The sequence below is a fragment of the Urocitellus parryii genome, chromosome 11, assembly GCF_045843805.1.
Source record: "Urocitellus parryii isolate mUroPar1 chromosome 11, mUroPar1.hap1, whole genome shotgun sequence".
Lineage (NCBI taxonomy): Eukaryota > Metazoa > Chordata > Mammalia > Rodentia > Sciuridae > Urocitellus > Urocitellus parryii.
The window spans coordinates 107,976,783-108,120,961 of record NC_135541.1 but is presented as its reverse complement, the minus strand read 5'-3'; the positions used below and the strand labels follow the sequence as shown (position 1 = coordinate 108,120,961).

The window sequence follows — 144,179 nt, the reverse complement described above, 5'->3', positions numbered from 1 at the left end:
TAAGTGGCAAAATAACTTGAATCCGTTATAAAGCATATAAATTCAGGGCAATGGGGTTGTACAAGGCACAGGCATTATGTACTGAAATACACTGGTGATTTGTAAGTGTTTACATCCTAGCCCAGTGCACTGCCACACTGCTAAATGTATTCACATGTTAAGATGGGAAAGAATAAGGTGCAATAATCTACACATGTAGCATGTCATATTTAAGTTGAATGAATGAGTGGATGAAGAGAAAAACAAACACTATCAGGAAAGAAGAATTGTTTCATATAGTGGTCCCCGACTACTTAAATTCTGTTCCTAGTTCCACCAATGATTTATTCTATTTTAAGATGTATTTTAAAATTCATCTATTGATGTTTGATTCATAGCAAGATATCTCTCAAAAATATCAATATGCTTAATCAAACCTTGTTGAAATGTCTTTCAAAATGCAAATACTCTTTAATAAATATTAATTGCATATCTGAATATTTCATGTTAATTGTAGTATCTTATATAACATATATTTCCACATGTTGGGCACAAATATTTCTCTAAACATGAAGAAAAGATGCTGGGTTTATAATATGCCAGAGAATTTTTTTCCATAGTCAGGATATTTTTAATTGCACTTACCTACTGCACTGATAATCTGAAAATAAGAAATACCCTGATTATGGCTAGAGACTCTGTTTAAAGGCTACGGTTTCTATCATGGACTGCTTTCAACTGTTATATTTTATGGCACAGATTCAGTGGGAATCTGATCTGCTAAAATATTTGGGCTGTGAAAACTCCCACACTGTGACAGATGTCAAGTCCAATTAAGTGACTCATGTCCAGGTTTCTGTCCAATAGGATTTCCCATTAAATATCAATTTAGGGGGAAAAAAATTCCATCCCCCTTCTTAAGCCTTTATCTCTTCCACCATCTCCAGGCTGAGTCAATTGGTACCAGGAGAGCCAAGAAGCCACACATGCATCTCTGCCTCTTTGCTCTGGCTCTCCACCCTCTTCCTGTCTTTCTCTGCTTCTCTGTCACTGTTACTCCAGGAGACGTTCACTTTTCACCAACCTTTCTCCAAGCATCTCCAAGCCACTGACTATATATATTTTGCTACAAGGTAAAGAGAGGAGGGGGTGGGGCGGTGGGTGTAACCAAGCTTTGAAAGACTTTGAAACTGGAAAATAGGTGCCTTTTTATAAAACATACAAGTAAATGAGGGACGAGGAAGAGGCAACCTTAGCTCTGAGTTACAGTATTGTGTTCCTGGGAAATGGGGAGACATCAGCTGAACAAAGCCTTATCTAGAAAAAAAAAAAATCACTTCTGAGCAAGATCTCAGCTCTGCCCTGCACTTCCCAGTTTCTGCTCAGCCCTATTAAGGGAAGGAAAGGATCCTTCAGGGGCAGAATCTTATCTTAACCATCTTTCTTATTGATTATTCCGCTATTAGAAAGTGGAGGAATCAACACTTTGATGTGATTGTGTTTATCTCTGCATCTCTTTTGTTATTTATAGAGCCCTAGAAGAGGAGAAAAGCAGGAGACTTTTCAACACATCGTTTAAAAAAAATCAACAACGAGTTTTTCAAAATGTTTGAGAACAATTAAAAGGAAAAGGCATTTTTGATCTGTCAACTAAGTGAACAATCATTCATGTCACCCACATTCTGAGATACCGTTCCTCGATGTGGGCACCGGCGAGGTGGCAACTGCTCCTGCATTTTTGAATGTAATAAACATTTGCTGCTTTTAATATTTTCCGGAAATCCCCCCTCGCTATTCCCTGGAATTTTAACTCTAAAAGATTGGAGAAAAGATTATCGAAAGGGCTTTTGCAAGGTAAGACTCCTTTACATTTTTTTTTCCAGCTTAAAACTAAGTTCATTCATATTGCATTTATTTCAGTCTGGAGTCAAAGAAATAAAATGCATACACGACATAATATTTATGAATATTTAAAATATGCCTGGAGGAGAATTTAACATGTTTTGAGGGGAACCCAGGAACTTTTTATGCGAACTACAACTATGTCGTGGCTTATTGTGATTTTCTATTGCTCGCCAGATACATTTTTGCCCTTTCAAGCCGACTGTGTAAATGCAAGTTATTTTACTTATAAAGGTAGCCTAGAAAAACCCATAGGGACTCAAATGTAGTTCACCTGGAACATTTGTTTTTATTTCGCCTTAGAGGATCTGTTTTCCTTGCACGGAAACGAAAGCTGTTTTGGAGCGGGATTCGCTCAGAGGCAAGCGCGGTGCTGGGAGCAGATCCTACATCCCCCGCTTTGTTTCTCTAGGAGCAAGCCCTCCTACATCTTGCATTCGCGGTTTCCTTGCGCGTGGAGAGTCTCTTGGGAGGCACACGCGGGGACCAAGTGTTCGCAGCCGGGTTGCCCCTCCGGTCACCTGCGGGCTGTGCACGCAGCTGGTGCGGGAACCTTTCCTTTCCAGCTGGCCCCTTTCTTGAAGTCCAAATTTCCCCGAAGCCCAGCGGTTCAGAGCGGGCCCCCTCCCAGAAGACGCGCAGGCCGGGGTCTTTCTCCAGTGTCCGGGCTGGGTGGCTTTTCAGGGAGGCCATCATCAGAAGACCGCTAAACACAGACTCTGGGCCTTGGCCAGGCCTCCCGTGGACAGTTGCGCGTCGGGGATCACCGGTCCCAGGAGCGCCCAACTTTACCGCGTAGATGCCCTTGGCGCCCGGGCATCACTCAACGCCCCGGCTCCATCCGCCCGCCCCGCCACAGTCCCCGGCTTTCCCCATCCCTCTCCAGCCTCTCCTCCTAAAGCGACGGGACCGCCAGCATTTTCCCCGTGAGGTGGTCGGCAGACTGCCGGGCATTGTGTTATCTCACATCGCTGCGTCCCTAGGTCCCCTATGTGTGTGGCTGTCTGCGTGACAGATGGTGCGCCCGGAGCGTGCGAGGGCTTAGGAGTCAATTTTCTTTTGAAAAGAGCCTACACGTTTTTCTTTAGTATTTCGGAGAAGGGTGAGGGTTACCAGGAAGCCCCGGGCAGCTTGCTATCAGCCTGAGCTCAGGGATGGGGGTCCCATGCAGCCTGTACCCCAGAGCAGTGCGCCCCCCGTGCAGCACCAGGCCCTCCGGCGCGGCGGCTTTGCAGCTGCTCTGCTCCAGACCCTCGGGACGAGAAGCAACCACGTTTCCCCGTGCCATTAAAACCTAGGTGTATTCATCGTTTCGAATCATTCGTTTGTCTGGAAAGGGGACGAAGCGAGGGAGGCGATGTAGCGCAGTTGATGGTAGGCCAGAGGAGGCACAAAACCCCAGCGCGCTCAAGGCCTGAGGTCATTCCACAGCCCCAGGGCCACAGGCCAGTCTTGGCCTCTTGTGGGCAGAAGTATCCTTTCGGGATGTGGCCTAGGCCACGCAGAGACCTCGCCAGCTCCTGCGCCTCCGACCCGCTACCCTGCGCTTCCGCGCGTCCTCCCTCTTGCGCGTGGGCCTGCTGTGGGGAGGGGGCCCGGGATGTGCGACCGCCTGGAGGGCCGGTATGGCAGGCATCCGTCTTCCATCCTTTATAGCAAAAGAAGATCCCGATTCCCTTTATTGACTGATTTTCTAACTCCCCTTCAGCCTCCAAAATGATGCTGAGTCCGGACCAAGCCGCCGACTCGGACCACCCCAGCTCGGCGCACTCGGACCCGGAGTCGCTGGGAGGCGCGGACGCCAAGGTGCTGGGCAGCGTGTCGGACCTGGAACCGGTGGAGGAGGCCGAGGGCGATGTCAAAGGCGGCAGCCGTGCCGCACTCTACCCGCACCCGCAGCAGCTGAGCCGGGAGGAGAAGCGCCGCCGCAGGCGGGCCACGGCCAAGTACCGTTCGGCCCACGCCACCCGCGAGCGCATCCGCGTGGAAGCCTTCAACCTGGCCTTCGCCGAGCTCCGCAAACTGCTGCCCACGCTGCCCCCGGACAAGAAGCTGTCCAAGATCGAGATCCTGCGTCTGGCCATCTGCTACATCTCCTATCTCAACCACGTCCTGGACGTGTAGGGCAGGGGGCGCCGCGGGAGGCCGCCTGTCCCAGCGTTCGCGAAAGGCGACCGATCCAGGCGGCCGCCACTGGCACGGCAAAGGTGGCGACGGCCCAGCGGGACGGCCTCCGGGAGACACTTGGACCGGGGAAGAAGCTCACAGCCTGTTCTCTCTGGTCAGTGGGACAACAGGGGAAGGTTTCCTTCGCTGGGAGGTGGGGTTGGCTGGAGAGCCCTGGGGCTCACAAAGGGTATTTTCCAGGCCAGAAGAACCTTCTGGAGGCACCCAAGATGAGCCGCCCTGGGGCCTTCCCTCCGTGTAGTAGGCTCCCCTTATTGCTTTAACCCACTGGAGACTTTGAGTTCTCCTCTATTTATCTCCTACACATCTTCATGTTTTGAAAGAAGGAGGGCAGAAGCTCAATTTTTCTAATTGACAAATCACCAAATGCTGGCAAGAAAGAGAGGAGGGAACTTATTCCATACAGAGATTAAGGCACAGGAAGGTGGGACAGCAAACTTTCTGCTTGGTCGTCAAAAGACAAATTATATTAGAATTCAAATAAAACAAACCCTGAATATTTGGTAAGGTTAAAAAGACACATGGAGAACAAATACACTGTGGAAGGATTTGAGCTTGGTGAGATTTTAACCCCAAGATAGACCACTAAAGTAGACAGGATAAACCATATTTAAATGGAAAATTTAATATCTGATTGCTTTTTCAGGCCAAGTGCCCCTTTATATATCCAAAAACATCTATTTGTGACCTTAAATATGTGGACCCATAGGTGCAGTTAGAAAAAGACAACCTATTTTTATTTATGTTAGAAGGAGTAGAGTATTTTTTTCAAGACATTTATTTTTCAGAGTGGTGATAATTTTACTTTGGATACTCTGTGCCAATTTATTTATAGTCAAGTGTTTACACTTTTTCCTGTGGAATAATTATGTCTAACTTTTTATGTGTATGTTGAGATTATACTGTGGTCTTTCTTTTGCTCTAATTATATTGCACTTGTATAAGAAGTTTCCCACTTCTCCCTGTTTCTAAACATATTTTATATATTAAGATGTTTGTTCTTGAAAGGTTCTTTTGTTGTGAGATCAGCAACACTAGCACTTCACTATTATAGTTTTTTAAAAAAGTAAGTGTTGTTTTTCTTATCCGTATTTATGTCTGAAAAGTACTTTACAAACTGTTTATAAGGAGAGTAGCTTCTTTGTGCGTGTGTGTGTGTGTGTGTGTGTGTATGTGTGATGTTTGTGCGTGGGATGGTTTTAGGAAATTAAGTTATTTTCCTAAAAAAATAAAATCAGAACTACTTTCCTCTGTGACAACCAAAAAGAAAAGTCTATAACCTGACAATGTTTCATGTTCTCAGCTGTGAAACTCTTAAAGTGAGGAGTGTATTTTAGAGACAAGGAAAAAAAAACACATCTGCTATCCAAAGATTTTAGTCTTTTTCAGGGTTTTTTTGTGTCTCTGTTGCTTTATATAATGCAATATTTTGTAGTGAAAATAGATATAATCTGGTTTCTATCTGACGAGTTTTTCATATCTCATGAATGGTGCGCTGTTTTGCATATAAATAAAGGTATCAAATAAAGTCCTCTCTTTTATTTTAAGCATCTGTCTAAAACTAATGAACATGCTGGCTAAGCATGAAATATCTTAATGGATTCAATTCCTTAGAAAGGAACAAGTCAAACAAAAACAAATCCTTAATGTAGACATATTCATATACTGAGATTTGTGTATTTGATGCTTTTCTAAAATTGGGCATGGATTACTCTATAAGTGCATACCCCACATACAGAGATGACATAGATCATGCTACCCCCAGTGAGGAAAAGCAGGATAATGTTTATGTAAAATATTACTTGAATCACAGATTCTTTTGCTTTAAAGAAAAAAAAAGTAACTATCTTATTAAGCAATCTTATGAAGTAATCAACCCCTTCGAGGCAGAGTTGGGAAACTCAGGTTCTAGAAATGACCTGCATTAAATCACATAGCTACTTAAATGGCGGTGAGAAAAACTGCTATTACACTGTTAGGCAGTGACAACTCTCCCTCATGGCCCTTATTAAAAACAGGGGTATATATATATATATATATATTACTCTTGTAATACTCAAACATTTAATCAGTATACAGATTCAGGACATAACACCTGCAAACAAGGAAAGAAAACAAGACCAAAACCTGGACCAATCTTGAGACAGGAAGAATGTCATTTACAAAAGCCTAGAGCTCGTATAAAAATGTGAAATAGTCATCTACAAGTAGCATACGTAAGTATCTTAAAAACTAGATGTCTGTAGGTGCACACACATATATAGAACAACATGAACTGAGTCTATATCACACCAAACCCCTGGTTTTGGTATACAAAATTCAATTATGGAGATGCTTGGTTTATGTACCCAGCATCTGCAGGATTATGAACATTTTTCACTTTTCTCCCAGGTTTCTGGTAGTCATACTTACAGTTCCCAAAACGTGGCACTTCATTTGGTTCTTTTAATGGAGTTGCTCAGTAGGAAAGCACTTCCTACCCAGGACACGGAGGAGAGCAGCACCAGACTTTGCCTGGAATCTAGACAAGGTTTTGGCACCACAGTATGACTGGCCACTGTCTGACCTACAAAGAACATGCCGTCTAGGACACTGAGTAGCTGTAGGTGTACTCACGTCTAGGCAGACAACTACTCTCAGTCCTCATAGCACCTCTACTAAGTAACATAAAATGTGTCACTGTTCTTATGCCAGCGAAGTAAGGTCAACGTCTAACCTCTGGAAGCCTTCCGAGAGCCATCTTTTGCTGAGTGATGTGCCTCATTTTTGACCGACCAACACAGTCCTCCCATTCACATCTAAGAGGGACCGGTTAACTCACCTGCCCTTACCTTTGGAGTTGGGTGGAGGGCAGCCTCCCTTCCCAGCTACACAATCCATGGGGATTCCAGGAGAAGATCTTTGCAATGTCATTTCAAATGCAAAGCCGCTGAGCACCCTCCAGAGAGAAATGAGGCCCTGTGACACTCTGCTGGAGCAGAGGGTGACCAGTTTATCCCTTGAAGGTAGCATGGACTCAGTGATTGGACAACCTTATGTGAGAGAGCCACAATTCTCTGGAATAATGGTGATGGTACATCAGTTACTCTTAAGTCGAAACATTATTTATTGACAATCTACTGTGGGCCAGGTGATGTTCTAGATACTAAAAGTAGAAAAACTGTATTGTTCTGGAGAACACTCCATTTTGACGACGTACAAATAAACCATTTAATTTTAGATAATGCTAAATGCTATGGAGAGAAATGAAGCACTGAAAGGCGGGACAGCAGGAGGTGCTGGGTGGGGAGTACTTTAGACAGGGCTGTCAGGGAGGCCTCTCCAAGGTGACAAGCTCTGCCTAAAATTTCCATCTGCCTGGCCAACTTCCAAAATAGCTGCCACTTGAATTGCCTTTTCTTCTCATGGTCTGTTAACATGTCCCGAGTGCTTATGAGCATAGAAACAGCCCGTGTGGACCACCACCTTTCCCCAGCTGGCCCCGGCCTTGTCCTTCACCAAATTTGGTCTTTCCCTACACCGACCTGGAACCACCTGGAACAACAGTTCCTCCTGCTACTCCTCACACCTCTCTGCCCCCCACCCAGTGCTCAACAACTTGCCCAAACATTGCTGCTCCTCAGAAATCTTAGCCCCATCTAACCCAGTGGCAAGGCCAGGTGTGCTGAGTATCTCTCTGCCTAGATGACATTTTCCCTGCTTCTACCACGGACCAGAGACTTCCAGAGAACAAGGAACAAAAAAAAAAAAAAAAAAAAAAGAAAAGAAAAAGAAAAAGAAAAAGAAAGGAAGAAAAAGAAAAAAGTCATTTCCCCCCCCCCCCAGAGAGGGCAGAGGGGTGTGGCAGTGGGGAGATCATGGGATCATGGGTGGCAGGATGGAGTGGGAAAGAAAGGAAGAGCAGACTGAGGAGAGAGGCAGTGGGGATGGAGAGGAGCCAAGCTGAATGGGAATGGGAGACTTGTGGGGGAACACCTGCTTCCCACAGGAACCCTGTTGGGGGGCTACCTCCAGTGGCTCTGCTCCACAAACACATGCCACCAAACTGTGTGATGAGGTAAGTAGACAGAACCTATGATTTAGGTAGTTCACATCACAGCTGTCTGTCCCTGGATACCAGTTTCTTCCCACTTAAGAACCAACCTTGAGAACATACAGCCAGCGCCATTTTCCAGGTGCAGATGGGCTCTCTCATTATTATTAGTAGCAGAAATACTAATCGTTAACATGTGTTAAGTTTGTAGGATGCTCTCGCTGAGACAAGTGTATGGATGCATTAGCTCATAGAATTCTCACAACTCAGTGGGAGAGACACTTTAATCATTTCCATTTAACATAGGAAGAAACTGAGTGTTCAAGAAATTAAATAACTTGTCCAGAGTCATGAAGCCACATTTGTTGGTGTATCAAAGTGTCTGTGCCTACTCATCAGATTCTATAGGTGTCCCTTGATATTGGGTGGCCATGCCACACCCACCCTCCTTGTGACCCCCAATACTGCCTTAGCCATTTGTGTGCATAGGGGAAGCCTCAGCTCTGGGCACACCTAAAGTGTACAGGGACAGCAGTGAACAAGGCCACTTCACCCAGAAGATGGATGAGCAGAAGCCAAACTTGAGGCTCTGCTCTGTTTGCTAAGTAAAGTGTGCACCCTGAAGTGGCTCTAAGGAGGAAAGGAGGCCTTTTGCTATTTTGCAAGAAGACCCTGCAGGCTGGGCCAGCAACCCTGGGCCAGCAACCCTGGGCCAGCACCCCTGAAGGTGAGTCTGCAACCAACCTGGCGCTGTCCGTGGCCTTACTATGCACCAGCACATGGGTAGGTCTGACTCTTTAGTGTCCCCTACCTATACTCCTCACTGTCTCCTAGTCTTTAGAAACATCTTCAAAAATCATTCTCCTGCCTGAAAACTTACCTATTTTGAAACAAATGGAATTCAAGTTCTTTTCCTGAACAAAGCAATCTTTTAGTCTTGATCCAGACGCTCACTAGCAGCCATCTTCGGCCACTCTCCCCAAGGATGAATGTTGCTGCCAAATCCAAATTTCTCATGTCCTCAGACAAGTCAGGCCCCCTTTTTTGGCAGGGGAGGTACCAGGGATTGAACTCAGGGGCACTTGACCATTGAGCCATATCCCCAGCCCCCCCCCCCTTTTTTTCCTGTATTTTATTTAGAGACAGGATCTCACTGAGATGCTTAGCACCTGGTTGTTGCTGAGTCTGACTTTGAACTCTCTCTGGATCCTCCTGTCTCAGCCTCCAGAGCCTAGCTGCTAGATTACAGACTACAGGCATGTGCCAGGCCCTTTTTAACCCGAGCCTTAGCACTTTTTCTCTGCTGCTGATCATTTCCTCCAATCTTATTTTCCACATAGAAAATTCCAATTATTGCAGAGTGACCCAATTCAAACATAACCACTCTGCAATGCTTTCTTGGGCTTCTTTGATAGCATTAGCTGCTGTGTTCTTTAAGTCCCACAAACACACATCCTTATGCTAGAATTTATTGTTTCTCTCATTCCTGATTCTGGAAGCCAGGTTCATACACTGGCTCTGACTTATCCTAAATGTATGACACTGAGTATGTCAGAATCCCTTAAGTCTCTGATTTTGAGTATGTAGCATGGGACAATATATGTTCCAATCTCAAATGGTTGCTATAAGGTTTCCATGGGATAATGTATAGTTTTCAGAATAGGAAAACGAAGTAAATGGTCAACATATGCAAGCCATTTCCTAATGTCTTTGTATTTATACTATTCATAAGAAGTTAATTAGAAGCTAAAATCAGTTTCAATTTATGAATGTCTTAAAGATTTCTGGTCTCCACCAAGTATATGTATCTGCACATTACTAGCTCTACAAAGAAATCAGAAATTATCTCTGTCCTCTAAGAGAGAAAACATAAGTAAGTTAATAGTGAACTGTGGAATATGCCTCAAATGCACTTGTTTATAAAGTTATGTACATGTCTAAAAGTGACACTTTTGGACATGTTAGAGGCTTGGCCTTTGAATTTTCTGTTATCACCTTGGTTTTTAGCAGTGCCAAAGGCTGTGATAGACACTACAGCAGAATGGTCAGGAGCAGATGTGAACAAAGTATGTTTGTGTAAAAATCCCAGCTCTCCTACTAACTGGCTGTGACCTTGAACAGATTATTAATTCTATGCCTCATTTTTTCATCTGTGAAATGGGGGGGTGGATACAGTACCTAGCAGTAGTATTTTGGGGATGACTGAATTAAGTCACATAAAACACCTAGAATATGTCTAGTGCCAGAGATTCAATAGAATTAACTGTATTAGCTCTTAAGTTAGGTGAACTTTTCAAAAATAGAATTGAATAGTTCGACTGTTCTTGAGGTTATGGACAGAGAAATTGTTGGGGTTTTCTGGTCAATTTTGTTAAATATTTCCAGGTTGGGAGGGAAGACGTTTCTCATCTCCTTGCTGATTATTCCAGAAAGCTATCAGGAAAAGGGTAAAATTCAGGAACTTCTTGAGTCATGAGAAAGGTGGTATGATTGATAAGATGTGGGGAGGGAGTCCTCTTAGGATCTTCCGGAGTCAAGATGGACTAACTAGAAGAAAAGATCACTGAGGTCAGTCTCCTAGAGAGGAGCCAGGGTTTCACCAAATAAAGAGATGGAGATGAAAGAAACACCTCCAGAGGTACATAAATAGAAAGTACCCAGGGCTGGAGATGGTCCTAGGAGTGGAAGGAGGTGAGTTGTTCCAGAGGGTGGAGCTCTGTGATGAGGGGGAGGTTGCCTTAGATCAGGTGTTAATCCTTTGGGGCTTGGGTAAGTAACAATCAATTGGCATGAATTTTGCACCCAACTGCATTTTACAAAACACTTTTATGGAATAATTCAAAACATCTACAAAAGCCAAGAGAATGGTACAATGGATTCTAATATACCCAACATCTACATTCAATAAATATATCTCATTTTTACCCTTATCCTCTCTCCCACTATTCCTTTTAATTTTTAATGTTTATAATTATTAAAAGATAATATAAATAATATGAATACATAAGTATTGAATTAATAAATGTGAGTCACCTGGTGTTTTTTTAAATCGTGACTAAATCACAAACATGTTGATCAGTTTTAGAAAAAAAAATAGGCTTGTAATAGTTATGAAAGTAAATTTTAATAATAACTTAAAGCAAAACTTTTCAATATCATCAGTGGCTGTTTCTTTTAGGGTTAAACCAAAAAAACCAAAACAAAGCAAAAAAAAAATCATCATCATTTCTGTCTTCATATTTTAATATGTCCATGCATTCTAAATGATTAACAGAATGAAAGCAGTTCACATGGGAAATTTCAATCTGAAGATAATTTTTTAAAAAATCACAATAAATGATCATATGTGTGATCATTTTTAAATTGGGACCCAAACAATTCTAAATTCAAAAACAACAACAACAACAACAACAACAATAACAACAACAAAACCCCACCCAAACCAAACCCAACAAATGTGCATTCAGTGCATATAAGTGAAATGTAAATTTCCAAAATAACATACATGCCCATTTATATCAGATTCAGCTGTCACAATAAATTCACTGTAACAGACAGTAATATGCCTCTAAGTCCCTTCCCCTTGAAAGTCATAATATTTCTGGGAACTCATTCATTTCTGGTTAGAATGTGTTCATCCAAGGGGGAAAAAATGTTGAAGGTGTGGGTCTGTATGCCCTAGAAATTCTGTTCAACTTTTTTTTTTTATATATAAGTTATAAGGTATTAGTAATTATATGTTAAAACAACCATTTGCTTTTTGAAGCAAATCCCAAATATGGCATCTTTTCACCCATGAAAACACTGGTCAGTCTCTGAAAGAACAGGAACGCTTTTTTTTTTTTTTAAACTTAACAAAAATACCATTATTGCAGTAAAACATATAAACAGCATTTCCTGAATATCATCTATGAGCACTTGTATTTCTAAAGAATTTCACAGCAGGTCTAATCTACCTTTCCCTGATTATCCTCTGCCTACACCTAGTTTGATAATCTTGTTGGTCATCCTCTGTCTACTTTGAAAATTTGCCTCCTGTCCCATTTACTTTGGTACTTGTTCTAATGCAAACGTTTAATATGAGCCCCTTTCCCCCTGCCCGCTGCCTGTCATGGGTGCCATGCCTCAGAACTGGTGTCCTAGCACAGAGGGCCACACCACAGTCCAAAGCTGCCCTGCAGGGTGTGCAGGGGCAGCTGGCACTTGGCGGCTATCTAATGACAACAGAGTCGAAGAAAAAGTTTTAAGGGACCAATAGAACATGTTAGAGCAAACACATTGCTGGAACCCACTTTAGGCAGTTTTCAGTATTAAAAAAAAAAAAAATCAATGCCAAATTTTCTTAGGCATTAATCAGGATAGGGGTTAGGAGGTGACCTGGTGTAGGAAGCTCTGTGCAGACTTAGGAGAGTGGGCCTGCCAGCCCTCCCTGACAGCAGCAGCCTCGGGAGGCCTGAGTGTCACTAACAACAGTTCCTTGTGTGCGCCTTTCAGTGTAGCGCACTCCTCTGCCACTTACTAACTGTGTGAGTCTCTCAAGCCTGTATTCAGAGGAAATCACTGATACTAAATGGTTTTGTGACTCACCTACAGTCTCACACTGCAGGGCAGAGCCACCTAGAAGTCTTTGGATGCCAGTCCTGTGCTCATTCCACATGTAGGCCCCACATTCTCTACCCTGGGCTGTGCTGCGGCCTGGGGATTAACAATAATATCAGCAAAAAATAATTACACAGGCGTAGCATCTACCCTGTGCCAGGCACTTTTCATTGTTAGCACACTTGATTCTCTAAAAACTCAGTGAGGTAGGTGGTATTATTTTCTAAATTATAGATGAGAATACTCAGAGATAGAGAAGATACATAGGTTACATGGCTAATAAGAATTTGAATGGAAAACGAACCCAAAGAGCAATACAATTCAAAGGCACTTTAATAAAATGAAAAAAAAAATAGTTTCTTTTTCTTGGTGGGGAAAAAAAAGAAACAAAAACTATAGTAACTGAAAGTTAGAACAAATGTTCTCAGAGACAGCTCCAGTCCTGGTCTAGATTTTGGTCCATTCTTTAGGCTTGTGGACTCCAGCCACAGAGACAGGGTTCAGCATCACAAAGGGTGGATCCTGGCAGAAGGGCTAATGCTGGGCGTGTAGCTTTGCAAGGTCCCCTGCTGACCTTACTGCTCAGGATCAGGCTTGGGGAGGATGTCAAATAAGCCATTCTGGCAGGATGATCCCAACAACTCCGGCTTCAGAAAACACGCAGAGAGGCTTAATGGTCAGTGCCCTGTACATTTCTCCTAAAATGCAAAAAGAAATGAGTGCCTTTATTAGAGAAGACTCAGTGTGAGTCGAGGGAAATGTTGATGACGACCATCGTAGCTCATTTAATCAATTTTTTTTTTGAAAGTGAAAACCTGAAAATCAAAGTTTGCGGTCGCGTTTTGGTGTTGGAACTTGAGGAGTTGCGAGCTGCCCCGGGTCTGCGGCAGGCTCGGGCGAGGCTGGCGGGTGGCGAGTGCTGGCGGGCCCGTGTGTCTGCGTCCTGGGCGTATTTGCATGTGGGCCCGGATTTGTCTTTGGCTTCTGGTAGGGTTTGGGATGAGACCCTCGAGTCCCAGGGGAGGGGGGCAGGTGTTACTCCAGTCGAGCGAATGGAACCAAATTACAGGCCCGTCTGTCACCTCCTCTGGGAGAAGGTGGAGGGAGGGAGGGGGACTGGAGCCCAGGAAGGGAAGAGGGGGAGGGGAGAGGCCAGTGGGGACGGGAACCCAGAGCCCCGCTGCCCGCTCGGGCTGGCCAATGAGCGCCTCCCTCGCCCGAGGATGTTCCCGGAGTCAGCCACCCGACACCAGGACCCCGCGCCACAGGGGACAGAGCCGCAGAGCGGCGACCCGCCCGCGACCCTCCGCTGTCCCTGCCCCGCCGCGTCCACGCGGCGCCGGCGAAGGCGTCACACTGGAATTGGCTTTCACTAAATTGACTGATATATATTTTCTGACTGCACTGACTTCGGGGCCGTGTGTCTCTATTCCGCTGAAAACAGAAACATCTAATGGATCCATTTACCTTTTAGTCTAGAGGAGCGTTTTGCTCTTTGTCACAGACACACCTTGAGCCCCCCTAGTTGGCACGCGTGGACGCAGAGTGCACTGCGGAGTGTCAGCCGGGGTGGGCGCAGCCCCTGCACCTCGGGCGGCGATCTGTCCTTCAGCAAAGCGAATGAGCGCTGGTACCACCCTGGTGCTGTCGTGAAGCTTCATGAACATGTGGAAGTTACTTTGAAGCTACCACGTATTCGGAGAGAGAAGGATGAACACTTTGCTGTCGGGAGGTCCCCAGAGATCTTCCTCCTACGGAAGGTGGAAGGTCCCAGGAGGGCAGGACAATGTTATTCTAAGCTACCCAGGAAAAACACAAACAGCTAATGTGAGTCCTCTGTGCAAAACAGAGAACAGGAATCAAAAAATTGCCATCCTTTAGCTTTCTCTTGTAGATGGAGTGGTACCAAGCACAGAGGAGAGATTGGGGCGGGGGGGGGTGGGGGAACAAGATCTCAAATCAGAGAGCAGTTCTAATAAGAGACAAGTTCTTGTCACATTCTCTGGACCTGCATGGAGAAAACCGTGTTTTTAGTGCCTATTCTTTCTCCCTGCCTCTGGGGTAGGAAAGGTTAAAGAAATTGTCAGTTTCTAGTAGCACTTTCAGGGAGAAAAGAACTGAGGCATAGAGTGATGATGTACTGCAGGGCCAAGAAGAGACAAATTTCTTCTCCTTTTCTTTGACAATAAAATGATTGACAGAGATAATTCCCCATGTGAGAGGGGAAAAAAAAAGAATCCCTTGCAGATAATGGGCTCTGCTTAGATTGTGGCTGATAAGACTCTGTCCATCTGATGTCAAGTGATGACTGAGAAGTGAAAAATTAATTCCACTATCCAGCTGTTATTGCTTCGAGGTTCCCAAATACCCAGATGTTTAGAAACATCCAAACATCTGGGTATTCGACAGCATGTTTTTACTGGGCATCCAGATGTTTGGTGTTGTGTAGACAAAGACCAAACATAGACATGGAAAAGAAAAAATCACTAACTGGGAAGAGGGATGCCAAGAGTTTGTTGTAGAAGGACAACTAAAAAGGAATTGAGTAGGGATGAGGGAAGGATAGGGGAATTAAAGAGAGGTAAAATAAATAAAAATGGGGGCTGGGGTTGTGGCTCAGTGGTAGAGCACTTGCCTGGCACATGTGAGGCACTGGGTTCAATCCTCAACACCACACAAAAATAAATAAAAATAAAACAAAGGTATTGTATCCATCTACAACTAATAAAATTTTTTTAAAGTAACACGTTGCTTTAAAAAAAATAAAAGCAAGTACATTTTCAAAAAGAGAACAACTTTCTATTCATTAATAGCCTAGACCTTGGTTGCATTCTTACCAGGCTCCATGATAAGCATTTTTGCTTTTCCATGTCTGGGTGACAGGGGAGAGGTCAAGATAGCCATACCCAGAGAAATATCCTTGGCCCAGGCATTAAGTTTCACCAGAGAGAACAGCTATCTGTCTTCTAAGAGGTGAGACCACACAGTGGAAAAGTGATTAATATACTCGGGGAGAGGAATAGTTACCACACACAGGAACGAAAAGTCAGAATTCCAGTCAAGGGTATCCAGATTAAGTAAAGCATTCAAATGTCTCAATTAGTCAACTTTGCTTTTAGTTATCCATCAGGATATTGAGCTTAGTGGAGACAGAGCCAATGATGGTGTAACAGAAGGAAGAGGGTAATTGAGTGGGGGAAGGTTGTGCAGTTTGGTGACAGATTTAGGGGAGGGGACATGATGTGATGGAGGTGACGGTGGGAGTAAGTGTGGTGGGAGTAAGTGTTAGGCTTTCAGAACAGCTCACAAAGGCTCCTGTAATTCCCAAGCTGTCTGTTATCTATGAAATGCAAATCAGGAGGGGAGTGACATCATGTCGGATTATGGCCACAGGGAGTAATTATTTAGACATTAAAGGCTATTGAAGGGAGTGGTTGACAATATTAATGATGTCCAGATGGACAGAGTGTGATGCTAAAATTATTTTCTAGTACAAAGAACAAGGGAATTTTTATCAGATTTATCCTTCTGTTGGACAGTCTATCTCTTGGAGGTCTGCTTCTCAAAGAGAAGGTGACACTGAGAGATGACCTCTGGAATCAAAGCATCGTGAGGTTTGCAGAAAGAGCCACTTTCTCCAGCTCCTCCAAGGAAAGGCACAATCCATATGCAAAACATTCACATAATAATTATGACAGTAAAAAAGAGGAAATTATCTCAGGAAGCCTTACATAACCAGCTGGTGATTGGAAGCCCTTCTCTCCTAATAGTGCCATCATCCCATTCTGCCTTTCTTACCCCAATACAGAAGCACACAGCAACCGGTGGATTTTTATGGATCTCTCCCCCACCCCCCATAAATACTAGTGCAGACACCCTGGTACTTGATGCTGGTATCAGCTGCATTACCACAAGCACCACCAGCCCAAGCCACTGGAACATGGGGTGTACGCAAGAAGAAATGAAACCCGAAGACCAAAGGAGGGAGGAAGCCACATCCTAGGATCCAAACTGGGAAAGATTCACAGGCAACGGAAGGCAAAAGGAAACCAGCTTCAGGAAGAAGATCCGGAGGCCCAGTAGACCGATGTGGACTGTGCACCTGCTCTCATCACAGAGCAGCTACCCAAGATTTGGATGGGGACTCACTGGGGCTCCAAACCTGCAGCTCATCTCTCTGACTTATGTGAGAATGAATGAATGATACAACCAGGGGAAACTAAAATGTCTCTTTGATATATATGGGTTTCCTGCATGAAGTGAAAGGATCGGGACACAGGTAATGCTTTAGCTCTTTATATTTGAAAATCATTAAGTTGTTAAAGAAAGGATGATCTGGAAAGCGAATAGGTAACTCCAAAGGTGTTCTCAAAGACTTCTGTCACCTCCAGTCTCCTGAGGTTGTGGTTTACATTACTAAGAACATAAGGCTCTTGGTGGTAGATTATATGGATTGTGATTCCCCGAATCCAGGAGCCTTCTAAAATGCTCCCATGTCCCTTGTACCAGCTTCTATCATAGCACTGGTACCATTGTCCCATATTGGTGTATTTATGTTTCTGCCTTTTCTCCTAGGTTACAGGCTTCCTGAAGGTGGGCATTCTAACTTATAGCCATGGACTCATCAGTGAGTATGATGTGTCAGGTGTATAATAAGCCCTCAATTAATATTCCCATAATGAACTGGAAGGATGTCACAGCTCACTTTACAAACTGTTCAAGAGGGTTTAATGTGTAAACCTGATCGTGAGGAAGACAGGTGTTTGATGGAAATATTAAATCTATTATTATGAAGGATAATAACCAATGACATAAAGAACAATAGCATCAGAAAAGATACTTGTAATTATTAAGCCAAAATGGTTAGAAAGAGAATCAGGAATGAAATGTGTTGCCGGGTCCAGATGCCAGTCTTCAATTTGGTTATTTGAATTCAATTTAACAGCTATTTACTGAGTGCCTAGCGTCATGCACAAAATGAGTAATTATAAAAGAAACATACAATTTTAAGACAACTCAGTAAATATTTTATAGAAAGTACTAAAACTTTTGGTGTTTAGAAACATGAGTGGAAATTGTCAGTAGTTCACATATAAATCAGTACAGTATTTCAGTTTAGATAAAAGTTAATAATACTCATGATGTGAATTGAAAATCACATAAAATTCAAATTTCGTTGTACATAAAGTTTTATTGGAACACAGCTACACCCATTTGTTTTTGTTTGTCCCCGAGGTAGAGCGGCAGAGTTGAGCATTTTTTCAACAGAGGCGTTATGTCCACCAAACTTAAAGTTGTTACTATCTGACTCCTTATGCAGAGGATGCCGGACCCTGATTGAGAATATAGAATCAGAATGTTTATTTTCAAATCCTGGTGTTACTGCTACTTGCTTTCTGTGAAACTTTGAGGAAGTTATTTGACTTTTTTTGTGCCTTGATTTTATCATCTATAAAATGGGCCTAATTCTTTAATGAATTTTGAAAGAAATGAAATGTCTAGAATACTTTTTAGAAAGTGTCTAGTATACAGGGTCCTCAAAACTCAACAATAAGATACTACAAAATCCAATTTAAAACCAGGCAAAAGATTTAAACAGCCATTTCACCAAAGAGATATAGATAGCAAACAGCACATGCAGAGCAGCTCAGTACTGTCACTTATAGGGAAATGGCAATTAAATTCATGATGAGATACTGATGCACAACCATTAGATAACTATGACACACTTAAAAAAAAAAGTATGTTACCAAGTGTTGGCAAGGATGGAATTCTACACACTGCTGGTAGGGAAGTCAAATGGTATGGCCACTTTGGAAAACAATTTGGAAGAGTCCTTCCCAACCTGTTCAGTGTGTCTTTTCTTATTTCTATGTTCCATTTAAAAGCTAAGACCACTCACCTGATTCCTTTTAGGTCTTATGACAGTAATTTTGTGCATGGATAATTGTTCAAATTGACATTCCTGTGAAGGGATGAACCCCAGGAAGTTCTATTTGACTCTCCTGCTCATGTCCCTCTCAAAATAAGTAAAGCTGACATTAGAATTAAGAAAGATAACTCTCCCAGAAAGCTATTAAAATAACTCTGTGTAATATTCTTGAGAGATTATATTAATAAAGATATTATTTTCACTAAAAGATCAAGACAAGACAAAAAGGAAAATTGGATAGCAACATAACTTTATGGAGTAAAACAATGTAATTTGTGAAGGACAAATAAATAGAAGGATTAGAATATAAAGACGGGGAAACTTTTCACAACATTTTCCAAAAACATGGATTTCATAAAAGTCAAGTCATATGGAGATTCGTACCAGGAGATCAAAAATAGTGATTCTAGGAAGATAAAATGAAATAAATAGAGGGGATAAAATTATAAAGAAGTAATAGAATCAAATTTTTCATAGATAAAAGACTTCATAATCATTCATTTTGAAAGGGCATTGATACATATCCTTTCTCTGCTTCAGTTTCTTCATCTGTAAAATGAGGGAAAGAATTGCCTCACACAGTTGTTGTATATGATAATATGTATAAAGTACTTCAAACAACATTTAATATCTTAAGTGCTTAGTTCATGATATTGCATTGTTGTTATTTGCTACTAAGAACAACATGAATGCAGAGACACCCACACACAAGCACATTCCTAGGAAAGTTTAGGTCTTCAAAGATAAACCAAAATTTAAGGTTCCAGGGGGAAACCTATAAAAGAACATAACTTGCATTGATATTAGCATCTCATATTATGCAAAAATAAAATGAAGCAATATCTTCAAAGGCTTCAGTGAAAAATGATTTTGAAATTGGAGTTTTATATCCATCCAAATTATCAATCAAGTACAAAAACAAAATGAAACCTTTTTAAGACCGTAGGAAGTTTGCCTCCCACTTACTCTTTTCAGAACATATTTGAATATATACTGCAGGAAAAATTAGGGCTTAAACAAAAGAGGTGCCAACATAATATGAAAGTCAAACGAGTTTTTCCTGTTTAGGAGAGCAGAGAAACAAAGATCCAGAATGATAATGTTACAGCCAAACTCAAAAGCAAATAGTCCAGTATGGAGGAAAAATATAGAAGTTATCAAGATGGAGATCCCTGAGGGATTTAAATACTCGAGATCTGGGAAAAAAATAAACATGAGGTATGATAAAGCAATTTGAAAGGTCATTATAAATATCAGTAAAAATGCAAAACTTCGAAGAAAAGTCTAAGTTCAAATATGAGACAGCTAGTCCAAATATAATCAAGAAGTTAGTGGATTCAAGAAGAAAGTGAATCTGTTCCGAAAGGTGAAGTGTGTCATAAAGGGGTAGTTGAGATACGAAATGCTAAAATGTAACAAAAGATTTCACAATTATTTTGTTGCAAGAAATGAGTGTCTATTTAGCTTTGCTGTTAGAAACGTTCCTTTGAAATGGAAGAAATTTCAGAGATTGAGACTTTGCAAACATAGTATACTATTCAACTTTATAGTAAGTAGTATTTGCTTAGTCATAAAATATAAGTGTTATTCGTAGTTTGTTCTCACTTTCTCTTTTGAAAAATTTGGAGCACATACAAAAGTATTTTATGTTATAATAAACCGCTACGTACATTAGCCAACCCCAACCATGAATTATCTCATGGCCGATTTTGTTTCATTTATACTTCCCATTTACTTCATCTCCCCACCTCCTGGGTTATTTGGAAATATATCCAAGTCCATCCTATCATTATGTCCACAAATAGTTAAGTATTTGGCTCTAAATGATAGTCAAATAAACTCTCTACACAGGTCACCACAGGTCCAAAGCAATGGTGCCAAGTCATCATGGATTGGGATTTTGAAACCACCAGCCTCCTTTTAAATTGCACTATCTGAGGTATTTGGCCACAGACACACAGAACTGCCTAACACAATGTGCCTGCCCTTTAAGTATCTTTTAATCTGTAAAGATCTCCCTCCACCCCTTGCTTGCTTACTTATTTATTTAGAAACCAAATTATTTTTCTTATTGAGTTTCTGATAGTCTGGTTTTTTTTTAATTATTATTATTTTCTAGTTAACTCTCCTCTGTCCTTTGCATTTTTTATAATTGGTAAGTAGATTTGGAAGCTTGCTCGGGTTCCAGTTTGAATTTTTGGCAAGTCAGCTTTTATACTTCTCATCATGTAGAGGTAGTTCTCTTTTATAGATATAGAAGCCATTGATGATCATTACACAGTTTCGTTAATCCATTAGTGAATTTAAGTTTTTTTTCCTCCCCTAATTCTCTCATTCCTTCTTCGTTTATTTTTTTGGGGACACTTCTAAAAAGATAAACTTTTTGTCACCAACCATTGGGTTCACCAGAGGGACAGGTCAAATAGGGAAGACAGGATAAATTGTTGCTTCTTTTCTTTCTTTGTCAGTTTTCATTAATGAGTTTATTCTCTAGCACTCTCTGAAGGTGACTTAAAGATTTTTAATGTGTTTCTGTGTGTTATAAAATAGTGTATTTAAAGTAATTGCATTTCCATTAATCACAGGTATTATTTTTATTAATGCTCAAATTCTGCCATCGTTGGCCAGCAAGAGCCTTTTAAAGTTGGCTTCTATAGCCCCTTGATAAAATCCAAGAAATGTTTGCACATATTCTTGCTTTTGATATAATAAGATGTTCTCAGGTCATCTTGTTCGATTCCTTTCCCAGATCCAAACTTAGCCATTTTTCTAAGGTACTCTAGTTCTTTAGGGCACAGTGATGCTTAGAGACCACAACTTAAGTAGGGGGTCTTCTTTGCTACGGCTTGTCATTGCTGCTAAACTTTTTCAGTGTGGAGTCAGGAAACACTTTTGTTTATTTTGCTTTAGGTTAAATCATTACTTCCAATTCAAATTCAAGACTTGGGATTGGCTTATTTCACTTAGCATGGTAATCTCCAGATCAATTAAAAAAATTACAAAATTTTTTAAAAAAGAATAAACTCAAGACTTAGGGCTTTTAATTGCTCCCTTTTGACTGTACACTTCCATTTCCTTTCTTCCATGCTGAATATGCCACTTCTCAATGACACCAGTATAATTACATATTTATTTGCCTCATCCTACATAAAAACACAACACGATCTTAAAATTGAATAGAACCAAAATTACTGTGAACGATATGATAATTGAAAGAGTCTGAGCTTTTTTTTTTTCTTTTCCCTAGCAGTTATTTCTAGGGATATGCAGTCATATTTATTGTATTTTAAGTTTACTTGAAATAGCTTCCTTCTAAGGAGTAATGCAGCCAACTGGATTTTGAGTTAGGATCATATGTTTCATTTTGTTTTCAGTTTTTCAGAATTGCTTTTTTGAGATTTAACTTGAAATGAAGAAGGCTCTACATATTAAAAAGCTGTATCTACAGAGTTACTTGAAGGACTTACTTTTCTTTCTTTTTTTTTATTGGTTGTTTAAAACATTACAAAGCTCTTGACATATCATCTTTCATACATTTGATTCAAGTGGGTTATGAACTCTCATTTTTACCCCAAATACAAGTTGCAGAATCACATGGGTTACACATCCACAATTTTACATACTGCCATACTAGTGACTGTTGTATTCTGCTACCTTTCCTATCCTCTACTATCCCCCCTCCCCTCCCCTCTCATCTTCTCTCTCTACCCCATCTACTGTAATTCATTTCCCTCCCTTGTTTTTTTCCCCTTTCCCCTCACAACCTCTTATATGTAATTTTGTATAACAATGAGGGTCTCCCTCCATTTCCATGCAATTTCCCTTTTCTCTCCCTTTCCCTCCCACTTCTCATCTCTGTTTAATGTTAATCTTTTCCTCATGCTCTTCCTCCCTGCTCTGTTCTTATTTGCTCTCCTTATATCAAAGAAGACATTTGGCATTTGTTTTTTAGGGATTGGCTAGCTTCACTTAGCATAATCTGCTCTAAAGCCATCCATTTCCCTGCAAATTCCATGATTTTGTCATTTTTTAGCGCTGAGTAATACTCCACTGTGTAAAAATGCCACATTTTTTTTAACCATTCATCTATTGAAGGGCATCTAGGTTGGTTCCACAGTCTTGCTATTGTGAATTGTGCTGCTATGAACATCGATGTAGCAGTATCCCTATAGTACGCTTTTTTAAGGTCTTCAGGGAATAGTCCGAGAAGAGCGATAGCTGGGTCAAATGGTGGTTCCATTCCCAGCTTTCCCAGGAATCTCCATACTGCTTTCCAAATTGGCCGCACCAATTTGCAGTCCCACCAGCAATGTACAAGAGTACCCTTTTCCCCACTTCCTCGCCAGCACTTGTTATTGTTTGACTTCATAATGGCTGCCAATCTTACTGGAGTGAGATGGTATCTTAGGGTGGTTTTGATTTGCATTTCTCTGACTGCTAGAGATGGTGAGCATTTTTTCATGTACTTGTTGATTGATTGTATGTCCTCCTCTGAGAAGTGTCTGTTCAGGTCCTTGGCCCATTTGTTGATTGGGTTATTTGTTATCTTATTGTCTAATTTTTTGAGTTCTTTGTATACTCTGGATATTAGGGCTCTATCTGAAGTGTGAGGAGTAAAAATTTGTTCCCAGGTGTAGGCTCCCTATTTACCTCTCTTATTGTTTCTCTTGCTGAGAAAAAAACTTTTTAGTTTAAGTAAGTCCCATTTGTTGATTCTTGTTATTAACTCTTGTGCTATGGGTGTCCTATTAAGGAATTTGGAGCCCGACCCCACAATATGTAGATCAGAGCCAACTTTTTCTTCTATCAGACTCAGAGTCTCTGATTTGATATCAAGCTCTTTGATCCATTTTGAGTTAACTTTTGTGCATGGAGAGAGAAAGGGGTTCAGTTTCATTTTGTTGCATATGGATTTCCAGTTTTCCCAGCACCATTTGTTGAAGATGCTATCCTTGCTCCATTGCATGCTTTTAGCCCCTTTATCAAAATAAGAAAGTTGTAATTTTGTGGATTGGTCTCTGTGTCCTCTATTCTGTACCATTGGTCCACCTGCCTGTTTTGGTACCAGTACCATGCTGTTTTTGTTACTATTGCTCTGTAGTATAGTTTGAAATCTGGTATCGCTATACCACCAGATTCACACTTCCTGCTTAGAATTGCTTTTGCTATTCTGGGTCTTTTGTTTTAAGGACTTACTTTTCATTCTGGTAACTGCTTCCCTTCTATTCTCTCCCTCTTCCTGTAGACATTTGTTTTTATAGTTTGTCCTTCGTTTCCTTATACCATCAATTTTATGTGTGTGTACATATGTGTACATATAGGTATTAATGCACTTCACAAATATAGTGTTTTTTACAAATTGAAGCTTTGTGGCGACCTTGTGTTGAGCAAATGTATAACACCACTTTTTCCCAACAGCACAGGTGATCGTTAACATTTTTTAGAAATAAAGTATTTAGAAATAGCATCAGAAAAGGGGCTAGTAAGCAGAGAAATCATCTATTTGTGTTACCGTATGACCATATGTGTATTCACATCTCTCACATTCTTAGATAAATGGTGGCATACAATATGTATTCCTCTTCACACAGTGTTTTCATTTAATAATATCCTGGAAACCATTTCTTAAACTCATGTAGAAATATTCAAATTCCTCTTAAAAATATCTTTACTCACATCTAATGAAGATAAATTGAGAAACAATAATCAACTGAAAATATTTAAAGTATATAATTTGATTAATTTTGTTACATATGTGTAGACCATAACCAACAGAACAAGAATTTGTATTACTGCCAGAAATTGTTTTATGCCTTTTTGTACTTCATCCCTGTCCCCAGACAATCTTTGGTCCTTTCTGACACTATAGGTCAAATTTCATTTTCTAGAATTTTATGCAACATACCCTTTTCTCCCTGCCCTTTTCCACTTGCACAGATTTTAAGATTCCTTCACGTATTAGTAGTTTGCACCTTTTTATTGCTGAGTAGTATTCTGTTGAATGGCTATGGCACAATTTCTTGGGTATTTGGGCTGACTCTGGTTTGGAGCTCTTACACATAAAACTTCTGTGAACATCTATGTGTCAGTATTTGTAAATGTATCTTGTCAGTTTCTTCAAAGATGAATGTACACTTACTACGAGACTCAATTGATCCACTCCTAGATGGTCTCCTTTTGTACCAGCATAGTACTCTGTTGTGCAGTTATACCACATTACACAGGACAAGTTACCTAAGGGTGAACATTGAGACTATCACTACTCTTCTATTCTAATTAGCACTGTAATACATAATCCTGTGCGTATATCTTGGTTATTTTTGGTTTTGTATATTTAAGGCAGATTCTTATTTGTTGGACTTCTCACCTATGTTCTCCTGAGGAAATAGCATCAGAAAAGGGGCTGGTAAGCAAAGAAATCATCTATTTCTGTGCTATATGGTCAGCTTCTCCTTACTACAGTGAAATGCCTGAGATAGGTTACTTATGAAGACAAAAAAGTTTACTTACATCACGGTTTTGGAGATTCAAGTCCAAAACTGAGCACTCCCAAGGGTGATACAATCATAGCAAGAGCAGGTGTCAAAACAAGTACTCACATGAATCAGGGAGCAGAGAGAGTGGGAGACAGCAGCCCAATGAACTAAGGACCTCCTTCTAGTCTCTGCCTCTTAAAGGTATATAGCACTTCCAAATACTGCCATCCTGGGAATCAAGCCTTTTTATGTGGAATTTTGAGGAATCAGTCTCCAAACCGCAGCACGTGCCTTCTCAGAGTGATTGGAATTGAATGCAAAAGTGAATCAAAATTATCTGAAGTTATAGTCAATTTCCTCTTACCCCAAATAATAACAAGATCCAAGGGAGATACATTTTACTGTGGTTTTGATGTGATTTGTCCCTGGAAAGTTCATGTATTGGAAGCCTCATCTCTGAGTGTTGATGCAGAGGTGGTAGAAACTGTAAGAGGTGGGACCTAGTAAAAAGTGGTCAGGACACTGATGACATTGTCCTCAGAAGGGAATAATGTAGTTCTCAAGGGACCCCAGTTGGTTCCTGCAAAAGTGAGTTTATAAAGAGCTAGAATGGCCCTTGAAAGTCCTTCTGACTTCTTGTCTTGTCATGTGATCTCTCCCTTTTCACACACTCCCACTGAGATGCTGTCAATCACATTGTGATGTAGCCAGAATGCTCTCAGCAGAGCCCAGCAAATGCTCGTGTTATGCTCTTCAGTCTCCAAAACTGAGTGAAATAAACCTCTTTTCTTTATAAAATATTGAACCTCAAGCGTTTCTTATAGCAACTGAAAAATGAGTTAAGACATGTCACAGCTAGACATATCAAGAATATATAGCAATTTAAATTTCCATATGCAATTGAGTATTGCTGGGTTTTTCCAAAATTTTACTCCATTATTCACAGGTAAATACTATTCTATTTTTTATTATGGCTCAGAAGGGCTTTGTTCTGGTAGTCTAGGCTCTCGATTTTGTCCCACTACTCTTAGGACTTTTCTAACTGTCCTTGTTTTTCTCTCAAAATGGACTTTATAACCAATTTGTCTGGATACATTGAAAAGAGCTATTGATATTTTATTCTATCATGTTGTCTATAAACTTAGGAAGAGAAGATGTTGCATCTTGCTACTCAAGAAAATATATTTTCCCCTGCAATTCCAGAGGCTCAGAAAGCTGAAATAGGAAGATCACAGATCCACAGGTTCAAGGTCTGCCAAAGCAATTTAATGAAACTCTGCCTCAAAAAAAAAAAAAAAAAGGATTGAGGATATAGTTCGGTGGTCAAGTGCCCTGGGTTTAATACCCAGCACAGAAAACAAACAAACAAACAAACAAACTCACATACATATGCATACACATATGTGCATGTATAAACACATATCTGTACATATGTGTGTAGATAATTTTTCATTTATTCAGCTCTATTTTGTTTATTGGTTTTTAACTTTAGAATAAAGCTATAGATACATAACAGACTTAGTAATAGTTAGAAAGCAGAATACGCTCAACCTTGGTAATATTTAAAAAGAGAGAGAGAGAGAGAAAGGAAAGCTAATTGCAATGGAGGGATAAAAGAAAAGGAGGAGGGGTTGAAAGAGGTGTAGCAAGACAAAGGTTCTGAGTCAGGTCATTGACGTCGGGCCAATCAGTACCTGGAGACTCAAGCCTATTTTGGAATTTTCCCCACCCCACGAATAGCAGATATCTAAAGTTGTAAACCAACTCAGGTGCAACAATTCCCAACCCTACAGACAGCTCGCCGTACCCGGGCAGGGAAGGCAAGAACTGGATGATGGGTGTCTTTTCACCTTCTCCATCTGTGATGGTCAGCTTTTCATGGCTGTGACCAAAGTATCTGACAAGAACAACGTAGAGAGGGAGGGGATTATTTCAGCTCACATTTGACAAGGGTTAGTCCATGGTCAGCAGCCTCCATTGCTCAGGAGATAAGGCACAACATCACGGTGGAAGCATGTGGCAGAGGAGCACTGCTCAGAACACATCGGCCTGGGAGTCGTGGGGGATGGGCTGCAGGGAGGATGCACCCTTCCAGGGCATGCCCCCAGCCACCCACCTCCTCCAGCCACCCACCACCACCCAGTCAGTCCATTCAGACTCAGATGGACTGATGAGGTGACGGTTTTCATTATCTGATCATTTTACTTCTGAATACTCCCACGTTAACACAGGTGCTTTAGGGGGACACCTCATACCTAAGACATAACACCATCTTCTTCCTGTACCCCAAAGGGGGCTTCTTTCCTTTTAACTAAATTGCAGGAATTAATTTGATCATTTATACTCATGAGGGAAAAGTAAGTAGGTTATAAATTACTGAGATGAATTTACTGAATTCAATCTATAATCATAGGCAGTGATTCGGGAAAGCAGAAGGTGAGGTCCAAGACTCATCACACCACCCGTCCCTAAATCTGTCCAGGACCCCTCAGCAAAGCCTTTCCTAAAGCCTTCATTCCCAAGTCCTATGTGCTGGGAATCACCTCCCCCAACTTGACTTGCCAGATATTTGTCACTGGGAAAGACCCACATACTTATTCCAGGAAAATGAATTATGTTTGTAAACATGAGACTGGAATAAGGAAGCTATTGGTCTCAGCTTTGAAGCAGTTATAAAGGTGACCTAAGGTGACCCAGATGGGGGAGGGAAAGAAGAAAAGGATGGAAATTAATAAGAATAACATGGGGAGAGTCCTGCAGAGATGAAGGAAAGGCTGGGGAGTTTTGTGTCTGAGATGGAACTATGACAAAATGTGAGTTGGGGGGCAAGTTTGCCTACCCCCAAGGTCTACCTGCACCTGCTGTTCATTGGCCAAAGTACCAGACTACCCTCAGAGCCACCTGCAGGTGGAATCTCATCCCTTCCACACTAGGTGACTGGTTAGAGGGCTGACCCCTAAGCCTTTTTTTCTCCTCAGATCAGTGCAGAGTTCTGGAGCCCATGCCCAGCTCTGTGAACTACAGGTGAAGGAGGAGGAAGCACAAATATAAACAGCTTCCACTTCCTTTTTCTTTGGGTACTGGGGAGATTGAACCCATGGGGACTTTACCATCAAGCCATATCCCCAGTCCTTTTTAATATTTTATTTACAGACAGGGTTTCACTAAATTACTTAGAGCCTCCCTAAATTGCTGAGGCTGGCTTTGAACTTGAGATCCTCCTGCCTTGGCCTCCTGAGCCTCTGGGATTACAGGCGTGCACCACCATACCTGGAGGCTTCCACTCTCTTGTGTCCCTGAGGCAGCATGGCTCATAAAGTGGAGCCAGCAAATCTTAGACCAGTCTCTACTCAAATGAAGTCCACATCCTCTCTGAAGGGCAGACAACCTCTCCGAACTACTAACAGAAATCTCTGGCCCTTAGAAACTTGAGCTTGGTCCCCCTGATGCTGATAAGCTTCTCTTTGCCATAGTGCCACATGCACTCTCTAATTGTACTCCTATTGCCTTTCTTGAAACTCTGAACTTGCAGGCTTGGCCTGTCCCACCCACATATTTTCAATTGCTGATGGCCAACATCTCTGTACCAGCAATTCAGCCAATGTTTGTTTGCCCTGTGGGGTTATTCTCTATTTGGAGGGAGGTAACAGAATTAACTCATACAAACATAGGCTAAAAAGCAGGAAGAATGAAAATATAAATTAAACCCTATGGGAATCCCAGAGAAAAGGTGATTAATTATAACTAAGTGAATCAGAAAATGCTTCATGGAAATTGTATTTGCACTTGGCCTCCGTGGGCAGGTTTCAACAGGCAGAGTGGGGAAGAGGCATTCCAAATGGAAGCGGGATGTCAGACCAAGACAGGGCTGGGGGAGTTCAGGACAGGTAGAATTCTGATCATCGGGGTCCTTGAAAGCCGCACTCAGGAATTTGAACTTTGCTGTAATAGTGGCAGACCTGGGAAAATGTCTAAGCTGAGGAATGATATTGGATCTGACAGTGATGGCTACTTATTGAGTACTCACTACAACGTGGCCATCAAGCTAAACCCTTCACAGTCCTTCTCTTACTTCGCCTTCACGCCGACCCCATGAGCAGGGTGAACTTGGACAGCAGTGTGAGACTGGACCACAGGCCATGACTTCCAAGGTTTAGAGTCTACTAGAAACAGTAATGAGAACTGGAGTTAGAATTCCAAGGAGGTAGAATTAGAGGACATGGGGACATGGTGGCCAATTAGCTCCTGAAAGCCAATGGAGGCAAGTGACAGGTGATCTAGAAAGAAAGACTCCAGGTAAACCATGCCAGCAGACCCCAGTCCTGGGGACTTAGTTCCTCTGCTCCCACCCAAATTCCAGTCTTAGGAGAAGAGATCATTTTGCTACCAACTAAATGTGAGTTTTGCATACTCAGGAGAGCTAGAGCAAAGAGGGTTTTACTACACATGACCCAGGTAGGAGACCAGAGAGGATGTTGAAGGGAATTAACAAAGACCAATAAAAGCATTCTCCTATGTGAGGCACCCACAATGTGGCATATATTGAGCTGGGCACTTCGTAGACCTTATCTTAATATTAACAATGATCCTATGCTGTGCTCCCTGTGTTACTCAGAGAAAACTCACATTCAGAGGGATTTGGTGACTAGCCTGAGCTTGCACAGCTACTTAGCAGCAGAACTGAGGCCCACACCCAGATTCCCTGCTTTTCTGACAGGGGCCAGAGACTACCCCAAGAAGAGGAGAGAATTCTCAAAATGCAGACAAGTCAAGTCTGGCTCCAGATGGGTTCACTCTCATATCTAGTCATGAAATTTTCATGCACTGATACATTCATGCACCAAGAAATTACTGAGCACCTATGATGTAGTGGAAACTTTGGTAAGCATTTAGGACAAAAAAAAAAAGTTAATGTCATCATCTGTCCTCAGTGAGATTATTCTAGAAGTGGAGATAGACAAGTCAACAGATCATTATCATGCTTAGAGGAGGACAGCTGACCTGGCTTGTGGAGGTGAGGAGGGAGATGGAGACTCTCTGGGGTAACATGTGAGCTTGGTTAGGAAAGAGTTGAGGGTGAAGAGGTAATGTTCAGGATGGAGGGCTGGTGCCAAGGCACAGGACAGACAAGAAATAATGACCTCTGACCAGAGAACTGCAAGCGCCTCGGGTTGCCAAGGACAAGGATGAGAAGCAGAAGACACCGAGGCTGAAGTGGGGGTGAGAGAATGTTCCATTCTAAGTCATGGAATTTGGGTTTCTTCCTGTAGGCCGTGGAGAGCCACTGAGGGGCCCTGAAGAGGGGAAGAGACAGGCGCCCAGGAGGCTGCTGCAGTGGTACAGGCGAGGGACCGTGCTGACTCAATGCAGAGGAGCAGATTTGGGAAATGTGTCCCAGATCTTAGTTAGCCCTTAGTGAGTGATCCTGGAAAGAGGCAAAGGGCTGGGGTCCCCCTGAGGAACTCCTGACCTCGGCTGCCTCTAGCAGGTTCTTCACTCTCAGCAGCTCTGCACAGGCACTTTGGACATGGACCAATCAGTGGGCCTGGTGCAGAGGCCTGACTGAATGCCTGTGGTTATAAGGCGCTGAGTTCTATGGGGTGAGACTTCAGTCCTTGGGCCACTGACCAGGAAGAGTGCTCCCAACCCTTCCCTCCTTGCAGGGAAGAAAAGGGTTAGCTCAAGGGTCTGAGTTTCTCAAACCTGCACATTCCCAAGGAATGCCTGACTTTAGGAATAGCCCTTGGCCAGTTCCTGGGAGAAGGAGCTCTGAGCCTCTGGAATGTTTTGCCTGACAAAAGGCCTTTTCTATGCCTGAAGCCCTGGGCCACATGGTACCAGTTCTATCAGATAGCTTATGTTAACATTGTGATTTGTGGTTGAGCCCTGGCTTTCGCTCTGGGGGGGGGGTGGGTTGCGGGGGGAGCAGAGTCTGAGTAGCTGAAGTCACACAAGCACAGGATGTCTACAGGACAGAGCCCAGCAAAAAACCCTGGACACTGAGGCAGCAATTTGCATGTGCTCCTCTCACACACAGCTGCTGGGAGAATTAAACGCATCCCAAGCAACTTTGTTGGAAGGGGACACCTGGAAGCTTGCCCTCGATTCTCCTGGACTTTGCCTCAGTGCCTTTTCCTGCCCCTTATTTGAATCAGTCTCCTTTTGCTGTAACCATGAGTGCAGAAGCTTTTCTGCACGTGGTCTTGGGCAATTTGACACACACTTGACCCTGGGGTGACAAAGGAGAGGACCACTGGGAAAGCATGCAAACCAGAACCCAGCATTTTGTCCCTGGAGTAGGTCTTGCACAAGTGACATAAGTGGAGTACTCTGGTGGGCTGTGATGAACCTTCTGGAGAACACGGGAGGACATCTGCTTATCCAGGGTCCAAGGCCATTCTGTTTCTCTCCCAGTGGTCCTGGGAGTTTTATTTTGGTCCTTATCTTATAATCCAAAAGAGCATTTCACTTTTACATTTTCATTTTTACAAAAATTTTAATTGCCCTCCTTCTACCCCTCCAGTTTGTTTTTTATGCCAGATAATTGTGTCAAAACTGGACCTGTAACTGTAGGAAATTTCCAATATGGTAAAGCAGAATTTACCCTGAACAACAGATGTGCGAATCTACAGTATGCCCCAGGAATGTCATACATCACTGTGCTAGAAATTTATAGGTTATTCAAATAACATGCTGTGATACAACAGGGCAATTAAACTTCTCAGCAATGGGTATAATCCACAGCCAGAAAGCCTAAGGTTTGGTTTGATGTCAACACAGGCTTTCTGTGCACAGCCCCACTGCTTATTTTTATCACTTCACCACCTTATTTATAGCACACGAGATATACTTAATAAGCGGTACCTTCCTCCTCTCAGGTTTATCTAAAAAGACTTAGGTTAACAGATATTTCTGTGGATTATGCAATCTAAGCCCATTCTTGTTTTCAACCCCAAGTCTAGGCACGAGGAACCTTTTACAGTATTTCAGTTAAGCCGAAGACTTTTACGGGTACATCCTTGAATATACTTGTAAAGCCTTTCTGGGGTCTCCATCAACCGAGGCTAACTAACAACAGACAGCCCTCCCCTGGTCCTGACACAGCCTGGCTTAGTTTCCTCTCCATCATCTCCCACTCTCTGCTAGCTTTGGAGCTCCCAATTCTGCACCTTTATTAATGGTGAGTAAGACAGGGGATTCTTCATTGTTTGATTAACTTATATGAAGCAGGGTTCAATGCAGGAAATAGGAATCTGTTCATTTTAAACAGAAAGGGATTTAATGCAGGAAATGAGGTAATGCAAAATACTGGAAGAGGTGGAGGAATGGATTCTAGGCTCGGTCTCCAGAAAGCTGCCACCAAAAATGTTGAGCTCAGGTTCATACTGGCCTGCTGATCCAGCATCTGCACCCTTGGTTGCCTTCATCTTGACTACCTTTTGACACCAAGAAGTTAAGGACTGACATTATTGCAGGACATGCTGTGTCCTTGTCCTTGCTCATCAAAAACAACAGCCCATAGAACAAGAAAATGGCCCCTCCCTGACTTCCAATATTCAAATCTCATTCATGCATATAAATGACAGAACTTAAATTGCATGCAAGACCCTGGTTATAAGCAAAGCTTGGGAAATGAAACATTGAACTTCCCAGCATCTGCAGTACCAGAAACACACTGGGAGGTGAGGATAGAATTTGAGTCAGGTGATTTGCTGCATCTAATGTAGGTCATTAACGTCCCTTCTAGATCTGACATCCCAGGCATGACGAGGATCCTGAATAGGAAAATGCAGCAATTTCAAAAGAAGGATACAGAGGAAGGTAGCATGCCTTCAGTGACCATTGCCTTAGGAGGAGATGATATCCAGGTTATGTGCTGGGGTGAGTAGAAACTCAAGAAACTTGAACCTGGATTCTGACTAAAGCTTTCTCCTAATAGTCCAGAGGCCTTCACAGAAAGGATACAATATCTTCTGAAACTATGATTTCAAAGTTGTAAGGAGTTTCAATTCTCACAAGGAATAGAGATGGAACACACACATCAATTTTAGTCTTGGAAATGTCCTAGAATAAACATTTAAAAATATAAATGAGAATCGGGTCCTATAATTAGGCAGTGAGATACTTGAGACACCTTAACTAAAAGGAGAGATGTGAAAAATAGAAAAATGTTTTCTAAATTTGGGGCAGAATTACTTCTCTGCAGATCCTGCTTATTTAAAAAAATGCTTATTTTCTAAAAAGAGATTTGGACTTTGCTGTTTACTTATTTAAATGAGCCTGTGTGTGTGTGTGTGTGTGTGTGTGTGTGTGTGTGTTGGTCAATTAGCTGCATCAGAAGCAGGCATTGCTTTCATGAAGGCAAAACTTTGAGGGCAGCGGCATACAGAGTTCAGGAAAGGATATTTCTCTATTTACCATGAACCTCGGCTCAGATTAAAACTTTAAGGACTGGTGATGACGGAGAATGTATGGAGTGGATCTTGGCTCCTTAGAGGAAGGGAGGAGGATGCAGTTTAAAGTAGCAATGTTGCCTCTCCTTCTAGAGTCTTCCTAATTAGTAGCCATCAATTAGAGGGGGAGTACAAGAGAAAAGCGATGACAGATGTCACAGAGTGATCACAGAGGGCAGTTTGGTTTTTGAGCACATGCAGGGCACCTCTTTGGTGACTATTCAAAATACAAGAATGGGGAATGGCAGGACTTGAAGGAGTGGAGGGCAGTGGTGCAGACAAGCAAAATCTTCCCTAATTGAGAACCGTTCTTAAGCTATAGGCTTTGGCCTCAGTTGTGCAGACTCATGTTGGCAGTGCAAGTCGGGAAGAGAATGAGGTTGCAAACACCTGGAATCTGGAAAGTCAGTCAATCGCTTTTCATCTTGCATATTTTTTAAGGATGTCTTCAGGACCTGAGCAAATACCTCCTCCTAGCATTTCCTCTTTGGTCCAGCACACCCCAGACATTATCACTGAAAAGGGCTCCCCCTAGTGGGCATGCTGTTCTCAACCCTTCATTTTTCAAAAGCTTCCATCTTGCTGCTTAAACTCAGCTGTTCCAGCACACCCATGCCTACCCTCTTTCTACCCTGTCGTTAATGTACTGAAGAAGTTCAAAGGTCCTCTACCATCCCGTGAGTGAGCTTGAGTGACCCTCCTACTCTGAAATGGGATTTCAGGGTCTCCTTAGTCAATGACTGTTCAAAACCTGTTTGGCTGGAGTGCCTCTTCATTGGTCCCAAAGCAAGCACATATCTATGCACACACGGGACTCTATCTGACCAGGATATATCTCTTCAGTAAAAGATTAGAAAAGTTTCTATAAAGATATCTCTGTTATTTCCTCTGTGGTACCATGGGACTTGCCAGCTCCAGCCATGGCTGAAATAACTGTCCCTGAAGCCTGCACTGAGTCCAACCAGGGCAGAATTCCTAAGAGAAATGCCCTTAATATCAAAAAGGGGGCTAGGGTGGTGGCTCAGTGGTAGAGTACTCGTCTAGCATGCATGAGGCACTGGGTTTGATCCTCAGCACCACATAAATGTAAAATAAAGATATTGTGTCTACCTAAAACTTAAGAGTAAATATTTTTAAAAAAATATCAAAAAGGCTTCAAAGTCCCTACTATCCCTAGATAGAATGCAATCTAGGATTCCTACAGCAGGCATCTGAGCTCAGGAGTTGTTGGGTGCAGAATTCATTCATTCTATAACTTTTGAGTACCAACTGTATGCCAGGTACTGGGCTAAGTGCACAGGAAAGAGAGAGACATGATCCTGCCTTGAGGGGATTCACCATCAAGCAGAGAAAGTTTGAGGAATAAAGGGTTGAAATAGGGAAGGAGAGGTGCTACAGGAACACTTTCAAGGGTGCAAGCGAGGATTATCAATGACATCTAAACTGTTGAATGGAAGGGCAATGGGACACTTTATAATAGTTGATTCAGTTCAAATCATCTGGACCCAGCGATGAATCCTGGCATCTCTAAAAATAAAACTAACGTCATTATGTTCCTCCCAATGTGATGGCGTAGGAAGCACACAGTACCATTTACAAAGTATTCTTGCAAAAAGCAAAAGCAAAAAAAAGACTGAGTCTAATGAAGTCTCTGGATTCAAATACCCAATTATAGAAAATACAAGGGATAAAGGAACATGTTAAATGACACAATGAGGAGGCAATTAGGCAAACTCAGAATAAGGGAAACCCCACAGGACAAGTAACATAGTTTCTTCAGCAAATAAATTGAATGACACAGAAAAGAGGTGGGGAGAAGAAACTATTAGAGATTAAAAGAGAATATTAAAGAGTCTAACCAGTTGAATGCATTGTGTAGATATGGTTTAGATTTCAAACAAATCAGGCACAAAAAGAGTTTTGGGGTGCAATTACGGAAATTGAACATGGATTAGGATATTAGATGAATTATTATTAACTTTGTGGGGAAAAATGATGAGTATTTTAAAGATGGATGAGGATTATATATGATTATATGATTTTTGCAGTTGGCTAAAATATTCTACTTGTATGCTACTACTAAAAATACTACTTGTATACTTAAAAGTTAAGTGAAAAGAGAAAGAAAAAATAAAGTGTAAGGACAAGATCTTTCCTATTTACAGCACAAATTATCATTGAATCTAATCTAAGAAGCTGGAGTAGAAGACAGGTCTAAAGAAGCCAGGCTCCAATGCCATAGATTACAATAGGTAAGGTCTTCTGGAGCAGACACAGAACCAGGTGGGATGTATTCTATGACCTTGCATCAAAGAGTTGTCCATGGACCAGCAGCATTGGCATCTCTTAAATTATTGTAAGTGCAGGATTTCAGGTCCACCCCAGATCCACTAAATCCAAAACTGTGTATGATCCCTGGGTGATTTATATACACATGAAAATTTGAGAAACATCACTCTCAGATGCACGCACGTCTTTTAATAAATTTGCTTCATTTTCCACTTCTGAAAGCTTCCAGAGACCAAATCTCAGGTTTTATGCAGGTCCCCTGAGAGTAAAGATTTGTGTATTAATCTATTGCAACACCTATACCAGTTTCTTTACTAATGCCTGATCCACCATCTATTCCTGGCCCCCAGCCACACAACATCCTCCCTGCCATGCTTCCTAATTGGTAATCTGCCACCCATGACCTTGGCCAGATGGTGTACTGCCTTGGGACCCCTGGCCTCATCAGCTGATTCCACACTCAGGCAGAGCCACATTACAAAGGGAGGCTAGTGCATGGAGCATCCATAGAGATGGATGGGCCCCCAAAGATTGTGGCATGCAATTAAAGGGAAAGAACTCTATTAAGTATTTTTATGAGAGGCCAACACCCTTTACAGATAGGGGTCACCAGACCTGCCATTAATCTAGTCTTGCTCTGTCCTCCAAATAGAAAATACTTTACATATGAAGAGATATGAGGAGCGAATAGGGACAGCTGTAAAGTACTTCAAATCCATTTGGTAAGTGACTTTTCTTCCACCCTCTCTCTTCCCAAGACAAGAAGGAAGGTCTCTCTCTGTGAGTATTATCCTTTCTTTTGCACAGAACCAATTTGGGAGCAGCATCTATGTCTTCTTTGTGATTAACTTTTGTTCATGCGTGTGGCTGTTTAATGAATATTGATTCCAGTGATTGCTTTGATTAATAGGGTCTGAGGAATTTCACACTTAATATCTGAGTTGAGATGAGGCAGGTGGCATCATTTCAATTCTCAGGGAACTCACAACCACATTACAGCCTTTTATGAAGTGTCTCAGAAGAAACCTTTTTGATGTTTAAAGAGTATTTGCCATCAGGCATGCCCAAACTGACTTTTAGGATCAATTAGAAAGGGTGAAGTATTGGGAATAGGTTGGGTAGTGGTTTAGGATATGGGCTATAGAGCCAAATTGGTAGGGTTCAAATCCCAATTTTACCAGCTGTGTAACATTGAAATAACTCCTCCTTGCCTCAGTTTTTGGTACATAAAATGGGGATGATAATGATATCTAATAGTTTTGTTGTGAGGATTAGGCAATGCATGTTAAGATACAGAGCGCCAGGTACAGAGTGGGTGCTTATTAATATTATTTATTATGACCTGTGAAAATACTTCCTGTGTTCTGAACAGCTAGTCTCCAAGTCAACAAGGTGTCTTGTAATGCCATTCGGACACTCCCCACGATATAAGGTCAAAGTCCTTCAATTCTGACAGCACCTGAAGTTAGCATCCCACAAGACAGAGGGCAATGTCCCCAATAAGGCTGCCCTTACTTCAAACGCCAGCCGCACGTGGTATCCCCAGGAAACCTATGCTTCTGCCTGATATGGCTGTACCTTTGTGGGGAGGTCCACATGATCCTATTCAGAGTCCATTATTCTCTAGAATGACATAGAATTCACTGAAAGAACTTTGCTTACAACCAACGTTCTAGTATGTCAGACAAAAATTTCAGGAAGCCATTGTCTTAGGCTGAGCTTCTGTACTAGGTCAAAACGAAGTCATCCATGCTGAAGTTCCACCTTGTCACCAGGCTGAAACTATCCTGTTCATCTGGCCTCTGGGAGGTATCAGGATGAGAAAGCACGTCCATCTCTTTACCAACCAGCAGGCTCCCCTCAACCTTGGTGTCCAGCATTTTTATCCAGGCTCCCATTACAGAGGCAAGATCAATTCAACCAATGGCCACAGGATGGAACTCAATCTCCAGCTGTCCCTTTCTCCTTGGAGGTCTGGAGGGGGCCTGGAGATTCCAGCCTCTAATCACATACTTGGTGCTTCTGGTGTCCCTGGTCCCTCTCTTGAATTAATCTAAGGCCCCATCTTGAGTTTCTCAACAGCATAAACTCAGGTATGATCAAAAGAGAGTCTTATGAAAATAAAGGCACTCCTGTCACCTAGGAATCACCATGTGATTTCGAACTCTGCGCCAGGAACCAGGGGCAAAGACCAACTATATTCTAAGTACTCATCCTAAGCCAAGTGCGATGCTAAACAGAAGAATATATTTTCAATAGTTTTCCTTAAATCCTCTAAAGATCATCATCCCTGAGGGGATCCTTGTCCTACAGATAGGAGGAAGAAATGCTACACGGACCAGCCTTGTTGGCTTTTCCCGCTACTCTGTTCCCACTAAGGTGAACTCCTTTCATCCTGCTATGTTTTGGATCTGGAATGTTCTCTCCAAAAGCTCATGTGTTGAAGAAGACTTGGTCCCCAATACAGCAGTATCCACAGTAAGACTTTGAGGAAGTGTTTAGGTCATAAAGTCTCTTGCCTTATTAGTGGATTAAACCACTTGGTAGATTAGTAGTTTGAATGGACTACTGGGAGGAGGTAGAAACTATAGGTAGTGGGGCACGGTTGAAGGAAGTAGGTCAATGGGGGCATATCACTGGGGACCATGTCTTGCCTCCACACCCCGCTGTGCTTCCCAGCTTCCATGAGCTGAGCTGCTTTCCACCACCACAGGATGTACTGTCTTGTCTCAAGCCAAGAGCATTGGAGCCAGCTGACCATGGTCTGAGACCTTTAAAACCACAAGCCAAACAAAGTTTTCCTCATCCTCTAAATTGTTTGTGTCAGGTAAGTGGGTCCCAGCAATAAAGAGCTAACGCAAATCACATTTCTACTCCACTGTTCATTTTTTTTTTTTTTTAGAATCTAACCATAAAAACAGTTTCCCCAGAATCTTCAAGTCTTCAATCTGAAGATTCTGGAATCCCATAAAACTATGATCAAATACATTTGCTGTGCTTTTCTCTTGTTAACCTGTCTTTTGTTATAGGTGTATTGTTCATGACCCTTATGATGACAAGGTATAGCACCTTTCTGCCCCTTCATTATGATCTTTAGAGCTTTGCTATTCTTTAAGTGAGGTTACCCCTCAGAGCAAGACTTTTCACATGGTATGCAGCTAGAGTTTTAGGCTGAGCATCTCACAGCAAAACCTAGTTCTGCTCACCAAAAAAATTTTGGGAGCCAACCCTTTAAGAACCCATATTTTCTGTAAAGATGGTGCATTTACATTCCTATTTTCCTTCAGAGATCAAGGAGGGAAACACAGGAGGCAAATGCATGCAGGGTACCAGTTATTAATGTTGTGGATTCTACTCCCTGTGGATTGTCGGGAGTGTGTGTTTCATTCTGGGTCAACACTGACCGGTGTACCAGGGGAATAAAACTCATTTTAAAATTAGCCCAAGTAAAAGTAAATAATGAGGAAAGAAAATGCTTTGTGAACAAAGAGAAGAAGGAGGAGGAGGAGGAGGAGGAAAAGGAGGAGAAGGAGAAGGAGAGAAAGAGGAAGAACATAACACAGATGAAAACCAGATAATGCAGCTTTGCTAATCACCACTTTGGGCTACCCTCTCTGCTTTTCCCATGGACAGCTGAATGCTCACAATACAAAGAAAATGAGCATTTATGACAATATATTCTATCAAGATGGTCAAGAGGCACTGGACTTGTGCCTTACTGAACTTCAAGGCCCCATCCCCTAATTCAGAATATTTCTCTCTATTTTGAAAGCCATACCTCCTAGGCATAAGCGTTGGTTTGCCTTCAGTGGGCAGCTGAGGGACCCTCGGTCAAAGGAGCCACACTTCCTACCTCAATGGGTCTTGGGTATTCATTCCATCAGTATTTCCTTTGGAATTTCCTTGGATTTTCCCAATTCCCAAGAGATCCTAAGATGACACTTCTTTCTCCACAGCCCTCTTTTTTTCCAGTTTTTGGAAAATATTTTAAAGACATGGCTGTTTGTTTATTAATATATAACGATCTAAACATCTTAGCTCCTCAGCTGCATTGGTAGACCTTATCTTCCCTTTCTTATCTGTTTTATCATAGGTGTGATAGCATCGGAATGAAGAGGAGAGAGTAGAATTCATTTCAGACACTTCCCCCCCCCCAAAAAAAAAATGATAAGGCTGTTTGTAAAAGGAAGGCAACACAGTGACTGTGAGGACTGACTGAAAATAGAAGTTTTGTAATACAGATAAAAGAAAATTGATGGCTTGTTGGCAAATTCGCTTTCCCAGCTATGATAAGAATATCTGATAGCTCCAACTTAAATTTAGTGGAGCCATAACCAGGAAACCTTCCCTCTCCTGTCTGGATGAATAGCAGCATCTATCAGAGCACTGGCCAGCCTTGTGGGGGGTGGGGGAAAGAAAACAACCCTGAGGCTGTCCACTGGGACTCCAGAGCCATCTCTAGGAGCCAGTGGACATCAATGAACTAACTGCTCTGGAGAGTTATTCCGACTCTCCCGAGTAGCTGGCCAAGCTTCCACGCATAAGCCAATGACCTAAAGGTCAGAAGGCAACTGGTTTCTTGCCCACTCCTGGAAATTACAATCGTTTCATGGACTGTCTTTAGGAAGTGAGGGAAGTACCTTCTTTTACTCCTTTTATTCTAACACTGATTACTTGCATTTTTGAATTTCATACAAAATAAGTGAAATTAGGCTTCCACAGCTGCCCACGCAGGTGGGTTACTCAGCATATTTCGCTAGAATCAAATTGCTTTTTTCCTTTTCCTTTTATATTTTTCATTTTTCAATCTAGGCTGACAAATGTAGTCATTGGGGAAAAAGAAAAAACAACGAAGCCCTTGGGCCTAATGTATTTTTTTTTTAATAATTTTAAAAATAAATGGAAACTGCATTGGCCTGACTTCCTTTTGTCTGAATAAAAGCTTAAGCACAGTATAAAAGGGTTGCATGTGCTGAAATGTCGCCCAAGGATATGTGTTATTATTCCTCCCCCCTTGACCAGCAGGGTCTCGGTTCTGCTTCCCTTTCAGCCTTTTGTTTGAACAGATGGGATTGGGGAAGCTGGGGGAAGAAAGCCATTCTGTTCTCATTAACTCTCCCCATACACAAACACAACCTGGGCTTCAGGGACTCGGAAACTGGACAGCTCCCACTTCTTCGCCATTGAGACCTGTGTGCCAGACATAAAGGAAGCCAGGCTGAGCGCCCACGTCGCCACATCAACGAGACTGCTCACCAGTGCAATGACATTTATAAAGAATTTTAGAGATACATTCACAAAACACACGCCTATACAACAGGCAGCAACAGTAAATCATATGTGTGTCAAATGAATCAGTTATACGGACTCTATTTAAAAGATCTTGTTTTTAGAAATTCTTCATCATGGACAATGATATCTTAAGAGTGCAAATAGAGTATTTGTCACTGAAGATATTATTTGAACTAGCCAATCCTTTTCACTCATATGAACTCTTTTCTGTATACGATGGAATAAAGAAAAATATCGAGGAGGGTAGGGTTCTTATTTCAAGTTCTTGTTTTAGTCGTGATGTAGAAATTGGGATTGAAGTTTCCCGTGTGGGCGATCTGGTGTGTTCCAGCGTCCCTGAGCGGGAAAAATGTCACAAATATTTTAAAACACATAGACTAAATATTGAAATCTCTTTCTTTACAATCCTTCTGAAAGGGGGTAACCCTTTGGATATTTTGAGAAAGGTCTTACAAATGAGATGGGGGTGAGCTCATTCTGGGATTGCTCTCTCTTTTGTGTGGGATGTGGACGAGAAAGTGTCCTGTCCTATTTTATTTTAGATCGGATTTGCTTTTAAATCTCTGTCTGTCTTCATTACCATGACGAGGGGACTGAGGCAAAGACAAACCAAGCCTAAAAAGATGCCTTCTCGTGGCCAGATGCACCTGAGCTTTTGATACCGTGGGCCTGTGTCTTAGGAGGGAAAGGGAGGAAAGAGAATCCAGTCCAGGAGGAGCAGGTGCGTTTATATTTCATAACACAGCCATACATTGGGAATGCAAGCCCCGGGGAGCAGGAAGCTCCTCTTCTCCCAAGGTTTCCAGAGAGTGGAAGAGACCCATAAAAATAAAGTGGATCTGCTTGGCTTCTCTTGCATTGGGGTCCCAAGTAGGGGGAGTGTTTGTGTCAAAGGACAAAGCAGTTCTAAATAATAGGGAATAAATAATTCTTTGTGGTCCTATTAAAAAATGTCTTGGATCACTGTACTTAGATCAGAAGACATTGAGCCACAGAATGCCCCGGATCTGAGTTTGTGATTATGTGTTGTTATGTGTTCCGGTCCCTGAAATCAGACTGATTGGCTTCAAAAGAGACGGAGCAACATATTTTCTCCTTATCAGCGTTTGTTAAGTTGTGAACACACGATGCCAAAGAACCTGTTGAAAAACGGAACATTCAGTCAAACTCTCCCCATCACCTCAAGTTACATTCATACATACTTCATGTGGTGCAATTCGGTTTTTTAACCAGATTTCCTCCTGCCGAATAGAAAAAGACCTAGATGTGGACTTCCACTGGAAAGCTAGGGATGGCTCTCCACATTTTTACTTTCACAATCTGTTCAGGCTGCCTCATTGAGGACAGGGGTAGATGACTATAAATTGGACAAACAACTGCAAGAAAAAAGGCCCGTGATAAAAGGCAGCCTATCCCAAGGGGGGCTGTCTAGCAGGGTGCAGCAGGGGTCAGTACTGGGTTTAGTCCTGTTTCAGATTTTTATTACCAATCTGAAGGGGGAGGGGAAGCCGCATAAAAATGAATCTGCAGATGGCTATTCATTACAGAGGATTTGCAGACCCCAGGAAGAGCAGGAATGGAAATCTGAGGTTCGTTTGGAAAGGTAGTCAGGAAAGAACAAAGAAAATACAGACTGGAAAGCCTTGAGATGGGGAATCCGAGCGCAGTGCCTTCAGGAATTCTGAAACACATGAAGTTTCACCTGTCTTTGTTGAGAAACATGCACATCCATCCTTCTAAGGGACTGGACCAAAAAAACGAGAAAGGCATTTTCCACCTACCATCATGAGATTGTCTTTAGAATGCTGGCTTCAGTGACATGGTGACAAAGGGAATTTAAGTTAGAATCTCTTCTTCATGGTGGCATGTGTTTCGGCTGAGGGTAAATAACAGAGAAGACTGCAAAAGCCAGTTTGCAGCCAGGGCCTGTGACGTGGGGACCCACAGAAGGCTGTTTGTTGAGATACATAGTCAGGACCCTGTCCTCAGGGCCTGCCACTCTATGCAGCGTGCCCGCTTCAATGTACAGTTAGCATCAAGCTTTTCTTTGGGAGACACAACCTGCCATCCCGGCCTCCCTGGGTCTCATTGCCCAGTGCCCCATGTCTGACATTGTTCCAAGTGCTGCCCTTGAAATTTCTGCAAGTATTTCTTCTATTTTCCTTATTTGCTCAGAAAAGAAATTGTCCACCAACAGATCAGATCTCATGTCTGCTCGGAATCTTCCGGAGTTCCTCAGTACCTGCAAAGAAATTGGCATTCCTTAATTTAGAATTCTGTCTTCCAAATTGCATAGAGGTTACTTCACAGTCCCTGGAATCAGACCGATCGGCTTCAAATAAACCACACACCAAATGCCCAGGACTTTAGATACTTTCTTCAGTTACCAAATGTGAGTAATAAAAGTAATATCTGCCTCTACTATTGCTCTAGGGGCTAAGTGAGGCAAATGTACATCAAGTGCTTCCTCAGTGTCTGGCACACAGCAATCATTCAATGGGTGAGATCCTCTTACAATCATCTTACAAAAGGATCTTTTAAAAGTAATCTCCCTGGGCTTACTTATGATATATGTCTTATCTTATAAGAAAAATATTTAATCTAGCACATAAAAATGGGATTTTTCCCATGGAAACTCCATGACCTGATCCATGATCCAACAGGTGCTGCTATTTGTACCTAGTTTGTAACTCTACTTTGCAATTGTGGCCAAGACCTTATTAGTTTGTGAGTTAAGGGATAAAACGTGCTACAGAGAGGAAGGAAAACCTCACAATGGATTTGCTTGTCATATAACATCCTTTACCCTCTGATCTCCACCCAACTCTGGAGCCTCATCTTCCACTCTTCCCCTTCCCGAGGCCTTCACATTGTCTTTCAGGCATATCTGATTACTCACGATTCTCCAATCCACCATGGACTCCCTTACCTTACCCACCTTGGACTTGCACGCCTCTGTGTGTTACACAGTTACATGTAACAGTAAATCCCAGTTATTCTCTTTAAGTCTCAAACAAGATGGCACCTCTTCTGTGATGCCTTCCAGAACTACTCCCCTCCTCCCTTTCTCTGAGAAAACTGTTCTCTTTTCTGAGTTTTCACTGTTAGAACTCCCAACTCTGTACATACGACACGTCTCTCTCTACCTAATCTGAGAGCTCCTGGGGTCAGAACTGTGTCTTACTCAATTCACCTCCAAAATTTCTGACACAGAAACCTTCAGTAAGTTTTTGCCAAGTGTTTTGGCTAAACTTATTAAATTTATGAATGGAAGCTGTCTTTCTAGAGAAAAGGGGTAAAACCACCAAGAAATCCAAGGATTGCCTATGCAAGGGGCAGATCTAAAGTCTGGAAAGAGACAGAGCCTGGTCTATGCACTAGGACCCCCTGCTGGAGAATAAAAGGGTGCGCGAGGAGCTTTGAAGCCAGCCGTGGTCCTGGGAGCTGGTTCCCCGCGGGAATTGCATCTGGATCAGCCACAGAGAGGTGCTGGACATAGACTCCAGCACGCAGTCGCACACTTGGAGCAGTCTTCTCCTCCGGCGCAGCAGCCCACATCTGTCCTGGGACAGGCAGACTGTGTAATCAGGCTCAGCTGGTAATCAGGGAACTGCCAAACAGACGCAGGACTAAATTATCTCCCTGTCCCAGACAAAGTGGCCTTCTAGATGAGGGTTAAAACCAGGGATGGTAGAAAAAACAAAGGAAGGGAAGTGGCAGCTGCTACTGAACACCTGGCCAGTGGAAGGCTCCCAAGCTGTCCCTATTCACTCACAGAACCTCCAAAGCCAAGGTTGCTTAACAAGGAATGGGAGTTTCAGATCGATGGCATTTGGTGCCAAAGTCATCGTTAGAGGAGGAAAACAATTTGTGCCCACAGTGACAACAGAAGAGGGCAGAACTAATTTCCTGTCAACAGCTCTAACACTTGCCAACTGCCAGCTGAGTAAACCTGGGTGACAATGTGCCTCAGTCTCCCCCTTTGTTAATGAAGGGGGATGTGCCCTCACGTCCAACGTGTAGACAGTAAGATCTTTATTTAGAGAGAAGACTCCGTTTCTATTCATACATCTGTGACCTTGAAGTCCCCCAAAGGGACTTCACAATGGTGGCCAGGACCTTATTAGTTTGTGACTTATGGGATAAAAAGTGCTACAAAGAGGAAGAAAAACCCAGAAAAACCCACATGATTATTTAGGGAAAGGGCAGGTCTGAGGCTGGGTGAGAGACACAACTCTATTTGATTCCATAGATACCTATGAAGAGCTCTGTGTGCCAGGCACAGTGCTGGACGCTGAGCACACAGCGCCGAGCACAATCAACCTGAAGTGTTTCCTTACCCACATGAAGCCCACCATCGATGGGACACATGGACATTGAACAAGTATTCCCAAGAGTAAGTGTCAAATCATACCTCGAAGTTCTGTAAGGAAATAAACAGGGGAGTGGCTGGGGAGAGCTTGATCCGGTTAGGGAAGACCAGTGGGAAAGTGGTAAGAGAGATAAGTGGAGCTGATTCTGCAGAGCAGGAAAGGATCAGCCCTGAGCTGCTGGAAGAGCACCGGCAGATGGGGGCAAATCGGGTTTTGTTCTTCACTCTGTTCATTATTATCTGGTTCAGATCTATATTGAATGAAGCCATACCATACCATACCATATACCATATACCATCCTATTAAACTATGGATAGCAAGGTTGCTTTCCACTCTAGGATGGAGTGATGAAGCAGGGTTGGTTGGTTAATGTTTTGTTTCTAAGTAGGATTTTCTCCTTCAGCAGGGGGCTGGAGGCAGGTCCTCTGCTTCGCTCAGCTCTCTGGCCAGCAGAAACAAAGTCCCGTTGTTCTGATATAGTACCTGAGCAACAGGCAGGAAGACAGGTAGGACAAGGAAGGGATTTTAGACAGGACCAATAACCGTGTCATCTGTATTCATCAGCTATGAGGAACCAGTTGTCCCAGCACCCAGGGGTTACCGCATGCTCATGCCATGCTTGTGGCCTGCAGGTTTTCTGTCGTTGAGCTCATCTAGGATGGGCTGGCTGCCTGGGGGGCTGAGTTGCAGGCTGTGGACCAGCTAGTGGCCATCTTGGTTTCAGGTTGGGTTTCCCTCTGTGGCGTCCAGGTGGAAAGGGAAGTGGTACCCAAAGCACGTTCTTCTCACGGCACATCACTGGAATACAGAAGTCAAGCCCCATAAATAAATGCATTCAAGGCCTCTGTTCATATCATGTCCATTAACATTCCATTAGACGAAGAAAATCACAGGGCCTGGCTCCACACCAACGGGACGAGAAGGTACAATCCACACGAGCAGTGAGTGGGAAGGGGTGGGGAATGGATATTTGCCGAACAATAATCCAAATTATCTCACCATCCTTAAGACCAGCGGATGTCTGGTTACCTTAGGATCAGAAACCAGGGCCCTGGAAACTCACTATTTGTACCGTCTGCTATTATTTCCTTTTTGTTCTTCCCTAGTATTTGGTTAAATTCTTTTTGAAAATGTCAGGTTGTCTCAGCTGTGCTTTGAAGAACCAAGGGAAACAGTTTTGCCCACTGTTGAGCCTGAGTTTTAAGTGGAAGCTGATGTACCCTTGGGCTGAAAATCCCAAGTGAGAGAAGAAACTCAGGGAACTCTGAATTCTTGTTCAGAAGCCCCTCTTCTTTGGGGAGGACTCTCCTTCTAGCATTCTTCTCTGCTGGTTCCACGATGGTTTCTGGGGTTTTATTGTATAAGGAAACAGTTTCCTTGTAGGGTGCGTGAAATGTCAGACAACAGCATAAATAAGCACAAGGTTGTCACACACTCTGCCCAGAGGATTCCCGTGCCCTGAGATCTACGGCAGGGGCATCAGGAGTTCCCTGGAGGCCCCTTAGCACTCCTGTGGAAGCCTCCAGCTCCAGGAAATTCAGTTTGCACACCACAACACACTCTGGGCCCAGACGACTTCAAAGATCCCTCTTGTTTCAAGGACCAAGGGCATCACCCCATCAGTAAGAGTGTCCCCTACATCTAGGTGAAAGTCTGGAACTAAAGACTTACAAACCTCATGCAAAAGGCTGGGGTTGCTTCCCTTCTGCTCTTTCACACAGTCAGGCTTTCAGGGATAATGAGTACCATTCACAAATCTTTGGTGGAAAGGGGCGGAAGAGGATTGATCAAGCTTAAGCAAGAAAGTGGAAAAAGAGTCATTTGTTTACTCACACCTTCAGCCTGGGGAAAGACAGGTGTGGCTGATCTGAAGACAATGAAAACCAAAGACTCTCTTTTCCTTCTCTTATCTCTGCATCTAGTATGTGTGAATTCTGTCGCCTCTCCATGAAGTGGGCTAGAGACAGCTCTGAACTGTCATCCTTCAAGTTTAATAATTAGAAAAGGGGGAACCGGTCCTCTGTCATACCGTATCTAGTTGAAAGCCTGAAAGGGAGGGCTCTGCTTGGGCCATCCTAGGCTGTGGATGGACCTGTCACTATGGACAGAGGGTGGTGTAGGCTCTGTGGTGGGCAGAGTCCCCTGGAGCAACATGGACAGAGGTGGAAGGCTATTATGAGAAGAAAGAGTGAGAAAGGAAAGAAAAAACAAGCAGCTAACCATTACATCTGTCATTCAAAGCTCCCCTCTGTCTGGGTCCAATATATGTTCCCGTCATTATCGTCCATGCTGCTGCCCACAGCTCTCCCTCCAGCCAGGCTGTCCCTTATTTTTGCTTTCCTTGCCTGGCCTGGCCACTTCTTTCTTCTCTGCCAGTCTCAATTCCATCTTCAAGGGCCAGTTCAGTGCATATCTATAATCTCGGTGACACTGGAGGCTCAGGCAGGAGGATCACAATTTCAAGGTTAGCCTCAGCAACTTAGCAAGGCCCAAGCAACTTAGTGTGCTAGTAGGGTTGCTGGTATAATCAAATTTATTGCACTGTCTGTGAGTAGTATAAAAGTATAGCACACACAAGCATGATCATAAGTGACTATGCTACTGGTTTAGCTATTTACTACAGTAGACTTTTCATTGTTATATTAGAGTATATTTCTTCTACTTATATACAAAAAGGTCACAGTAACACAGCATGCTGTTACACTAGCAGCAGCCTCACACACCTAGTGTTGACTGTGTGTCTTGACTGTACCAAGAGGACATGTCAAGGGACTGACATACACCATCCAGGTTTGCGTAAGTGTACTCCATGATGTTCAACACAAGGATAAAATCTCCTAAGGATGCATTTCTCAGAACATAAACCAGTCACTAAACAATGCATGATGATAATTGCATTTTTACATATGGTTATTTCCCATTTTATGTAAGAACCCTATGACAGCAAACTCCCTCTCTCTGGTCTGTCCTCTGTTCTACTACTATCATTGCAATTTATTTTTATTTATGCCACATGCATCACAATACATCACAATATGTATTTTTCTCTAAACAGTCACACATAGCATATTCTTCTGAAGTACCATATTCTTCTGAAGCTACCAACACCTTTGTCGAATTTCAAATTTCCTTCTGGTATCATTTCCCTTCTGGCTGGAAAATTTCATTTAACATGTCTTATAGCACAGGTTATGGATCATGAATTTGTCATCTTTTATTTATCTGAAAAAGTTTTAATTTTTCCTTTTTATCGATAATTTTTAGAATTACTGATGCAATTTTAGAATTAATTTTAGAATTAATTTTAGGATTACTGATGCAAAATTAACCTAAATTATAGTAAACAAAATATGATTGCCTGTGCATATGTGCATTTCCACTAACAAAATCAAGATACTGAACATTTCAACTTCACAATGTCTTCCTACTCCTTTTTAGTCCATTTCCCTTCTGACAGATATTTTTTTTTCTTAGCAAGAAATTCTAGGATAACAGGGATTTTTTCTTTTATCATTTTTCTTCCGTTTTTTTTAAATCTTACAGTTTCTAGCAAGAAAGATTCTCATATTTTTTCCTTTGTACTTAAGTGTCTTCTCTGGCTGGTTTTAATATGTATTTTTATCATCTTTTCCAGATACTTGACTATTTGTCTTTCATGTTTCCTTTTTAACCTTTCTCTGGTGGGGTTTGTTGCTCTTCTTAGATGTGTGTGTTTATAGTTTTCATCAAATTGTTTTATAGTTTTCATCAAATTTGGAAATCGTTTCATTGTTTATTTCTTCAGAATTTTTTTCTTATCTTCCTCTTTCTCTCCTCTTTCAGAGGCTACTTGATATTGTCTCATTAGAGCTCTCAATTCATCCCATCATCTTTTTTTGGTCTGTATTTTATTTTAGAAAGTTTTAAATTGCTATTTCTTTTGGTTTACTGGTCTGTTGTTCTGCAGTGTCTCATCTGCTTTTGATTCCAGATATTTTAGTTTTCATGACTAGAAGCTCCATTTTGGCTTGTTATTGGGGACATATCCTTGTGACTTAGACACTTAGAGAATTTGACTAGACTTCCCTAGTACTTGGTAAGGTCCAGAAACTTCTTGGAAATAACCTGGCAAAGGATAAGGAATTCAAAAATATGTAGACATGGACCATCTCCAGTGTGAGTTGTGTCACCTCAGGAAAATCATTTAACTTCTCTGTGTTTGAGAAGTCTTGCGTGTGGAATTGGAGGGAATGATAAAAAGATGAACTGTGTAGGGATTTGTTGGAGCAGGAAACAGGTGGAACAGGATTTGGGGCCCCTCCCTCAGGCTCTGGAGCCTCACCCCTTTGGAAGCTATCTTGGGTTATGAGTCAGAGACAGGATTAGCAGTTCCAGTGCCCTCAGAAGGAGGGGGAAAGGGTCGTTTCTGGATGTGAAGAGCCCAGACCACACGTTGCAAGACACCGTGGCTATTCCTGGAGCATGGCTGAGATGATGGTGTCGAGGCTATCGCTCCTGCTTGCCACAGTCCACAGGTGTCAGGGGGACGCTGCACCCACACCAGAAGGACCCACCCGCTGCCTTGCTTTGGTCATGTGTCCATGCATTCCTAAGCACTTGAGAAACCTGCCCAGAGGACAGAGTCTCCCAGAAGCATGAGCCTCTCAACTCCACCAAGTAGGTTTGTGTGCTGCAGATAATCATCAGGGAATTTCGATAATGGGTGGCTGTGACTACAAGGATCTAGCCAAGAGGACAGGCAGAAATAGAAGCAGTGAACTGTATGGAACCCTAACTGAGGGCAGATAAAGAACCAGGCATGCTTTGAATAACTTGCCTTGGAACAGTTAAGGATAGAGTGCTCTTCCCAGTCTAAACTTATCCCATAGCTCATGAGGGCTAGGAGCCCGAGCCATGAAGAGCAACAAGCCCCACAGCTGGAGCTTGAGACACCAGCTCGTGCGCCAAACAAGGAATGAAATGTGCCACCTATTCTTCAGGGTCAGGATTACTGCTACTCAGGTCACAAGGATTTACCAAGGCCCTGGGTAATCTCCACCGAGAGGGAATCTCAGTGAATACATATGAGTTCTAACTTAGTTCAGCCCAGAATCTTTCAACCTGAGCTCTAGTGACATTTTGGTGTTGGACAATTCCTTTCCATGGGGACGTTTTGTACACTGTAAAACGTTCAGTGCACCACAGGCCTCTATCCATTAGGGACCAGTAACACCCCCAAACAACTCCCCCTGGGTTTTGATCACCAAAAATATTTCCAGACATTGCTCAGTGTCTTCTGAGGGGCAAAATTACCTCGGATTCAGAACCACTGATCTAGCCTCAGAAGTGATAGCATTTGCAATAATATTTCCGGAGGCTAGCGCTTGGTGTGAAATCTAGACACCTGTGCTAAAATTCTGACATTTGCATTGATTTATTTATATCTGTGAAGCCACAAGTCATTGTTTATATAAGAATTTTTTTTCCCTCAGCACTTAACAGAGGTATGAAATACATGGTTAATTATACATAATTTGCAGCCAGAATCGCAGCTGCGGAGATCCCAGCTTTACCCCTGACTATGTGCAACATGGGGCAAGGGAATTCTGTGTTTTGTGCATCATCTCAGTTTCTTTCTCTATAAATTAGATAATGGCAGTGACACCTCACAGGGCATCTGTGAGGATATATATTCATTTGCTGCCTGTGGAGTGTTCAGCACAGCACTTGGCACATGGTGAGCCCTGAAAATGATCTCTTCCAGCACTTCTCAGCCGGGTACTTGGGACTATATTCCAAGTGTTCATGATGGTAATAGCACTGAGGTCTATTTTTTTTTTATTTTATTTTTTAATAAATACCTAAACTATGAACTTAAATGTCCTGCCACTTAAAAAAAATAAAACTGATGAGAGCTTTCAATTATTAACCCTTTGCATGGCAGAGGGGCCAGCTCCTAACTCAGGCTTTCACTCAGACTAACTGAGACGTGCACTCAGCTGTCATGGTGGTTTTAATGACTGTAGAACTTTCAGTTACCTTTACTTTTTGTCATTACGTTGTCTCCTTTGTGCCTGTAAAACACTCCTGTACACAGACAAGAACCACAAGGAACGTTGGTGCTGAGATATAGAGACACAGTTAAGTGGAAGCATTCTAATGCTATTTGTTTTGCAGATTCATCTGGAGATAATCTTTATAACCCTGTTAGTTTAACTTATCTGACACAAATCCCAATTTACACATCCAGATGTCTCTAAAATATCCAAAGTCAGAGTCTAAAAGAACCATCACAATTATAATAAATCTGGCTTTCCGTTTATTAGGAATGAAGAGATCACTGCTGTGTTGTGCTATTTGTCCCCCCAAAGTGTTTACAAGTAGCACAATGCCTGTCCAAGAGGACACTGTCATGGCTTCCTCACATTGCTCTGACTTTTCTTGTTAAATTTTTTATTGGTGCATTATAATTGTATTTAATAGTGGGGTTCATTAAGCTATATTTGTACATGCACATAACAGTTTGCTCAGTCTCATTCCCCAGTACCTTCCTTTTCCCTCCCCTCCACCTTCCCCCTGTTTGGCTTGCTCTACTCTACTGATTTCCCCTCAGTTAATATTATTACTATTTTTAAATTAGTGCATGATAGTTATATGTATGTGTGTGTGTGTGTGTGTGATTCATTGTGGTATATTTGTACATGGACAATAGGATAATTTGGTAGACTTCATTCCTCAGTACCTCCCTTCCTTTCTCCTTCTTGACTCCCTTCTTGTATTCTATTAGTCTCCTTTTATTTTTGTGAGATCCCCTCTTTTATTTCTTTTTCTTTCTCTCTCTCTCCCTAGCTTCTAAATATGAGAGAAAACATTTGGCCTTTGACTTTCTAAGTCTGGCTTATTTTGCTTCTCACAGTGTTATCCAGTTTCATCCATTTGACAGTGACCTGAGTATTCTTTGGTCCTAATATTTTTGGGTACCCAAGGACTTTCTGGGGAGTTGACCCTCCTCAGAATCTGAATGAATCCATATGAGCATATTGCTTGGACTTTATTTTTCAGAGGTGGACACAGATGATTTTATTTTATGAGATTGGAGAAGATAGTTGTTACTGGTTTCTGGGGGGAAAAAATCTCCACGCTCTCTTTTTGGAAGCAAAAGAGAAAGCCCATGAATTGTCTGCAGCTATCTTTCAACAACCAAGCACAGTCAATAATATGATGAGAGTTTAAGAAAAGAGAAGGCAGGAAACTTGTTGAGAAGATGAATCATGCCAACCAACAGCCTTCCCACCTCCAGTTACACAAGCTAAGCTAACTTGCACTGTGGTGTGGTTACTTGCATCTTAACACAATCTCACTGACATATCTATAATTTATAGTTACTTGAATAATTTCTAGTTAGTTAGAAATAGACAAAAATTATAAAAGCTAAACTACTCAGATAAGAATGCAAAAATGACTGACATCAGCTCATAAAAAGCTGTTGCCTATTTTTTCTTGTATAATCCGTAGCTCAATGTTATAAACTGAATATTTATATCCATACACCCCTAAATGCATATGCTGAAATCCCAACCTCCAATTTGATGGTATTAGGAGGTGGGGTTTGGGGAGATGATTAGCCATGAAGGTGGAGGCTTCGTGAATGGGATTATTGCCCTTATGAAAGGGATCCCAGAAAGGCCCCTCAACCCCTCCACCATGTGAGGTTACAGCAGAAGGCACAATCCATGAAATAGGAAGTGGGCCCTCAACAAACACTAAATCTACTGGCACTTTTCATCTTGGAATTCCAGGACTGTGAAAAATAAATTTCTGTTGTTTATATGCCACCTTGTCTATGGAATTCTGTTATGATAGTCAGAAAAGACAAAGCAACAAAATTTCTGTTTTCTAGTATTTCTATTTCTAGCCAAACTGCAATAAAAGGGACAAATTTACTCTCCATCTGAAACCATCAGAAAATAAGAAATAAGTAACAAAATAGTAAAATACTGGAAACAACCATTTTTAAGACACTGCACATCAGGCAATGAAAGAACGTGATCCTTGAGAGGTACAAATGAGTGATGTATATACAAGTGGCCCTGCAGAGTGCCTGAAGAGCTTCTGGTAGCTGCAGTGTGAGCAAGGTGGGGTCCCTGTGTGGAGGAAGTGGAGAGAAGGGTCTAAGGATACAAAGAGGCTAAAGTTCACTGGCCAGAGCATCGAAGAGGAGAACCATCCAGAGAGACAAACTTGCAGGGTCATCCTCGAGGACTGAGCACAGTTATCAATGCCAGAGGACAGGTATTTTAAGGAAATTATGTGAGGCTGAACAAAAGAACAATTGAAAAGTTCAGAAGAGAGGGAATATCACCCACTGCTCCCACAGAGCAGTAATAGGTCCAGCTTCCTCCAACTAGGCTGGAAAATCATGTGACTCACAGGACACCAAGTAACTTTTTGCCTCAATAATGGAGAGTAATTATTCTTGGGCTAGTTGCTGCTCTGATCCTTAAAAACAAAATAAAATCTTAACATAAGACCTGGAAACAACCATTTTTAAGACACTGCACATTAAGCAATGAAAGAATCAAACTTTTTCCAAATACCTTCACTACATTGCAGAACAATGGTCAACAAGACTTACGTTAAAAAAAAAATACTGAACCCAATGAGGTAAAATTCACAAGGAGGACTAGCATCCAATCTAATATTATCAGGCATTTTAAAAATTCAGGAAAATATGATTCATAATGATGAGAATAAGAATTGAAACTGACCCAGAACTGAGAGAAAATTAGAATTAACAAAGATGTTAAAAGTTATTATAATTACATTCCATATGCTGACAAACTCAAGGCCAGAAAGTATAGAAAAAACCAAATCAGACTTCTAGAGATGAAAACTATCATGACCAAGATAAAAATACACTAGATGATATTAACAAAAGATTCACCTTTGAAGAAAAATGATTAACGAACTCAAAGACATAAAATAGAAACTACCCAAAATGAAATAAAGGAAAAGATAGTTTTAGAGACTGAAAAGTACACTAACGGAGTCCAACCCACAGAGTCCTTAAGAGCAGGGAAATGGGGATTTTTTTTTTTTTTTGCTTGTATAAGAAATATGTCTTTGTTATTTGAGATTCTGGAGTTGTTTACAATGGTGAATAATCTGAGGCTGAAGTCTCCTCTTCTCCATACAGCAGTTCATGCATTTGTTTGAGGAAATGAGATGGGAGGCGGCAGACTAGTTAGGAGATGATTGTGGTTTTGCAAGAGAAAAACAAAGAAGAGAAAAATAACAGGATTAGAGGAAGACTGACTTGATAACTCATTATATTCTTTCTTCGAATAAACAGTACTTGCCAACTGTTTCTATGCTGAGACTGAGAGAGAAGACCTAAAGATGTATAAGAAAACTCGTAACAGAGGGAGTTGACAAACAATGGCATCCCTTCCGCTGGAAAGCAAAGTATGGTATTGAAGAGTAGAATACCTCCGTACAAATCAGACACGTGCAACACTCCTGGGCGTAGACACTGATAGAGTTTTTGATCACATAAAGTCAACTCTTAATAGAAATCATCACTATACAGTGACAAAAATCATAGAAAATCAAGGAGACACACTCAGGCAAGGTTCCTACCAAACAGCAGAGAGAGAATGTACTCCCCCAGGTAGCCAAGTGACAGGATGGTGATCCACCATGATGCATTGATGGAAAACAAAGGAGGTATGGCGTGGTTAAGAGAGTTGCCTGCTACTTAGAAACCAAAGGGTAAAAGGACTGAGGGAAGGCAAGTGGAGTTAGGAATCTTCCTTTTGACTTTCATCTTGTGTTTAAATGCAAATCCTTTTGATACATGTGGATAATTGGAGGAGAAAAAAAAAAGATGAGGGCTTCTAAAAGAATATAGAGTGAAGGACTTGGAGGCTTAAATTGTTTTTCTCAATAGAATAGTCACTTGAGTGATATTTACAAGGATAGAGCAAAATAAAGACACAATGAAGGTGTGCACATTATTGTGGGGTTTGAGAAGGAGGAAGGGAGGAAGGAAGAAAGGAAGGGAAGGAAGGAAGGAATGAAGGAAGGAAGGAAGTGAAGGAAGGAGGGAGGATCTTTAGTTACTATGGAGCAGAGAGAGGAGAGGGAGGAAGGTCTAGTGCACAATTGCCAGTTCCATATGTCCTCCCAACAAGCCCACTAATTTGAATTTGAGTAAGTGCAAACTTAATGATCAGTGTGATAGTATGAAGAGGTAGGGTTTTTATGAAATGATGATGTCATCTGAGATCCCAGATTAGAGACCTTATCAAGGAAGTTTGAAGGAACCCCTAGACCCTTTCTCCTTTCTGCCATGTCAGCCATCAGAGGAGCCATCTTGGAGGGAGAGACTGAGCCCTCAGCAGTCACTGAACCTGCTAGCCCCTTGATCTTGGGTGTCCCAGTCTCCAGATCTATGAGAATTAAATCTCTATTACGTATAAATTGAACAGTTTGTGGTATTTTGTTACAACATCAGGAATGGGCTAAGACAGAGGATTATGTTAATTTTTCATTCTTAATAATAGACTCTGGCATGAAAGTTAAGTATTGAAAGAATTTCCCCTCTCGTCTTTTCTCAGTAATGATGATAATGAGGAGGACAGAAAGAGGAGAAAGCTGTGTTATGGTTTGAATGTGAGGCGTCCCCCAAAAGCGCATGTAGGAGACAATGCAAGAAGGTTCAGAAGAGAAATGATTGAATGGCAAGAGTCCTAATCCAATCAGTGAATTGATCCCTGATGGGATTAACTGAACCTTAACTAGATGCAGGTGGGGTGTGGCTGGAGGAAGTGGTTAATTGGGGGCAGGGAAGATATTTGAGTAGTAGTGACCAAACATTTCACACATCTGATGAAAACTTTGAGCCCACATCCCCAAGGCGTTCACAATTCCCAAGCACAACAAGCATGAAGAAAATTGAACATCTAAAGCAAGGCAGGTCACAAACAAATTGCTTAATACCACAAATTAAAAAACAAAAATTTTAAAAATAGTCAGAAAGTTACATAGAGTGGAACAAATATAAGGATGACAACAATTGTTTGTATGAAGCAAATGCAAACAAGATAGTGGAGCAACAGCTTTAAAGGACTGAAAGAAAACAACAACCACAACTGCTCGCCTGAGACTTTCATTGGCGTACCCAGGAATGATACCTTTCAAAAACTAAAGCAAAATAAATCATTTTCAAGCCAATAAAACTCAAGGAATCGACAATAACAGACATGAAGAATGTTCAAGGAAATCCTCTGACAGATAGAAAATGGCGGCATATATACACAATGGAATTTCACTCAGCAATAAAAGAGAATAAAATCATGGCATTTGCAGGTAAATGGATGGCGTTGGAGAAGATAATGCTAAGTGAAGTTAGCCAATCCCCAAAAAACAAATGACGAATGTTTTCTCTGATATAAGGAGGCTGACTGATCGTGGGGTAGGGAGGGGGAACATGGGAGGAATAGATGAATTCTAGATAGGGAAGAGGGGAGGGAGGGAAAGGCTGGAGGCAGGGGATTAGCAAGGATGGTGGAATGTGATGGACATCATTATCCAAAGTACATGTATGAAGACAAAAATTGGGTGTCAACCTACTTTATATAAAATCAGAGATATGAAATGTTGTGGTATGTATGTGCAATAAGAATTGTAATGCATTCCACTGTCGTGTATTTTTAAAAAAATAAAATCAATTTTAAAAAATGGTACCTATTGCGTGGCAATGGGTCGTCTACACAAAACACAACATGGATGGCTACACAAAGCGTGACAGGCCAGTACCCTTCATGAACAAAGTTGAGAAACTTTGGTAAATGGGATCACAGAATTTATAAAAAGGATAATACATCATGACCAAACAGAGTTTATCTGAGAACTCTAAAGTTGATTTAACTCTCAAAGAATGGTTGATTTGATAACTTACCAAATCAATAAAGAAAAACCATGAGTCATCCCAATAATTGTAGAAAAAGTATCTGACTAAATTCAACAGCCATTCCTGATTGACTCTCAGCCAACTGGGCAAAAAGTGAACCTCCTTAACCTAACAAAGGGCATCTACAAAAGTTCTACAGCTATCACTATACTCAACAGTGAAGAGATTCACCCCTTTTCTCCTGAGATTGGGACAAGGCAAGGAGGTCTACTCTCTGACTCTCACCGTGTCTATTCAATTTTGTAAGGGAAATTCTAGTCAGTGCAATAAGGTAAGCAAGAAACAAAAAGGATCAGAATTTCACATGAAAAAAATGTAAAGCTATTCTTTGAGGGCAACATGACTATGTAGAAAATCTAACTGAATTTACAAAAATCTCCTGGAACTAGGGGGTTTGGCAAGTTCACAGGTTACTACCAACAAGCAAATGGTAATCAAAATTTTATAAATTCATGATATTTAATAGCATCAAAAACATAAAATACAGATAAATCTGGCAAAAGATGGAAAAGACCTGTATAGTCAAATGACACAACATTGCTGAAAGAAATTTTAAGAAGACTTAAATCTATGGAAAGAGACACCTTGTTCATGTTTGAGGACATCCAATATTGTGAAGATATTATTTCTCCCTAAATTGATTTATAGAGTCAACACAATCCCAATCAAAATCCCAATGGACATTTCTTTAGAACTTGATGAGATGAATTCTAAAGTTCACATGGAAAAATAAAGGACTTACAGTAGCCAAAACAACGTGAAAAAGAACACCAAAGTCTGAGTGCTGACACTGCCTGATTTCAAGACTTTCAAAGGCACAGTCCTCAAGACTATGTGGTATCCACATTTAAAAAGATAAACAGATCAAAGGAACAAAATAGACAGCCCAGGAATAGAAATACACATATATACAGATAACCCAATTTTGATGAAGTTGCATAGGCAATGCACTGGAGATACATGGTCATTTCAAGAAATTATTAAAAAAAACACAATTGGATATCCTTATGCAAATAATAATGTTAATTATAATAATTGGATCCTTATTTTATATAAAATCATGTAAACTAAAATGAATCTCAGGCCTAAACTTAATGTTCTTAACTGCTTTATGTGTGAAAACAACCCAAATTTCCACCAATGGGGAATGGGTAAACACATAGTGTATACTGACAATTTTAGGGAGCAATAAAAATGAGGGACTAGTAATATATGGAATATGTTATTGAATCTTAAAATAATTATGCCATTCTAGAAAATGAAAACTAACCTGTAGTGATAAAAAGAAAAAGAAAAAGAGAGAGACTTCCTAGGGACTGAAGGGAGGGGAAGAGATTAGAAGAAAAAGATAGGTGGATTACAAAAGGACTCAAGAAATTTGTGGGCATAGATATATTCAGGATCTTGATGGTAGTGATGGTTTCATAGGTGTCTGCTTATGTCAAGACATCAGGTTTTGTATTTTAAAAGTGCTATTTAATTTAAAAAAGTAAATTTAAAGGATAAAACGTTCTAATCTTTATTTCTTACATACATATGTGTTTCTCAAACTAATAAGCTACTTAAAACATTTATTGGCAACCTTTCTCTTGCATAATTATTTTAATTAATTTAAGCAGAATGAATAATTTATAAACTTGCAAATTGAAATTCATCCTTATTCTGTATATCATCATTATGGTTGGGAATGATATTGTTTTAGCCAGCTTTTTTTGCTGCTGGGAACAAAAGACCTGACAAGAATAATTATAGGCGGGGAAGTTTGTTTTGGTGCTTTGTTTATTTTGGTTTCAGAGGTGTCAGTGTCTGGATGGCCAACTTCATTCCTCAGGACCCGAGATGAAGCAGGTGGAAGAATATGGCAGAGGAAGCTCTCAAGACATGGAACCAGGAAGCAGAGAGAGAGAGCTCCCACCAGGTACAAAATATATACCCCAAAGGCATGTCTGCAGGGACTCACCTCCTCCAGCCATATCCTCCCTGCCTACAATTACCACCCATTAATCCCTATCAGGGGGCTAATGCACTGATTGGTTTAAGGCTCTCATAAGCCAATTATTTCACTCTGAACTTTCTTGCATTGTCTCACGCACATGAGCTTTTGGGGGGTCACCTCATCTCTAACCCATAACAGATATGATACTAGAGACTGGAATCATATACCAGTCTACACATGTTTGTAAATAATTATTTTTGAAATATATTATGTGAAAATGACAACTTTTTTTTTTTTTGCTTTAATTCCTGAGAAGAAATGTGGAGAGATGTGTATTACTAGAAAACAGCCTAGAAGATGGGGAGTGTTGATCTCCCCTCCTTTAGGGAGCCAGAGGGGTGAGAAGTGAGTGACCCAGAGACACTGTCCCAGCTCCCTCAGAAGTGAGGAGCCAAGGCCCCATAAGGGCAAAAGGGCCTGATTGATTCCCTGTGCTGATCTGTTCTCTCATCTCTTTGGTGCTGACAATAGGGCTAGGTGAGGAGGTGAGGATGCCATTACAGGTAAAGCAGCTGAGGCGTGGCACAGGCTGCTGTCCTTCACTTTAGGATTCAGTTTCCATGTCTTACACTGTGTATCAGTTCCCTACTGCTGCTGTAACAACCTAGCCACAGTAGTGAAAACAAGACCCGTGTGTGATGGTACAGTTACGGTGGCTCAAAGTCAATGGGCCAGCGAGCTGCATTCCTTCTGGAGGATCTTGGGGAGTCCTTGATTTGCCTTTTCTACCACTTGGAGGCTGCCCATGTTCTTTGGCTGGTGGCTTGGCATCATTCCAACCTCTGCTTCCATGCTCACAACTCCTTCTCTCATTTGGACCCTCCTGGCTCTTTCACAAGGACCCTTGAGATGACTGGGCCATGGAGACAATCCAGACCAATCTCCCTATCTCAAGAGCTTTAACTTAATCATATCTGTAAAGTCTCTTGCCATGTACGATAGCATATTCTCAGGATCCCAGGATGCGCACCTGGACATTTTAGGGGGAGAGGAGCAGTGTTCTACCGACCCTCTGTTTGGACACTTTGATAGGGCCTCTGTCTAAAGTTTTTCCCTGTTCTTTTACTACCACCCCTGAGAAGTCTTCATTTGCTCTCTAGGTCCAGGACAACCTAACCCTTATCTTTCCATTTGTCCTAGTGTCTGTCTCTCTCTCTCTCTCTCTCTCTCTTCCCTTGTGGTGCTGGGAATTCTAAGGAAGGCTTTGCACATGCTAAGTAAGTACTCTACCTACCATCAACTCACACCCTGGCCTTTTAAATTTTGAGACAGGGTTGTCTAGGCTGGCCTTGAACCTGACAGTCTTCTGTTCCATCTCCCTGAGTAGCTACAGGTGGCCCCTGTGTCTGGTTTCTCTTTTCCTCTGAACCTCAATCCTATGTTCCTTCATTTCCTCCTTCCCTCTCTTCTTTCTTTGCTCCCTCCCTCTCTCTCACCATCCTTCCAGCTCTTCTTATTGAAATATCTGGTTTCCAGCAGGAACAGGGCCACACACTTATAATCCCAGGAATTGGGGAGGATGAGGTAGGAGGATTACAAGTTCAAGGCCAGCTTTAGCAACTTAGTGAGACACTGTCTCAAAAAGGGCTGGGGATGTGGCTCCGTGGTAAAGGACCCCTGGGTTCAATTCCTAGTACCAAAAAACAAAACAAAACAAGCAAATCTGGGTTTCTTTTATTTTCTTGTCCTGGTAATTCTATGTAATCTGATTTTCCATTTATATTTTCCTCTGAAGGGGACAACACAGGCTGCCCTCCTTAAGCACAGCAGTCTAGGATTATAACAAGCCAGACCAACACCAGTCCAAATCCAGTCTCTGATGCTTAGCAGTTTTGTGGCTTGGACAGCTATTTTGACCTTGCTAAGCAGCCTCAGTTTCCTCATCTGTGAAATGGAAGAAATAATACCCAGTGTGATGAAATGAGATGATGTGGAAAGTGTAATGAGCCAGTGACTGACCCATAGCAAACGCTGAAAGCATCAGCTTCTTTCTCTCTCCCTTCCACAGACACAGAAGGAAGGTGATTTGGTTCAGGACCAGAAACCAGGACCTCTCCCTGATGAAGCAGTCCCCCATTGTGGGTGGCCACCTATGATTGCACAGTAATTCCTGGCTTACCTACATGACATGAGGTCCCTGAGAGCCTTTGAGCTGGTGGTGACTACAAATCACTAGGGAATAGACACAGTAGCACATCTGCTGTGGCCAAATCCCAGCTCTGCCAATACTGGCCATATGACTCTGGATAACATCCTTAACTTCTCTGTGCCTCAGTTTGCCCATCTGTTAAATGGAAATACTAAAATCACCAACCTCGGCGGGTGGTCAGGAGGAATACATGAATTAAATCTGTAAGTACTTTTAAAAAGGCCTAGCACAGGGCTGGGGCTGTGGCTCAGTGGTGGAGCGCATGCCTAGCACGTGTGAAGCACTGGGTTTGATCCTCAGCACCACATAAAAAAAAGTAAATAAAATAAAAGTATTGTGTTCTTTTTTTTTTTTTAAAGGCCCAGCACAAATAACGCTACACATTTATTTAATAAATACTTGCTGAATACTCCCCTTGGTCCCAGGGTGGTTATGAGGAATGCTATGAATAGATGCTGCCTCTGTTCCAATAGGTTAAGTAACCTCAAGCCTCACTTCTTAACCTCAGCCTCACTTCTTCTCTCTGTAGGCTTTTGTCTCCCCGGTACCCTCCTTATTGTCCAGCATCTTTCTTCTCAGGCCTAGCTGAGAGGAAAAGCACTCCCCATGGGAGGAATGTATCTGAGGACAAGCACAGTGTGTAGAGGAAGTGAATGGCCGTCCATGGTCTACACGGAGGGCGTCCCTGAGGAATTGACATGGGTCAAAACATGGGATCCTGTTGGAAGAACTTTGGGCTCATCTTTAGCCTGGCGTCAACCCTTTCTGCTTGGTTGCTGGTGCTGGGAGGTGGAAGACTCCTGGGACGACAGTGTTAGGGAGAAAGGAGGGCTTTGGGGTTGCTGCCACACCTGTGCTGAGCTGACCAGAGGAGCACAAGGCCAGCCGGGTGCACTAGGCTCTGGACACAAGCATTTCTGTGCTCTCCTCACCAGCCCCAAAGCTGCCCTGCCTCAGCAGCCGCCCAGCAAAAAGGAGGAAGGAAAGGAATCCAACAAAGAAAGATGCTGTGTTCTGAGTTACCCACTGGGGGGAGTATTTTAACCAGAGAAGGCCCAGAGGAGACACTCAGTGAGGACATTTGTGCAGTGGAGACAGGCAAGCTAGGACTTGTCCAGAGTCACGCCCATAAGGACCCTCCTGGCAGGGGACCTTGTCACCCTTCCTGGAGTACAACCCCGTGCTGTGCTTAAAAGGGAATCTCAAAACAAACTTCCACATGAAAGAGCCAGAAAGGGGCCAGACATCAAGAGTCTGATCCTGTTTTTAACACTGAGAAATGTGAGAGCTGAGGAGGGAGGAGGGCTGACCTAGGCCAGGTGGGTGGACCAGGGCCAGGTCTCCTGACTTCTTGGCCTTGGCTCTTAGTTGCTCAGATAGACACCTTGCACTTAGGCGTGACCTGGGAATGTAGGTATGAACACGTGTGTTTTATTACAAAATAAAATAGTTCGCAGGAGAAAACTAATGTTGGCCTAGGGAAAGGAAGAAGTATACAGAGGCTCTACTCCTAGAGCTGGTGGGAGGCCTTGGGGCTTAGTGGGGGAGGCACCCTGCCCGCACCCTGGAGCCAACGTCCTAGGCAGCTTACCCTTGGCCTCACTCCTTGCCCTCTGTCAGCTTTCTGCTCCCAAACCTCCTTAGGGATGCTTTCCCCCAGCACCAGGCCACCAGTCACTAACTGGACCTCTGCCTCCCTCAGCTGTTCTTCATATAACTCTACTTGATACCATATTGTGCATGCCCTTACATACATTTTGTTTTTGTTTACCATTGTCTCTCCTCTAGGATATAAACTCATGAATTCAGGTTTACAATGTATCTATCCCCTGTACACAGAAGAGTGTCTGTGACTTAGAAGATGCTCCATAAAATTTGTTTAATTGACAAGTGAACCAAAGGCCGTGGCTTTAAATCCCCATTCGCTCGGAAAATGCAGTTATCATGAAAATCAAATAATAGATACAAACTGGCTTTGCCACCTGTCGAGAATAAACAAATGAAAGGGACTATGTTAGATGAAGGGATTCTTGATGGTGCCCATGTAGAAACTGTTAGAAAAACCGGGACCCATGTCATATGTTGTGACAACAATTAAGTACTAACGGCACATAAAAATATACACATCTCAGCAGACACACAGAAACTCGGAGTGCGTGCCATCCTGGCTAAGACTGGAAGGAAATAGCTGATTTGCAGAAATGCAAGATTGACCTAGAAATGAATGAAGCTTTCATTGTTTACCAAAGTTGGCGAGCAATAATACAAAGAAAAAACAAAAATATCGGAAAATAAAGGGCAGGCAGAAAAGAAGGCTGGTACATAAATTGTAAACCCTGAAAACCTGCATCTTCCTAAGGGTGGGACATGAATACAGACCCTTCTACCTACCCATGATGGATGCACAGGGAAACCTGATCCCCTGTTCCAGCATGGCAGGGCTAGCAGTCTCAGGGTTGGGCTGCAAGCCCCAAACAGACCATGATTTAGGGACGAGAACTTTCCACAAGGGGGCTTTCAATCAGAAGCCAGACTCCAATTCTAAATTAACATTTAAAAATTTTTCCCTCTGCCTTGTAGTTTAGTCAATTGTAAGTCAATAGGAAATTCAATGAATCTGACTTTCAATGTATCCCGATTTTTCAGCCACAGAAGAAACACACACACACACACACACACACACACACACACACACAAAGAAAAGTGAAGCAAATTCTAAATAAAGGCAACCCAATGAGATTGAGACAACTGGGACCCATTTTGGGAAGCTGACCTCAAAAAGACAAGACATACGGTGTTTCACTCAGGAGTCTTTACCCCCTTATAAAGAAAGCAGAGATCTCACATGCTTGCCAATGATCTGGAAAGCTAAGCGTGCCTTGGAATGGTTATGAGCCTTGGCTCGGTCTTGAGAAAGTGTAGAGGCCACACTATTGGCAATCACTGAATGCTCTCAAGGCGATCAAGGACGGGTTTCCAAGGCCCTGGCTTCCTGGTCCATACATTCCCTCCTCTGCCGGAACCAGCATTGGGCTCCTGCCTGTAGTAGAGGGCCCTGCCCGATGGGGAGAGGCCGTTGGGCTTTTACTTTCCTTCCAGCCTCTGCAAAGGATACAGTGACTGATTTTCCAACCCAAGGAAGACAAAAACTTGGCCAGAATTGTAAGGGTCAGGCTCCTCCAAGGAGTGAGAGGATATGACTGGACCACGATTAGACCTAAAGAGATTGTCAAGAAGTCACTTAAGACAAGAGGTGCCTGCAGGGGGTTGGCCTAAGAGAGAGAGGTGAAGCAACAGGAGCCCCAAACTTTGAGGAAGAGTTGAATTCTCAGGCTGGTTGTGGAGTTTTGCAATCTCGGACAAGCTGCTGATCCCTCTGGAGCTCCATCAGTTCATCTGTAAGATGAGCATGAGTCACCTCTGCCCCCAACCACTTGCTGAATTTAAGGAAAGAGTGGGCAGGAAAGAGTCCAGAAACAGTTAACATTGGAGACTGACAAATAGTCATAATAAGGAGTGTTCTACCCCCTGCAGTGAGAATGCAGTATAACAGCTGCTATTTTTGAGTCTGTACTTGGTGCCATGTTTTTCCATCTATGTGTTCCAAACCTTCTAGTTAAAATTCTCCCCACTTTCCACAGGGGGATCTGAGAAGATCCTCCAAAGTCCATCAACTATTAAAAGGCAAAGCAGAGATTTGAACTCTGATGTGTCCAGCTCTGAGAACCTCTAGACCAGCCTGTCTGTAATGAAGAGGAAAGGGGCAACATGGTGCATGAAGAGTTAACATAAAAAAACAAAAGGAGTTGATAGCAGAAAATTAAGAGGGTTTCTAAGGGAGACTGCTAAAGCTTGGTTTTATTTAATTTTGAAATGAGGAAGGTTATCCTGGCATTGGCAGGACTCAGCATTAGGGGAGGGTAGTAGGGAAGGAGCTGAGGCCCCAAACAGGTGCGGAGCCTCTGGAGCCCTGTGCGTGCAGGGCTGGTGGGAAAGGGTGTCCCTATGTCCCTGGCCTAGGGCCTGAGAAGGCCAAGTGAGCACGGTCAGGGCTGGATTTCCAAGAAGAGTTGCAAAAACAGGTATGGAATGTGATTCCACCTCTGGGCTCTGCTGGGTTCCCGTGTTACAGTGAGAGTTGTAGCGCAGCCAGGAAAGGACAGGCTGCATCCTCCTCCAGGGGAACTCAGCAAGGCGATGACGTGAGTGGCATTTTCATTTTGCATATCCATTTTCTTATTGGCACCATCATCGCTTATTTCTTTCTCTCTCTTATTATTTTAAATTCCTCCCTCTCTAGTTTCTCTCTCTCTTCTTGGGCTTTTCAAGCCTCCTTATTTCACACGTGCAATTCCTTCCTTCTCTCCTGCCCTGCTGCCTCTCCACTATGCTGACACACTGTATCAGTGAATCCCTCAACTGTGTCCTATCTAACTAACTTTTTTATTCATTGCATGATTTATTTTTAGCTTGAAACAACTGCATCCTAAAAATGGAGCTCCTAATGAGACAAGGGGTGGGCAGAGCTATGTAAGGTATCTGGCTGGGGCTTGGCCTCCCAGCCTCCCTGCCTGGCTCTTACTTTATGCGCATGTGTGCAAGAGTCTTGGCTCTTTGTCCTGAGCCCAAGATTACACAGCTCCTGGGACCCAAGGAGGTCAGGAGAGATCACCTTCTCTCTGCTCCCTACTTGGCTCACCAAAGCCTTCAAGAGTTTTCCATCCTTTCTCCGGCACACAATATTTTGGGGAAGCAGAAACAAAACTCTTCCCAATGAAGAGAACTCACCTGCTTGTTGTGGGGGTCTATCTACTGTCCTCCTGCAGGGCAGAAGAGGGGCTTAACTTCCCCACCTATGATGGCAAGGACCGGGTGGTGAGCCTTTCTGAGAAGAACTTCAAGCAGATTTTGAAGAAATACGACCTGCTCTGCCTCTACTACCATGAGCCAGTGTCTTCAGATAAAGTGGCACAGAAACAGTTCCAACTGAAGGAGATTGTGCTGGAGGTGAGTCAACAGGGTGGGCGGAACACCCTGATGTAAACTGGGTGGGGGCGTCTATCCAGGGCTTGGGATGTGGGAAGGAGGGTACAGGGAACGGATACTGAAATCTATTGCTTTTTTTTTTGTATCCTATAAAGTGAAGATGTCCTTGCTGCAAAGCAGGGCAGGGGCGGGGGTGTGAACAAGGAGGGATGGGTCTAAACTCTCAAAGTGGAGGGGACTGAGCCTGTGGCACCACACTGGTCTGATCTAAAGTTTTCACATCGTGGTTCTCTTATTCTTGTTATCTCATCCACTGTTCTTCCAAAAGAATGTTCAAACTATTATTAAAACTGTTGGCTGAAAAATTGGGGGGCTGCTGGTAGGTTTCATTCGGCGTGCCAATCCCCCACTCTTTGCTCCCTCAAGTCTCCCCTAGATCCTGCAGAAAGAAGACTCATTCGACCTTGCCTGTCTTCCCGGGTCAGATGGAGAATGTCACTAAATAGTTTTTCTCTCTGATTCGTTTTTAGGCAGCACTACAGAGTGTGGATGTGTGAGCCTCATGTTCATTAATGGGGACTTGTTTCTTTCTCAGAAAGTTCTTGGTGTGAGCTTAAGGCAGATGCTGAAGTCACTTCTTATTTTATCTGCATGACGTGGCCTGCTGGTAACCTGGCGCTGGGGCCGCTTCCAATCCTTTGCCAGGACCCTAACAACTGTCCTGCAGCACCCCTGCAGAGCTAAAGACTTTCACCCTTTAAGAGCTCCCAGGCTGTCAGGCATCCTAGAAGACACCAAGTGTCCCCCCCCAGTCCCCAGTCTGTTGAAAGAGCTATTTGATAATTCTGCAGTTGATTAGCCAGTGCAGTCAGAGAGCTCAGATTAATCAAATATCTTGATTAACAGAATTAGCACAGAGAACCCATGTGGGCTTAAATTCTCAAAACAAAAAAAAAAGTTACTGACTATAATAAAATTCAGCAAAACTACCCTAAATGCATCCAAATAACTTGGAAGATTTATAAAGCCCTTCAGAATTCTAAGTGTCTCCTGGTCATCAGAGAGCGCTGGTGTTTTAAAAATATCACCACTACCATCACTACCATTGCATTTTCCCTCAGGCTCCACCCCCGGGGGCTGAATGTGCAAGTTCAGTTCTCTCTTTGGTTTGCAAGGGAAGAGGAAGCAGGGCTGGTGATTAGGTTCTTTGTACTACAGAAACGGGAAAATCACAGGCTGGAAAAGAACAGGACAGGGATGGTGGCTGCTGCAGAGCCCAGGAAATCAGCACTTACACTGTCATCTCCACCTCCAACTGCCATGCTCAATTACTGAGAGGCAAGCCATAAGGATTCTACTGTATATGCTCATCACTGTCCAGTTAGCCTAGACCTAGAAACGAATACCTTTAGGTGGCCACACAAGCCATGGCATGCCTTTCTGATTCCCTATCATATTAAATTGCATGCGTGTACATATACATGTGTGTATGACTATATGTGTGATTCCCTATCATGTTAAATTAAACATATGTATGTGTGTGTGTATATATGTGTGTGTGTGTGTGTGTGTGTATACCCCAAGTATGTACCTCCCCAACGAGTTAAGTTCTGGGCCCCCATCCAAAATCACGAGAAGGGGCTTTCTCTGGGCTCCCCATCCTTCCAGACACCTTTGATCCAAAAGTACATCTTCCTGCACAGGTGCCAGGCCTGGGAGAGACAGATGAAGGGGTGTTCAGCACAGGAGCTAGCCTGAGATTTCTTAGGCTCCTAGAGCAGTAATAGGGCATGATTAGGGGAACTTGCTGCCAGAGCTCTGGATTTAAGTTCTGGCTTTGCCTCTGTTAGGCACACGACGTAGGGAAGGTTCCTTAATTTCTTGGAGCCTCATTTTCTTACGGGTAAATATGGAAAAAAGAATAACTCTTATACAGGCCTTGGGAAGGTTAATAATAATTAACATTCATGGACTGCTTGCTGTGTGTAGGGATGTTCAAAGCACTTTGTATGCATTAACTGATTTAATCTTACAATAAAGGTATGAAATGAACACAGTTACTGTCCCCTTCTGCGGATAGGAAAATGGAGGCACAGCTTCCATTTTCCAATTGCCCAATGTCACCCAGCTAGTGCACATAAAGGTAGGCTTAACCCCTACACGGCACAACTCCAGGAGTCCATGAGACAAAGTGCAAGCAGCTGCTGGACACCCCCGCAGCCATCTGCCTTAAACAGAGTTGCTCAGCTCGCCCGCATCATCGCCTTTAGAAGCACGTAGCCCTGATCCCCAGTTCATGCAAAAGCCCAAAGCAGGCAGGTGGCCCTACTCCCTTGCAATGGTGTGGGGAGGACATGCCTTCCTGGAGGTACCTGTCAGTTCTCAGTTCTGGTTTTCAGAATCTAGGACAAAAATGGCTCCAGAAATCCCATGGGTGAAATGATAGGGTGGATATGAATGAGGCTTTAAGTTTTCTTCTTGGTCAAAGCAACTCTTTTGTCTTCTTAATTCTCTAAACCCCAGATTTACACTATGCAAGATATTCTTCCAGCTCCAGAGTGGGGTCTGTTCAACATGTGGAGGGCCAAGAGGAGGCCTCAGCTCCCTGACCACAAGGCAGTGTGATGTAGGCTGTGGCATGGCCACCAAAGAACAGAGGGGGACTCATTTCCTCCCAGTGGTGTAGGAAGGTCGCGTCCCATGATGTTATTGTAACCTGGTGTGACTTAGTACATCACACACACACACACACACACACACACACACACACACCTGAAACCTGAGTTTCATGGGACAATACTTATCCTTACTTGGGGCATCCTTGAATTTTTAAAAAATTCTTTTAGATTTTTAGTCTGTTCTATTTTACTTAAAAAAAATATTAACCCCAACCTATTAAATTGGGTTCATTCTGCCATCTCCAGTTTGAAACAACTGAGTAATGTTTAGGGATTGAAATATAGGGATTAGATGTTCATAACTAATCATGGAAAGGCCATCTGGTTCTGGTAAAAATCCAAAGCTACTATGGTCAGACATATATGATTTGTCCACTGCTCTAAAGCATCACACCAAGGAAAAGACCAGAAACAGTTCCACCCCCAGAGGAGGGGATCACTGCCTAGGGAGGGGCCCTTGAAATGCTGCGTTATTTGTGCATCTGCAGGTTCTCTATGCTGGGCCCTGGGGTAGATGCTGTGGACACAGGGGAAAACAACTCAATGGGCTCACAGTCTAATACAGAAGAAGACATGCAAACAAAAGGCCGCAGTGTTGTAGGTCACCAGAACAACAGAGCAATTTCGAGCAGTCCCCCCTTACTGGTGAGGATACATTCCAAAGACCCCCAGTGGATGCCTAAAATTGCAGACGGTACCTAGACTTACATAGACTATGTTTTTTTTCCATAGCTCTCTGGATACCTATGATAAAGTTTAATTTGTAGATCAGGCACATTAAAAGATTAACAACAACGACTAATAATAAAATAGAACAGTTATGGCAATACCCCATAATAAAAGTTATGTGAATGTGGCCTGTCTTTCTTTCTCAAAATATCTTATTGTACTGTACTTACTCTTTTTTTTTCTTTTCTAATTAACTAAAGAACTTTCACCTTTTTATTTAAAGGAAGCAGTTTATGGCAGTTGTTTGATATATCAAAATTGTCAGCATCACTAATCTTGCACCTTGGGGGCATTATTAAGTGAGATAAGGATTACTTGAACACAAGCACTGTGATATTGCTACCACAACAGTCGACCTGATAACTAAAAAGGCTACCAAGTAACTAATGGGCAGGTAAGCCATACAACATGGATACACTGAACAAAGGATTGAGTCTCACATCCTGGATAGAATGGAGCAGAATGACACGAGATTTCATCACTGTACTCAGAATGGCACACAATTTAAAACTTATCTGCTGTTTGTTCATGGATTTTTTTTTTAAATTTAATATTCTGGGTTCTCAGTGGAGGGCCAGGAGTAACTGAATCCAGGGGTAAGTGAAATCGTGGAACTGGAAAACATAGATAAGAGGGACCTATTGAGTAAGGTTTTCCAGGAGTGCAGAGGAAAGAGGAAGAGCCCCAGTCTTTTTTAGGGGAGAGATACGTACAGGAGGCATGATAGGGAAGAACTGGTTTTGTGAAATAAGAATTTATTGGGCAGGGGAGAGGACAGAGAGAGCAAAGATTCCAACAACTCTCAACTGCTTTCCCACCTGCTAGCTTTTTCCTTCTCTGAGATAAGATTTCTAGCCCTACCTGTCAAGTCCTTCTGGGAGAGGCGGCCCTTTAGGATGTTAGCAATCACGTACACCTCCCTAGGACTGAATCTGAATTCTGTCCTGAAGACAAGGTCTGACAAGAAGAGAGGAAGGGAGAGACTATATCGTCATTAAAAGCTTAGCAGGAAAAGGGCAAGTTAAATGTCACCAGGAGGCACCAAACTCAAACTTTGCCTTCAGATCTGGCCAGGGTCAAGTGTTTGAGGTCCCAGGGTTGGTACATGATATATAGTTCTATATACAGGTGTGTTACACCTGCTTGTTGAGTGAGTGCATGAAAAGTCAGAACTCAAAAGAAACTTTGGAATCATTTTTGGATTGTTTTGAACCCCCAACTTCCTAGATATGGCCTTGACTTTCACACCTGGCAAGCCAAATTTCTGGTTGGGCCTGCTTCATCGAAAAAATGGCATATGATCTTTAGAAATTTCAGAAAAAGAAGAATAGTAGAGATAGTAGAAAAGTAGAATAGTAGAAAAGAATAAAGGAAGTCATAGGAGAACTAAAAGTAACGTTCTGATAGATTTCTTTCTGGTATTTTTCAAGAATAAATATACATTTTTGAACTAGGATTATATCAGTTTTATTTTCCACATTTAAAATTTCCCTGTATTGGGACTATGTCATTAGTTTTTTGATCTTTGTACACATAATGTTAATGCTAATATAGTATGCCAGCATATCACTATGCATACTTTTAAAAAATTTTATTTTTATTTTTTCTGGTACTGGAGATTGAACCCAGGGGTGCTTTACCTCTGAGCTGCATCCCCAGCCCTTTTTTATTTTTTATTTTTTTTATTTTGAGACAGGGTCTCACTGAGTTGCTGAGACTGGTCTTGAACTTGCGATTCTCCTGCGTCAGTCACCAGAGTCACTGGGATTACCCGGCTACCATGCACACTTTAAATGTCACTTCCCTGTTTTTGGATCCTGACACAATTTTCAGGGTTTCAGAAATCTTTATCTTTTTAGATTTTCATTATTGTTTTCATGAACATTTCTTTGATTTCTAGCTAGCCTGATTTTGTAAGATCATTATTTGCCATTTTTGTATTTAATTCATTTTTCTATGCCTTTTCCCTGTTTTTCTATTGGGGCATCAATAATACTCAGAAAGGGAGTTTCTAATTGTTTTCAACGCTGTCTCCTGCAGCCTTAGCCAGGGTAGTAAGTTTATTCACACTACAGCAACCAACTCCTGGTAGCATTAAGAGGCTCAGAGACTCAGGAGCCAGAAATGAGCAGTGAACGGGCGTCCTCCTTTTTGCTTTGTTTTCTGCTTCTTCTTTCTCCTTGAAACTGCTGTGCAAGCTGCTGCTCCTATCATGTCCTATAAACACCTCCAGAGAAAGTCCCCCAACATCACCAGTCTTCTCTCAGGTTGAAACGCTTGAGAGATGGTGCATTCCAACCTGGGCTTCTAAATCAGACAGGCCTGGGTTCCGTGCCCAAGAAAGAAGCCTCAGCATTCAGATCATCTATAAAGTGGAGATAATCCTGTTGATGTGAGGGCTGAGTGGGGTTGCATGGCAAGAGCACAGCTTCTGCCACACAGAAGGGACTTAAGAAATACTGGCTCATTTCAGTCAGGATTTGAAACACAACCCAGCCTAACTCCATCAAGTTGAGATGGGCACGAGTCGCCATTTTGCTTACACAGCAGCCAGCTAAGCCCCAGAGAGGAGGAATGCCCTGTGCCTGATCACGGACCCTTGAAGATCCCCGTGTTCAGTATCCCTTCTGATCTCCACGGCTTTGCTGAGCCTGGGTCAGATGCCTGTGGCAACCTTGTCAACACTCTTTATTACATTAGCCCTTCTACACTTTCAGCCATGGTTTCATCTCCCTCCCTTTGAGATGTAATTCCACTTGACTGCTCACTTCTCTTCTAAGTCCGTCTAACTTACTCCTTCTCCCCCTGGAGACACATGTGAAGATTTCTCCCTCCAGATTGTCAGCCTCCTGAGAGCAACCTCAACTCATAAGCAATTCAATAGTAAGGGAAGCAAAACAGCATCAACCCCCCAAACCTAATCAAGTTCACAAGGAGGATCAAGGAAATGCCTGAGAAGCAGAAGTACAATGGAGTGAATGAACTGGTTATGTGAAACAGTCAGGAGTCCCAGCTGGCTGTGTTTAAGCAACATGGCGCCCACAGGCTGAGTTTCCAAGAGTTCCTGAAATGGGAACACCATCTGCCAATGACCTAAACCAGCAATGGGGAATTGTTTACTTCTTTTTCTCCCCCTCCCTTCACATAGATCTTATCCTTGATTCCAAAGCCCATATCTTTTCTCTCCATCACTCTTCTGCTAGGAAAAAAGAAAGGAAAAAGAAAAAAAAAAAAAGCTTTTCTGGCAGGTTTCCCACTTATATAGAAAAAAAAAATTATGACCATTTTATATATACGTTCTCTAGAAGGAAAGGAGAAAGGAGATCTGAGAGCTCAGTTTTAGATAATTTGGGTGCTTTCTGTTTTGAACTCACATAGATTAAATTTAAAGTTGATGCTGTTAACTGAGTGTATGTATTTGGAGTGGATGTGGCAGGTGGGGAATAACTAAATAGACCAACTGGTAACGTTTATTGGACTGAGGCAAGTCCTGGGTTTTTTTCCCTCAGTCAAGTTAGTGCTTTGGAACATGAAAATACATACTATGAATCCTGAATAGAAATATTCATTCATTCATCAAATATTCATTGCCCTCAGCAGATACACAACAATCTTAGCATGATACAATGAATGAAAGAGTGAACCTATGGATGATAAACCAGCAACACTTTCTATATTGTGAATATTCAAAGCTTATTTGTTTGGGGTGAGCAAGGTGCATTGGACTGACAGGCCTGGGGCTTGGCACAAAGAGAGCTATGTCATCTTGATAGTCAGACAAAAGGTCGACCAGCTTCTCGATGGGCTGCAGTTAGAGTTTGAGGTCTGGAGCTACCTTTCAGTGTCCCCTCTGTGGGGACACCTATTCTTCCTGTTTAAGAAGGTCCCACTTTAGCTCACCATAGAGAAGCTATGGGGACTCTGCCGTCATCCAGTCAGAACGTTCACAGATTCACTCTACTACAGCCTCTTGGGTGTTGATGGCAGGAAACAACTTATCCATAGCAAGAATTACCATTAGGACTAATTTCCCCGTGCTGGGATGCAGGGTACTTTCTAATAATTTTTAGCACAGATGATTCATTAGGCCCTATAGGAAGGATGAAGCTGGTTCCATCATCCACAGCAGAATCCAGAATCAGAATCTCATGCAGTGTAGACCTCTGGGTTCTGCAGCTATTAGATGAGTCTCCTGATACCTCTGCTCTCAGGCTATGAGGGTCCCTAACAGCTAAGCTCCCTTCTTTGTGCAAATCTCAGTCCCTAACTGATCTGTATATCTGTGCAAACCAATCTTTCGCTGGGAGTGACTATGGCCTTTTCACAATCTGCAATGAGCCCAGCATCATTGACAGGACTCTCTAGAGTACTTGAACATGGTTGTCATTGTGTGTCCAACCTCAACTCAGGTAGCTGTGATTGGGAAAAGCAGACAAATGGACGTCAGAGGACCTGAATTATCTCCCATTTACTTGATATGCAGCAAGCCAAAAAGACTGACCTCATATTCCTGCATAAAATCAACCATATCATTTATGTCAATGATTTAAGAAAATTCAATGAAAGCCAAGGAATAAGAATGTCATTTAAAACTATAAGAAGCTGTACAAGAGTTAGGCATTCCTATTTTTTTTGTGTGTGTCAATTGCTATTGAGGAAATTCATCTATGTAGAATGCCTGAGTACTTGAAATATAGCTGGTGTTTATCAAATATGGTTTTCCTTTATCTGTCATTGAACTTTCAAACATGTTCGTGGCCAATTTCAGAAGTTCTCAACTTTGCATACTGGGATCACCTAAAGAGTTTTTAAAAATACTGATTCCTGGACCTTATTCCCCCCTAGACGCTGCTTTAACTGCACAAGGAGTGATGCCAGACACTATAATTTTAAAACTCCCTGGGTGATTCTAATGTATGGCCAAGTTTAAGGACCACTTGAGCCTCGGTGCTGAAAATATAGTCCTCAGGCCAATCGTAGTGACATTGCCTGAGAACATGCTAAAAATGAAGAACCCCAGGTCTCATCCCAGAATCAGCATTACATTTAAATGGGTTCCCTAGATGACGAGGTCCATTCCAATTTGCAAAGCACTATATAGATCTACAGGGTTGGAAAGACTTTTTTCAGATGACTGGATCATGTTGCACCTGTTGGACCTTTGGTCTTTTGACTCTCCTGAGTGATATTAAGACCTGTCATCATTCCTCTGATTTAAAGGAAGGCTGAGATAATAAATGGGGTCTGAGATTACAGGGATTCAGCTTTATTCTGGGACTCGGCCAGACCTCCCAGGGTTCTCCCACTGATTCTACAGTCACACAGTTAGAACTTTGTATGTTGAGCCTGCTTAAAAGGAAATGATCTGGGTACTTGAGAAATCTTTTGCTCTTTGAGAGCTTTCCTATTGAATTTCCTGGTTTTTCTAAGACCAAATCAGAAAGTGCCCTTCTAAGTCTCAGTGAGTCCAGGATTTACCTTAGAAAAGGGAAGACAAACATCTATTGGATTGCTGAGTCCCATTATCCCTTTTCACAAAAGAGATGGAAACTGAAAATCTTGGAGGCATATGGATGTGGGATATGAAGATGTTTAATGGGAACCTACAGGAAGGTTTCTCAGAACAAACTGGTGAGTGTTCTATAATGTGAAGCTAAGACCTGTGGAAGCCCAAATGGAAATATTCATGTTTGCCTTTATTCATCAAATATTCATCTTACTTTGAAAGATGCAGATGGCATGTGCCCAATATCTAAGATGGTCCTCTTTTATTGACGATAAGATGTCACTTCCTTTAGGTCTATGCTTAAATGTCAGCTTATCAAAGAGGTTATCTCCCTGACCACCTATATAAATTACACTCTCCAAGACTCGGTTTTCCTCCTCTATCCTGCTTTATCTGTCTCCATAGTACTTGGGTGACATATTGCACATTGTCTGACATGCCCCGTAGAATGTAAAAAATCCACAAAGGTAAGGACTTTGTTCTAATTGTTGTTGTACCCAAGCACCTAGATCAGGGTCTGACTCAGTGGGTATTGAATAGTATTTTTGATCCAATGTTGAATGAACTGAAGGGGAAGAAGGAGAAGGGAGGGAGCACCTATCATTCACTTATCATAAACCAGGCCCAAGCTGGTACTTACATATTTTACTTCTTTCTTATAACATATTACAGAGAAATGAACAAGAGAATTGAATAAAAATTGCCCCAAATTGCAAATTTACAAAATAGCAGAACATGAATCAGGATTTTAACATATACCTCTTTGGTTCTAAATAGCATGTGCCTTCTGCTACAGCAAGGCACAAGCTGATAGGAATACCTTCATGTTCATAAGCAGTAACAACTTAGGAAAGGGCAAGTATCTTTATACTCTGGATTTTCACCCACACTTAGCAAGGTTAAATTGTACAACTTCATTAACTCTGTGTGGAGCCTAAATGACTAGCGAGATTAAATGGACAAATACTTAGCACTTGCTTGGAATTTAATAAATGTTGCCTAGATAAATGCTAGGAGAGAGAAGGAAAGGCAAGGAATTATAAATACATCACCTAAACTGGAAATATATGTTTCCTGATCTTTTTTTAAGAGAGAGAGAGAGAGAATTTTTTAAAAATATTTTTTAGTTTTTTCAGTGGACACAATATCTTTATTTTATTTTTATGTGTTGCTGAGAATCGAACCCAGTGCCCTGCGCATTCCAGGTGAGCGCACTATCACTTGAGCCACATCCCCAGCCCTCCTGATCTCTTTTTAAAATTGTTACATAAAATTTTTTAAAAGTATTGAGTACAATAATGAGGAGTTTGAATTTATCAGATCCAGGGACCTGTGTGAAACACTTGCTTAAGCTTAATGAAATATGGGTGTGTTAGACATTATTTTGTTGCTATGACAAAATACCTGAGAAAATTAACTTAAAAGGAGGAAATGTTTATTTTGGCTCATAGTTTCAAAGATTTCAGTCCATGGCTACTTGGACCCATCACTTTAAGCCTGTGGTGAGAAAGAACACCCTAGTCAAGAGTGCATGGTGGAGCAAAGCTGTTGGTCTCATGGTGATCAGAAAGCAAAAAGATAGAAGAAGGGGACAGGAGTACCAATATCCCCTTCAAGGTCATGCCACAATGACCTTGACCACAATGACTAAATTCTTTCTACTAGGCTTCACTTCCTCTGTTTCTACCACATCCTAATAGTATCACAGGCTTGCAACCAACCCTTTAACTCATGAAACTTTGGGAGACATTATAGAACCAAATTGTAACAGTGGGTAAAACAGAATTTTGTCAACTAGGGAATACACACACACACACACACACACACACACACACACACACACACACCACAGATATATGCATATTCATTCACACACACACATATACATATATAGACATAAATACACATGGGCAGAAACTTCTAGGCTCTGTAGGGCTGACCTGTATTCTGAACCTATTTAGCACTGGCAAATGTCCCAGTGATTGCTTTTCCAAACCTCAAGGCAAAACAAAGTTGCTGGAGTCAAGTAGATCTACAGATGGAGAGATGTGGGAATACTGGGCAGAGAATAGCAACACACACAGGATTTGGATATTTTTTCCAACTGCTCACTGCCCCCAAAGATGGCACTCTTGAAACTCACACCTGCTCCACTCTGAAAAATCAGATGAGGTCAGGCTTATTTTGGTTTGGCTTTGAGAACGAATCCTCATGTGGAGCCCATGCTGTCCCAGGAGAGACTCACTTTTAAACTGCAGTTCGTGGTAAAGTCCCAGAGCTGTGGAGCTATTAGAGGAGCATTTTGCTGGACACTGTGAAGTAAGGCAACTAATGTTTGGAGTGAGATGGTGAACCAACAAGAAGTGCTGTTATAAGGGCATGGATTGAGTTGACTGTAGTTAAGTTCTTCCTCCTAGGTATAGAATTAATAAGGAATAAAGATTCTACAAAATAGAAGACACACTGTTGATGCATTAAGTGTTTAGACCACTGGAACATTCTCATTACTCCACCCTGGGAAATGCCCATTACTACTCAAGACCAAAGAGGGTAACTAGTCATCATATTTCTGAGGTAGACCTCTGCCAGAGTTACCCATTTTTAGATGGGGACACAAGGTCTCAAGAAAGTCATCATCATGGAGATAACGGTAAGTTTTATTTTGTAATATAAAGTACTCCCATCAAAAGTAAGGTAGAAATCAGTTTTAGAATCACAAGAGTTTTCTTTAAACCAACTGGCCTCCTCTCTTGCTGTCTGTGCTGTATAGGCTAGTGAGGAGTGTAAATGACTTAGTGCTTATCTAAAAATGACTTGTTCCACCTAGAAAGCCATCCCCCTGAAGTATTGAGCATGTCTAAAGTAGCCTCTGAGACTTCCCTAGTTTATGAATTGAAAGCAGTAGGCCAGAATTACCCAGATAGCAGTTTCTGTTTGGACAGCCACATGGGAAGATGGCCAGTGTGCCATCTTGCAGTGCTGTGGGTAGGGAAGCCAGGGCCGCTTCTGTGTGCCCGAGGTGCCTGGTTCCAGGAGCTCCCTCCTGCTGCCGAGTACCCCAAGCCAGGCAGGCCTCTCCTCCCCATCTGCTGTGTGCTGGGTGGGCCAAGGGAGCCAACAGGTCGGCCCTTACACGCTCACCTGCCTCTGCCTCACACTGACACACACACACACACTCTGGCTCAGGATATCAAACCATCGGTGAGCGTGACCAAAACCCCCCCAATTTCTCTATGAAGGAAATGAGATCTTTCCCTGAATTCAGGAAAAAGTGATTACAACACATAAATCAACAACCACTGACAGCACCAAGCAGTGTAGGAAGCCCAGGCTTGAAGGTTCAGACCCTCCTTGGTTTGAGTCTTTGTGCTGGCTGTGTGGCTGCAGGCAGGTCACGTAACTCCCCGAGACTGTGTTTGTTCTTGTTTGGTTTGTTTTGCAAAATATAAACCACAATATGTTCCTTCCTCCTAGGACATCTTATGATGATAAGAGGTGTTTGGCATGTGTAAAGTGACGTCACAGGCTTGGGGCTCAGTGGAGGGCTGATCTTGAACTCATCATGGATGTTTGAGCCCCTGAATCCTACAGCTCTCTGTGCACGTTAGTTATCCATGATGTCTGCTGGCGTTAGCAGATGCTATCAAAATGAACACCAGCAGACATTTTGTAAAATTCAGCCAAGCAGTAACAGGCCCCTCGTCTGCTTTATTAATGTGCACAATGGGAGAGAAAAGTCAAGGTTTCCTTCATCTGGCCATTATTTTAACATTTAGGCGATCTCTCCATAAAGAATCCACCCCACCTCCCTTTTAACAAAGACACCAACTATGAAAGCTTAATCTAAAAAGGGATGAGTTCTCTCTGCCTCCAGAAAGTTACTAAATCCTGCGTGGGAGAGGGCATTTCCTGGGCATGTTGGGATTCAAGCTGCAGGACTTCATTTTAAAAGGCTTTTGAGCATAGACCTCTGCTGAGAAAAATTGGAAAAGGACATGGACTAGCCCCATGTCTGTCAAATCAATCTTTAAATTTTATTTATTTTATGTCTTTGCAGTACTGAGGATGGATCCCAGGGCCTTGCTCATGATAGGCAAATGCTCTATCACCGGGCTATACCCCCAGTCCTAAGATAAAATATTATCTTAGGTGTTTTGTGGTTTCATTTTTGATAGTCTTGGGGATCAGATTAATTTTTTTTTAAATCCCATGCAACAGTATTGTTAGTATAAAATTAAAAACCCAAACAAAACCCCTGGTCCCAGGGACAGTCTGTCCATTTGGACATCACAAACTGCTACACAATCAAAGGTTATGATTGCATGTTGAGACAGTAGAGCCGAGGTTCTTCGCCTATGTTCCCAGGGCCAGGTGCATCCAATACCTGGGACCTGGTCAGAAATGCATTCAACTTGGGTTTTGTCCAAGACCTGCTGGATCAGACCTCCGGGGTAGACCACTCCGGGTTGTTATCAGCCTTCCTTCCTGGAAATGCTGATGTGCACTCACTTGTGTTTGAGAACCATAGGCTTAGCAAAATGGGATCGGCCCTGTAATGAATTTATAGGGAATAAACGTTCATTAAACACTGGCATACGTGTTACTCCTGCAAGCATTAGATTTCTTTCTTTCTTTCTTTCTTTCTTTCTTTCTTTCTTTCTTTCTTTCTTTCTTTCTTTCTTTCTTTCTTTCTTTCTTCTTTCTCTCTTTCTTTCTCTCTTTTTTCTTTCTCTCTTTCTCTCTCCCTCCCTCCCTCCCTCCCTCCCTTTCTTTCTTTCTTTCTCTTTCTTTCTCTCTTTTTTCTTTCTCTCTTCCTCCCTCCCTCCCTCCCTCCCTCCCTCCCTCCCTTCCTTCCTTCCTTCCTTCCTTCCTTCCTTCCTTCCTTCCTTCCTTCCTTCCTTCCTCTCTTTCTCTCTCTCTCTTTCTTTCTTTCTTTCTTTTTAGAAAATTGAAGGCCAGAGAAGTTGTAACCTTTTCAGTCTCACAGCTGATACACAGGAGAGGCAGGGTTTGGGTCAGGTGCCTTGGAGGACCTCACACAGAGTAGATGTCACAGTCAAAAGCCTGGGCTCTGGGGCTAGTGTCCAGGTTGAAATCCCAGGGTGGGTGAGGGCTCTGTGGGTCTGGAGCATGTTGATTAAGCTCTGTGCCTCTATTTCCTCAACTGCAAACCTCTACCACAGGAGAATTTTGTGAAACTTCAAAAAGATAATTCATGGAAGGTAGTCAGGGCAGTTGCTGGCACAGTGAACACCTAACAAATTCTATTTTCATTGTGGCTGTTTTACTGCCTCTCAGTCTGGTGGGTGCCATAAGCACACAGCATAAGCACTCGGGTCCCTCCCTAGGTGTAGGTCAAGGTGATGGTCCCAAAAGTGCTAATAAAAACAAGCCACATCCTCCCCCTCCCCAAAAGCTCTTTGAGGGACCACTTATTCCATCCCTGAGAAACCTCTATAGTCTTGATTCTCATAAAATAGCTGCTGTCTTCCCTCAACCAGACTCCTTCTGGACCCATCACGTGCCAACTGCCCAGCCAGCTATACATAGCCCAGGTCCAATGTGAGGGCAGCCGCCAGTGACAGGAGATTACCGGAGATAAACGTCAGCTCTCTGGTTTCAGAGGAGGGCACACAGTTGTTGAAAAGTTTGACATGTTGCCAGATGGTATCAGGGACAGTGGGTAAAAACAGCCATTTGGCTCTTGGCTTCCGTGGAAAGAGCAGGATGGCAGCCAGAGTATTTTTAATGACTGGCCTGGGGGACATTCACTTGGAGCAGAGATCTGTGATATTTCCCCCTCAGGCATCTCAGTTCTTGATTTTTTATTTTTATTTTCAGATTCTTGCCTCTATAGAAAGTAATCCCCACCCACCTGCCTGGAGTAAGGGACGTCCTCCTCTTTCTTTGCAGCTCCATCCCTCTCTCACCTCCCCTCTAATCAGGAGGGAAATTAGTCTTTTCTACAAAGGCCAATCTTGGCAAGTGGTACAAATGTCACTTTCTTCCTCCCTGGATTCATTCTCCCTCTCCCCGGATTAGGGCTGATAAATTCCATGAAGGGACTGGACTTGGAAGACATGGGCATATTGGATGTGCTGTCCTCTGAGGTCCAGGGGACAGTCGGGCAGCACAGGGAGCCATGTGTGTTCCCCCCTCCCTTCCTGGGCAGACTTCTTGAACAAGTGACCCACACCTGCTCTAGCCTGTCCTTGCCACCCACTTGACTGCTTAGCTCCCTGTGCTTTGGCTTTGGTCCCAGCCCTTCTCTACAAGGTCACCCATGACTTACCAGTCCTGAAAGGAGTCACCTCATGGGGGGTCCCATGCCTCCTGGTCGGCCTGACATGTGACACGACTACTGGCTCCTTCGTGACGTTGGAGTCATGGGGGCACAGTGATCCCTGCCTCCTCCAGCTTCCCCAAAGCTCCTCTCTTGCTCCCGGGCAGGCTCTTCTTCGTGTGTGTTGGCCTTCAAGATGGCAGGCCCTCGATCCTGTGGCTTTCTCATGCACTTGCCTTCCAAAGACGTCGCCGGCCTCATGCCTCCAGCTCTGACTTCCACAGATCTGTTTGGGGCCTCCCTCCCTTCCTAGCTGACACCCCCAGCTCTTGGCTGGACCTCTGTGACCACGAACTCACTGCATCCGAATTGTCACTGTTTGTCCTTGACTCCATTCCCTGGTTAGAGGCCCTGACATCATCTTGCCTTCTCCTCCCCTTGGTTCTAGATCCCTTTCTCTCTCCAAAGCCAAGGCGGAGCCATCAGGTCTGACCGACAGCGTCACCTGCTCCAGTTACTTCTCCTCATGCCTCTGCCTTCGTCTGAGACCAGGGCCGTCTCCTGGTCAGATCATCGCATCCTCCTCCCAACTGACCACCTTCCTTCCCTCTCCCCTTTCTCTCTGTCTGGTCTGTGCCCTCAGATTCACCTTCAAATGAGTTATATGGTTCTTTCAATCAGACAACTCCCCAATCAGAATTCCCAGTCCTTAATATTCAGGGTCCTCATGCTTTTTTCCAATATGTCTTAAACACAGGACTCCTTTCAGTTCCCCCAAATATATTCTGCTAAAGTTGAGTTGCTCCACCTGAGTCAATCAGCCTGATCTCCTACAGCCCCCTGCACAGTCCCATCTCCAAACCTTTGCTTATGTCCTTTCTTCTTCCTGGGATGCCTGTGCTGCTCTCCTCTGCCCAGCCACCCATTCTTCTCTCAAGATCTTACTGGCCTCAGCCCTTCCATGAAACTTCCCCTTTCATTCATTCATTCATTCATTCATTCATGACTATTTGTTTTTTTAATGTGCTCCATTCCAATACTATCCTAAGTGCTAGAGAGAGCATGGAGAGAAAGACAGACACAGATATACAGCTCACTAGGCTTCAACATGGACAGTTGATAGGCCATCACGGCAATGAACGAATGGGTACTTACAAACTGAGAAAGAGCTGCAGGGGGAAAGGCCAGAGTGACACCGTTAGGGCTAAAAAGAGCACCCGATTGAAGATGGGAGTCAGGGAATGCCTTTTGGGGAACTGAGGCTTATCTGTGGATTTCAAGGATGGCTGGAATTGAAGAAATGGCGGGGCCCGGGTGGTAGTGCAGAAGTCCTCTAGATAAGAGCGAAGGGCGTATGTTAAAGCAGAGTGTGTTTTTGTGACTTAATATGAATTTGGGCAGCTGAGCCTGTGACCAGACCTAGGGCTTGGGAGCAAAGCTGAATGAGGTGATCCCATGCAAAGACTAGAAGCAGGAAAGAGCTCCAATTTTGAGGAGCTGCAGAAGAGTGTATTAAGTAAGATAGAGAGTGTCCCCTGCTCCCAACGAGGCTGGTGCAGTGGTCAGCTCCACCAGGCAGGACCTTTGGGGGGATTTTAGATCCACCCTGAGAGCGTGGAAATCAAATCCACAATACTTATCACAGCCCTCTAGACCCTGTGTGATTTGACCTCCTTATCTCCGTATCCCTTATTTTCTGACCTCATGCCTTACCTTCATCCCTTGTTAAATCACAAGATCCTCACAACTGACATGTGTCTTACACCTTACACATTTTTGTTTTGTAAACTCCCTGGAACATAGTGGGTCCCCAGTTGATGAGTGTGACTCTCTTTCCATTCTGATAATTTAGACTTTGGTAGTTTTGAATTAGCACAAGATCCAGAACCTTATCCAGTTGCCATAATATTTAGAAGGAAATGTAGCATCCATTGAGAACTTACTGCATTGTTAAGATGAGTGTCAAGAACTTCACCTGCATTATCTCCGTTTGTCTTCAAAAGAGTCCTATGAAATAGATATTGCCATTGTCCAAAATTGACAGTGGAGTCACAGCAAAGGCTTCTGACCAAGTAAAGAATTCAGGTCTCTGATGCCAAGTTCTGTGTTATTAACCACTGGGACCCATGGGGTATTCATTTAAAGATGACATTTACTTGGATCTCATCATTACAGAGGAGCAATAAATACTTACAGAATACAATATAAGGGAGTAAGGATATACTGCAAACATCCCCTTCTTCACTATTGTGATGCATGTTATTTATGCAGAACTTTATGAAAAGTCATTTTTGTACTTAAAAAAATTATGGATTGTTAAAGCAAATCTTCATGTTTTTGGAAGGACTGAACACAGTACCAATGCTCAGGTGTTTCACATTATCAACCAGTAGACAAGCCCATTTTCTAGGTTGGATCCATCAGGTAAAACTGAGAAGTAACCAACAGGCCAAAAAACAAAACCAGCAGACGAATAGTTGCAAATTAACCCAAGAAAACTGCAATCATGACTGGAGAGTATTCCAGGTTTCTGGGCATTTAGGAAACATTGACTGTACCTTTGCTTCTCCTCATACTCAAAGAGTAACTCTTAGTCATGGTTTCTGGTGAAAAATTGCTTCTTGCCCCTTTAGCTGACAAGCCCTTTGAACTTGTGAAGCACTCAGCTCCACTCATCCATTTATCCACAAGTGTGCTGAGTGTCTCCAGAAAACTGTGCAAGATATAAAAGAAGCACACAGCAGACTCTCTCTCCCAGGGAGGAAAGAGTCACAATTCAGAAGAGACTTCCACCCAACTCTAACGATTACAAACTGGGTACCCAAGTGCTGTCCCTGTGATGGGATATTGAAATTCCAGAAAAGAGAATGAGGTGAAAGATGAGCTTAGAGTTGAGCTTTGCAGCCAAGGGTGGCCAGGGTTGGCAGTCACCTGAGTGTGGTGAGACTGGATTGCAGGAGAGAAGTAAGCTGGAGACTTATGGCTGGAGTAGGGTGGAGACAAGGTCAAGCCCAGTGTGAGAGACAAACAGTCCAACAGGGGACCCTGGTCCTGAGGGATCCAGAAGGCCCCAGGTTTTCACCATAGCCACTCTCTATACCCAGTCTCAAGGCACTTTACAGTTGCTGCCAGCCCTGGCCACACTGAATTCAGGCCCAAGAAGGGTGCTGCAAGGGCTGATGGCAGTGATGAGCTCAAATGAACAGGCTTTGGGCCTAGTAAGGGTGGGAGATGAGAGTGACCAGAGGCACTAGATGGTATGTGCATCAGGGTGCTGAGGAAGAGGTGGGCAGGACTCGGCTGATGTGGCCTGCTGGCTATCTCTAATTGTCTGTTCTGTCTATCTATACAGCACAGGACAGTGTTTGGCCAGGCTTAGTTTGCCAGGAAATCAGGAAAACTGAACTGAGTTAATCTGAGATAGCACCTCTTACTCATATAGCCTCAGAAGTCACATGAAGTATCAACACGGTAACTAGAAGACCATGTTCTGCATGCCTAAGAGAGACACATTTGTATTTACCTAAAAATAAACAAAATGTGGATAGCATGGACCTAGGGGAAGTCTGAGTTCAATTCCTTGTTGTATTCTTAGAGTTAATTTATTTTCCTTCTTGGATGTCATTCTTCCTATTAGTACCACTCATCTCCTGCACCAAAAGTAGAGAGGCCAAAGGAGCCAACATGGACTCGTACAGTGACATAAAAGAGCACTATGTCATATCACTTTTGGATGAACCAACAAGGTTAAAAATGTTTTCCAAGTGTGGTTTGAAGATCTGATGCATCAGAATCTTGGGGTGTGGTAGTGTGGTTGATATAAATGTGAATTCCTGAACCTCAGCCCAGCTCTGTTCTTTACTCTCTGGTGCTAAGGCCCAGGAACCCCTATTAACCAGTTCCCCAGCTGATTCTTATGCACACTGAAGTTTAAGAACCACTGTCAGAGGCTCATGCTCTGGAAACAGGAAACCTACCATATCAGAAGGCCTTTAAGTCTCATCATTAGAGGCTTTGAATGATAGACAAAGGAATATTTAAGTTGAGATTTCTTCCAGCACTAAATAGGACAGAGTGACTTACATTGAAAATCAGCCATTAAAATAACTTTGATAGATTCAATGCAGCAGTCTACAGAGCCCAGGGACTTTACAAAGAATGCACCTGTTTAGGCACTGCAAGAGACTGACATGAGCCCTTTCATACTAAGCTTCTAGGGTCCCAGCCAAAACCCAAGACAGAAGAGAAAACTACATGAGGGGCAGGGATGTCGTTTGTTCTCTGCCCCTCCATCCCTCCCTCCACTTTCAGGAGGGTGCTCTTCAGAGTGCTTCTCTGCACCCTGTCATGCAACCTTAACCTTAGAGAGAAAGGAATGGTTAGGAGCCAGAGATAAGGAAAAGGAGTGGGGATCAGGTGAGAAGGTGAGGGAAGGAAGCACAGAGAGGTAAGGAAAGACCTAAGGAAACTCAGGAGAGGAAACTCCAGGGAGGAGGTGCCAGGCTCAGTGAAAGAAGACGTGGGAATGAAACGGGAAATGAAAGAGCAGTCACAGAGCAGAGGGACATAGAGAGTGAGTTGTCACCCCAGGGTTAATATGCGGAGAAGACAAGAACACCCAAAGCCCAACTTATAAGTGGAAACATAGATAGATCAAAATGCAGCAGAATTGAAGCCTTTCTGTGAAAGATCCTGGTGAAGAAGATAAAAAGACAAGTGGGAGAAGATATTGATAAACCACCTATCAGGAAAAAAAAAAAGAGCAAATATTTAAGAACCCTAAAAGCAAGCCCAAAAACAAACCAATTCAAAAATGGGCAAAACACATGATCAGGTATTTCAGAGAAGACAGCATACATAAGGTGAATAAGCATATTGGAGAAAAATGTTCAAAATCATAAGCTATTAGAAAAATGCAAATTAAAACCACAACGAAATATCACTACACACATATCAGAATGACTAATATAAAACAAATAGTGACACCGCCAACTGCTACCAAGGATGTGGAGCTGAATCACTCACGCATTGCTCATGAGAATAGCACTCCAGAAAGCGATCTGAGAGTTCCAGTAAAAACTAGACGTGAAACCACCATGTAACGCAGGCTATCTACTCCTAGTCATTTATCCCAGAGAACTTAAAACTAATATTTAACTCAAAAACCTTTACACAAATATTTATATCAACTCTCTTCGATATAATAATAGTCAATAACTGGAAAAAATGCAGACTAGCTTCCGTGGGTGAATGGTTAAACACAATGTTCCCATACACCATGGATTTCTCCTCAACAACTTGTTGATACATGCAGCAATACGAACCTCTAGATAACTACGCTGAGTGAAAGAAGACAATCTCTTTAGGTATTCTACGATTTCATTTACATAACATTCTTGAAAATGACAAAATTATAGAAGAGCAGAACAGATTAATTAGTGGTTTCCAGGGGCTAAACAGGAGATGGGGCAGGGGCCAGTGGATATGACTATGAAGGACAACAGAGAGGTCCTTATGGTGATGGAAATGTTCTATATCTTCACTGTAACCATGTTCAATCCAGGTTGTGTGATTGTACCTCAGTTTCATAAGATCTTACTATAGGGGAAAACTGGATAAAATGAATGAGAGATTTCTTTGCATTATTTCTTACAATTGCATATTAATCAATGACTTTTTTTTAAGCTTACCTTTAAAAAAGTAGTGTCAAGACCTGCGGGGGCGGGGGGAGGGGAGGGTGAAGCTCAGTAGTACAGCACTTGCCTGTCATGCGCATGATCCTGGGTTCAATTCCCAACACCACCACAAAAAGAAAATAGTATTGGTATTTCATGATCTCTCTGGTAACTTCACCTCAATTCTACCCCCATTTTAGTTAGATGCCAAGAATTAGATCTTGGTCAGTTGATCTCCCACAATACTTATGTCTATGGTTCAGGAAGATTAACTCTATGCCAGTCCTGCACTTGGTGTCGTCTTCTGTGCTGGTGTCTACCCAGAGCAGTTTCCAGCCACCTGTCCATCTAGTTCATTGCTGTACCTCCTCATCTTTGGGGCTGATGATCCCCCTGCCTGGGTTCATTTGGCAGCTGGGGAAGGGCTCAGGGCCCCTTAACAGATATCCATGGGGGTACAGTTACTCTGTTTCCTTTCTAATTCTCCTCTCTTCCAATTCAAAATGTATCTACCTTGATGACACAAAAGGGTATCTGACAGTGGTTACAGTCTCCCAAATCTTATATCATAGGTCTGTTCCTCTCATTTTCTGCCTTTGATTCTCAACATTTTGCGGACTCATCCTCCCCGGGGACAAGTATCGAGTCCCTTCGCTGCTCAAATAGGTCCGAATAGCAGAAGTCTGGAGGAGAACCCTCCTGTCAACATGTTGAAGTATTATCCTGGGGTATTTTCTACCGTCTCTCTTCCCTTAGCCCACTTATCCTCTTATTTGTCCCTTAGCTTGTGGCCCAGGTCCTGGAACATAAGGATATAGGCTTTGTGATGGTGGATGCCAAGAAAGAAGCCAAGCTTGCCAAGAAACTGGGTAAGTGTGATTTTTGAGATATATGAGGAAGAGACAAAGGTGTATTCTATTAAAAAAAAAGTATAGTTGCATTTATCCTTACATGCTAACTTGGACTATTTTTAAATACATGTAAAATGATCTTGCATAACTCATGGAAATCTATGCCTAAACTAAATCTCATCATATTAATCATTGAATGCATCTTTGTTATCAGTTTAACAGAAGGTTTCTGGTTTAGAAACTGACTCTAAAGACTCCAGCCTTTATTTCTAGCTCCTAAAACAGCTGAAGGCTTCTCCACCCTCTCTTGGAGAAAGCTACAGCTCTCTTATTCCATCGCTACTATTTTCTTGCCTCTTGGCTAAAGCAGCCAGCAAAAGATACTATTGATGGCTGTGACTCCAGGGCCCCAGGGGTTTCTAAATTTAAGGACAAGCCCCAGCTGGACATTATCACCAAGGATGAGGAGGAGGATTTAGGGGAGGTACGGTTAAGTGACTACAAGGTGGGAGCTATAATCTCTCATGTCAATATGTCATGCTTAAGTGCAAGTGCCCTTTAAGATTCTCACTCTACAATCCCAAGGAGAGAGGATATAGGTAACTCCTCTCGTTTCCAAACAGCCACACACACATGTACTGCCCATTTGGCATTTTCTGCATGACCAGTGAAGAATGGCTATTAAAAAAAAATAGCAGGAGGTTATAAAACAGGACCTTTGAAGAAAGGTTAATTGGATTTGGAGTAGTAAGCACAGAAAGAAAAAAAAAATAGCTTAGTGGTGGTTCAGGTACATGAAAGTTCGTTATCCTGGAGAATTACAAAAAAACAATTTTTTTTTCTATTTTATTTTCTAGAAAAGACTTAAATTATGGGAAACTACTTAGGTCAGACACAAGGAAGAACTCATGCCTAGAAAATGATAATGACTTATGAAGAATGCCTAGGATATCTCTTTCCCTGGAAAAATATTAAGGAATAGTTTTTTTTTTTCTCCTTGAGTATAGGAGCAAAATACATTGAACTGTTTTCCTAGAATCAAAATCAATTTTATGAATTCTGCCTCTTCCCCTGGTAGCGACTGAGTCCTAGTTGTCTCCTAGCCATTGTTTTAATAAGTATGTTGCATTTGGGAGAATTATTGGTAGATTTAGCTAGAAGAAACTGCTCGTATTCTAGCAATCTATAAATTCAGTTAGAACAAGATGGGCAAGAGTTAGTAAGTAAAAAAAAAAAAAAACAGCAAAAGTTGTGATAGGGCTTGGTCTGTCTAAGTAAACTGTTTTCTAGGCTCAGCGAGGAAGGGCTGAGGGGTAGTGAGAGGTAGAACACTTGCCTAGCATGCATAAGGCTCTGGTTTTAATCCCCAGCACTGTAATAACTCTATAAATAATAAATACAAAATTTAAAAACAAGCTCGCCTTGGGGGAATTGCAGGAGGTTTCTTCTGATGGTTTGATCCTTGGGGTCCACAGGATGTGGTCACACTTTGTTAATGAGCCCTTTTATCCTCAACCACTCTTCCATTGGCCGTAGTCCGGTCTTTGGTAACTGGTTCTGCTCAGGACAAAAAGTTTACTTAGACCTTTCAAGCCCCTTCATGTCTTTTGCTGTTCTATTCTTATGCACTCTTGCCCAGCTTGTTCTAACTACATTTGTAGATTGCTAGAACACTAGCATTTTCTTCTAGCTAAATTTACTGGACATTCTTTCAAACACAACATCAGCAGGACGCTGGCTGATGTTCCCTGTAGCCCCTTTCAAGATCAGCTATTGCCAGTCTCAAGGATACCTAGCACATTGCTCCTTTTTATTGATGAACAACGCTCTCTGATATGCCAAGGGTTCCTCAGCAATCCAGTCTTCCTGCCCCTGGAGGTTTGGCAGAAGAGCTCATTTGGAGAAAGCATTCTCCAACTAATAGAGAATTTGGAAAAAAATTAATGTAAGGAGTTAGGGATGCTCTGCCATTGGAATAAATACCAGCCTCACCTACTTACCATCACTGAGGGGCTGGAAATGCAGTTTTTCAACAAGCATTTGTTGAAGTACACAACAGTACACCAAGGGCACTGGAGGGTAGCAAAGAAGATGTAGAGCCGTCTTGGCTTTCATCTATCAGTGGAGCAAGGAAGACGTGCCTTTCAGTTAGAATAGAAATGCAGGCTGTCCACATGCATTTATGGAGTACCGATCAATGTGTATAGCTCTGTGCAAATCGCTACGACACCAAGAAGACAATGACCCTATCCTCAGAGAACCTGTTAAAGTGAGTACCTGCAAATGGAGCTGAGGGAAGATCAATAATGGCATGAGCCCTGTGAGATCGCAGTGGTGTTCTCAGGAAAAAAAAAAAAATGAGTCCTCAGCTCAGACCTGAAGGAGCTAATGAAGACAGGGTGGAGGGTGGCCCCGTGGAGGTCACCCCAGGCTTGGGAGCAAGGAGAACCTAAATGTCCAGAACCCTGCTCTGGGACTCTTCCTTTCCACAGCCTGTCATTTCAGCATGTGGGCAGGAAGCAAAGGGAACCATAAGAGTGGCCAGAGAGCAGGTCTCAAAGGAGAGGGTGTAGCCAAGGGAGGGTGGAAGACATAGGGTTGTCCCAGGGGCAGAGGGACTTGAACACTAGGCTAAGGAGCGAGGTGGGTAGTGTGTTAAATTTTTCCAATAAGGAGAATGATGTGGGACCAGCAGTGGTTTTTTGTTTGGTTTTGTTTTTAAAAAATGGTGGTAGGATAGAGAATAGATTTTTTCTTTTAAGTTAAAATACAGATGCAATTGTTCGTTCTTGGCTATTTCAAACTATGCCCACTTTGAGAGCCCTTTAGATGGGTTGTTTTGAGAGGACCTGTCCTTGGGTTAAGGCTATTTTCCACTAATCCCAATCCTGCTGCCACTCAGGGCCAATGTGGTGACTCTTCCTGCATCAGAACGACCTTATTCTTGGACCTCTTTGTATCTTCCAGGTTTCAATGAAGAGGGAAGCCTGTACATTCTCAAGGGGGATCGCACAATTGAGTTTGATGGCGAGTTTGCAGCTGATGTCTTGGTGGAGTTTCTTTTGGATGTGAGCATTTATGCACAGTGGTCTTGCATGGAGGGAGGTAAAGGCACATGGAAGAACAGGAGATGGTGAGAAGACAGGTTTCTCAGGCTTCACAAAAAAAAACTAAGGAACAATTCGATCCCCGTGCTAACTACTTTTCCTGGGATCTGGCCCCTAAATCTGTGATGAAAGGGTCACAGATGGGGACCATGCAGTAGTCACACAAGGGTTTTCTTACCAGTAGACATTGACGTCCACTGAAATTCCCTCAGCTGGGCTCCAGTGCTGCTGAGGAGGAGCTGGGGATTATGGGAGAGAGTGGGAAACCTGTCACTGGAAGAGAGAGGAGGGACCAAAAGGCTGAGCTGTCCCAAGTTTCCTCAGAACAGCATCAAGGAGAGGCAGGGAGCACTCAAGAGCCCCCCAAAATCACACTCACTCCCAGCAGAAGAGGTACTACAACCTCAGATCCATAAGCTCAGAGAAACCGGAGCAAAAGCTATAAAAATATTTTACTCATAGATAAACTCACATTTTCCATACCAGCCGTGGAGCTAAATGCTTTGGAACACAAATTCCGCAAGATAAAGGACCTACCGTTGAACCTCTGTCCATACTGATCATTCCTGGTCTACCAGATGGCATCCCGTGGTTTATTGCTTCCCGTCCACAGTCTGCAACTCAATTCTGACCTGTTCTCTCTCTGCCATCTTGATGTCACACCTATAAGCCCTGAAAAAGTTGAGAGAAATAGCATAATAATAACTCTGGACCACTATGGTGTCCCTTGCCCCTGCAGCTTTATCAATGAGGATGGGGCTTTGCAAATGAGTCTCTACCTGCTTCAAACAATAAGCCATGTGATTGACCAACATAGGTAGAAAGTCAGAGTTAGGGCAGACTTTATCCAGTCGAGGTTCTAGCTCTGTAAATCACAGATAATTCTGCTTTCAGAATCTGGCCTTGGTCCCCAGCTGACTATTCTCAAGTTAATTATAAGGTGGCCGGAAGCAGGAGCTGATGTTTCCTCATTCATATCCATGAGAGAAAAACCCCAACTCTGGCTTCTCATTGTTCCCTTAAGAATCCCAAACTTTCCCAGAGCCTCGTTGGGCCAGAAATAGGCCACATGTCCGTTCATGAATCAATAAGGGACAAGTGAAGTGATGGCAGGAACCCAAGTGTCCGTCAATTCATGAATAGATAAAGAAAATGTAGTGCCTCTACACAATAAAGTACTATCTAGCTTTAGAAAAAGAGAATTTGTTATTTGCAACAATATGGATGGAACTGGAGACCATTAAGCTGAGTGAAAGAAGCCAGACCCCCAGAGACAAATATTGCATGTTCTTGCTTATATGTGGAGCTGAAAGCCATTGAACGAAAAAGAAGCAGAGAGTAGCCTAATGGTGCCAGAGACTCCAGTGGGGGCGGGGAATGGGAAGATGATCAAATGGGGCCAAGCCTTGATCAGACAGAAGGAGTAAGATTTTTTTTTCCCTGTGAGATGCGTTGCATAGCATGGCAAGTACAGTAAATAGGAACAGGTTGTACATTTAAAAAATCACTAAATTTCAAATGTTCTCGTCACTTTTTGGGATGAGACAAACATATGAGGTGGTGCTTATTTTAATTAGCTTGATTTAATTATTTGGCATCATATCCGTCATTCATAACATCATTTCATACTCCACACATATATACAATCACAATTTGTCAATTTACTGTTAAATATATATATATTTTTAAAAGTGGCAATAGGAAAAGAATGGCCCCCAGAACGATCATCTCATTGTGTGTGTGTGTGTGTGTGTGTGTGTGTGTGTGTGTGTGGCATCTCAGGTGATCGAAGACCCGGTGGAGATCATCAATACCAAGCTGGAAGTCCAGGCCTTCGAACGCCTCGAGGACCAGATCAAACTCCTTGGCTTTTTCAAGAGTGAAGACTCAGAATGTAAGTTCCGTCCACCCCTGCCTGCGAGTCTAAAGGCCAGCTTCCCAGCCAGGATGTTAGATTCTCTTAATGGAGGATGCGTCTTCAGCATCTCTTTTGCTGGGCAGGATAGTGGTGAGGATCCCTCCTCTTCCCTGTGCAGGGGAAGAACGTTTAGGTAGGGCCATGTTCTCTGGCCATGATCTCTGGCCTTTCTCTCCGCAAGGAGAAAGCCCCTGTCCTCCACTTTCCTACCCATCCACCTTTCAGTTGGATTCTCCTCTAAATTGGGACACACCGTATGTCATCTCCCTGATGCTGGTAGTTCTTGTGGTCACCAGTTGGAGAGCTTCTCAGTCAACTGAGAAAGAATTAGAGGAAAATTTGGATGGGGATGGGCTTAGCAGCTGCTACCGACTGTGGAAACTGCTGGTCAAACCCACAGCTGATGACCAGGCTGCCAGATCCAGTGCCACCACACCCTTGGGCATATTCCTTCTGAAGGCTTTGTGGCCAGGTTTGGGGTGGGCACAGGAACTGAGCAGAGCATCACCACAGCCCATTCAAGGTTGAGATGTTGGTGGGTGGGAGTCAGGCAGACCAGGAGGAAGGGACCAGAAAGGCAGAAAGGGCAACTATTGAGTGCATTTTTTTTTAATAAAAATTGCTTTGGCAGTCTGGACCCAATGAACTGAGCCTTCTCCTTGTGTCTCAGCCTTGGAGAGAGGAAAATTGAGAGCAGGTGGGGATAAGGATGAGAGAATTTGGTAGCCTAGTACAAGTAGGAGGTGCAAATATGGTCTGCTTCTGACTATTTCTGGAAACCTCCAAATATTTTAAAATTATTTGCAAAGCTGTGTCTTTACTCAGTCTGCCCACTGGCACCCTCAGACACCTCATCAACAACAACCCACCTGTTTTCTCTCTTCCATGCCCCAACTTCACCCTCTTCTCACTCGCTTCATTAAAACCTCCATTCCCAGGGCTCAAAAGGGATGCATTCAGGGACAGTGCTAGCCAGAGAATTTCACCCCAGTCCTTTGGGCACTGACTGCTCCAAGAAGCTTCTCCCGTCCCCTTCTACTTTCTCCTCTTTGTATAATTTCCTTCTCTTTCCCATTTGCTGTTCGGTCCTTCCCTCTTCATCGTTTCCACCCTATGTTTCTCTCCTTGTCCATTGAGCTCAGGTGGCTGGTAAGGTCAAAGGTAAAGCTAAGCATGAGGAGCACCTTTCCTACCTTTCTTCCTCTGAGCTAATAATCCTAATAGCTCCATTTAATTAACACCTATCCTAGTCCAGGGCCTGAGCTAGGAGCTTCATACGGAGAATTTCATCATCACCATAAGTTGGTGAGGTAGTTATCACTGTATCTGCATTTTAATAATGAGGAAGGGGTGGAGCATAAAGAGTCAATGAACTCAACCAGGATCATGCAGCCAGTAGATGGTGGAACCATGATTCTAATTCCAGAACTTTAGAGTTACTAGAACTACTGGGTTATACTTTTGAGACTCCAAGGTCATGGCATACCAAAAATATGATAATGCTTAAAAGCACAGAATGAGGGTAAACTGGAAGGGATTGGGGCTTAGTAAAAAAAAAAAAAGGAGTTTACTTTCTTTATTTTATATAATAATGGTAGAAGGTAAAATAGGAAACACATCACCATATCACACTGTAAAAATTTTTCAGATAAAGTAATTTTTAGAATTTGAATAAGAATCTTGAGCTTGTTTCCAAGCATGAAGCCTTTTGATATCAAGCATTATGCTTGAAGTAGCAGCATGTAACTCCTGACCAAGGTTTTTAGTGAAGAGCTCTTCAAATTCTTGATAGTCACCACTGATAAGAGATTTGCTCACACATATAAATGGTGGCCAATGACTGGACAGCATTCATTGCTTTTTCTTTAACTGATGAAAATTCTTTCTTGCCTTTGGTCATAGTTCAGATCATTAATAATTAATAATAATAATTCAATCTCAGAGCATCCATTCAATTTGACAGCTATGACTCTGCTTTTAATTGACAAATATAATGTTCATATTTCTTGTGATGATTTGATTGGAATCCTTTTACATCATATTGTATATTTTGAAATAATAATAAAGCTTTTTCTTAGGAATTTATAGATACTATTTTCCTGGTCTTTATAATCATTCTTAAAATCTAAATAATAAAACTACTAGTAGGCCATTTTTTATTTCCTTTTTTAAGTGGAATTATTACTTCAGTATTGCTAAACATTTTCAGTACATTATATGTTTCACATGGGCATATTTTTAATTAAGTTCAGTAAAATGCTCTGCAAGATTCAGTGTTTTTCAAAGTCAATGATTATCCTCCAAAATTTTTCCAAAGTGAGCACAGTTCACAATTTAGTTTTTAATTCATGTCTTTGCTGATAAACTCTTAAGATTCTCCTTGGAGAGTTAGTTTGCATCACTGTGATACAGAGCAAGCGGGGGTTCTGAACCTGCTTCTTTACCAAAAGCTAAAACAGGAGGGTTTAATTGGTTTGGATGTTAAGTCACTTTCTTTTTTTAATTTACTTTTATTTTTTTGAGACAGGGTCTCACTAAGTTGATTAGGACCTTGTTAAATTTCTGAGGCTGGCTTTGAACTTGAGATCCTTCTGCATCAACCTCCCAAGTTGCTGGGATTACAGGGGTGCACCACCATGCCCAGGGAGGCACCTTCTCATTTTATGTGCAGTTCAGACTCCTAGGCAAAGCTTTATATGACAGAGCTTTTCTGTGAACAAATGTCACAGATTCTCCAGATCCTCAGAAAGAACTATGTGTAAGCCTTAACACCTTCTCGTTGCTGTAGTTGCATCATTAGTGAACTGCCGCAGTCTGGCTGGGCACAATTCAGGAGCCACTTGTCAAAAGAAACTAACTTTATTTTTAGAACTACACACGACAAACAAAACAGCTCCTCAGGAAAAAACCCTCAGAGCCCAACTGCCACCACCGGCTTCCCACAAGCCTCTCACCCACACCAAACTCCCCACCTCCCACAATCCTCCTGCTCTTGAGGCCGATTGGCTGGGTCGCGTGAGCGGAGCCAAAGAAGTCCCCCAATGAGCAGCTCCGTGGTCTGAAAGGGCAGGGAAACAGCCCAATGAGCAGCTCCATGGAGGAGCCAATCAGCTAGATGTTGCTGGGGCCGCTGTGAGCCAATCATCAGCCGGCAGCTGGAAGTTTGCTGGGGCCCCTTTGGCTGTGGCTCTCAACAGTGAACAAACTAGAAGTTTCCCAAAATATGTTGAGATGGCATTCGTCTACCCTTTTGAGTATTTCATGCCTCAAAACATGGTTTGATTCTTCTTTATAAGACAAAAGATGTTATCTCAAGCATCTCTCTTCAAGGTTTCTAACTGGTGCAATTAGCCACACCCAGCTACTCAAGTCTGATATACTAATATCCCAGTGTGAAAAAACCCTGAGAGAAGGGGGACATGAGGGAACCCTAAGTCTTCGGTAAGCTAGAGGTTGAGGGATGAATGTTCAGGATTATTGGACCCTGGACAGAGCACACAAGAAGACCAGGTGTTCTGGAAGACAAGTGCTAAAAGTTCAACCACAGTTTGAATCACCAACCTGGCGAGTCACCTTGCTCCATCCTTCATCCCAGAGCCCGTTGGATCTCCAAGAGAAGAGGCTCCTGACACAGGACCAGTAAATCCTTTCCATCAGAGTCTGAGTTTGAGAGACTCACTGGGAACCCTAGGGAAGTGGGAACAGGAGATTCTTAAGGTGCCCTCCCTATCTGTCTCCTCATTCTTCAAATGCCCTCACCTGTTCTCTCCCCCTGAACCCAAACCTCTAATCCAGTTATCAGGCTGCAGGGCATCTTTCCTGACTTCCCTTTACTGTGGGGGATGGGGTTGGATCGTATCATCAGTACCAGTGTTCTTGCAAATCTTCAGCCCCGTCTCCTGTGCATGCGGCTGTCATCTCCATTAGAGCAGCTGTCACCCTGCACCGCAATTCTTTAAAGCATCCATAGCCCTCCCTGGGGCTTTTAAGATCAGTCTTTTTTTTTTTTTTTTTTAAAAAAAAAAACTCATCTTCATATCCCCCCTTAAACCAGCATTATTCTCAAAATATTTTTTGATAGGATCTTTAAAAATCCTGCACGGTCCCAGAATCCTATCAAAAGCTACACTCCTGATGGATAAAGGATATGGAATTCCATGAAATGGAAGAAAGTTAATCTTGTGAAGAATAAATCATAAACTCAGGGAGTCTCAGGATTATTAAATTTATTTGGAACAACCACTGCCACTGCCGTTACCATCACCCACACATCTAAGACTCCAGTGTGGGTATCTTTACCGAGTACCTGCCTCGTTGTACCAGGGCACAGCATCCCCACATCATATGGGCATGCATGCCTACCTTGACCAGTTTGGACTCAAATTTAGGACCAGAGTCAAGCAGAGGCTTGATTAAATTTAAATAATTCTCTCAAAAATGATAGGAGGGAGAAAAAAGAAAACTTTAAAAAATAATAAAAATAAAAGGAAAGAAAGTTAAAACTCAACCGAAACCTATACTCCCGCTTTAAGAAGTTTAAAATACCTTGTGTGATGACATTTTTGATTGAGATTACATCACTTAGGTGAATTTCCTTTTTATCAGGGCTCATTTATATATAGCTAACTGTACTCTGTCTAGTCAATGCATAACTAACAGCTCTTCAAGTGTGGACTTTCTTTTGACTTTTACATTTTTTTTTTTTAATCTCACTTTTCCCTCTCTTTCCTGTTTCCTGCTTTCCATCCAAAAATCTTCTTTATAGTATGGTGAAGAGACCTTTTCTTTGGCAATTGAGTGCCAGTCAATTCAAACATATTGGAGAAAATATGGGTTTAGATAGCACTCAGTAACTAGCTATCTAAATAATACCTGTTAAATAATTATTCAATCAGGATTCAAGACTTTGTACTCTCTCTACATTATTTAAAAAGAAATGTGGGATTGGGGCCGCAGCTCAGTGGTAGAGTGCTTGCCTAGCACACAAAGGCCCTGGGTGCCAACCAAAGCACTGAAAAGAAGAAATAGAAGTTGCAGTTCTTCTTGAAAATATTTGTCTCTTTTGATTGTTTTTTTTTTCTCTCCTAGATTACAAGGCTTTTGAAGAGGCAGCTGAACACTTTCAGCCTTATATCAAGTTTTTTGCCACCTTTGACAAAGGGGTGAGTACCTATGAACCCCCCCTCCCCCTGTTAAACACAAGAAGAATTAAAGACTGAATTTTCTATCACTTTTTCTTTTTTCTTTTTTTTTTTTTTCTTGGCAACCTGAACCGTCTTCCTTTGCCTCTTTCTCCATAAGAGTTAGAAGTTTTGTTTCAGTATTGACTGAGAGATGAATGCAAACATGATTAATTCAGAGGATGTAAGCATATTTCTAAACCCAGCCAATGAAAGGTGAGGGCCACCCCTTAATTTCCCATGCACTAAGAATGGGAAGCAGGTGACCCCAGAGTGTGCAGGGCACTAGCCATCCTTTTCCTGTTCCTCTCCCTTCCTGGGGTTGCACATGACCTCTTCTGCTGAGTTAAAGTGGGGAATTAAATGGGGAGGAACACTGACCACATGAAGCTCTGGTGCTTTAGAAAGTTACCTTCAGGAGATGTCGTTGATGTAATTTTCTATAACCCAGTTGCTTTTTCTGGCTGGTTGTGACATGCAATTTTATAAGCCACACAACAGCAGAGACCAATAGACCTTAAATCAATGGGTAGTTTATTTGGGGTCTATTACAATCAGAGTACTCCCCTCTGGTTCTCATAACTACTGTTATGACCACTACTTATTGAGTGTTTTCCTGAGTTTGGCAAGTTTTATATAAATTCAACTCTGTATCTGTGGGTTCTGCATCCAAGGATTCAACCAACTTCAGGTAGAAAATAATTGGGGGCTGGGGGAACCCGTTTGAACCGAATATGTGTCAACTTTTTTCTTGTAATTATTTCCTAAATGATACAGTTTGACACCTATTTACATAGCATTTATATCATATTAGGTATTATAAGTAGCCTAGAAATGAGTTAAACTATCAGAAGATGTTACTAGATCATAAGCAAATAACATGCCATTCAATCAAAGGGACCAGAGCATCTAGAGATTTTGGTGTCCTTGAAGGTCCCAGAGAACCATCCCCCATCAGGTACTGAGGGTTGGCTGTATTTCATCTATATGATCTCTAATCCTTTAAACCACCTTGAAAGGTAAGACTCCTACTTCTCAGAGAAAAGAGACTTAGAAAGATTAGGTAGTAGGGCTGGGGCTATAGCTCAGTGGAAAAGCGCTTGCCTAGCATGTGTGAGGCACTGGGTTTGATCCTCAGCACCACATAAAAAATAAATAAATAAAATAAAGGCATTGTGTCCACCTACAACTAAAAATATCTATCTCTCTATAAAAAATTAGGTAGCATCTAAAGTCTTCAGAGAATTAATGGTAGTACTGAGATCCCAATTTAGGACAATATGTGCCCCAAACCTATGTCTTCTCTCCTATATCATGACATTAAATAGAAGATCCTATACCTGCCCTTAAGATTCAGGATGCACGAACACACACATGATGCACATATACATAACACACACATCACACAGAGAGAAAACACTCACACACACACATCCCAACGGAAAACCATAAACTAACATATTTACTAGAACAAGAAAATCTAAGACAAACTAAATTTAAGATCAAACTCACATAAAAGTTAATCAGAGTGGCCTCCTGAGGAGTAAGGTAGTTGGTGGGCAGTGCTCATGGGCCTTTATGTCATGATGGACTCAAATATTCTCAAAAAATAAGGGAAACCAGGGCCAGTAGATGCTGGATTAGGGAATGGGCACAATAAAGAGATCACATTTCTGTTTTATATCCTCCTCTGTGGATGTGGCCCCTGTCTTTAAGCCTAAAATTCAGGAGAAAAGTCTATAATCTATGTAATGTGACCTAAACCTAAGCAAGTGTACAGTACTTGATCATATTTTAGAGTTGGAAGAGATCTTAAGCAACGACACCCAAACAGTAACAAGTATTGCTTATTAAGTACTTGCTATGTGCTTGGCTCTGTGCTAAGAGCTTCTTGTGGATTTTCTTATTCCCGTCTCTCATTAGACCTGTAAGAAAAGAATAAGTATTCCATCAAGGATGAAGCTGAGGCAAAGAGAGATTAAGCGATTTGGTGACATAGTTGAGAATGGTGAAGCCTGATGTAGTTTCTCTACTCCCAGACTCTATAGCAAGCAGCAGCCTTGGTAAAATGCTAACTGGTGTTGGGCATGTAGTAAATATTCAGTCAGTGTTAGCCAGAATGTTATTAATAGGACAGTGGACATCTAGGCCCAGGATGACGAGAGGTTGGGATGGGAACTTAGAGAAGAAGGAACGCAGAAGCCCAGGCTGAGTCCCTGTCTGGCATTCAATTCTGACAGGCCAGGCGTGGCTGAGGGGCTGCTGGTTAGAAACCCATCTGAAGGGAAGAGAGTCAGGCAACAAAGCCCTAGTTTTTTTGGAGGGGTGGTTCCATTCTGAGCTCAGGGTAGTATTTGTTTTCAGAAGTGCTTCCCAGTCCCTCTGGATGGTTTCACATCTGTGGCCTGTAAAGAAGGTGAGGTCAGGCTATAATTAAAAACTCCAAAACCTTCTTTTAAAAAAGCTTCTCAAAAAACTCCCGACAGACACTGAATCATAAGCACCACTGTTCATGTGGGATTTCATAACATTTAAAAGGAGACGCGTTTTCTCCACATAGAACACGGAGGCTACTGCATCCGTCACGGGGAACCAACGGGCACTGTAGGTCCCAAACCTGGGCACCTGGTTAAAGTCCCCGGGAAGGTAGCTGATAATGCAGATTCCTGGGCCCTGTCACAACCCAGTTCCAGGAGTGATGTCACAGATCTTACTTTCAAAAGCTACTGGGCGAATACCAATATTGACAATGGTTAGGGACTACTGACTCCCCACATCTACATGACCACCTTTGACATGTCCCTGTCCCTACAGTTCTTCAACTCGTGGTAAAGGTTTCAGTTTATTCATTTATTTACTTTCTGTCTTTCCATCTTCTCTCCCACACTAAAATCTAAATTCTATAGGGGCAGGAATCAGTTTTTCTCAGTGTTGTAGACCCAACTTGACTTTTAATAGTAGAAAACATTCTTATTTAATTGCAATGCTCCTGTAGCAGGCTCTGTTCCTAGACCCATGCCTTGGATACAGGAGACTCCACTAAATATTTATTGATGAAATAAATGAATAAATGCTTCGGTCAGTCAAACCTCCTTCAGTCCTTGTCACCCAAGGCACGATTTTAAGAATGAGGGAAAAGGATCTTCTGGGAGACAAGATGAGGGCACTCCCTGAGGGTGGAGGGAAGAGAGTGAAGAACCTTGTTTTACTCAGATTTCTCACCGCTGTGACCAAAGGATCCGACGTGAACAGTTTTAAGGAGGAAAAGTTTATCTGGGGGCTCAGGGTTTCAGAGGTCTCAGTGCATAGATGGCCAACTCCATTCTTTGGGACCTGATATGAGGCAGAACATCATGGTGGAAATGTGTGGCAGAGGATAGCAGCTGAGGACATGGCACCAGGAAGGAGAGAGAGAGAGAGAGAGAGAGAGAAGAGAGAGAGAGAGAGAGAGAGAGAGAGAGGAGGAAGGATAGAGGGAAGGATCCCTCCACTCCAGGGACAGAATATATACTCCAAAGGCACACCGCCCAATGACCCACCTCCTCCAGCCACACCCTCCCTGCTTCAGTTACCGCCAAGTGAATCCCTATCAGTGGCTTAATGCACTGATTTAGTTGAAGGCTCTCACAACCCAGTCATTTCACTTCTAAGATTTCTTGCATTGTTTCATAGCTGAGCTTTTTTTGGGGGGACACCTTATATCTAAATCATAACAGAACTTCTGGAAATTTTTACTCAGATTTCCCAGTATTCCAGCTAAGAATGTGACGATTCAATTTTACATTCGTAGTCTTAACACTCAGACACCACCCCCACCGCCATCCCACACACACACTTGGCAAAAGGCCACCTCCCCCACCACCACCATCACACACACACACACACACACACACACACACACACACTCACACACTCACATGCAGGAATGCCCATTCTGCTTGCCTTGACGGTGGTTCTGACCAGCTCTCTACCACTGTCAGGAAGCCAGAAATATAGCAGATCATCAAGGGAGTGAATTGATGAGAACATATGACAAGGAAGACAAAGAAACATCTCAATAAAACATGTGCAGCACCAACGTAATGTTTATAGGGAGACATTTATATCCTTCCCTGATGCCATCAAGAGTAGGTTATTTTCAAATGGATGGAAGGCCAGCTAGAGGTTTGCAGTGCTTCACTGATGTTTTCAAATTCTGAATTCTAACTCTCACATCACCAGATATGTGATCCTCATGAAGTGGTAACCCAAATCGTGCCTCAGGTTTCTCATTTGTAAAATAAAACAGTTACAAGCAGTCTTTATCTCATACAAAATGGGGACTAAATGAAGTAATCCACCTGAAACACTTTGCCTGACCGAGAGTAAGCACTCCATGTGTTTGCTATCACCCCTTTTGTTCTCCCAATGGCTTCCTGTTTCAGAGAAGCCCAGGTTCTTGGTTCCTAGAAAACATATCCAGTCATCTCAAAGAAACCAGAATCCAAGGTCATTTTGCAAGTTCATTCTAGCTTAGATCCAGCTTTGCAGAGAAGCGTGTGTGTGCAGGGGCAGAAATACCTAGCCATCTCAGCCCCCCAGGGCAGGGCCCCAACCCCTAGTTTTCATACCCTTCTCCTTGAATGTGGGCTGGAGCTCATGCCTGATGTCTAATAAATAGAATGCACCCCTTCCCAAACAAAGAATTGTTAGTAAACCCAGACTCTGGTGGTATGTTTGCTCTTCCTCTCCTCCATGAATTCCTGCCTGATCACCTCCTCACCCACACTGCATACCCACCCCAACAAAGAGATCGAAGAAAGTAAGGGAAACCCCACATTTCTCTCTCTCTGAAAATAAAATCAGCATGACAATAAGACTGCAGACTGTATGTTCTTACTCTTCACGTGGCCTGTTTTCTTTAACTCTGGATAGGCTGCTGGGATTTCTTTCCCTCAGTACTATCAGAAATATCTTTTGGGATATAGTGACCTGGAATTAACAGCAACTGATGACAAAAGCCATAGGAAACTAAGTGTTTCCTCAGAATGGACCTCCTTGTGTAAGAGCTTATGTCACACCCAGTTCCTCCCCCTCCCCAATTAGTCACAGCCCCCCCCCCCCCCGGGGTCACTGGGTCACTGCACTGTGGTTACCACCACAGGGCGTCAGCTCTTAGGCAATTCCTCTGTCGTTTCAAGGGAACCACTGTTCATCCCAGCACTTTTTTGGACGGAAGCTCTGAGCTAGAAAAGAATGGCATGGGTTTTCTATTGAGCACTGCACATTCCAGGCCTCTCAAATCATGTCACAAAGAAAGAGCCTGAGTTCAGTGGCTTTGCAGGCAAACACAGACATGTAGCCACTTTAATCAAGAGGGAAAATGTGTTCCAGGTTAAGGCCTCGGCCCCCAAGCTTTTTATCTATTAGAGGGTGAGCCACTCATCATCCTGGGTTCCTGGGAACTGTCCAGATTTTAGCACTGAGATTCCCACATTCCAAGAAACCCCTCTGCCTTGAACAAAGCAGGATGAATGGTCACTTTACAACTGTTGGTTAATAGGCTGGGCAGTTCCCAGAGCCTGCCAAACCAGGCCAGGCTGGTACTGAGAGACTGAATCCTAGGGCCCGAGCTTCCACCTAAAGAGAGGTTAGGGTGCAAGAGCTGGTTCAGGACAGATTAATGGATTGACTCTTGATTCTGTGTACTTGTATGCTTTAACAGTTTCCATCAATTACCTGTTTCATCAAAATGGGTTCAATTGAATCCATACAACCCAGTGTATTAAACGTGCTCCATTGACATTTCCTTCCTCCTCCAAGCACTGGCAAATGCACAAGAGAGATGGTGATTACACAGTTAACTTTCCTACTTTGCATTCCAACTCTGCCCTGCCCCTGCTTGACCTTCATTTGCCTCTTTGATCACAGAAGGAGATTGGTCCAGCCTGGGCCACTTGAGATGAGGTCCCGTGGTTCCGACCTTCGGGTTAAAACTGCACGTACGCCCTCCTGTCTTCATCAGAGAATATGAACCCTTCTGTCGGATGGGCCACCCGCTGCTACTCTGGAATCCCCATCCAAACACACAAACTAAACTATTGTCTTGTTGGTGTTACAGGTTGCAAAGAAATTGTCCTTGAAGATGAATGAGGTCGATTTCTACGAGCCGTTTATGGACGAGCCCGTGACCATCCCCAACAAACCTCACACAGAAGATGAGATTGTGGAGTTTGTGAAGGAACACCAAAGGTGCCAAAGACGGCAGATGGGGAGAGTGGGGGGGGGGCTGGGGAATTAGGAAGAACCTCTCAGACCCACAAGAGCAGCAACCTAGAGTAAGTTCCTTAGCAGAAGAGAACTCAGTAGTATGGCTTTGTTAGTTGTTGATAACCAGCAGCATTACACCCATCAGTTACTATTGATGAATACAGGCCTGTCCTTGAACGTAGGTCAGACTGCCTTCCCTCACCAGCAAGCCCCCTCAAAGCCATCCTAAAATATAAGTAAAATTCTACCCTAATAACCATATCTCTTTAGTGAAAACTTCCCCTGTGCCAAGCACCATGCTGGGTGCTTTACGGGAGCTACTTGATCTCATCTCCAATATTACGAGGTGATCATTATTATCCCAGTTTTTGGCAGACCAAGGAATAAGACTCAGAGTATCTAAATAACGAGTCAAGGATAAACATTCTATACATACAACTTCTGGGAGAGGAATATTTGATACCACTTAGAGTAGCTCTAGCAGAGATCAACAAACTTTTTCCCTAAAGGAACAGCTAGTAAATATTCCAGGTTCCGTGGGCCAGATGGCCTGTCTTGAAGCGGTTCAACTCTGCCCCCGTAGCACGAAAGCATCCATAGACCATGTATAAACACAGGGATGTGGCCATGTGCCCATCAAAGTTTGTTTACAAAAACAAGAGTCTCTGGCTGATTGGGCCCACCAGCTGTAGTTGGCTGACTGTGCTCTTGGTGGACAGACAATACTGGAACATGGACCATGTCAGTGGGTTCACTGCCTCACCCATCCTTCCTGCCCCACACATGCAAAAGTGTGTCCATTGAACCTGGAGAATCATGATCCCAGGGCCTGGATAGTCCTAGGCTCTGTAGGGAGGCAGCACTTAGAGGAACAAATATTAATAAGTCTAGCACTATTTGCCAACCTTCAGAAAGAAATGAAACTGTGAGCAAATGTAGATCCTGCCTTTTCCCCTCAAAGATTCCTCAGGAGCTTTTGATGGATGAACTCTGATAAAACCATGGCAGGTTCTGGGCTGGGACCCCCCAAACTTCCTGTTTTTTTCTCTCCAGCTTCCTCCTTCTGGGCCCGTTCTGGGCTCTCAGGAGTGGAGCTGTCAGTCAGGAGGGAAATGCTTCTTGTCCTGGGTATGAATGGCCCCTGAAGCCTCTGACCCATTGTTTGTAGTAGGCTTTACACGCCTTGGATCAAATGGGCCTAGGAAGAGGCTGAGGGACGGAGACCCAGCTCCGAGTCCCACGCAGCAGGGTAGAGCAGCTGTGCTTTCCTGGGCAGAGAGGGGTGCAGGGCTCTGCATCCTATCTCATCCACACCCGGTGGGGCAGAGGCTGGTCTCCAATATGGCGATCTCTCCTCAAGGAAGCTCCTCCTTTTTTTCAGACCTACTCTCCGTCGCCTGCGCCCAGAAGATATGTTTGAAACATGGGTAAGAAACCGGCCAACTCTTCCTGCCTTGTAGACACCCCTTTGGTTAAGTCCCAGGACTCAAACTCGGTCTTATTTGGCTGGGGTGGATGTCTAGATGGTGGACTATTTGGAACGTGGACAGTGCCATGCTCAGTTGGAACCCAGTTTTCCGTGGATCCGATGTCACCCTCTTTGGTATTTTTTTCGTTGGGCAAAATTACTGGGTTGAGCTCATTTCTCACATGTTTTGATGACTTCCATTGATAGACCATCAGAGACCCAGAGTAATACAGTGGAAGGAGCTCAGGCTCTAGAGGCATAGAGACTTGGACTCAAGTTCAGAAGGTGCCACCTAGTAGCTTAGTATCCTACATCAAGCCATGTGGTCTGGCTGAGCTTTAGTTTCCCCATCTAAAATCAGTACTTGAAGAGTTTAGAATATGGTAAGTACTCCATTAGTGAAATGGTAACTTTTAAAAAAATATCAACTCAAGGTACTGGAAAGTGACTGAATCAGATTGTCCTCGTGGTCAGTGTCATAGACACTATGCCAAGTGGCTCAGATAGTAATTAGAAAGAGGCCCCTGAAGATACACTCCTCACCCTGGCTTCAGATTTGTACAGATTCCATCAACAATAACAACCAAAGTCTCTGGAGCATTTTCCAAGGTATTTCACATGTCCTTTTAATTGGGCCTCTCAACAGTTGTAGAAACTTATACCAGTTAACTCCCTGAACAAGTATCACTTTAGCCCATTTTACATATGGAAAAAACAATGATCATGCAGATTAGGTTAATTACTCAAAGAAACATAACTCATTAGTTTGGGGGACTTTAATTAAGGCCATCTGAAGCCAACTCTCATGATGTCTCCAATATGCCTCCCTAGAGTGACCCTGTCCCCACCAGGTGCCATTTGGGGTGGGAGTAGGGGTAAAAGGATTAACATGGAAGCATTTTTTTTTTAATACTCTAATTCACGATCAGGGGTGATGGGTAAACAGGACCATGGAGTAACTTTATATATACTGTTTTGTCGGCATGTAACTCAGCTGGATTTCTGAAAGGAGAGAAAATATTTCATAGACACTGAAGGGCGAATAACTGAGTCTAGAGGAGTGCATTATTTAAGAAAAACCCGGTACAGTAGAAACCTATTTTCCTAACATTTAAGCCTTTCAAAAAATTAACCTTTAAAAGGTCTTATTCCTAAGTTTAAAAATAATAACAACAAAAGGGTATAACATTGCTTTAAATGTAATATTCCTTTTAAAAATTGATCTAACCTTTTACTCTAAAATAATTTTAGACTTAACAAAAGTAGTGTAAAGAGTTTCATTATTTCTTCACCCAAATTCCCCAGATGTTAACATTTTGCCATCATGACTTCCTGTCTCTCTCTCCCTCTCTCCATAAATATTTGTGTGTGTGTGTGAGAGAGAGAGAAAGAGAGAGAGAGAGAGAGAGAGAGAGAGAGAGAGAGAACTGTTTGAGAGTAAGTAGCAGATGTGACTCCCCTTTATCCTAAATACTTCAAGTATTTCTAAACATAAGCATTTTTTCTAATAGTCATAGAACAATGGTCAAAATCATCACTGATGTAACTCTGCTATCTAATTCATAGACGTTATTTATACTGACCAGTTGTTTCATTAATGTCCTTTATTGCAAAAGAAAAACTTTTATTTTTTTCCTGGCCTAGGAGCCCATGCCAGATCCCACATTTGCATTCGGTTGCTATGTTTCTTTAGTGGCCTTTAATCCTGAATAGATTCATGATCTTTCTCTCTTTCATAAAACAAATTACCGTTTTAAATTGAGAACGATCACTCCCGGTCTGTTCTGTTGTGTCTTTATCTTTAGTTTTTCTATTTCCCTTATCCCTAAAAAAAGCCATTCTCCATGATCTAGGCAAGGGTATTTAGTTTAACCAAGTCGAGAAAGGACTCTAGAATGTTTTGCTCTTTTGTAACACCCCTGCTTTGCCTTCCTCCCTGTTGAGAAACTTGGATGAGGGCTGTCTGGGTCTGGTGAAGGCTTCTGTGACTGGTCCAGAATGTGGATGCCCAACTAGAGAGCACTGCTCCAGAGTGGCATCCTCATAGACCACTCACCAGATACTGTGGAAAGTGACCAGTTAGTGAACTTAAGAATCTTTCTCTTCAACAGCCACCTTCTCAGACATTGAAAAACTTTTAAATAAGATAGGAAAGCTAGTTAGAAATAAAGTAACTCTTTACCTTTTTCTACCCCCCACCCCGATTATGCAGGTTTCTAAAGTCACAGATCATCTGCAACCTATCGTATTATTACTAAAGAAATTGGTGCCTCGTAATATTTGGTATGTGTAAATCCAAGAACACTTATTTATTTATAACACTAGAAAAATTTCAAGGTGAGGCCGGGCAATCCAAACGCAGTGCTGACCTGTCATTCTCCTTGGACAGTCCACCCCCATCCTGGCAAATGGTCAGTCAGAGTCCTTGGCAAGTGTCCAGAGGGGATGAGAATCAGTGCTTTCTTCTAAAACAATCCTCTCTCTATTGCAATAATAAGGCACTTCCAAAATGAGGCCAAAGACTCCTAGACAAGGCCCAAGGCCACTGCACTGCACCTCAGTTAGGAAGCCTGTTAGCCTAAACTACTTTTTTTCCCCCTCTGTGCCTCTTCATTCAATAGGAGAACACTCAAAAGAGATGAAGGAAATAAAATATCGACACTGGCAACATATCTGGTTATTAGATAAGTGATAAGGCTAATTTCTTCTTAGTATCTCTCAGAGTATCTAATTTTCTTTGGTGACAATCTAAGATTTTTATAGTCACACTCTTTTTTAAATCAATCAACATTAATAAGAACCTATAGGGCTGGGGTTAGGGCTCGGTGGTAAAGAGCTTGTCTGGCACGTGTGAGGCACTGAGTTCGATCCTCAGTGCCATGTAGAAATAAATAAATTAAATAAAGGTATTGTGTCTATCTACAACTAAAAAGAAAGAAAGAAAAAAGAACCTATAACATTGGTTTCTATTTTGAAATCTCAATGTCCAAGGTGATGGTATTAGAAGGTGGGGCCTTTAAGGGTGGCTGGGTCATGGGGGCCCTCATGATTGGGGTTATTACCTTTATGCAAAAAGTTGCAAGAACTAGTTAACCCTTTTATCTATGAGCCAGAGTGCAGGGAAGATCTAAACTCTGAATCTGACAGTGAATTCCTCTTTGACTTCCCAGCCTCAAGAACAGTAAGAAATAAAGTTCATTGATTTCTGTTGTTCATAAGCTCCCCACTTTGATATTTTGTTATGGCAGTCAGAATGGATCAGTGGGCTCTGGGGCCAGACAGAACTGGCTGGAATCCCACTATGTCAATTACTAGCTCTGCAACCTTGGGTGAGTCACCACTTCTTTAAGTATTAAGTAGGAATAGGATTTTTATTTGAGATTCAGAGATATAGATATATTTACAAAGTACTTATACAAAAGTGGCAAGTGGAAGATACTGTCAACATTTGAATCGTCATTTTTTCAAAATATTCTTAAGTTGTCAATGGATCTCTTTTTTTTTAATTTTATTTACCTATTTATTTATTTGCAGTCCTGAGGATTGAACCCAGGGCCTTACACATGCCAGGCAAGTGCTCTACCACTGAGCCACAACTCCAGCCCCTCATCATTGTTATTTTGAAGCATGATAATTCTCCTAGAGAGCTGACCACCTAGTTGATAAGAAAAGATTTGTGCAATTAAAAAGGGAATTTCCAAGGCAGTATGATGTAAAGGCCAGATGGTGGCTCTAGGTAGCAAAGACTTCCAGGTTCAGAGAAAGCCCTTAGTTTTCTCAATCCTGCAGGGAGCTCACCTCTTTCTGGCTTGTGCACACTGGGTTCTTACTGACTCATGGGCTTGCCATGGACTCTTGTGAGTTTATTACTGAAAATACCTGGCCCCTAGCATGCACCTGCTTCTTCTTGGGTGTTCAAAGGAGGTTTGTGTGCTGAATCTGTAAGATGCAGGCAGAGAGGGGCTCTGTCCCTTGGTTACAGCTCTCCAGCCAGGGACAATGTCAGGCCTTGGAGAGTGACAGGCATATTACGAGCAGCCTCTTAGAAAACGAATATGGATTCTTAATTCAAAAACCAATTTCCAAACGCCTTCTAGAAGGGCACACAGAAATGAGGCCTGCTTCAGAGAGTTAACAGCACTCACTTCCAACTGATGGCAGGAGACAGAGATGCAGGGCAGCCTAATGAGAACTGACCGGGATATTCCATCTGGCAAGAATAGCAAATGTAAAACAGTGAGACCTCAGACTCCCCTTCTGGTTGCTGTCGGATTTGTGTAATAAACTGGCACGCACACACATATCTATATCTGTAAAATTCAATTCCCCAAAGAATCTGACCAAGACAGTGCCCACTGTCTTGTTTTTAATAATAATATTTTCTATTTAATCTCTCTTAGAATTTTTTGGAGGTTTTGTCCATTCTATACTCATAGGGGGAAAAAATTAGCATTTAGATAGGATTGCACCAGCATTAAAATCAATTGAAATGGAAACGGAGATCTGGGGAGGGTTGAGATGCATGGAGGTTTTTTTTCCCCTATAAGATGATTCTGGTATGCCATTCAGGGTGCCCAGTGAATACCTCTCCCATGTCATAATCAGTATTCACTTGGCTTTGTCCCTAGGTGCCTCTGTCTCACACATATTCCTCTCCAAGTCTCCTAGGCATCACATTTCTTTTCACAGGGCCCCTCCAGTGCTCCTACTTTTCTTCCTCCAGCAACAATCAATGCAAAGGAGACACAAGGCAGAAGGCCCTTTGTGTCCAGGACGTGGAAACACATAATGCCTCTTGCTTGCCCATCATTTAAAATGCTCTCTGGTTTCTTTTCCTTGTCCTGGCCCCCACCGCCACACTCACTATTCCCTCAATCATAAACTCTCAGTCTTCCAGAGACCCCAATTCATGAGTCTTCTTGAGGTCACCCACTCTCATAGAAATGTTCATACTGATTTGGCAAGCTTTGTATTGAGAGCAGAAAGGACCCCAAGGAAATCCCTGGAGGTCACAGCCAGCAGGGTGTCCCCCTACTCACTTCATGGGCTCTTTCTTCAACCAGAGTCCTAACTTGTATAAACAACAACAACCCACATCCTAATAGACCCGGAGGGTTCTCATCTGCTCCCCACTTGGGGATGGTTTCAGGATCTATCAGCAGCATGCAGACGTTCCCATAATCTGATGCATTGCTGATGATACCTCCTGATGGCAAATTCTTTTTTTTTATTGGTTGTTCAAAACATTACAAAGCTCTTGACATATCATCTTTCATACATTTGATTTAAGTGGGTTATGAACTCCCATTTTTACCCCAAATACAAGTTGCAGAATCACATCGGTTACACATCCACATTTTTACATAATGCCATATTAGTAACTGTTGTATTCTGCTACCTTTCCTATCCCCTACTATCCCCCCTCCCCTCCCCTCCCATCTTCCCTCTCTACCCCATCTGCTGTAATTCAATTCTCTCCCTTGTTTTTTCCCCCATCCCCCTCACAACCTCTTAGATGTAATTTTGTGTAACAATGAGGGTCTCCTTCCATTTCCATACAATTTCTCTTCTCTCTCCCTTTCCCTCCCACCACTCATCTCTGTTTAATGTTAGTCTTTTCCTCATGCTCTTCCTCCCTGCTCTGTTCTTAGTTGCTCTCCTTATATCAAAGAAGACATTTGGCATTTGTTTTTTAGGGATTGGCTAGCTTCACTTAGCATAATCTGCTCTAATGCCATCCATTTCCCTGCAAATTCCATGATTGTGTCGTTTTTTTTAGTGCTGCATAATACTCCATTGTGTATAAATGCCACATTTTTTTTATCCATTCATCTATTGAAGGGCATCTAGGTTGATTCCACAGTCTAGCTATTGTGAATTGTGCTGCTATGATCATTGATGTGGCAGTATCCCTATAGTATGCTCTTTTAAGGTCCTCAGGGAATAGTCCGAGAAGGGCGATAGCTGGGTCAAATCGTGGTTGCATTTCCAGCTTTCCCAGGAATCTCCATACTGCTTTCCAAATTGGCCGCACCAATTTGCAGTCCCACCAGCAATGTACAAGAGTACCCTTTTCCCCACATCCTCGCCAGCACTTGTTGTTGTTTGACTTCATAATGGCTGCCAATCTTTCTGGAGTGAGATGGTATCTTAGGGTGGTTTTGATTTGCATTTCTCTGACTGCTAGAGATGGTGAGCAGTTTTCCATGTACTTGTTGATTGATTGTATGTCCTCTGAGAAGTGTCTGTTCAGGTCCTTGGCCCATTTGTTGATTGGGTTATTTGTTATCTTATTGTTTAATTTTTTGAGTTCTTTGTTTATTCTGGATATTAGGGCTCTATCTGAAGTGAGAGGGGTAAAAATTTGTTCCCAGGATGTAGGTTCCCTATTTACCTCTCTTATTGTTTCTCTTGCTGACAAAAAACTTTTTAGTTTAAGTAAGTCCCATTTGTTTATTCTTGTATTTAACTCTTGGGCTATGGGCGTCCTATTAAGGAATTTGGAGCCCGACCCCACAATATGTAGATCGGAGCCAACTTTTTCTTCTATCAGGCGCAGAGTCTCTGATTTGATATCAAGCTCTTTGATCCATTTTGAGTTAACTTTTGTGCATGGCGAGAGAAAGGGGTTCAGCTTCATTTTGTTGCATATGGATTTCCAGTTTTCCCAGCACCATTTGTTGAAGATGCTATCCTTCCTCCATTGCATGCTTTTAGCCCCTTTATCAAATATAAGAAAGTTGTAATTTTGTGGATTGGTCTCTGTGTCCTCTATTCTGTACCACTGGTCCACCTGCCTGTTTTGGTACCAGTACCATGCTGTTTTTGTTACTATTGCTCTGTAGTACAGTTTGAAATCTGGTATCACTATACCTCCAGGTTCACACTTCCTGCTTAGAATTGCTTTTGCTATTCTGGGTCTTTTGTTTTTCCATATGAGTTTCATGATAGCTTTATCTGTTTCTACAAGAAATGCCATTGGGATTTTGATTGGCATTGCATTGAACCTGTAGAGAACTTTGGATAATATCGCCATTTTGATGATGTTGGTTCTGCCTATCCATGAACAGGGTACATTTTTCCATCTTCTAAGATCTTCTTCTATCTCTCTCTTTAGGGTTCTGTAGTTTTCATTGTATAAATCTTTCACCTCTTTTGTTAGGTTGATTCCCAAGTATTTTATTTTTTTTTTTTGAGGATATTGTGAATGGGGTGGTTTTCCTCATTTCCAGTTCAGAAGATGTGTTGCTGATATACAGGAATGCATTTGATTTATGCGTGTTAATTTTATATCCTGCCACTTTGCTGAATTCATTTATTAGTCCTAGTAGTTTCTTTGTAGACCCTTTTGGGTCTTCTAGGTATAGGATCATGTCATCCGCAAATAGTGATATTTTAAGTTCTTCTTTTCCTATTTTTATGCCTTTAATTTCTTTTGTCTGTCTAATTGCTCTGGCTAGTATTTCAAGAACTAAATTGAATAGAAGTGGTGAGAGAGGGCATCCCTGTCTTGTTCCAGATTTTAGAGGGAATGCCTTCAGTTTTTCTCCATTTAGAATGATGCTAGCCTGAGGCTTAGCATATATAGCTTTTACAATGTTGAGGTAAGTTCCTGTTATCCCTAGTTTTTCTAGTATTTTGAACATAAAGGGATGCTGTACTTTGTCGAATGCTTTTTCTGAGTCTATCGAGATGATCATATGGTTCTTATCTTTAAGTCTATTGAAGTGGTGAATAACATTTATTGATTTCCGTATATTGAACCAGCCTTGCATCCCAGGGATGAATCCTACTTGATCATGGTGCACAATTTTTTTGATATGCTTTTGTATTCGATTCGCCAGGATTTTATTGAGAATTTTTGCATCTATGTTCATTAGAGATATTGGTCTGTAGTTTTCTTTCTTTGAAGTGTCTTTGTCTGGTTTTGGGATCAGGGTGATGTTGGCTTCATAGAATGAATTTGGAAGAGCTCCTTCTTTTTCTATTTCTTGAAATAGCTTGAAAAGTATTGGTATTAATTCTTCTTTGAAGGTTTTGTAAAACTCCGCTGTATACCCAGCCGGTCCAGGGCTTTTCTTGGTTGGTAGTCTTTTGATGGCTTCTTCTATTTCTTCCTTTGTTATTGGTCTGTTTAAATTGTGTGTGTCTTCCTGATTCAATCTGGGCAGATCATATGACTTAAGAAATTTATCGATATCTTCACTATCTTCTATTTTATTAGAACATAGGGTTTCAAAATACTTTCTAATTATCTTCTGTATTTCTGTACTGTCTGTTGTGATATTGCCTTTTTCATCCCATATGTTAGTAATTTGAGTTTTCTCTCTTCTTCTCTTCATTAGCATGGCTAAGGGTCTGTCGATGTTATTTATTTTTTCAAAGAAACAACTTTTAGTTTTATCAATTTTTTCAATGGTTTGTTTCAATTTCATTGATTTCCACTCTGATTTTAATTATTTCTTGTCTTCTGCTATATTTTCTGTTGTTTTGCTTCTTCTTTTCTAGGGTTTTGAGATGTAGTGTGAGTTCATTTATTTGTTGTTTTTTTCTGTTTTTGAGGAATGAACTCCAGGAAATGAATTTCCCTCTTAAAACTGCTTTCATTGTGTCCCATAGATTCTGGTATGTTGTGTCTGTATTGTCGTTTATCTCTAAGAATTTTTTGATTTCCTCCTTTATGTCTTCTGTAACCCATTGATCATTCAGTAACATATTGTTTATTTTCCAGGTGATGCAGGATTTTTCCTTCCTTCTTTTATCATTGATTTCCAGTTTCATTCCATTATGATCAGATATGGTGTATGGTATTATCTCCACACCTTTATATTTACTAAGAGTTGCCCTATGGCATAATATATGATCTATCTTTGAGTAAGATCCATGTGCTGCTGAGAAGAACATGTATCCACTTGATGGTGGTTGATATATTCTATATATGTCGGTTATGTCTAGGTTATTGATTGTATCATTGAGTTCTATAGTTTCTTTATTCAGCTTTTGTCTGGAGGATCTGTCTAATGGCGAGAGCGGTGTGTTGAAGTCACCCATAATTATTGTGTTGTGGTCTATTTGACTCTTGAACTTGAGGAGAGTTTGTTTTATGAACGTTGCAGCTCCATTGTTTGGTGCATACAAATTGATAATTGTTATGTCTTGTTGGTGGATGGTTCCTTTTAACAGGATATAGTGTCCTTCTTTATCCCTTTTGATTAACTTAGGTTTGAAGTTGATTTTATTCAATATGAGTATGGCCACTCCTGCTTGCTTCCGAGGGCCATGTGAGTGGTATGATTTTTCCCAACCTTTCACCTTCAGCCTGTGTATGTCTTTTCCTATCATATGAATCTCCTGAAGAAGGCAGTATATTGTTGGATTTTTTTTTTAATCCAGGTTACTAGCCTATGTCTCTTGATTGGTGAATTTAAGCCATTAACATTTAAGGTTACAATTGAAATATGGTTTGTACTTCCAGTCATGTTTATTTATTTATTTATTTTAGTTTGGCTAGTTTTTCCTCTTTGGTTATTTTTCTTCCCCTTTACTGAGATACCTCCCACTGTTAGTTTTGGGTGCTGTTTTTCAATTCCTCTTCTTGTAGTGTTTTGCTCAAAATGCTTTGCAGTGCTGGTTTTCTGGCTTCAAATTCTTTTAGCTTTTGTTTATCGTGAAATATTTTAATTTCATTGTCAAATCTGAAGCTTAATTTTGCTGGATACAGTATTCTTGGTTGGAATCCATTATTTTTCAGCATTTGAAATACGTTGTTCCAGGATCTTCTCGCTTTCAAAGTCTGTGGTGAAAAATCAGCCGTTAACCTAATTGGTTTACCCCTGAATGTAATCTGCCTCCTTTCTCTCGTAGCTTTTAATATTCTCTTCTTGTTCTGTATGTTGGATATCTTCATAATTATGTGTCTTGGAGTTGGTCTATTATGGTTTTGAATGTTTGCGGTCCTGTAAGCTTCCAGGATTTGGCAATCCATTCCATCTTTCATCTCTGGGAAGTTTTCTAGGATTTTTTCATTTAATAGGTTGTCCATTCCTTTGGTTTGGACCTCTATACTTCTTCTATCCCAATGACTCTCAAGTTTGGTTTTTTTATGACATCCCATATCTCTTGGATAGATTGCTCATGAGTTTTAAGCATCCTTTCTGTCTTGACTATATTCTTTTCAAGTTGATAAACTTTGTCTTCATTATCTGATGTTCTGACTTCTATTTGATCTAGTCTATTTGTGATATTCTCGTTTGAGTTTTTAATTTGGTTTATGGTTTCCTGCATTTCTAGGATTACTGTTTGATTTTTTTTTTAAATCTCTATCTCCTGGTAGAGCTCGTTCTTTGCCATTTGGATTTGTTTATTTATTTCGTTTTCAAAATATACTTTCAATGCTTGGACTTGCTGTCTCATGTCTTCTCTAATATTCCGTTCCATCTGAGTTAGGTATGCCTTGAGTTCTTTCTCTGTCCATTTTTCTGATGCCTCTAGGTCCTCCTGTAGATTTAAGTTGTCCTGCATTGTTTGTAATCCTTTTTTCCCTTGTTTTTTCATGTTGTTCACGTTACTTTCCAGCTCTGTTTGACTGCTGTGTTTTTGCTTTCTCCTATAAATTTGTTTTGGCTTTGTATATCTCTGTTGTCTCTCCTTTGTGGTGGGAGATTATGCCTAGAGATGTTGGGCTTTATTGTACTTTAAAGGTGATTCATTCAATTTATAAAAGGCTTTCGGATTCTGTATGCATATAGTGATTTGTTGTTTGTTCTTAGGACTTTATGTTTAGGTTAGGTGCTATGAAGGTATAAGGGTTACTATGTCTTGGCTACTTTAGAACGTTGCTCTACTGAAGGGGGATACTAACCGTCGATTGGATCAGGGTGTTGATAGTAGCTAGGTATTTAGGAGCCCTATAGACAGCCTGGAAACATTCACCTATTTGCATTTAGACAGTTACACGTAATGAAGGACGTAATGCTTGGGATGAAAGTTGGGGGGTAGGGGAAGGAAGGTGCTCTTAAAAAGAAAGAAGGAGAGGGAGATAGAATAGAGGAGAATGGAAAGAACAATAAAACTTGAAACGGGAAAGAAAGAAGGAAAAGGGGAGAGAAAAAATAAAATAAGAAATAAAATTAGGTCTTAGAGATCCATTTTCTTCTCTTCCAGTAGGCAGAGCTGTGCCCTCCGAGCTGAGCTTCTGCCCTCTATGTGTCGACAGCAATCCCTGTAAGGTGGCTCCTGGGAGTCTCTCAATCTTGTCAGTCCAGAACCGTTTCACTTCTCCGGCCCCTCCTCCCCTTCCTCCTGCCAGCCAGCCAGGTCCTGCTCACCGGAGGCGGTTCCCCAAAGATCTGGCTACACTTTCAGCCCCACCGTGTGCCCTATTTCCGGAACAACTGAGCACTCTCTCTGTCATTCATCTAAGCCCCAGTGCTGTGGAGCTGTGGTCTGGGAGTCAACAGTTTAATTTTTCCGGACCCCTTTGGTGGGCATGCCCTTGGAAGCTGGCGGCTAAGAACTTGGGTGTCGCCACTGGTAGTAATGGGAGTTGGGGGTCGAGAATCCCCTCTGCTTTCCTCAGCCCCTACAATCAGGACCACTCCACTGGCAGTAGGAGGAGTTGGGGGTCAGGATTGCCCTCTGTTTCCCTCTGCCCCTACTGTCACACCCACACCACTGGCGGTAGGGGGAGTTGGGGGTTGGGAGTCCCTTGGCCCTTACGGTCACGCCCACGGAGAGATTTTTGAAGTTTCCCGGTTGTTTGTATCTGGTGGGGGTGGCAGTCACACACCTGCTAAAGTAGATTCCACTGGGAAGGAATCTCGTGGGCCGAACTCTGGTGACTTCCCCTCTCTGCTATGGCAGACCCCTGGCTCCTTGCCGGAGTGTCCGAAGGGAGGGGTGGGACTGGTTCGTCTCTGGTCTGACTCAATCTCTGGGTTTAGTTCCCGGTTCGATATTTCATAAAGGCTTGGTTAGAGTCCCTTCAAGTCGCCTCCTGAGCCGGGCGGGCGAGGGCCGTTCTCCGATTGGGCGGGGGCCGTTTGCAGAGCCGGGCAGGCAGCAGCCGTTCGAACGTTCGCCGCAAGGGGCAGGTGGCGGCCGGCGGGGCTGGACCTCTGTGCCGCGTGGCCAAGATTCACTCATCTGGGGCAGATTGTCACCTCCAATAAACTTACTAATTCCCGGAAGGTCTCCTTTCAGCGGAATTTTGCTAGAAGTTTCTCAGCAGGTAGAATCTAAGCGTATTAATGCGTCTCTCTGATCCCGTTAATGTGGAGGTACTGAAAGTGCTGCCTCCTCTCCGGCCCCCATATTGGGTCTCCCCTCCTGGTGGCAAATTCTTGAAACAGACTGGTAGCCACAGTCACTGAGGGGCCTCTGCATGCTTGCTGCCCTGGAAGCTCCTGATAAACCAGACTTACATTCTTCCTCATTTTACTTTTTACTGCTGCTCTTCTGGACTGACCAAACCCAGGAGTGAGATCCATGTAGTGCTAATGTCTTGGTATGTGTAGCTGATGTTCTCCCATCTAGAAAACCCATTTATCCAAATCCCTGATCAAAATTCTATGCATTCCTGCCCGCTGCTCATCTCTGTCCCCTTCCTTAATCTATGCCCTGCTCTGTTCCTCTGTACCTCCATATCCGTTCCCCTTCCACATCCTGCAAACCTCCACCCACCCCCCATTTCCAGTCCAAACCTCTGTGTCCCTGTCCCTGGCTCACTCCTCCATCCGAGAGTGTGACCTTGGTTTCTTTTCTCCTTCAGGAGGATGACTTGAATGGGATCCACATCGTGGCCTTTGCAGAGAGGAGTGACCCAGGTAAGACACCCCCCATCTGCTTAGCTGTTAGCAGAAACTGTCTCACCTTGTCAGCCCTCACCTTCTCCTCCCTCACATCCTTTCTATGCAGCAACCGCAAGATATTGGGCACCCCCTGGTGGTCACCTGTTAGGTGTGAATCTGTCTTCAGTTGTGCACACAGCTAAGGGAAGAGGAGAAGGTGTGGACAAATTAGAACTTTAGACATTCTGCTTAGCGGCCCCAACAGGAGGAGTGTTGGGCACTGGCGAGAGCACTAGAATATGCAAGCTCGACAGGACATGTGTGTATGAACTTTGGTTCACTTTAAATATTTAGTCACCAATTTCATGATCTAGCCTACATAAATCACGTCTTATGTTAATATAATAACACATGTATCCTTCAACAGAATAAAACATATTTCCCTAAACTTTGAGAACTAAGCAAACCAAGCAGCTTATTTTACACAGTGCAAGACTGACTCTATAACTGAATAAGTAATTCTTTTTATTGCAACTTTCACAACTTTTCCCTAGGGAAGTGCAGAAAAATTGAATTTTGCAGGAAGTGAAATGCTGGTTCCCTAGGGCGATGCTCTGTGAGATACAGTGGTCCCCAGAAGAAAGTGAAAATAGAGATTCTGTGTTCTTTTAGAGACCTGGAACCATCCAGAATGCAACCTAGGATGCAAGGAACTCCATCATGAATGGCTTAGCAGCCAGGCCTTGGGCCATGAGGTCCCTGGGCAGGATTCTAAAACCTGACAGTGTCCAGACTACAAAGTACCAAAGATCCCTTGAGCTACCTGAGACAACAGACCTTAGCCAAGTTGTATGCACCATCAGACTTAGGAAGCACTGCTCTAGGAAATGTAGACTCGAAAGGTGTTTGTCAGGACCTTAGCTACTCTCAGAGGGAGACATCGAGAGGTGACCTCCAACCGGCTCAGAGAAATTTTACTAGTTATCCAAGAAACACACTTAGTGGATCATCATGAAGGAGCATCAGATGTCTTTCAGTGTACCTAATTCTTCAAAATGCCTTGACACATGGCAGGTACCCCCAAAATATTTGTGGGACAGATGGTCAGATTGACTGCAACCCGAATTTTTTTACAATTAAAAAAAAATGAAAATATCATCCACATAATCATTACCCTTTTAAAATGCACAGTTCAGTGGGGTTTTGGATTTCACCAAGTTGCGCAACTTTGTGATACTACTTAATTCTATAACGTTTTCATGCTGCATGATGTTTTCAGGGTGGACCCGTGATACAGCGGGTACCAGTATTTCATTCATTTTTTAGGATCAAATAATATTCCATTACATCAAAACCAAATTTATACTCCAGATCACCTGAGAGCTTCTTCTACCTCTCCTGTTCATTTTTTTTGAATATCTATTAATGTGCCAGATTTCTTATTATAAAATTTTCACAGTTGGAAAACCTCTTCCAGGAGATGGTGGCCTTGTCCATAAATAAGTGAGTAAATAAATAAAAGCCAGAATAGTTTCAACTTCTTTTCACAGTTTCTGACCATCCTCTATCCCTGGGGGAGAAAAATACCAAAGGAAGCCAGTTGCCTAAGGTTTACAAGCAATAATCAAACAGAATCGGATCCCTGGTGTTGTGTGAACTGAGATGAAGTTGCTACTGGCAGCTGCCTGCTGGCAAGGCTCCAGGGAACTTCCTTCTCCAACCCACTTCCCCCTTCCAGGATGGTGGGGAGGCCTGTCTGGCTCTCTGCAACAATGGAACAAAGAGCCCTCCCTGAATTGCAGAAACCTGTTTGACCGAGATTGCTGCTGTCATGAATCAAGCTCCTGAAACTTCTTCTACCTCCTCCCTACACAAATATCCCTGGGCCTGAAAGCTCTGCCTTTCTCCCAAGGAGACCAAGCTGGGGCTTGTTTCTCAGGAGCTGAAGTACTACACTGAGGGGAGGGGAGGAGCTCTGGAAGCATCATCTTTCAGCAGAGGGAGGACCTTGCCAATCAGACTGGAAAAATGAAGGGCTTTTCCATTCTCATCCCTGACTTTGACTTTGTGGTTAGTCAGTGATTTACCTGCAGGGCATCCATGTGTAACCTGGGCCCATAGGCCTGGCTACAGGATTAAGTCTGCCCAGGACAGTTCCTTGGATAACTTTGCTCTTGCTAACAAGTCGCGCAGGACCTATTGCCTGACCAGACTGCTACCTGCCCTGCCAAAGGAGGAAGGGTATACATCCAGGAAAGCAGCACGACTCTTCTTAAAGAGCTAACAGTATTGAAGAACTGAGCTGGGAGTTTTCTGTAGATGATTTCATTTAGTCCTAAAGTCATTCGGTGATGTGTAGATGGTGATTTAATTATTATTCCAGTGACAGATGAGGAAAAGGAGTCTAAGAGATTAAGTAACTTGCCTGTAGCACCCACAGCACCTAAATTAAAGTTCACATTCTAGCAGGCTCTCTAGAGCATCAGGATTAGGTATCGTGATTATGATGAAGGTGGTGATCATGGTCATTCACTGTGTGCTTATATGACATAATCCCACAAGGGAGGTTCTATTTTTATACCCATTTTAGGAGTGGAAGAAGCTGAGGCTGAGAGAGGTTAACTTGCTGGGAAGCAGTGGCATTAAGCTGAGGGCTGTTTGGCTCCCCACCCACACCCTTATGGGGAGACATGCTGCAGACATTTATGTATATGCCATTCTGAGTCCTACCCTTCAGTGCACCTTCTCCCTTCTCCTCTGTCTTTCACCACCCCCTCCACCTCCAGTATTTGAAGGACAAGAAAATGGAAACCCAACAAGCTCAGAAGCATGCTCAAGATCACGGGGCTATGGGACCACAGAAATGTGAGCTTAGACTTCCTGAGGGCTTCTTCTGGGAAAAAGTCCACCCTATCACACCACCTCTCCAACAGTGCCCCTGCCAACCGGCAGGCCTCGGGCTCTGAGCATGCCCAGTGCTGCTGCAGTGTAGGGAGAAAGGGCAAGGGCTGTGTGAGCAGGAGGAGGGCAGGGAGGCGAGAAGAGAGCAGAGCCATCCGGGAGCTTGAGCGCCCAGTTAATGAAGACGAATCCCACTTTCTTTGCTGCTCACGGATGTTCCGGGATTTGGAATCTGAGATTATAAAGCAGCATCCACCACTCATATCTCTCCCTGTGGCCTGGATCCACAAGGACTTTTGTGGCAGTTCTGACCTTCACATGGGTATGGTGGCCCTCCACAGAAAGCTGGGGATAGGCAGGCCTCCTGGGAGAAGGCAGTGCCCTCTGCCCTGACCCTGGAGCTTCACCGTCAGGTTTCTCCTTGCAGTAAGATCCCATCCCAGTGCTGGCAGGGAGACCTGGCTGGGAAGGACATTGCTGGGTTCTGTTGTCTTGCTGGGGACCCACAGCAGCCCAAGTACCTCCACCCAAACCTTCTCTCCCACAGCAGCACTCAAGTGCCAGCCCAGAGCTGCTTGTTTGACAGGTTTGAAAATGAAGGACTTTCTTTCCTGCCTCCCCCCAGATGCATCTGCATCAGTCTGACATCTTCTTTATAACACTTGATGAAAGGTTTGCAAAGCAGCGTTTCTACATGAGCGCGTGCTGGATGGATATCCTCCAAGGGCACCAGGAATATTAGCACTAACAAGCTGGAAAGGCAAGGACAGGCTGCTGTCTTGAGGAGTGGAACAGGATTAGTGACAGGCCCTAGAAGCAAGTCTCCAAGCCCTGTTGCACCTGAGCTTCCACTGCCTCAGGTTCTTGTAAAAATGATTCTTGAGACCAATGGTCTCAAACGGGAATACTAAATGCTTCTTTGAGTTTTTTTTTTTTTTTAAATTTAAAGTTGGTTTAGCAAGTTTGATATTTGATTCTTACTAGCTTAGGTGCTAAACGTCATTCCAAACATCAGTGCCCGTCATCTTCACGCTAATTCTCTGGGTAAGGGCTGTTATTTCATCTTCCCCAGGGTACAGAGGAGGATGCACAGGTACAGAGAAGTTAAGTAGTATCCCACAGTCATATGCCAAGTAACAGGCAGAAATGGGATTCAAACCCAGCAATCCAGCCCCAAGTCTGGGCTCTGTAACCACCACCTTATGCTTCTCTCCATCATGAAAATGCATCTGCCTCCCCAATTCTGGGGTTCAAGGATTAGGAGAAGGCACAACATAGAAATAAGTCTAAGTAAGGAACGGCCGAGTCCTATGTCTCAGGCACCATCTCAAAAATACAAGGCCCACACCATGTTCCCTGTTCTAAGTAGACATCTTGCTCTCACATGTGGCTTCTGGGTGACTGTGTTTTGTCAGGGAGAACTGCCAACCTTGTCTGTCCTTCTGAGGCTCCCTCTAGGGCACAGGCTCACAGAATTCTGCTGTTGGAGAATTCCATACCTACCAAGTAGGCTTTGGCCTGAGGACCCCCGGAGCCTTTCTGAGAGAAGACCTGCGGGTGTGGTTATCTGCCTGTGTGTCCCAGCACCTGGCCCTGGGCCTGGAACATGGTGAAGACTCAAAATAGACCTTCCTAAGGCAAAAGAAAAAAAAAAAAAAAACAACCTTCCCATCCATGAAAAATGAAAGTAGTGAGAAAAAACTTCAAATGAATAAAAGGTTGATATGGGTATAAGAGGGAAAGGAAGAAGGCCCAGGACGAATACCACACCATCTTTACGTGATGACGATAGCATCTCCTCATTATCAACAAGCCTGTGGAGTGACAAGGCAACTCTTTGCTCCATTTTCAGAGGGAGAAACGGAGGACCCAGAGGGGTTAAGGAACCTGTGTGAGGTCCCCCAACTTCAGACCTAATGTCCTCTCCAGACACAACCTCTAAGCTGCAGGACGGGCTGGCTCCTGGCCTACTTATTTGTGTACCTGTCACATGGCTGTCCCAACCCTCAGCCTCTGTGCCTGGGCAGAGACCCTCAGGCTACAACTCTCCAGGATGTGGAGTCGGGGGAGGGGTCCTTCCAGTGCCTAGTAGGTCAAGCACAGCCAGTTCCCCAGGATTAGCTCACAGGACAGAGGTAGGGGCAGGGGGGGCAGCACGGCAGGCCTGTCTGCTCCTGGACCATGGCTTTGACTAAGACATGTGCCTCTGCCAGATGGGGCCTTGGCTCCCATCATGGCTGCTCCCAGCCTGGAGCTAGTCCCCAAGGGCTTGGTACCGGCTCATTCCCACCAGCCTCTGCCAGGGAATCAGGAAAGGATAATCACCGGTTTCTCTTCCCACAAAGATATGATTCCCAGAGGCCACTGGCTTGCCGTGGGAAACCTTCTGGCTCAGCATGCATCCCTCAGTCCTGGGTCCTGGACTCTGGGGACCAAAGCCCAAGTGGCTGGAAAGGAATTGGAGTTCACAGGGCCGTCCTCTTGACTTTGGTCCCTATCTGAGATTCTCGTCGTGGTATTCAACATCATCGCCAGGCTGACCCACCCGTCTCACTGTGGCTGTGGGGAGGACAGGGCTCAGAAGTGTGATCAGAGGTAGGGAGGGACTACCCTGCAACACGGGAAAGGCAGGCGCAGCCCACCAGTGCCACACGGACTGGTCCCTCTGTGACCTGGCCCCTGCCTCCCTGATGTTGAAGCTGTGACTCAGGGTTTGAGGTTCTTGGGGGCACAAATTTGAGGAAGGAAGGAAGATGGCAGCATTACTGTGAAGAGGGCTGAGACCTGAGAGGGAAGATGAATGGTGGAAACAGCTCCAGACAAACAGACTAAAGATCTGAGTTAGACTCCTGGATCTTCCACTTGCTCAGATGTGTCTGAACAAGTCACTTGCTCTCCCTGTATCTTGCTTCCTTTTCTTTGTGAAATGAAGATAAGACCATCAAGACCAGACTAAATGCAAAAAGTACTCTGTGCTCAGTAAGTGCTCAATAAGTAAATGTCGGGGCAGCATGATGATGGACTTTCTGCATACAAAGAACAAAGTCCTGTGTCTATAAAGGAAGAAATGTGGAAATGAACTTCTGGTGAAGAAGGAGATTTCACAAGGAGTTGGGTGCAAAGAAGACATTCTTGACTGTTAAGGATTATCCATCTCATTTTTGGCCTTTAGGAGGGTCAAAGGATTTTAACCCTGCAGATATTCAAAGCAAAAGACAGGGGGCTGTGCACCTGCCTGGTGTTCAGGATGTTGGGGATTTTCTGTGGCTCTGGAAATTGGTGCTTCTCTAATAGCCTCAGGGAATAGTCCTCTAGCTGCCAAATCTAGGGGGCTTTCAGTCTGAATAGCATCCCCTCCCCGCTTTTCTCTACACGTAGTTTTTGAATTATGGGCTATTCCTTCTGAAAGCTAGCTGGTCACCATCTAAAAAGACCTTGAAGTCAGGCCCATCACTGATAAAGGAAACATTTATTTTCTTCAAACGCACTGGTCCACTCTCGCAATTCCAGCTGCGCTCTAGTCCTGTGCTTCATGTCTAATTACAGAAGCGAAATAGGCTTTCTGCAGCCGCCGTCCTGGCCTGAGGGGGCGCCCCAGTGGCTATTTTCCTTGTCCAGGGTACCTGCCAGTTTTACCAAGAAACCGAAGCTCTCCAGAGCAGAAAAAGGAAGTTAAAACTTAGGATTTTAGCAATGGAATACATATGACACCAGGTGAGCTGCCCTAATTTAGGTTTCCCAGCCTGATGAGAAGCCATTCCAACAGCTCTACTCCGGGCTGGGGACTGAAGAGGGGACAACCTTGGAGGCTTGCACCCCTTGAATCAGGAAGATTCAAGTGAGCTAATGCCTTACAAACAAAGCAGTTAAACTGGCTCTAATTCAATTATGAAGGCAAGGTTCTCCGTCAACCAGCTGATACAGATGCCCCAAAACTCTTCATTCACAGAATCAGCAACAGGAGCCACAAAGAACCACCCCTGGACACACTGTCTTATGGGTCCAAGACTGTTCCTAACCTTCTCCTGGCACCCAGGTCATTGCTCTTAGTACATATGTATAGAATACACAGATGAATGGCTAGGCTTATGGGGGCTCTTCGGCTTCCTTGCATTCAGAAAAATGTTGGATCATTGAAGAAAAATAATGCATGCCAGGCACTGTCTTAAGTGCCTCAGAGATACTCATTTAACATACCATCACCCCCATGAAGTAGGTAGTATCATCATTGCCCCATTTTACCCACAAGGAAACAAGACATTAAATAATGTGGCCTGAATCACACACTGATTTAGACAAGGTCATTTGGCCCCAGAACCCATGTGTTTCAGTGTTGTGATGGCTACCTCCTTGAAGAATGGGCTATTCTGTTATTGAAAATATCCGGGGCCATTGATGACTTCCCATTATGGCATCTCTCACCCCACAGGTGAATGGGCTGCCCTTGCTGGACACACTGGTGCACGCCTGTATTCCCAGTGGCTTGAGAGGCTAAGGCAGGAGGATCGTGAATCCAAAGCCAGCCTCAGCAAAAGCAAGGCTCGAAGCAACTCAGTGAGATCTCTTCTCTAAATAAAATACAACATAGGGCTGGGGATGTGGCTCAGTGGCTGAGGGCTCCTGAGTAAAATACCTGGTACCCCCCCCCCCCAAAAAAGGGCTGCCCTTGGATCTCAATGAAACTTCTCTGCTTTAATGCCAATCTTATTTATTTTTTCCTTGAATGGCTTTTGAGCTTTCCTTGCTCCTTTGTAGACATGAAGAATGTTCTCTTCACAAACACCATTCATATTCTTAAAAACAGGCTTTAAACCCCCACTTTTGAATTATTTTATTGATGTCAAAATTCTAATCCATTTTATTTTTTCTTCTACAACTCAATTTTTATTCTTCTATTGTTTTTAATATCTGAACCTGCTATAAAATATAGAATAGAAATGTGCTGTTGGTTCTTGCATGGAACATTCCTTTTGATGAACCCTAACATTATGTGAATTTTTTCCATCAGAAAACTCCAGTGCTCTGTTGTCATGCAGCCTGTAGTTCTGACTACAGACAGTGCCCTCTGCGTCTCTAAGCTTGGCTTCTGGAGAACTTGAGCTCCTCTCTGTGGCCTCAGTTCTCTCCTGTTCTTTATGTAAATCAGTCTCAGGTTGCACCTTGGGTTTACTCTCTACTTGTCTTTGGGTCTGTGTTGTTGTAGATCCGTCAAGGTCACTTTAACATTAGAATCTCATCTTCCAGAAAATAGGCAATGTCACCTCAATTATTCTTCCTTTTCTTCTCTGCTGCTGAAAACAGTAACTGTAGATTTTTTTTGGTGGGGGGGCTTCCTTCTAGCTGTCTGTGCATTATGATCCATAAATCCACAGATGCTCTGTGCATTTCCTTATTTCCTTCTCCTATGACATGGGCATGTGCCTGGAGGAGAGCCACAGTCACCACATAGAATAGCTGGTGACATTCTGGAGGGGCTTGACCTTCTCAGTCACACCTACAGGAAGCAGGAGCAGAACCCCACCCCTGCCTCCTCTATCCCTGTCCTCATCCCCGAGGTGATAGATGCACGAACTCTAAAGCACAGGACCTGTCAATCTCAGGTGACTGCCATATAATCTCATTTGCAATATAAGGATGAGCAGAGATTGACAAACCACTTAGGCCAACACAGTCATCTCTGCAGGAAGAGACTGCAGGCCATAAAGACCCTCTTCTCCATTAGCTGTCACTTTGATTTCCAGGTAATAATGCCTAAGAGCACCAGTGGGACTCCTCAGTAGGAGTTAGTAATATTTAAAGAGACTACACCCACCCAAAGCAGAGCTGCTAATAGTATGCGTTATATCTGGAATATATTAGAGAAGAATTGTAAGCAACACTTTGGCCAAAGGGCTGAAATAGCCAAACAGAGGCCAGTTGCTGGAGAGGGAGTTTTGTTAAACTGAGGCCAGGGGGCATGGGTGGGAAGTTGGGAGGAAGGAAGATGCTTTTCAAAGAAAGGGAAGTTGCTGGACTGAATTCTCAAGCAGTCGGTGAGCTGTTTATATAAAACGTCTAAACTTCAGGCCATAAATTCAGCTATGCGAGAAAGTAACTGAATCGTTGAGAGCTGAACCTCAATGTCTACTTGGAGTTGTGTACCACCGAATTCATTGTCCCTCAACCCCACCCAACCATCCTGAGGACTGGGGTCTTGCTGGTTCCCAGGCATAGCTGGTGGGGTCATCATCATCTGTCCACATGGGCTTCTTCAGAGAAGTCTGTCATTCCGTCTGCCCTGTGGCCCTTGTTCTAAGCAGGTCACCACTGGCGCAGTCCCTTACTATTTAACGGTAGTAAATCATCAGGTCTGCCTCCATCTTGACTCTCATCATGTTCCTCAGAAGCACAGACAGCTCCGTGACGCCTCCTGACTCCTTCTGCCCTCGTGCTAAGGGCTTCTCTAAAACACTCTGGGGACTTCCATTTGCCTGAGTTTTATTCTGAAGCAAAGTGTGAGTCCTCTCTACTTTTGGATTCCCTGACCTTATGGAGATTCTACAGGTGGACACATATGCACACACAGCTCGGGTTCCTGCACACACTTACACACACACATTTACACACACACACACACACACACACTGTTTATTCTCAGGGACCTGCCAGAATTTAAACTCTTATCTGTTCTAGCTAGGGATAGAAGAGTGGCACTGAGGGTTTATAGTATGCCATCTCTTACCAAAGAGCTCTTCTAGGATTTTTGCTTAGAGTGAAGATTTTATGCACCAGCTCTTTAAGGTTTAGGCTTTTGAAAGTTTGTTTCTTGAAGGTTAGAAGCCTTGTCTCTGCTTTTCCTATATGAATCATCCCTCCCTGAGGGCAGTGAATACTGCTGACTGAACAGAGGGAGGGCAGAGTACAAACAGAACTGGTGAAGGAGGGAGTGGGAAGCCCCATTTGACTGTGGATGAGGAGCACACTATGTTGGAAGATTTTAGGAATTCCAGGTTGTACAGAACCAAGGGAAGACTTAAATGCCCTTGACCCAGAGAGCAGATGTGGGGAAACTCTGATGGATAGCACATGCTGTAAGAGATGGCTCAGGGTCACTGGGGACAGGCAAGGGTCATCTGCTTGGGCACTAAGCTTGTTCACTAAGGCTATGCAAGTGAAAAAAAATGGGACCTGGCTTTAGGTTAGAAACTGGTCAGTTCTGTGTGAGCTTTTAATTTCTTTATTGAAAACTTTTAGAGTTTCCTTCCTATAAGATGCTTTGTAGCTGGAACCCTCATATGACTCATTTTATAGACTCATCCTATAATTGAGGGTACACACCAAATGGCCTAAGACACCCTCATGGAAAGATGAGCTCTCCGCTCTCCGTGTGGGAAGCCATGTGTGTGCAGGGGTGACTCAACCTTCTTGAATCCTACTTCAGATGGCTATGAGTTCCTGGAGATCCTGAAACAGGTGGCCCGGGACAACACTGACAACCCTGACCTGAGCATCGTGTGGATCGACCCAGATGACTTTCCTTTGGTAAGTGGCTCGGGCCAGGGCCCCATTTCTGGTCACCTTCAGTCTCATGTTTGTGTGTAGCATGAGGCTCTCAAGCATGAGGGAGGAGATAAAATAAGTCAGGGCACTTAAAGAAGCCCAGGGGCCACCCCTTGTGGTGTGGGAGATCCTGGCTCATGGGAGAGCATTGAACTTGGGGCCTGGTGCGGTCACTGAAATGGCCAGACTTACTACGGTTCTCATAACCCAGAGATAGGAGTTGGAGACTGTCAGAGAGACCCACCCAAGTGAGCAGGGTGGATTCCTTCTGCCATTCTCCATCGATGCCCCTCGACCACCACTGTCCCTCCCTGTATCACCTTTCATTTTCTGGGTGAGGACCATCATTTTTGTGGGAAGGGGGTACCGGGGATCGAACTGAGGGGCACTCAACCACTGAGCCACATCCCCAGCCCTATTTTGTATTTTATTTAGAGTCAGGGTCTTACTGAGTTGCTTAGTGACTCACCATTGCCGAGGCTGGCTTTGAACTTGGGATCCTCTTGCCTCCGCCTCCTGAGCTGCTGGGATTACAGGCGTGCACTGCTCTGGCCAGCAGGAACCATCATTTTGAAGCAACTTGAATGACTACATAATAAAATCCATAGATTAATATATTTTTTTGAAGAGTTAAGAACTTGGTGGAGAGACCTCTTAGAGGGCAGAGACCATGCCTACCTCATCCATGGTGCGTCCCCCAGGAGCTGGGGAGTATGTAACATGTATTAAAGGTGCAAGAACCTTAGAGTCCGAACACTAACCAGTGTCAATGATCAAGGAAGCTTTCATTATGCTTGGCTTTAAAAAGAATAAAGAGAATTTGTATGGTACGTGAATCCGGTAGTAATGGTTATGAATTTAGATAATGCCCTCTACTGGGTATCTGCAACTACATGGAGTTCTGTCCGTGCACCATCACAAGTCCTCCCCTCAACAACCCTGTGTCACAGGTGCTATCATGATCTCTATCAGACAGATGAAAAGAATGACAGCTGAAGAGATATGCCAACCTAGGTCTATGGTGATCATTTCCAGTAGAGCTAACTGCACGTAATAAGTATAAGTTATCACTCAGTAAATGAAAACTTTATCTCCCAAGAATCCCAATCCTGTGAATCAAAGGCAGGGACTTCTATGACACTTGAAGCCAATGTTATAATTCTGAGTCATTCTAGAAAGTCCTGGCCATATATGACTGAACAGAGCACAGCTTTTTTTTTTTTTTTTTAATTTGCTTCTGCCTGGTTGTATTTCTTGTTTGTCTTACTATTTTGTTATGTAAGCTTGTAGTTAATCTGCAATGCTCTTGGTCACTTCTGTGTGTTTGCCTTGGTTTTTGCAAAGGAGTAAGCTTCACACTATTGTGATTTCCAGATTCCTGAAAATCCCAGTGCTCATCAGTCCCTATATTTCCCTGGGACACTTTTTACCAATGGGTGTCTCTATTTTCTCAGCCCGATGGCCTCTGGCTCCTGCAGTCCTGTTCCAGATATTTGTCCACTTGGAGCCCAAGCCTGGCTGAATGAAGAAATCTTCCTCTTATTTATTTTTTATGCCAACTTATGGTAGATCACTGCTTTTTTTTTTTTTTTTGGCCATTTCTTATAGCAAAGTGGCCCAAGATGAGGGATTTTTTCGAATGGAACACTGAGAGAGAGATGGAGGGAAACAGCTCTTTCATCACCTTGAACTATAAAAAGAGCCACAAGTAATTTGGGAATCAGTGTTGGACCATCTCTGTAATTTTCTTCCTTACAGCTGTAGAAGCTTTTATATTATATGTTTTCGTAGTTTGGGCTATGACATCTTTTATTAAGTGCTTATTTAAAGTGCCTGAGGGCTGGGGCCAAGTCTTCAATTTCCTAAGTACCCACAAGTGTGCGGAAGACCTTGAATCCATGGTGACCCAGTTACTATGGTAGAATGGCAGGTGAGTCCAGCCACAAAGAGTGGCTTTAACAGGGATCACCTTCTGCTTGCTGTCTAATCTGATTTTTTTTGTTGTTGTTGTTGCAGCTTGTTGCTTACTGGGAGAAGACTTTCAAGATTGATCTATTCAAGCCACAGATTGGGGTGGTGAATGTGACAGACGTGAGTATCCTTCATGAAGGTTTGCTCAGGCACCCTCAGGCATGGTTTGCTGCTCTGTGGCCCAGACTGTGAGATCATCAGCTGCTTTAGAGACGGGCAGAACCCTTGGCCCTGCCAGAGCTCAGGAAACTTTCCACTGTGGCCAAACCTGGTCTTTGAAGCCAGTCTTAAGCTACAGTTCCATGGCTTTGCTCCCTGGGTACATTCCCTTGCTTGAGACCAGCCTGGTCCAACTCATCAATCTATAACCTTCCACCCAAGAAAATTCTCCTTCCCAATGCCAGACAACAAGGTCTGTTCACATAAGGGAGCCCACACCTGGAGAGGTCATTGTATCCTCAACGAGGGGTAGTTGTGGTGCAGAAGCTCATGCATGCAACTACCCCACAGCTGGAGAGCAGGCCATGAAGAGAAGGAAGAAAATCCTACACAGTTAAGGGGATTCTTCTCACAGTTCAGGTGCTGGTGAACTAAGGTGAGAAGAACCAGTGAGCTGGACTGGCAGAGTGTGAGGAATTTCAGACCTCAGCCCAGACTCTGATGCAATTCCACCATAACAAGTGAGGACAGATTCAACCAGGCAAACAGCAGACAGAAACGATGATCACCAGAGCCCGCATTAGAGCCATAGTAATTGAAGTCGACCATCTTGTGAACAGGGTCCATTAGCAATGTCCTCTCGCCCTGTTGTTAGTTGTTCAATCACCCAGGGAGCTCTACATTCATTTACTTTGTAAACTACTTTTAGAATTAGTAATAATAAAAAATAATCTTAAAAATATGCTTTCTGGGCTTGGTGGTGCATGTCTGTAATCCCAGAGACTTGAGAGGCTGATGCAGGAAGATTGCAAGTTGGATGCCAGCTTCAGCAATTAGTGAGACCCTGTCTTATCGTAAAAGATAAAAAAGTCTGGGGATGTAACTCAGTGGTTCAATCCCCAGTACCTAAATATAAATAAATGAATATATGTTCAAGTTAAAACAATTTAAATAAAATAGGGGGGTATAAATGAAGTAGGTGATATAAATGATAAAAATGAAATAGTAGGATAATAAATGAAAAGGAAAAGTGGTTTGTTTTTTTTCCCCTCTCATTGCCTTAACTTCATCCCTAGTCCCATTCCTTGACAAATCATTGGTTCTTGTTACATTGGGTTCGTTGTTATTTTGTTCTGTTCTGTTTTGTTTCTGCAGTACTGGGGATTGAACCCAGGGGCACTTTACCACTGAGCCATATGTCCAGTCCTTTTGATTTTTAATTTTAAGATAGGATCTTGCTAAGTTGCTTAGATCTGCGCTCAGTTGCTGAGGCTGGCTTTGAACTTGCAATCCTTCTGCCTCAGCCCCCACCTTCACCCTGCCAGGAGCTAGGAGTATAGGCATGCACTACCAGGCCTGCTGGTTGCTGCATGAGTATCCTATCAGAAATTTCACATACATGTACAGCCATTGGGCAGTGGGATGCACATTTCAATTTATGTGACACGAACAGGGCACTGCACATACCATTCTGCACCTTGGCATTTAACAATGTGTACATATTCCTGATAGGTGTAAGACATATGGTGGGCCACGTCAACATAGCTGCTTGGAACCTTCTGGTCTGGCCCTGCCCTCATGCACCTGCTCACTGGTTCATTGTGTCCCTTGCTGCAGGCGGACAGTGTCTGGATGGAGATTCCAGACGATGATGACCTGCCCACAGCGGAGGAGCTGGAAGACTGGATTGAGGATGTGCTTTCTGGAAAGATCAACACTGAAGATGATGACAACGAAGACGAAGATGATGACGATGATAACAACAATGACGAGGAGGACGATGAGGATGACGATGATGATTCTGATGAAGAGGAGAATGATGACAGTGATGATGACGATGATGAATAGCTCCGACTCCAAGTGATTCTGGATGAAGACAAAAATCCCAGCCACCTCCAACCACATGATGGCCAGGGTGGCCGAGAGCAGCCCCGCCTCACACCTAGCCGACTCTGTTCCTTTTCCCAACAATGTCTCCCACACCATCAGGAGCAGTACAGTTCAGCAGACGCCTTTTCAAATCCAGCAGTCCAACTCAGCAGGTGACAGGAGAGGCATGTTCCATGTTGACCTGTCCTGACTGTCACACAACAGTTCTGGTTCTTTCCTAGACCATCCAGGGTCTCAGCCATGCCTGAATCTGGCAGTCTGGGCAGAACCATCTCCTAACACCTCTCCTTAAGTTTACTTGTCACCTTTGACTGTGCCGGTAACAGACATGACCGTTGGCTAATTCACAAGCACGGTGTGACCTTGTCATCAGAGCCCAGGGAGGGCACACTATTTATCAATTCAGCTCTCAGACCTAGAACAACGGTGGACTCTGACTGGAGCCCTTGGATGGCTATTGAGAGGCCTCGGGACTTCTGTTTGGGTGTCACTGTCATTTCTAGGCTGTTCGGATGCTGGGGCGGGAGGTTGCTTTGCTCTCTGAACTTCCTACCAGGTGACAAGTCTCACGTATTCACCAGCAGTGGGGGAGAAGGGAAGAGACCGAAGGCTCAGAGGCTCTTTATTTTTCTCCTGGGATTGGGCTCATGTCTTTGCGTGGATCAGTTGGCCCCTTAGTCTGAGCAGGGCATTGAATACCCCTTCTCTGTGCTGCTAGTGAGCCTCCCCATGTAAAGGTCGCTTTATCCAGTGGTCAATTTATCAGCACTCCCACAGTTGACCAGGGCAATAAAATAATTGGAGTTCATAATGATGCCCTGAGGCCATGGGGAAACGGGTGGAAAGAAAAAAACAAGACCCAAAGTGCCTTCTGAACTGTCTGAAAGTTACGTTATGCTTGATAGGTTTAGTATTCAGTGTGCAGTACAATTTCTAATTTATTTTCTCAATCTGTTAACAAATATAAGATAGTACGCAAATTTTTTGAAATTAGGGCAATCTTTTTGTGGAATAGTAGTAACTAATGGTCATTAAACTCGTATTTTGAAAATGTTGAGACTATCCTGAAAATCCTGTCTTGGCTTTTCGGATTCCATTCATTCTCCTTTGGTCCAGTCCTTCCTTTCTATTTCTTCTCTGTTTTGTTGGTGTTTTTTTCACTGTCTCTGCACTCTGTCCACTCTTCCATAGCAATTTCACCCTTGCACATCAACTACCACCTATGTGCTACTCCTTTCCAATATAGCTCTCTAACCTTGATTTCTTTCTTGCCTTAGTTTTAGATCCACTTGCTCAACTGCCTCTGGTCATCTTGGTTCCAATGCACTTCGCACACTTCAAACTCAACACAACACAACATGTAGTTATTATCGTCCACTTGAAACAACTTCTCCTCCTCCTCATGGAGTCCCAGTGTGGTCATCTCTACCGTTGTCTGTGCACCCTGTTCCCGTCTGCTTCCATGGCATTTTGTGCATGCTCTCAGTCATGGCATTTATCATTTTAATTTATCACCTATTCTTGAGCATCTGTCCTTTCACTAAATTGCAGGCTCCCTAGAAGCAAGAAATTTACTTATCTTTGACTCTCCAATACTTAGTACTTTGCTCATCACAAAGTAGGTGCTCCTCTATGGAGCTAATAATTGTAGAGCTATAATTCCCCAGCACTACTGGATAATGGAGCTTATAGAGTGTATTAGGCAGCTTGGGATGCTATAACAGAAGACCACAGATCCAGTGGCTTACACAACAGAAAATTTTCTCACAGTTCCAGAGGTCAGAAGTCCAAGATGAAGTTGCCAACAGGGTTGGTTCCTGGTAAAAGCTCTCTTCCTGGCATCTATGTCCTGGTAAGACCTTTCCTCAGCAGAGACAGAGACAGAGAGAGGGTGCACAGGCAAGTTCTGATGTCTCTTTCTCCTCTTATGAGGATACCTGTCCTATCAGATTGGGCCCCATCCCTATGACTTTATTTACCTTTGATTTCCTCCTTAAAGCCCAATATAGTCACATTGGGGGTTAAGGCTTGAACATAAATTGGGGGAGCACACTTTGGTCTACAACACAGGGCCTCATTATGTATGTATTTCTCCTCTCACACAAAATCAGGGAGATGCTCTTTAAGCTGTACTGTGTTGCTATCCACCCAGGCCCAGTCACCCTAAATAAGCTCTTAGAGAAGGAACTTTACAAAGCAGTCCATGATGCTAATCGTTCATGCAGCCAAGGAGTGTGGTCCATAACGAATGTGGTCTCTATTTCACAGAGAAAATTTCCTTGTTCTCAGAGGCCTGAGAAATGTGCATTAAGTTAAAATCTTGTTATGGTGCTCCCACATTAGAATCACAAAGAGTTAAGCCAGTCCTGTCTGTAAGTGCTAGGGCCTTTTAGTCTTAACATTTTAGGTTGTCAGTCATGGAACATTTGTTATGTACCTAGAGTACTATGTTAAGTGCTTCACATGTGTTATCTCATTCTCATTTAATCCTCAGAGGTTTATGAGACACATCTTGCTATTGTCCTTATTTTACAGATGAGGAAACTAAGACAAAGGACTCAAGTAGTTTTCCCATGATCACACAAACACTTTGAAGGAATGTAAATGCAACCCCATTTTTTTTTGTTTACAAGGATTTAAATTAAATTGATTCCTTAAAGATCAAAGGATTGCTTATTTTTCTTAGATACTGTGCAAAGATGGACTCAGTGAATTTCCCATAATATTTTTTATTGCTAGAACCAAATGCCCCTTTTTCTTTCATTCTGAGACCATCATCAACTTAAATAACATCTGAAATGTGGACTAATTAGAAACACAAGATCTGGCCATGCTGTCGGAAAAAGATAAAAAAAAAAGAGATCAGATTCATTATGTTATCCAGAATGAACATTTTTAATGTATTACTGTTTTAAAAAAAAAATCCCAGAACTTGAAATGAACTTGTCTCTTCGGTAACAAGCTGGTGTGCTATTCAGGTCCTTGGGAATCCCATCATGTTACTATTATTCATTATAAGTCATTATCAAATGGTTTTTGATCCACAGACCCCGACAACCCAGATTCCTCTTAAATGCGGTTCCTGAGGCTTTGTCTGAAAACTCAACATTCCCAGGTTAAGTTCCAGGGTTTTGCAGCCCTGTGAAGTGAGCATCAGGATCACACTCAAGTTTTTTTTTTTTTTTAGAAAACGCAGACACCTCTCACCAGCCCAGAGCTATGTCCATGCCATCCCCAAAGCTGGGTACTGAACATCTCCCTAGTCACGGGGGACGACTGACCCAAGCCAAGGTTGGAGACCACCTGACTTCCCACTTGATTGGGTCATCTGATCCCACCTGTGGGTTTCCCACTTCCTGTCTCTGTGGCCTGACCTCTCTGCGTTTAAGCCCTGAGTCCACTGCCCCTGTCCCGTGGGCATCTGGGATCAACACAGCTTTGGGGCTCTAAAGCGATTTCCTTAAAAGGTAGCTCTCTTTCGAAGATATTTACCAATTGAAAAATTAGGTCAAAAAGTCGAGCACATTCCGAAATATCACCGTTATTATGGAAAAGCAGAACTTAGGAGACTAGAGTTTAAGAAAAGGCGCTTCCCAGTTTCCTGCCCCCAAGTGAGCGTGCCTAAGGAGGATCGAAAGGCTAGACCCCCACCTGGGAACTTCACCCTTAGAAACTTGAACAAGAGGTAGTTACCTACGAACCAGGACAATAATCAGGGCTAGAAAAAAAGCCCGGCAGCATTTTGGAAAAGGTTCATCTTCATAAAGCAGGGTGGTGGGAAGGGGCATCTCCCTCTGACAGTGTTCAAGCCAGAAGCCCTAGGGCCCTTCAGTGCCTCTCACTCCTGCGTCTCCTGGAGAGCAAGCCCTGCCCTCCTCTCTTCCACCACCATTACTACATGGACAGGACTTTTTTTCTCTCATCTGGATTCCTTCAAGGTTCCAACCGGCCTCTCTGCTCCAGTCCAGACTGTGTACTGAAATCAAGGGATCATTCCACAACAGAAAATTGATTACGCCATGCTCATGCTTGACATTTTTTAATGGCACTCTATTCTTGATATGCTATGCCATCCCGATAGATGTTTAAACATTATTTTTTTAGCCTAAGAGGCCAAACAGTAAACTCTGAATGGAAACATTTTGACTGCCAAATGTGGAGTCTAGGATATGGGGTCTGAGGTTGGGGAGGAGATACAAGCATGTCTTGTAAAAACCCAAAGTCCTCCAAGTGTCTTTCCTCCCTAGGAGAAGAGCCAAGTCTGAGTGGCACTGAGTCTAGTGATACCAGGCTCACAGGTTAGAGAAGCACTGGACTAGCTGGGGTGACCTCCACCATAGACATGGATCCTACATGGAGTGTTCATCTTGGGATCATGGCATCCAACTACCTAGTTCAGGATTATGGCACCCACTTGTTCGTTTAGCAGAAGTCAAGTTAGCACCACTGGCAAAAGATAGGGGGATAGGTCTAGCTTTGTCATGGGCAAAAGTCAATTTCCTCTGTAGGACTTCTAAGATCAATATGAGCTGCTTCCCGTCACATCCTCATGCCGTCTCCCACTCCCTAACCCTCTAATCTTAGAACCTGAAGTTGGTGGAAGCCGCCTGGTTGCTTAAAACCTCCAAGCCTTGTGGTTCATGCCCTTCTGTCTGTTGGAATGCCTGTCCTGCCCCAGCAAATTCCTGGCTGTCTTAATACCATGACCCTTTTTCAGTCATGCCTCAGACAAGATGGCCATTTCCTCCACTGAATCCTCACTTCACCCTACGTAGCCTTCTCTCATGGAATCTACCACGGATTGACCATTCATTCCCCAGCATGAGTTTCTCACTTGTTAGTTTGAAATTAACCTTAGGGAAAAGACAGGCTGATTTGGTTACATCTTCAGTGCCTACGTTTTGATAGGTACTTAACAAATCTTATCTGTCTAAATACTCTTTAATCACGATTCGAAGTGAATTTTATAACGATTATCTCTAATAAGAATATGCAAAAAAAACCCAAAATCTAGTGATTATTGAAGGTAAATCTTATCAGAAAAAGATTTTTGGCCACACACCATCATCTATTTAGATTTTCTTAGGATAGCTAATTGCTACATAAATTTCGCTACATAAGTGGGAACAGAGAATCTCCTTGGTTTAGTGAGTGAGACGATTTCTAGTGTGGGATAGTCTTATTTTTCTGAAGTGAAGTCTTTCAAAACAGCCATCATGAGAAGTAAAGCAGACTGGGGTGGCCGGGGAGAGGAGAAGCACCAAGCCCCACACTCCGGGAATGGGGCTGGCTGCAGCCATCTACTTAATGCATCCACAGACTCAAATGTTTGCAAGGTGAATTAACAGTTTCTTTGGGGATTAATATGACAATTTAACAATCTGAACCCTTTGGAGCAATGATGACTAGAATTCTTAATGATAATCTTGGGACCTCATAAAACTCTAATAATTCCCCCCAAATCATATACAGTTAGATTGTAGCTAGTAGTTTTGGCATTAAGCATACTATCATGTTCTCATTTGAATAAACATTTGCTCATTGAAAAATTCGACAGATATTAGAATAAGATATACTCCATGTATGTATAATAGGTCAGAATATTCTCTATTGTCATGTCTATCTAAAAAGAACAAATTCAAAAGAGAGAAAAAAATAAAATAAAAGAATGGATCCTTAAATCTAACCATGTGCAGGTGACTGAAGGCAAAAATGTGGGGGTGAATGGAAGAATTGATCAGAAAGCTAGAAAGGGAAAAGAATGTTTGAGGCACCTGTGTCTGTTCTGCAGATGCATCTTCATTTTGCCCAAGACATTGTAAAGTCTCAGATCACAGAAGCACATGCAGATGTGAACACAGAGTGCGTACCCAAAAGTCAATGATGATTTTGGATTGTCCATGCCCCTATGTGAGCCTGTGTGATTAGAGAATACTTTCAGGAAGACCAATGGAGAATCGCCTCATGTCTCCTACAGCAGGGATCCCACCCATGCACACTCTCCTACTTGGGGGGTTTTCTCTGGCTCTTGCTGTACCTGGTGCCATCCCAATCTCCCTCACTCCACTTCCATGATCTGATGGTGTGTCATCTGAGATTCTTAAAATGCCTCCAAATTCTATAGCTACGTCATGGGTACCGAATGAAAAGAAGAGCCTTTGGTTTCTATCTGCATAAGGCTTCAGTCTTTTCTCTAGCAGGGTTTGCATACACAGTTATGAACTGTGCACATCTTGGCCGATGGCCCAAAGAAAAAGCTTATCAACAATCTGCACAATGAATATCTTCAAGTCAGTTGCTTTCTTTGATCTTTGACCATGCAACTGATAAGAATATAATCGTGTACTATCAACATTCCATGTAGGTAAAGGATATCTGAGTTTAGCAGTAGGTAATTATCAACATTTCTCTGTCAAATAATCAAGTTCTCTTTAAACAGACCTACCTAAAATAAGTAATTTAAATTGAATTGCCAAGCAAGCCACTCACAAAAACAATCCAGTACTCACCCCTTACCCCAATCCAGGGTCTGGCACTTTTCCTCGTTAATTGACTCATTATCTTTTTCAGTTGATTTACTCAAAATCAAAAGGCCTGCTTCATCTCCAAGTGTTAGGGCCTAAGGTTTTCATTTTTAGTTATCCATTCATTCAAAACATTTTCTTCACCATAAAATGATCATAAAAAGCAACCAGTAGTTTTTGCTACAATAGTAATTCTACTTTCAAAATCTATTAAACTGTCTTGGTTTTCATAAAAACATGACAGGTTGTTGTTTTGGTTTGGATGTGAGGTGTCCCCCAAAAGCTCATGTGTGAGACGATGGCAAGAAGGTTTAGAGGAGAAATGGTTGGGTTAGGAAAGCCTGAACCCAATCAGTGAATTAATTATCTAATGGGATTAACTTGAGTGGTGACTAGAGGCAGGTAGGGTGTGGCTGGAGGAGTTGGGTCCTTGGGGGCACACCTTTGGGGTGCATATTTTGTATTTGGTGAGTGGAGTCTGTCTCTCTCTGCTGCCTGACCATCATGTGAGCTGCTTCCCTCTGCCAGACTCTTCCGCCATGAGGTTCAGCCTCACCTCCAGCCCCAAGGAATGGAGCCAATTGTCTACGGACTGAAACCTCTGAAACTGTGAGCCCTTAAATAAACTCTTCCTCCTCTACAATTGTTCTGCTCAGGTTCTTTGGTCACAGCAGCGAAAAATGCTGACTAAAATGGTTGTCTTTAAGAGGAAATCAAATTTATGCAAGAGTGAAAATGTTCCCTTACCAAAAAAAAAAAAAAAAAAAACTTTTTAGATTGAAATCATCACACAAAAGAAAGAAACAATATACAATTTGGGATTTCAGTTTATTTTCCATGTTTACAGAATAAAAAAATGTAACGTGTAAAATGTTTTATAGTTAATTGAGATGGGGGAGGGCTATCACTGGAGGAGCCAAAAGGGAACAAAGTAACTTGGAGACCAGGTATACCGTGACCACGACAGATGCTAGCACTGCTACTAACATCATAATGAGAAGAGGCTTTGTAGCATAAACTTGGAGATGTAAATGGACTTGCATAGATGGTTGCTGGTGTCTAATTCATTCCTTTGCACATTTAGGAATGTCCCAATAGAGCCCACCACCCAGTTAATGCAGCAGCCCACACTCAGGCTGTCTTATACATAGAGTGACCAGTGACCTTCAGCAAAGCCAGTTTGCAAAACTGTCCCTCCCAGTTACAAAGTACAGAACTAATTGGAAAGAACATAAAAGGTCACTGGCCACATTTTTTGCAATTGACTCCATCAGAAATAGATAGAATGATTGTATCACTGAACTTTCTGGTTGATGCTGGAGTAGAAATTCAGAAATGGGGAGTCCTGCTAACAAAAGCAATCGTCAATTAATCTCTTCTCAAATAATCCCTGGCCCAGGCCTCTCTGGGCCTCTCATTAGCACCGTTGTCGAGGATGTGACAACCACAAAGTGAGTCAACTACCCCCGGGAGTCAGTATATGTCCTACATCATCCTTGCTGGTGTTCTGCCCTCTGTGCAATAGTTGTATATATAAATGACAGCTTAGAAATAAAATCTGGTTAAACACGTCAAAATTTAGGGGTCCCAGAGTAAATTCATAATAAAATAAGGAATTATCATTAAAGTTTAGTTTTTCTTATGTTCCCCCTAAGTACTAACACATAAGTACTAGTACTGACATAATACTAAGTACTTAGTACTAAGCACTTAGTACCCAAATACTAAGATATAATACTTCAATTTTCTGTGTATGTCTGAATATTTCTGTATTTCTGGAACTGAGGGGCACTTGCACACGAAAGCCATGGCCACCTCTTTCTTCCTGGTCCCTAGAACAGTGATGAATGCGCATCTATCTAAATCTCCCACAATAAGTTGGACTAGACTTGTCACCTGCAGATCAGATGCCCAGGTCCCATAACTAATTCCCTGAGCCATAGTTCCTTGTCCTCTCAGATGAACCTTTCCTAGATTTCTTAGGGTTTAAAAACTCCTAAAGGATGAGCAACTTCACAAATGAAGGCTTCTGGCCACAAGTGAAATTTCGGATAAATAGAAACACATGTAAGTCCAGGCGGCTGTACATTCAAATATTGTGGTCCACATCCAAATCCAGTGCCAAAAGAAGTACCTAAGACACAGTTCAGATAATAGCTTGGGGGCTTGTTGCCTTTGTCCCCGGGGATAAGAGAAGTCTTTTATTCTAAGTTAAAAACACTGATGTTTCTGAGGGAGACATAACTGGGAGGCTGGTCGTGCCATATTGAAAGCAAACTCTTCTGTGCTGCCTCAGGCTTTAGGAATCTTGGGGAGACTCTAACAATGCATTAAAGAGATTTATTTCACAGGTGAAACAAACTGGGTTACCTAGGAAGAAACGGGACAGGACCTCGCCAAAAGGACTCACAGAGTCCTAAAGTCTGATTTTATTCAGTAGTTTTACATTTCTTACCCACCCTTGGAAAGCTCGTCTTCATTCTGTAGGAGAAGCGACCCTGAGGGATGAACACGACACCCTCCCTCTCCTGCCTCCCACTGAAACAAGCAGCTGGGCAGAAAATGGTTGACGCACAACTGAATCCAAAACTTAAAAACAGTTCCCCACCCGAGCCCTATTTTCTATCTGTTTTGTCAAGTCCTGAGGGCAGGTGTGGGGAAGTAGTGGGATGCAAATTGCTTGCTGAGAACACTCATGTCAAGGAGCCGTGCCAAGTTCCCCAGACTCCAGACCTCCCAGGCTGCCCTGCAGACAGCCTCTCTCCCACCAGGGCTGAGCATAATGGTGTCCTTGCACCAAGAAGAGGCCAGGCCAGGTGCACCGAAGGCCCAGATGCCCATTCTGCACCCAAGGCCCAGATGGATTCTGCCCAAGCCAGCAGGGAGGGGAGGAAGGTGGGGAGGCAAAACTCCAGGTGGCTGCTGGGACCCACAGCACTCTTGTGTCTGGCAGCAGCTGCAACACTGGCTGTCTGGCAGGCTCTCCAGCAAGAAGGGGCCTTTTTGAGTTCTTTCCATGGACTACCCCAGGAAACCTTCCGGCCTAAGGGAGAAAATCGAAGGGACTATATAGTGCAAACCCCAAGTTGAAAGAAGTGATCTTGGCTCCCAAGCAATGCCCCACTGCAGGTTCTGATGCAAGGTATGTCTCCAGGTCCCTCCTCCACATTCAGAAATGCCAAGCCACTTGGGTCATGCTTTGGGGTATAGCGGACAGAGGGGGACTGGTATCAAACACCTCTTTGAAATTCCACCTACTGGCCATGGGTCCTTGGGCAAGTCCCTTCCTGTGTGACCTTCCTTTTCTCTCACCTGCAAAACTGAGTAATTCTTATCTCAAAAGAATGTGGGGATTGCAAGGCTGTGCAGAGCAGGATCTGATATACAATAAATACCCGATAAATATGTGTCAGTGTGCTTCCTTTTCTTCTGTGACCAACACACATTTTGTCAAAAAGTGACCCAAAATCTAATATTCTGGGCATCTGTGTGATTAAAGCTAAGAACAGTGGTTCTGATGGAGGATCTAACCATTCAAGAACTGCACTAGGGGCTCAAGAACAATCCACATTTTATTTATAATGGAATATGACATGGTGACATAGTCGTAAATTCACAGTAGTGATTTATTCTCTGTATGTAACAAGATCCATAAAGCAAAAACACTACTCAGAAATACTTAACATCACTTTATTCTAGCAGGGTCTCTGCTGCAGGCTGATTTAAATAAATATACTAATCTTTCTGTGCTACTTTTAGTGACCAATTACTGGTTATTTTTTTTCTTTCTTTCTTTTGGTAAGTTATATTAAGAAATAGATAGTAAGGCTTCCAGGGTAGTGAAATTTGAGTAGTAATTCTCTTAGAGCTTGACCTTTCTTTGTTTCTTGCCGTTTTCAGGTTATAGGATCCCAATGCAAGAATCTAGCTGCTAGGAAATCTCTCAAATAGGGCACCCAGCCATACACACATTCACAAGTATCCGCTGAGACATACACCCACCTGCTACAGGTAAGACGGAAGTTAAGATGGCTATGTACACACACATGCCATCTGCCTGTTATGCAGAGAAATGCTCACATCTATGGGGAAAAAAACATCCACGCGTGTGTGTGTGTATACATACACACCTTGTGTATACACACACACACACACATACATATA

The 144,179-nt window shown here is 42.9% G+C and overlaps 2 protein-coding genes across 2 annotated transcripts; both read left to right on the top strand.

Annotated features, from left to right (window-relative positions):
* Positions 1 to 3,597: 3,597 nt before the first annotated feature.
* Positions 3,598 to 4,005, top strand: Nhlh2 (nescient helix-loop-helix 2). Its single transcript, XM_026394185.2, has one exon. The coding sequence runs from the start codon at positions 3,598 to 3,600 to the stop codon at positions 4,003 to 4,005; it is 408 nt and encodes a 135-aa protein (XP_026249970.1).
* Positions 4,006 to 66,201: 62,196 nt separating this feature from the next.
* Positions 66,202 to 134,529, top strand: Casq2 (calsequestrin 2). Its single transcript, XM_026394126.2, has 11 exons — positions 66,202 to 66,620; positions 88,255 to 88,339; positions 91,289 to 91,389; positions 93,211 to 93,322; positions 98,435 to 98,508; positions 104,627 to 104,757; positions 106,157 to 106,202; positions 119,013 to 119,067; positions 129,353 to 129,453; positions 131,488 to 131,562; positions 133,219 to 134,529. The coding sequence occupies exons 1-11, from the start codon at positions 66,387 to 66,389 to the stop codon at positions 133,447 to 133,449; spliced, it is 1,245 nt and encodes a 414-aa protein (XP_026249911.1). The 5' UTR covers positions 66,202 to 66,386; the 3' UTR covers positions 133,450 to 134,529.
* Positions 134,530 to 144,179: the final 9,650 nt, after the last annotated feature.

Coding starts and splice junctions, on each gene's coding strand:
- Nhlh2 (XM_026394185.2), top strand. CDS start 3,598: ATGATGCTGAGTCCGGACCAAGCCGCCGACTCGGACCACCCCAGCTCG.
- Casq2 (XM_026394126.2), top strand. CDS start 66,387: ATGAAGAGAACTCACCTGCTTGTTGTGGGGGTCTATCTACTGTCCTCC. Junction 98,509..104,626: donor TTGCCACCTTTGACAAAGGG/GTGAGTACCTAT, acceptor TTGGTGTTACAG/GTTGCAAAGAAATTGTCCTT. Junction 131,563..133,218: donor GGGTGGTGAATGTGACAGAC/GTGAGTATCCTT, acceptor CCCTTGCTGCAG/GCGGACAGTGTCTGGATGGA.